At 46.9% G+C, this 144,179-nt stretch overlaps 1 long non-coding RNA gene across 1 annotated transcript; it reads left to right on the forward strand.

The window, feature by feature from the left end:
• Positions 1 to 61,446: 61,446 nt before the first annotated feature.
• LOC147732456 (uncharacterized) lies at positions 61,447 to 119,357 on the forward strand. Its single transcript, XR_015308468.1, has 2 exons — positions 61,447 to 61,575; positions 115,162 to 119,357. It is a non-coding gene; the product is annotated as an uncharacterized LOC147732456 (long non-coding RNA).
• Positions 119,358 to 144,179: the final 24,822 nt, after the last annotated feature.

A 144,179-nucleotide genomic window follows, 5' to 3' on the forward strand; every position in this document is an offset into this window, starting at 1 on the left:
TGACCGAGGTAACCTTCTAGCCACAGTGTATTTCAAAGTGGTGCTGATAGATGTGCAGTGCTCAGTGAAAATATGTGAAATTAAAAATAACTACTAGGACAGAAAATGTGTTTAATAGGCACTGTTCTAGTGTTAAGATTAAAAATGCGCCTAATAGTTTGAAAATATAACTATAGGGTGGCGCAGTGCAGTGTGGTCACACTGCACTGCGCCACCCTATAGTTATATTTTCAAACTATTAGGTCCATTTTGAATACACTGTGGCGAGAAGGTTACCTCCCACGTGATGAAATTCCGCCACAATGGACTGGGTTGTGAGGTTTCATGGTCAATAAACTAACCCACTCAGACCCCCTTACCTTTTTGTGTTTTTGTGAGAGTGAGACTAGCCAGTGAGTCACGTGATGTAAATTAACAGCGGCGATATCGGTGAGTGGGGCATACAGTGCCCGGCAGTGCCATGTTTATGATCTACTGACACAGAGTAATGTTAATGGCATTTTGGCAGCTCGTAAATGAGTATTTTTTATAAATTACTTTGAGCTGAGCATATCCAGCAATGTAACGGGGCGGAGCCCCGACGCCCTCATAGAGAAACCGCCACTGAGTTTCAGTCAGGATAATCTGAGTGTGTTGGCACTGCTCCCATTCTAATACTAATCTAGCGGGCTGGATCTCCTGCTAGGTCCCTCCTATGGGTGGGACCCAGGAAGGGGGTGGTTACACCCCTTTCCCTTTTTCCAGGGTCACGCTGGGACTGGGGCTGGTGTGCCCCAGAACCGGTTTGACCGGATTATGCAAGGGGAAGCCTTGTGCGCCCCAGGCACTGTCTGGTTTCATTCAACCCACCCTGCCCCAATACATTATCTCCTGTCTGGGGAGGTGTAGCACCTCCCTGCGACAGGAAACCGTTTGTCCAGGCCTCCCCTGCCAAGTTTTGGTCAGCAGCAGGAGGTCAGACTCGTGTCGGTGGCAGCAGCATCCATTTTGTGATGCTGAGGCTCTGTCAGAAATCAACCGCGTTTCACTAAAGTAACATGTCTTCTCCCTCTAGAAGGGTGGAATGCTATCCCCGTCAACAGGACTGTCGGGGGGATAGTATTCCAAATCGTATGACACCTTACACAACATGTTTTGATAAAGCCAAACCAAAGTTAGCACATAACCGCAATGGATTATAATGCACTTAAGAGTATATGGTATGGCATTATCCCGGAACAGCTTAGGGAGTTGTTCCCGACAGCTGCAGACAGGCTCAGCTCATGCTCGAGCACCATCTCACATTAAACCACGCACTCTGCCTCCAGGATTGAGATAAGGCCTGCCATAGGAGTGACTCACAGGTTTATATGTGTCCAGATATAGGTTTAGACATAGGTATACTATATCTAAGCAAGAGGTGATTACACCAACTTGCCCCAGCTGAGTGATCAGCCAGTTGTGTCAATTTAAGAACCAGCCAGGGGTGGCAAAAGCTATGCTGCAGCCCCTGGTAGGCCTTGGATGCACCTATGCCCTTGGCACCTATAGTGCACTATATAGGGGCTGACAAGGTGTCCAGTACCAATTGGGTTATGCACCTAAGGTGCATGGAGTCCTTTTTAAGGAGAGAGCAGATAGCCTGGGGCCCTGATTAGCAGGGAGCCAGGCCAACTAAGTCGAAAACCAGCTAAACACAAGGCAAAAAATCCGGGGTAACCATAGTCAGGTGTCCACCTTCCTACACAACCCTCCCCCAAACAAAAGGAGATAAGGCTATCCTTGACCAGGTAAGCCTATAGTGCCTGAGTGGCCATATAAGGAAGTACCTGCACTAGCATGGTTACCCCCTGTCTCATGGTCCACTAAGCAATCCCTCACCCTTGGGGTATTAGAGGGTCTCCACCATAGGGAATCACTACCTTGGGTGTATTTTTGCAAAGTAAAAGGCTGGTGTTGAAATGGAGTATTGAAGTGAGGCTCCACTAGTTTAGGGCTCAGCTTCCTCCAATTATCTTCCACTGTATGTGGCTTTCTTTCTTCAATTGAGTTGCACTGTGCTCTCAGGGTCAACCTCTGGCTACCTAAAGCTGGAGGCTGGGTCCCTTTTGTTTGCTTACTGAAGGGACAGTTCAGGTTTAGGCCCTTTGGGTCCCAGGTTTGGCTGTGCCCAACAGAATCCATCTGTGGGAGGTCCCTAACTACTTTCAAGGGGGATCCCTAAGGAGTTTTTAAAGTTTTCACCTTACTAGGGCTACTAGTTTCGGTGCCCCTAATCTGTTGATGGGGGTGCTTTATTTGACAGGGGGCCCTTTGGGGCTCACTGTCCTTCTTGTCCTCTGCAGCCCTGGGCTGACTAAGGCAAGGCAGAGAGGGGCAGGTTACCTGCTCCAGACTGGGTCCCAACTGAGAAGGGTCCACTGCCATCAGGGGCTCTGTCAGTCCAGGTCTAACAACCTCTGGGACAGTTCCTTCATCAGGGGTAAGATCAGTTCCCTGAGGAGGCTGATCTTTTCCTAATGTCTGGTGAGGGGGAGATTTTTCTTCCTCCTCCATGCTCTCTGTTTGTGTGGAGTGATCCATCATTTCAGGCTTCAAAACACAGGAATCAGTTTGAGTTTGGGCTGTGGCCATCACAGCCCCACCAACCTTTTTTCAGGAGGAGACTCAGTTTGGGTATGGGCTGTTATCAGGACAGCCCTGCTAATCTTTTCAGGAAGGGAGTTAGCTAAAGATGAGGCTGAGAGTTGCTCAGCCCTACCAAACTTTTCAGGAAGGACATCTTGGGTTGGGGCTGTAGCCATCACAGCCCCACTAACCTTTCCAGTGACATTTACCATTTTAGAATGGATTTCCTGTTCAACCTCAGCCCAGGCTGAGATTTCCAAATCATTTCCTAGTAGACAGTCTACAGGCAAGTTTGGTGACATTGCCACTCTCTTTGGGCCAACGACACCTCCCCAGCTGAGACTTACCACTGCCATGGGATGATTTGTTTCTATGCCATCAATGTTTGTCACCTGGTATGTGGCACCAGGTAAAAGTTGCCTTGAGGGGGCTAGACATTCAGCCACCATGGTGATGCTAGCCCCTGTGTCTCTGAAGGCCTCAACTTTCAAACCATTGATGAGGGGCTCCTGTCTGTACTTGCTCAAAGTGTTTGGACAAGCAGTGAAATTGGCAAACCCCATGTCATTCTCATAGACAAGAGTATCTGTGGGAGTGGACCTGGATAGGCCAGAATCCACCTGAGCTCCAAAAGTAAACCCACCCAAATTCTTGGGGGTGCTCCCACCACCTGGGGGACCACTGCTAACAGTGACAGGAGGCGTTGGAGCGGTTGTTGGAGGAACATTTTCTTTATTACCATTCCCTGGACAACAGCTGTCTGATTTCCAATGGCCAGTCTGTTTACAGACATGGCAGTATGGCTTTTTCTGGGTAAATGAAGTGTCTTGGGACCCACCCCCATCCTTGGAGTTTTGGAGTCCTGGGGAAGCCTTCTCTTTGGATTTATCCCCACCCATATCTTGAGGTTTGGTAGACTCCTTCTTCTGGTCATTGCCCTGATTCTTAGGCCTAATCCTGGCCGCTCGAGTGGTGAACTCTGCCCTGCTGTCCTGCTCGCCATTCTACTGGTTGGGAGCCAACGCTACTTGGGGAAACATCGCTTTGAAGTCCGGCCGCAGTGGAGGTGAGAGGCGCAGGCGAGCGGGACTGCGAGGACCAGCATTCCATCGGTCATCGCCAGCTGGTTCCTCTTCCCTCCGCGCCGCGCCCCCTCCCAGTGCCACGCCCCCTTGTCATATTTAGGTAAACCTGCTCACGCGCATCGCGGGACGCGCGCGGGGCGGCCACCGGGGCGAAGACCGGGCAAAGAGCGGGCCGTTCTAGGCGGTTAGAGGCCGGCAGAGACCGGACCGGGCCACCCCTCTGACGCTCCCGGCCCTGTAGCTACCCCTACATACTCCATAATGGCGACCAGAACTTCACGAAGTAAGTCCGCCCAACAAGGTACAAGCACTCTGGAAAACTTTTTCCCAAAGGCGAGTAACTTAGCTAGTAAATGCTCGTCAATCCCAGAGGCGCACCTTGAGATGGGTCCGGAAAGTGTGTTTTTGGACCAGGGGGATACTTTTTCCACAGACGCTAGTACACCGATCCCACTGGATGCCACCCATATGTCACTAATGGACAGTATTGATCAGACGATTGAGTCGGTCCTTCAGCAGTTAAGAACTCCCTTGACGCAGAGGGACAGGAACTCCTCCCGGCTATCTGGGATCTCTGACCATCCTGCCATTCCGGAAACTAGGGGATCAGTCTTGCAAGATGCAGGCCAGGTCGACCTGCTTACAGACTCTGTAGGCAGCAGAGTGGAACAGCCTCCTAAAAGGAAAAGGTCCAGGAAAGCAAAGAAGGCAAAGAGGGCTAAAGTCGATACAATAGAGCCAAACCAGACTGACAGCATAGACATTTCTGCCTCTCCTGATCTCAACTTATCAGGGTCCAGGTCGAATCACATGGGCTCTCCAGCTCCCGCCTCCCTATCCTTGCACCCGGGCCCTTTTGTTTTTGGTGGGGCAACTTCTACTAGTACTGACTCATTAGTTAACTCACTCACAGACATCATGAAGAATTTGCTAATCCCCATCGCAGCTAAATTGGACGCCATAGAGTCCAGACTGAAGGCTTTGGAAAGTAGTCACCTAAGGAAAAGCCCTGGGTCAGCCATAAATGTGACAAATGCCCCTCCAGTCCCCCGGGCTTCTTCGGGGAATAGTCTGCTGTCCGCTGCACCGTCCCAGGGCGCCAATATGGTGCTGCCAGGTACAGACGGTGCGCTTGTTCCCCAGACGCACCCTCTGTTACCTACGGCACCTAGGCCCCCTGTCCCGGCCCCAAGGAGATCAAAGCAAATTCCTGCGCCACAGATAGGGGGAGTAGTGAACCCTACTAATGGCCCCACTGATGGTCCCGCTCCCCATTTTGACAGGCGCAGGGTGGTGAATCTGCCCCCAGAAGCAGTTCCATACACGGTAATCATGGTGGGAGTACCTGAGTTAACTGGTGATATGAGGGAGCCCCAAGACTCGCTACGTAATAAGGTGATAAGCTGGCTTAGTATCAACAGGCCGTTGCCTCCTAACCTGAAAGGCGAGGTCTTGATGGTCAGGAGGATCCCTTGGATTGGTCATACCCCAAAGAATAGGGCAGGGGATTGCATTATCATAAGCTTCAAAAGCCCCCATGTAGGTAACTACATCTCCAACTGGCTTGTAAGGCCTGATAAGTCCAATATTGAACTTGTCCCCCTCTCATACTTCTACCCAAATGTAAGCAGCAGTGAGGTAGGGGGGGTGAAGGGGTGGACTAGAGTAGGCTTTGCTGTGGATGGCTCACGCTATAGACCAAGGCACCACCCACCACATGCCCAGGCAAACTTCATACATCATAATAGATTTTCCTGCCTAGACCAGGTCGACAGACCACAAACCAGGGAGTCCTCTTTCAGCCCTGGGAAGATGGTGGATGACGTTCAAAGTCGGGTGCGAGAGAGTATAGCCCCTGTAACTGAACTTGGCCCGCAGGACAATGCTAAAGTTGAGGTGCAAAATCGGGTGGGAATGGCTGCAGCCCCTGCAACTGAACACGGCCCGCAGGATAACGCCAAAGATCGACCACCTAGCAGTGGTGACAGTCTGGGCTTACAGGGGTCTTATCACAACATCGGGACTGACCATATCCTGCAACCCGGGGGGGCGGAGTTGGCTGGTCCATCCGCCATCACGGAGTGCACTACTGCTCTGCCAGGAATTCATCCACCCACAGTCCCTGGACAATCCCCTACTGTAGGTCAAGGCCCTTCACCAAGAGATCAGGGCTTGAGAATTGTTTCATGGAATGTAGCGGGCATTGCAAATAAGGAAGGCACACCGGAGTGGGACCATTTAGTGGGCAGTAGCGACATCCTCCTTCTCCAGGAAACGTGGGCGAGGGACACCGCAACCAGGAGCGGGTTTGAAGTATTTGAAATCCCTGCCAAATGGGGTGGGAGGGGGAGGCCGTCAGGTGGTCTGGCAATCTGGATCGCGAGCCACGCTGGGTGCCAGGCGGAACAGGTGCACACGTTCTCGCAGGACATCCAGTGTGTTCGGCTCACATGGCCTGGTAAACCATCATGGGCTATTGTGAACGTCTATTCGCGACCGGTTGCCGCGCCAAACGAATCTCCAACCCTAAACGACTTGTCCTCCTTCCTGGGGCAACTCCCGGGAGATCTCCGGGTGGTGCTTGGAGGAGACTTCAACTGCCACTTTGAACCTTTGGAGGGCATGTCGGAGGGTGCCCTCACGGCCGAGGATGACTATTGGGGGGTCCCACCCTCGTCTTCCCCCCATCCCAAAGCCTGGTCCCCCCTTGCAATGCAACTTATGTCCCTTACCCTGAACTACGCACTGAGGGCTTGTAATGGTCGCACCCCTTCCGATACTCCCTCAGTGTGTACTTTCAACAGGAGGGGTCACGAGTCGAGGCTAGATTATATCATGTTAGACATTACACTCTGGCCCAAAGTCCTCGACTTTAGGGTAATAAACAGGTCAGATAGTGACCATAATGCCATTTGTTTAAATATCCAGTGGCCCATCCATTCAGCGGGCAAAGTGGTAGAAAACCCAGGGGGAGACACGGGGGAATTGGTCCTTATAACCAACAGGCGCAGGGTTAAGTGGGGAAAGCTTGTGAGCTCAGAAGAGACCATTAGCAAGCTATACGAGTTGGCACTCCCAAGGTTTATGGAGGTGGACGCACTTCTAAACGCACCAAGAACCCCGGAATACAATGTGAAACTGGGTGATATCCACCAGGATCTTGTAAGAGACTTGGCTGAGGTATTCTACCCGGTGGTGCCCAATAGAAAGAAAAAGACCCATGTTCCCACCTGGTATACCTCCTCTTGTAGGGCAGCAAAGACTGAGCTCATTGCTGCAATAAAAGAGGGGACAAATAAGGCCAAGGTACGTGACCTTAGGAAATACTATAAAGCTGTGATGGCGACTGCCAGGACCGAGTGGGACTGGAATCATTGGCAAGATCTTCATGATGCCCTAAAAGTTAGGGACTCCCGCAAATTCTGGGCCCTTGTTAACAATGGCATAGGGGAACTCAAAAAAGCAGTGGAACCCAATATTGCCCCCGAGGTTTGGGAGGCCCATTTTGGGGAGCTCTATCAAGACACCAACCCCTGCCCTGACACAGCCCTGTTTGCTCCCTGTGGCGCGCAGGACTGTGAAATGGAACTATCCCTGGGGGAAGTGGAGGCAGCCCTGAAGCACTTATCATCGGGGAAGGCGCCAGGTCTGGATAGGCTACCTGGGGATCTGTTTAGGCATCACACGGACATCTGGGGCCCATACCTTCTTATTCTTTTCAATGCCATCCTAGGAGGTATGTCAATCCCTGGGTCGTGGCTGGGGGCAGAGATTGTTCCGATCCACAAGAAGGGATCTACTCTGCTCCCCGCCAACTACAGGCCTATTAGCCTAATAGATGTACCCCAAAAGCTCTTTGCGCGCCTCATCCTTAATCACCTCTTGGACTGGGTGGAGGACAATGACATCATGAGCCCCCTTCAGGCTGGCTTCAGAAAGAACACGTCGACCATGGACCAGATCTTCCGCCTTCTTCTCCTATATTGGAAGACTGTAACTATAGAGGGAGGAAGACTGTACATGGTCTTCGTGGATCTGAGGTCAGCCTTTGACCTAGTTCCCAGAGGGAAACTTTGGGAGGTTCTGCAGAAGCTAGGAGTGCCCCCCCACCTCCTTAGCATTATCATCAGGCTGCACGAAAACAACTATGCACAAGTGAGGTGTGGGAGGGATGGTAAGCTCTCGGGCAAATTTCCGGTCCGCCGAGGAGTCAGACAGGGCTGTGTCTTGGCGCCGACCCTGTTCTGCCTTTTCATCAACAGTGTCATTCAACATCTTGACACTGTTGAGGACAATGATGCCCCGGTTTTGGCAGGCAGGAGGGTTCCGGCAATCATGTTTGCTGACGATACCCTCCTGCTTTCCAAATCCCCCATGGGGATCCAGAGGATTGTGAATGGTTTTGGCCTTTTCTGTCGTCAACATGGGTTGGAGGTCAACACAGATAAAACCAAGTTTATGATCTTCAATCCCCCTGCCAGAACCAGACCCAACCCAAAACTGGGGGAAGTTAGTCTTGAGAGGGTCTCGACCTTTATATATCTGGGGGTAACGCTACAAGAAAACTTAGCTTGGGACTGCCAGATAGCGAGATCAAGGCTGAAACTATCTCAGCTAGCAGGCGCACTGCTGAAGGTGGTAAATAAGTCCACCTTTAAGCCTGTAAGCCCGGCCCTTGAAACATACAGATCCCAAGCGAAGGCAGCAGCCATGTATGGCAGCGAGTTGTGGGGTCATAAAGCAGGGAAGGCACTGGCAGCGGTGGAAAATAGTTTTTTGAGACGCCTACTTGCTCTCCCGCAAGGTACGCCACTCCTCCCCCTAAGATTGGACTTGGGGATACACTCCATTGCTGAAGATCTCCTATCGAAACCCGTGAAGTTTTGGCACCGGATATGGTCTACCGAGGAACTGTACCATTATAGGCAGGACCTTATCCATGTACTGAGGCTGAATGGTAGCAATAATATCCCCTGGCTGGCCTATATTAAATCAGAATTGTTCAGTTTGAACTTGCCAGACCTTTGGGATGACCCAGCACAGGGTTGCCAAAGGATCACGCGTAAAACTCTTGCCCAGCTCTACAAAAACAAAAATCTGTCTGACATGGATAATGCTCATAGCAGCAGCACCTTGACGGGACGGTTTATCGAATCCAAAAATTCTTACCTTTTTGAACCTTTTATGGATTTTATCTTTCCTCTTTTGGCGAGGAAACTGTTTCTGCAATGGAGGTTTGGCACACTCCCTACTAAAGTATTCACCCATAAATGGACCATAGGGGGTGATAAACTCTGTCCTTGCTGTAAAACCAAGGATGAAGATGATTTGCACATAATGTTTGTTTGCCACGCGTACCAGAGTCCCAGGAAGCGCTGGATAGCACCGATGTGCCGAAACCTGGGTTTTCGGGAGTACCTACAAGCTTACAGGGTCATGAAAACCAATACCCTGGGACATATTGTCTTTGCTGTTTCAAAATTCCTAATGGCAGCTTGGATAATAAGGAAGAAAATGTCCCCCTGAACTGGTACAACCGTGCACTCCTTACCCCATGCAGACCCTCCAGACTTTTTATATATAAATACTGTGTATTATTTATACTGCATTTTATTGTGTAATATATGTACTGTATTTTATTGCATCTTTTATGGCCTATGTGGCCGAAATAAAGAATTTTTGGAATTGGAATTGGTTCTGACCCATTTATCTGCCCTCTTTCCCAATTCTTGGGGAGAGGTCAAATCTGAGTCCACCAGGTGCTGGTGTAAAACTGGTTCTGACAATTACTTAGGATCTTCTCCCTCATAATCAAATTAGACAATCCTGTAAAGTCATGTACTTTGCTGCCATGTAGCCAACCTTCCAGAGCCTTAGTAGCACAATCTACAAAATCAGTCCAGTCCTGGGTCTGTGTCTTCTGGGTATCTCTGAACTTTAACCTGTATTGTTCAGTGGTTAGGCCAAACCATCTATCAGAGCACTCTTCAGGACAGTGTAATTTTTAGCATCCTCAGGTCTAACTGTGAAGAGCTTATCTCTCCCTTTCTCAGAAAAGGAGTACCATAAGATAGCTGCCCACTGTTCTTGAGGAATCTGCTGTACCATGCAGGCTCTCCCCAGAGCATTCATCCATTTGTGGATGTCATCCCCTTCCTTGTAGGGGGGCACAATCCTTGTCAGGTTTCTAGTATCATAGGACCTGTCTTTCTCTCTAGGAATATTATTGCTGCCACCAGTGGCATCTAAGCCACTCAATTTTTGTTCCCTTGCCAAAACAAGTTTAGTTTGGGCCTACCTCTTCCCTCTCTATCTTGAGTTGGACAGCCCTCATTCTGGCCTTATGCTCTCTTCTCTGGGGGGAAGTCATTCCCCTCTGAGATTCCCTTGAGGCACTAGAAATGTGAGAGTCCCTGGAGGGAGATCTCAATCTTCTATTGCCTGGAACAATTCTGCTTTGTACTCTGGGGAGGTGCTGGCCCTCTCCATTTCCAAGTAGGTCCAAGTTGGCTTGGCTAAGCCTCCCCACTTGTACCTGGATATCCCCTTGATCATGATCCGACTCATCGCCATCTGACTCTGGGTCCACCACATTCTCTGGGGTGTTCTCATTCTCTGGGGGATTCACTCCATCTCCTGACCCTAAGGGAGCTATTCTAGCTTTCTCAAGGTCATCCTTCTCTAGGATGGCTATCAGGATGGGAATGGTAGGGTTGTGACCCTTTCTCATACCTCTTACAGTGCACAAGGCACTCAAGTCCTTGTGGCTGAAGTTGTCATAGCTGGAAGTTGCCTTGGTAAGGTCAACCCTCACAGGTGAAGAGCCTGTAGCTCCCTCTGTGCCAGCCATGACTGCTAGTGAGGTGTAAGTGGTGCACTTACCTACACTAAGTGTTTTCCTACTGTACCTTGCTAGTGAGTTGTAGGCAGGGTGTGCTAAGCCCTTTGATCTACAACTACTAAGTTCAGTAGAACTTAAATATGCTAAGCTTTGTTTATATGTACCTAAGGTACTTGATGTGATCTTTCAATTTGATAAAAAGATTGCAATGGTAAAACAACAGCAAGCTCAAATCCGCACCGCTGCTCACCAATGTGAGAAGTTGGCCTGATATATGATGTCTCCAATTCTGGGGGCACCTTGTATCAGTCCAAACAATCCCTTATGGTGATGGTTGTAAGTCAACTGTAGTGTAGTTCCCTATATCCCCAATAGGCTCTGCGCATTGGAATAATATATTCAGCAGTGTAGACGTAGGACTGAGGTCGACTAGGTCTCTACTGACTATATTAGACTTAAGGTTTGCCAGCTAGCTCAGAGGTCACTAGAAACGTTCTCGAATAAACGAGGAGGAGTTTAACCTCCCTGGATAGACAAGAAGGAATTAGCTTCTGACAACCATATAAATGACAACTTTGCTCCCTCAGAATAAGAGTGTATCTCTAGAGTTGTGTGGAAACAATAGACAGCTATTTCACTCAGTCAAATGTGCGTACTTAGTTTCACCAGAGTGCAGAGAAAAGAGAGATGGGCGTTTTCAATAAAAGGTGAAATTTATTGAGCAGTCTTCTTTCTCATGCAAGAGAAATGAATTGCCATAATTGCAATACTTAATGTAAAGTAAAGTGTGTGCAGTAAAAAGAGTATTATGAAATAATACTGTAAAAGCATTGATATGGTTTCTTAGCCATAAGATACTTTAAAATGGATAAAATATATACATACATATATACATTGACTAACGAACTCAACTGGTGCTTCTAAATTACGCCTACCCCGGTGTACCTGACCTAAGCCTAATACGTGGGAAGGAGTAAGTAAGTAGCAGTTTAAGTTAAGTTGGTTTTGCCAAGAATCTGACTCAAGAATTCTCTTTAAGGATTTAGTCAGCTCCGTACCTGGGTAATAGAATGCAGGAGGTCTGGTATCTCTCTTTCAGGACTCGATATCCCAGCAGCCCGCGAAGGCGGCTGAGAACACCGGAGCAGGATTTCTCGGCAGGAGAAAAGACAGCGTCTCTCTCAGTGCGTCAAAGAGGAGGGGCAGCGTCCGTGGGTTCTTGCATCAGCTGGGCTCTCGGGCAAGTAGATAGCTGCTCGGCTCCAAAACCACCACCGTGTGTTTGCTTAAGGCAACGTTGGTATATTTATACCTGAAAGGTGCAGAGTTTGACGTAAGGTTTGGACATAAGACGTCAATAAAGATGTCACTAAGAACTGACTGTTCCTTTAGTGTTCGCAGGAGTTTAATGACAAATCAAAACAAAAGCAAATGGGGATTTCCCAGGTTGCTGGAGGTTTGGTGTGTTGAAAGAACTCGTTGTGCTTTCTAGGAATCCAAGGAAGTAGCTTCTGCCGTGCTTTGGACTGCAAGGGCTATATACTTAAATATGGATCTGATTCTTATGCCATTATAGGGATATTATTGATTATAGCCGTACAAAGGCATAAAATAGCAATATTGATTCAGGTTCCTAGATAAAAACAAAATACCCACTCCACGATCTAATGTCCATCATTACTAAAACTAAGCAATAGTAAACATTTAAAGGTGCATGTGTATTCCAACCCACACCAAAATACATTTTATGCATTCGAAATGGTGTATGCGAAATACACAAAAATGATTATTGGTACTGTACGCTTTTCAAGCAGTTTAATCATTCAGTTAAACATGCTTATATATATTAGCTGAACGATTTGCGAAATTTACACATGAAATGGCTCTTAATACAGAAAAGAAGGTCAAGACCATTCCATCTCATATAAATACAGTTGCTGTAAATGTGCTAGAGGCTGAGGTAATATATTGTCTCTAGAGTTTCCTTAAAATAGAAGCTCTGTTCTTTAAGAATAGTTCTACTTTAAGCAGAGTACATGTGCCAGAAAAAGGTAAATATTTTGGAAGTTTGAAAAAATAATTTCGCTTTCAGGGGAAAAAATAGTTCCAAATGTTTTCAGTAGCTTTTGTTTATCAAAGCTGAAGGCCGAATTCAGAGTTCAGGGGAACGCTGTGTGCTCGTTGCTTAAAAGTTATTCTTTCTGTTCAGGGGAGAACATCATTTCAGACAGACTCGCAAAAAATTGGTCTACGACATCAGGTGAAAGTTCGACCAAGTTTGAAAGTGCCGCAACAGTGCATTCGTGAGAATGATTGCTATCATCGATGTCAGGATCAGCAATGCTCACAGAAGGTCGTACCTGGGTGATGCTGCTCTCATCTCGCACTTCACTGCCACCTAATCGTAGTGGTGAAGTATCAACGAATGCCGTCATCAGAATTGGTAGCCGCTGGGGACAACACGATGCATGAGCCATTACAGGACTTAGCAAAGTATCTGTATCCAATGGTACTGCTGATGGTAGTGTAAGACAGACGTCCAACATGCATTCTTCTCCGCATAGCATACATCAAAGCACAGGTAGGATGCAATTTTGCCAGATTGGTCTGAATGAAAGAAACCAGGTCATATTCAGATCTCTTAGCCGGGCTAAACAAAGGACTTTAGTTATGCGGTCCCGATAGCGTGTAGCTAGGATCGTTTATTCCATTGTTGCTTGAGTCTTGTCTGCGACTTGGCTTGCCATATCGGAGCAGAAAGGCCAAAAATAAAATTCCTGCTACGAGTCCCAAAAGTAGTGGTAGGCCGCCAAAGACAGAATGGACAAAATTGGGAAAGATGCCCAGAACTGCTTCGAAGGGTGTTAACAGTCCCGAAAAAATTGTCTTAAATATATGTGGGATACCACTGGCATCAGACATATTTAGGATTTGGCTCAGCATTTCTACGAAATGCACGGGGCAATTTGTTGATAAAAGGGTATGTATCTCTGCCGTTGTCCTTGCAACTAGAAGATCATACGTTTCTTTTGATGACTTTAAAGGCACGGTTGTCTGTAAAAGAACAGACTTCATTCTGCTTAAAGTATTAATTCGTATAGAAGAGATATTCAAAGAAGGCCAAATCGTCGCCTCCGTATCTGGAGAGCTGTTTAGATTAAGTATGGGCGGAAAATCCGTTTCGCTCGCGGATTTTGCGGATTTTCGGTAAATTCGCAATCCGCGAGATTCGCGAATCTCCCGCAAAATCCGCAAATCCGCGAGCAGCGGATTTTATGGCTTGCTCGCACTGTTCGCGTGAGTTCGCGGCTTCCCAGTACAACTTCGCGCCCCGCGAATAAGCGCTAAATTGCAGAAATACGATCTTAGCAAAACTGAAACTACTTACCAGGTTCAAAAGTTCAGGCTCATCATTAGTAGCCATTTCCTGTAGTGCTTCCTGAGGGGCCCCTCCAGAGTTCAGTTGCCTACTTGCAACTATTATGTGACCCTGCTCTGAACCTCAGAATAGTTACACATATGCCACAAAGGTCCTGAATTACAGCTAAGGGAGACAAGCAGGAGCCAGGCTGGAAGTTCAAATGCATTAATCAGCCCCTAATTCATTATTGTCAGTTGGGGCAGGGCAGGTGTTGTAACTAATTTTGCAACAATGAAAGCACTTAGCAAGTGCAAAAGATCACAAATCAGGAAGCACTAAGGAAGCAGGTGCCAGCTAAAAAAATATTCTGTGACACATTAATCAGCCCCAAATTAATTCAGGTCACTTGAGGCAGGGAAGGTGTGCTTTGCTTTGCCACAATAATGTACACTGACTGGACAACCAGAGGGTGCTGTGATGAAACAGAGGGTGGCATGGGTGGGCCAGAGGGTGGCATGAGTAGTCAGAGAGTGGCAGTGGTGACAGAGAGTGGCAGTGATGAAGAAGAGTGTCCCAAACAGGCTGGACACGTAGAAACAACAAGTTCGCAAAACTTGCTACCCGACAGGTAAGTTCGCGTTTGCGAAATTGTACAAAACCCTCGCGAACTGGCAGAAACCCGCGCGAACACACAAAAAAAAATCCGCAAATTCACGAGAATTCGCGGATTTTGCGAATTGCGAGTTCGCAAATCTGCAAAATTCGCGAACGCGAGATTCGCAAAATTCGCCCATGCTTAGTTTAGATACAATACTTGCATACAGCAAGGGACCATGGAACTAACGCTTACGAGATAGGCTTTTCCTGGCACCATGCCACAACAGCTGTTGTCCATTATTAGAATATAGCTCTCGTTAGAAAGCCGTCTAAAGATTGGCTCTATTTGTGTTGCAGGTGTGCCGTGCTGGTGACATGAAAGGTTATTTGAAGTCCCCTCACAGGCCCCATTCAAATTAATACCTTGGCGCAGAAGTATACCGCGTAGTGATTGTTTACAATTGTTACCACTAAGAAATACATTCTGTTTCTTTTCACTATAACATGTGTGTGTGTAAGGCAATTTCCATGATGACTTAATGTACCCTTTACCCAACCTTTCATACTGGCCCGCTGGTATATACTCTTGGCAGTATTTAAATTGGAAAGTTGTTATCGGAATTGTAATTATTCCGTGTATTATCCATTCAATGACAGGTCTTTCTGACATTGTCAATGGTAATCTCTCAAGTTTTTCTATGCTCAGAATCGTATAGTCTGCTCCTTTTTGTGCAAAACTGATTTGTTTATCAGTAAGGTTAAAGATAGAAAATAATGACGTTGTGTTTATCAAACGCCATGGCACGTAACCTGAACGCAGATTTTGCAACGTCCAGCCTAGCTGTACAATAGAACGTAATTGGGACTGACCGAGTTGTAACATTAGTAAGTCCTGATCTATTATATCGATAGCAGATGATACAATACTGTCCAGTGAATATATTCTGGAGGACAGAGTCATTAACCCATTGTCCACAACAGAAAGTGATTTTTCCAAATTAATACAATCAATTTCTCGAATTTGTTCTGCTGTCTCAATTTGAGTTACTTTCCAAGCTTCGTTGTACGCAGCGTATATACCGGCCGCTATGAAACGTTTTTGACGCTGTTTGTGTGGTCCCATTATGAAATCACGCAAGTCAGCACCGTCTTTAAGTAAAGTCAAGTGTTGCTTAATTTCAGCCAGTGTGGATGTCTGTATCCATTCAAGGCACAGTTTCCCTACACTGTATGTTGTTACTATCCCTGAATGTTGTCTCTGGGAGTATCTAGGGTCCGGTCTGGTCATTTTGAACCCCTGTTTTTTGTTCAGGAATCTATTGTGACAGTTATTTGTGTCTGTTGGCCAGATCAACCACTTTTTCCAATCAGGATGTGTTCTGTTTTGGTGTAAAATATTGGATACGTCTATCTCCACATCTGTAGTGCTATTACTATCAGGTATTGGCTTTGGAATAGAAGGTTTTTTTAAGTCTTTATTCTTAGCTAGGCCAAGACAAGTAGTCTGTTGAATGGTGTCATTTAAAAATATTATTTGTTCTGGGATCATGCAGGCTCTAAATAATGCTTTTAAACCTTGGACCTGCCAATTTTTTTTACCCCAGATGGTTTTCGTTTCAATGTTGTCTTTCCAGAAATCAAAACCAAATGTAATCATTTTTTCATAAAATGTTTCAGAATAAATCAATTTAGTATTTGTCAACATTGTTTTTATCCCTGTCTTATTTAACAGTTTAAAATAAAACGTTTCTGCATCACTTGTGTTAAACCCTGAGAAGTATGGGAATTTCTCATAAAATGTTTTCGAACTGCCTTTTGGTGGAGTTGCACAATGTTCCCATTGATTATACTTAAAAACATTTCTAGGTTGAGCAGATTTATGTAAATAGTGATGTGCAAAGTGTTTGTAGCAGTAAATTTGTTCATAATTCGACGAACCCTGTAAGTAATCATGTGCTGTGAATTTTGCATTACTAAATCTGACATCATATTATTTATGCTTTCAAAGTCCCAATCATCAGAGAATGTACTTGGTTTTAAAAAGTCACTTCATGAAACCTTGAAATGATGTGGATATTTCAAGAGTTCAACCGGGCCATAGATTTCGTAATCCGTTTTGTCCTAAGCTACCCCACCGGGTATTGGAATGGCTGTGACATTCACTGATGATAGTTCTCTTTTCTCGATGTGAGATGACTTGTGTGGCTTAAGGACCAAGTTGATGTTCTGACTTGCTGTGTCCATTGTACTGTATTTTCCCTCAATGAATTTTCCCAAACTATGGGGCTCAATATGATGGCGGACGGAAGTGCGACCGCAGCCCTGGAGTATGCGGAAAAAGGCGTTTCTGTGTCCGCCTGCCGCAGTCACTCCGTCTGCCATATCAGGATAGGAAAGAGTGTCAAAATTCCGTCCGCGACGGAAGAGCACGCACCGCCGCCCAACTACACCCAACCACGCGGCGGACGTAACTAATCCAGAGACTCCGCCGTACGGACTGACGTCTACGACCGTCCTCCAAATCAAGATGGCGGAAAATACACATAAAACCGCTGCGGTAAAACAACCTGCCTGAACACGGCGGATTCCCCACAGCGAAGATACCATACATAGCAGAGATACCCACCACAAGCTGCTCGCTGTCATGGACCCAGCACTACACACTTTCCCGATACTCTTCGCGATCCACCACCTGCAAGTCATGGCCCACTATCGACGACGACGCAGGTACACTACAAACCATTCGCTGTCTGAAGGGGAGTACCTGCCAGGGCCGTGACGTTGTGAGGGGGAGTGTCATTTTGAGAAAACACTGATTTGTCGCAAATACAAATCCACAACTGGAGTACACAAGCAGGAATGACTACGACAAACCACGACACATGATTGACTTGCTTTATTACACATAATAGGGGTATAATCACAGAGTATGCTTGAGCATGGGCATTGTGGGCACCAGGACAGGTTTATCAGAGGCAGCACATGAGAGGGGCACAGAGCATCAACAGTCCATGGAATCGAACAGGTAAATCACAGGCAGCACATGAGAGGACAGACTGCAGTATCAGGACACCAACAGGGCATTGTGGGCAACACAGCAGGTACATCAGAGGCAGCACATGAAAGGGGCTAAGTGCATCAACAGTCCATGGCATCCAACAGGTACATCAGAGGCAGCACGTGAGAGGGGCTAAGTGCATCAACAGTCCATGGCATCGAACAGGTGCATCAGAGGCAGCACATGAGAGGGGCACAGAGCATCAACAGTCCATTGCATTGAACAGGTACATCAGAGGCAGCACATGAGAGGGGCTACGTGCATCAACAGTCCATGGCATCGAACAGGTACATCAGAGGCAGCACATGAAGCTTATATATGTATGAAGCTTATATAGCGCATGACTTACCCTGGGGCATCTCCGCGCTTGCTTAGGGAACCCGTCCTGGTATTCCCCTGTGAGATAACCCTGGCAGGGTATCCACAAGGTGAAAGCCAGGCATCCCACCGCGAGGGGCCGATGTGGAGATTAAGCAAGCTATTGCCCAGAGTCGCAGAGTGTGAACCCGTGAGTCGAGAAGGCACCGGAGCGAGAATTATCGAGTCCGTGGAATTATTGAGCCCAAGACCCGCCGAGGCGGGGAATTGAACCCTGGTCCAGGGCCGAACTCAAGCTCCAGGTCTGCCGCCTCTAACCCCTGAGCCAGAAGGCCACAGAGCATCAACAGTCCATGGAATCCAACAGGTACATCACAGGCAGCACATGAGATGGGCTAAGTGCATCAACAGTCCATGGCATCGAACAGGTACATCAGAGGCAACACATGAGAGGGGCTAAGTGCATCAACAGTCCATGGCATCGAACAGGTACATCAGAGGCAGCACATGAGAGGGGCACAGAGCATCAACAGTCCATGGCATCGAACAGGTACATCAGAGGCAGTACAAGAGAGGGCAGACTACAGTATCAGAACAGCAACAGGGCATTGTGGCCAACACAGCAGGTACATTAGAGGTAGCACATGAGAGGGCAGACTGCAGTACAGAACTCCAACCGGGCATTGTGGCCAACACAGCAGGTACATCAGAGGCAGCACATGAGAGGGGCTAAGTGCATCAACAGTTCATGGCATCGAACAGGTACATCAGAGGCAGCACATGAGAGGGCAAACTGCAGTACAGAACTCCAACAGGGCATTGTGGCCAACACAGCAGGTACATCAGAGGCAGCACATGAGAGGGGCTAAGTGCATCAACAGTCCATGGCATCGAACAGGTACATCAGAGGCAGCACATGAGAGGGGCTAAGTGCATCAACAGTCCATGGCATCGAACAGGTACATCAGAGGCAGCACATGAGAGGGGTTAAGTGCATCAACAGTCCATGGCATTGAACATGTACATCAGAGGCAGCACATGAGAGGGGCACAGAGCATCACCAGTCCATGGCATCTAACAGGTACATCATAGGCAGTACAAGAGAGGGCAGACTACAGTATCAGAACAGCAACAGGGCATTGTGGCCAACACAGCAGGTTCATCAGAGGCAGCAAATGAGAGGGCAGACTGCAGTACTGAACTCGAACAGGGCATTGTGGCCAACACAGCAGGTACATCAGAGGCAGCACATGAGAGGGGCTAAGTGCATCAACAGTCCATGGCATCGAACAGGTCCATCAGAGGTAGTACAAGAGAGGGCAGACTGCAGTATCAGAACAGCAACAGGGCATTGTGGCCAACACAGCAGGTACATCAGAGGCAGTACAAGAGAGGGCAGACTGCAGTATCAGAACATCAACAGGGCATTGCGGCCAACACAGCAGGTACATCAGAGGCAGCACATCAGAGGGCAGACTGCAGTATCAGAACAGCAACAGGGCATTGTGGCCAACACAGCAGGTACATTAGAGGCAGCACATGAGAGGGAAGACTGCAGTACAGAACTTCAACAGGGCATTGTGGCCAACACAGCAGGTACATCAGAGGCAGCACATGAGAGGGGCTAAGTGCATCAACAGTCCATGGCATCGAACAGGTCCATCAGAGGTAGTACAAGAGAGGGCAGACTGCAGTATCAGAACAGCAACAGGGCATTGTGGCCAACACAGCAGGTACATCAGAGGCAGTACAAGAGAGGGCAGACTGCAGTATCAGAACATCAACAGGGCATTGCGGCCAACACAGCAGGTACATCAGAGGCAGCACATCAGAGGGCAGACTGCAGTATCAGAACAGCAACAGGGCATTGTGGCCAACACAGCAGGTACATTAGAGGCAGCACATGAGAGGGAAGACTGCAGTACAGAACTTCAACAGGGCATTGTGGCCAACACAGCAGGTTCATCAGAGGCAGCAAATGAGAGGGCAGACTGCAGTACTGAACTCGAACAGGGCATTGTGGCCAACACAGCAGGTACATCAGAGGCAGCACATGAGAGGGGCTAAGTGCATCAACAGTCCATGGCATCGAACAGGTCCATCAGAGGTAGTACAAGAGAGGGCAGACTGCAGTATCAGAACAGCAACAGGGCATTGTGGCCAACACAGCAGGTACATCAGAGGCAGTACAAGAGAGGGCAGACTGCAGTATCAGAACATCAACAGGGCATTGCGGCCAACACAGCAGGTACATCAGAGGCAGCACATCAGAGGGCAGACTGCAGTATCAGAACAGCAACAGGGCATTGTGGCCAACACAGCAGGTACATTAGAGGCAGCACATGAGAGGGAAGACTGCAGTACAGAACTTCAACAGGGCATTGTGGCCAACACAGCAGGTACATCAGAGGCAGCACATGAGAGGGGCTAAGTGCATCAACAGTCCATGGCATCGAACAGGTACATCAGAGGCAGCACATGAGAGAGGCTAAGTGCATCAACAGTCCATGGCATCGAACAGGTACATCAGAGGCAGCACATGAGAGGGGCACAGAGCATCAACAGTCCATGGCATCGAACAGGTACATCAGAGGCAGCACATGAGAGGGGCTACGTGCATCAACAGTCCATGGCATCGAACAGGTACATCAGAGGCAGCACATGAGAAGGGCACAGAGCATCAACAGTCCATGGAATCGAACAGGTACATCACAGGCAGCACATGAGATCGGCTAAGTGCATCAACAGTCCATGGCATCGAACAAGTACATCAGAGGCAGCACATGAGAGGGGCTAAGTGCATCAACAGTCCATGGCATCGAACAGGTACATCAGAGGCAGCACATGAGAGGGGCACAGAGCATCAACAGTCCATGGCATCGAACAGGTACATCAAAGGCAGCACATGAGAGGGCAAACTGCAGTACAGAACTCCAACAGGGCATTGTGGCCAACACAGCAGGTACATCAGAGGCAGCACATGAGAGGGGCTAATTGCATCAACAGTCCATGGCATCGAACAGGTACATCAGAGGTAGTACAAGAGAGGGCAGACTGCAGTATCAGAACAGCAACAGGGCATTGTGGCCAACACAGCAGGTACATCAGAGGCAGCACATGAGAGGGGCTAAGTGCATCAACAGTCCATGGCATCGAACAGGTACATCAGAGGTAGTACAAGAGAGGGCAGACTGCAGTATCAGAACAGCAACAGGGCATTGTGGCCAACACAGCAGGTACATCAGAGGCAGCACATGAGAGGGGCTAAGTGCATCAACAGTTCATGGCATCGAACAGGTCCATCAGAGGCAGCACATGAGAGGGCAGACTACAGTATCAGAACAGCAACAGGGCATTGTAGCCAACACAGCAGGTACATTAGAGGCAGCACATGAGAGGGCAGACTGCGGTACAGAACTCCAACAGGGCATTGTGGCCAACACAGCAGGTACATCAGAGGCAGCACATGGGAGGGGCTAAGTGCATCAATAGTCCATGGCATCGAACAGGTACATCAGAGGCAGCACATGAGAGGGGCCAAGTGCATCATCAGTCCATGGCATCGAACAGGTACATCAGAGGCAGCACATGAGAGGGGCTACGTGCATCAACAGTCCATGGCATCGAACAGGTACATCACAGGCAGCACATGAGATCGGCTAAGTGCATCAACAGTCCATGACATCAAACAGGTACATCAGAGGCAGCACATGAGAGGGGCTAAGTGCATCAACAGTCCATGGCATCGAACAGGTACATCAGAGGCAGCACATGAGAGGGGCACAGAGCATCAACAGTCCATGGCATCGAACAGGTACATCAGAGGCAGTACAAGAGAGGGATGACTGCAGTATCAGACCAGCAACAGGGCATTCTGGCCAACACAGCAGGTACATTAGAGGCAGCACATGAGAGGGCAGACTGCAGTACAGAACTCCAACAGGGCATTGTGGCCAACACAGCAGGTACATCAGAGGCAGCACATGAGAGGGGCTAAGTGCATCAACAGTCCATGGCATCCAACAGGTACATCAGAGGCAGCACATGAGAGGGCAAATTGCAGTACAGAACTCCAACAGGGCATTGTGGCCAACACAGCAGGTACATCAGAGGCAGCACATGAGAGGGGCTAAGTGCATCAACAGTCCATGGCATCGAACAGGTACATCAGAGGCAGCACATGAGAGGGGCTAAGTGCATCAACAGTCCATGGCATCGAACAGGTACATCAGAGGCAGCACATGAGAGGGGCTAAGTGCATCAACAGTCCATGGCATCGAACAGGTACATCAGAGGCAGCACAAGTACGTGGTGCAAGGTACCCCTCACAAGGACAAGAACAATGCTAATGTCTTTTACATCGACAATATACGCACCAACTCCAAATAGATGTGAGTGAAGGGAAACACACCGCACATCACGGAGCACTTGGACTGCCTGAAGTACCTGCCCCTGACACACTGGTAGCACCAGAAACTGGAGTGTGAGACACAGCCACAGCCCTAGTGACTGACACATGAGCCATAGACCCAGACACACTGCCAGCACCAGACATAGGAGTGTGCGACACAGCCACAGCTCTAGTGACTGACACATGAGCCATAGACCCAGACACACTGCCAGCACCAGACATAGGAGTGTGCGAGACAGCCACTGCTCTAGTCAGTGACACATGAGCCATAGACCCAGACACACTGCTAGCACCAGGCATAGGAGTGTGCGACACAGCCACAGCTCTAGCGACTGACACATGAGCCATAGACCCAGATACACTGCCAGCACCAGAACCAGGAGTGTGACACACAGCCACAGCTCTAGTGACCGACACATGTGCCATCGACCCAGACACACTGCCAGCACCAGAAACAGGAGAGGGCACAACTGGGACAGTGCCACAACATGATGCATGACAGCAGACAACAGACACAGTGCCACTATCTGACAACTGAGAGTGAACCTCTGATGCGCCACTGAGAACACCGGATTGATGAGCCACAGGGCTGTATGGGCCAGGTGGCAGGGTGGCTCTGGGAGCTGGGGATAGCTGTACTTGAGCCACATCGGTGTGGTCAGGTGTCAATGGTGTGTGTCTACGTTTCTTTGGGATATGTAAGGGCACCCTGGAAATGACAGGACTGGCGAGTGGTGCGGACTCCAATGAAACATCACCCACCAAAGGTGGAGCATCTGATGCTGGGGCTCTGCTCTCTGGGGACGTGCTGGACCCTGCTTGTCGTTTGCTGTGTGCCTGCCGCCTGGACTCAGCATCAGGTGTAATGGGGGATGTAACAACAGGGTACTCCTTCCTCAGCTTCTGACGGGCCAGGATGGGAGTGGAGGTATGGGGGTATTCTGCCGCAGAGACATCTGTTTTCCGTTCCTTCAACAACATCAGCCTCAGTGCAGCCAGGGGTGATGTATGCCTGTCCTTGATTGAGCCAGTGTCTATGGGAGAAGCCTTGTCCCTTGGATGTGCCTTGTCCATAGGAGGAGTGTTGTCTCTGGACTTTCCCTGTTCCCTGGACGGTGCCCTGTTCCTGGCAGCAGGCTTGTCGTCTGTGGTGTACCTGTCTCCAGAAGACACCTTCTCCCTGTGTGTGTCCCTGCGCTTGGGAGATGGGCCTGCTCTTTTGAGGTGCCTTTGTCTTTGGACTGTCCTTGTCCCTGCCCTTGGGAGTGGCCCCTTCCTTAGTAGTGTCCCTGTCCTTGGGAGTGTCCCTGCTCTTTTGAGGTGCCTTTGTCTTTGGACTGTCCTTGTCCCTGCCCTTGGGAGTTGCCCCTTCCTTAGTAGTGTCCCTGTCCTTGGGAGTGTCCCTGCTCTTTAGAGGTGCCTTTGTCTTTGGACTGTCCTTGTCCCTGCCCTTGGGAGTGGCCCCTTCCTTAGTAATGTCCCTGTCCTTGGGAGTGTCCCTGCTCTTTTGAGGTGCCTTTGTCTTTGGACTGTCCTTGTCCCTGCCCTTGGGAGTGGCCCCTTCCTTAGTAGTGTCCCTGTCCTTGGGAGTGTCCCTGCTCTTTAGAGGTGTCTTTGTCTTTGGACTGTCCTTGTCCAAGGGATTGTCCATGGACTTGGGAGTATCCCTTGGGAGTACCTTTTGTGTGGGATGCCTGTGTAGCATGTGAAGGCATTTCCCCCAACACCACTTATGGATCCTGTGTGTGAACTCCAGTGTATCTGACGTTGTCTTTGTGAACAGATTTTGCTGACCTAGGGGATGGTGTCTGTGCCCTCCGTGCCCTGACGTGCTGTCTGTGGCTGCTTCTAGTGCAATAACCTGTATTAGAGTCCTGGTCAGAATATTCACTCCCCCCTGAGACATCCAGTGGTGTAGATGGGGGAACAGAAGTAGCACCCTGTCCATGCGACTGTACAATGGCAGACGACACACTGCTTGCCAATGATTGAACTGTCCTGTGTAGACCAGCAACATCGCCATGCATCCCTTCCATGAATGCCACCACCTGCCCCAACTTCCTATCGTGGTCTTGGAATGCATTGATCATATTGGTGTGCCCCAAACACAGCTGTCTCAGCAGATCAACAGCCTCAGCACAAAGTGCATTTTGGGTCAGAGGGGCAAGGGCAGCTGTGCCTGCACCGAACGCCACTCTGCTCCCCCTACTCCTGCGTGCACGAACAGTACATGGTGCAGTTGGCGGCAGTGTGGGCCCTGTGTGCTGTGTCCCGACCGAAGGTGTTGATTGCCCACTCCCAGTCTGTGACAACAGTGCTGACTCACCAACACTGTCGGAAGATGAGGACGATGGTGTCTCGACATGCGAGTCCTCAGGGACGGTCCTGTCCCCCTCTCCGGGGCTGCCCTCTTCTGTGTCAGTCTGCGTCTGCGTGAAGTGTGATCCGGATGCATTGCCACCACTCATCCCCGCCGTCTGTGGCTGAGTGCCTTCTGCCAAAGCTGAAATGCACAGAAAAGAGGTGTAAGTCATGGGCACACTCACGTACAGAAGGACAAGAAATCCCTAATTCCATTGCTGACAAAAAACATCTAGCCCCCATCCTGCACACGGCCCACCCCTACCAGTCATTCTCAGATGAAATAACCGGTGGTGGCCGTGAAACATGTACAGCATGCGGACAGGGCAGGAGCATGTAGATCTGCACACATGTCTTGCCATGGGGCCACAGACCTCTACGGCATGTGCTTCAACACTCAACTACTAAGCAAGTGGCGTGTCAACATGCCGGACCTGGATGTCAAATTACACTCTGCCAATGGCACCAACATGGAATTGCTGTGATACATACGCACCACGGAAGTCACTACTGTGTCTGAGCACCAATACATGCATTGCACCCCCAAGTAACATACACAGACAGTCTGCTTACTGCTAGTTTGCTGTTGATCCACACTCAGCCGGTCGGACAGGTCAGGATGCGTCATAGCAATGATACGGTGCATGAGAGGGGTCATGGAGCGTCGGGCCAGAAGTGGCGTTATTGGAATCATCCCCAGTGTCATCTCCGCTACTTTCTTGCTCAGCCTGGAAATGTCGTCCCAGCGTTTGTGGCAGTGTGTGTGTCATCTATTGCACACCCCCACTGCCCGTACATCACGTGCTATGCTCCTCCACACGGCCTTGCGAAGGTGCAGCTTCACCTACCATGATGGGAGACAAGAGGATAACGTTAGTGGACAGTATGACATGCACTTACTACGTAGATAAACGTATCTACATCCAGCCATGCCCTGCACAACACATGTTAAGGTCCCACAGCACACCGGCAGCCCTACAGAAGACAGGAGCCACTGACCACCTCAGGGCCAATAACATGTACACCACTGCACTTACCACCTGTCCGGGTGCACTGTACAGCTGTTCGTAGTGGCTGAGCACACCGCCTACAAGAACATCTAGTTTTGTGGGAGATGAAGGGACGAGACCGGATCTCTCGCACTCTCTGCATGGCAAGGTCCTGGACTGTGGCACTTCAGCAGCAGTCGGTGGTCAGCACAGCAGCAGGAGGTCGAGGTGATGGTCACAGGCAGCAGTCGGTTGTCAGCCCAGCAGCAGGAGGTCGAGGTGATGGACACAGGCAGCAGTCGGTGGTCAGCTCAGCAGCAGGAGGTCGAGGTGATGGTCACAGACAGCAGTCGGTGGTCAGCTCAGCAGCAGGAGGTCGAGGTGATGGTCACAGGCAGCAGTCGGTGGTCAGCTCAGCAGCAAGAGGTCGAGGTGATGGTCACAGGCAGCAGTCGGTGGTCAGCTCAGCAGCAGGAGGTCGAGGTGATGGTCACAGGCAGCAGTCGGTGGTCAGCTCAGCAGCAGGAGGTCGAGGTGATGGTCACAGGCAGCACTGGTTCACAGCGTTGAATGTGTGCTTTTGGAAATCACACATATATAGGGCCCTGAGCCCATGTCAGTGGCATACGTCGGCAGCAATTGGTCACCCCTGGATGCGTGTTTGTAAAAGGGCCAATGACTGGCCCTGGTGTTGCAGTGCACTGCTTCCTCTACTTTCGATTGGGCATACGGGGCCCGCGTTCCCTCTTCCCATTGGCTGCATGTGCACGGACCTTCACGGTCGCACATCGGCAACCGCATGTGCAAGCTTCCGGGACGGATGCTTCTTTTGCAACAATGTTCAATCACTGGCGCCAACATGGCGGTGCACGTATTCCGCGGGGCGGTGCAGGCCAACATATCCTTCTGATGATGTCAATGGACATGGCAGTTCATGACCCCCCTTACAGTCACATTGCATCATCCACCGTACACCGGCCGGCCCAGCCCGGCCCAGGACCGCCGTGCCAGGCCCGGTCCAGGACCGCCGTGCCATTTGGGTCATGACACATGTCTTGTTGGCAGTAATGTTGACATGAGACTAAGTTGCATTGCACATGTTGACACACATCATGTTGCTAGTGGCTGCACATTGTTCATACGGCACTCCGTGTTGTAGTGACATTCAGAGATGTCACACATATGACAATTGTCCACAACATTTTTCTTGTTGCTAGAGTTGGATGACATGTGATTGAGTTGCACAGCCATGCGTTGTTTGTGAATTGACTTCCATTACATCTACTCCCACACAGGAGGGCTCCAAATGTCCATCGCCCATACACTGTGCTGGAGGATATGGTTGACGAGGAGGTGATCAGGAAATTCCGGCTGGATCGACGTAGATTGATGGAGCTTGTAGACCAATTGTCTCCTCACCTGCAGCCACGAAGAACGTATCCAGGTTCCATTACACCCACAGCAAAGGTGATGGCGGCACTACACCTTTCAGTACACAGTTGGACATGCCGGGGGGATGTCACAGTCCATGTTCAGCATGGTACTTCGGGATGTTCTAAATGCCATGATGCTGTATAAGGATGACTACATCCATTTCCCACGGCCGGCAGAGTTGGCAGCAGTCAAAGCAGACTTCTATGCACTGGGCCAGATACCACACGTAGTGGGTTCCATTGATGGCACACATATCGGTCTCATTCCACCATGGGCACGTGAGCAGGTGTATAGGAATCGGAAGAACTTCCATTCCCTCAACGTGCAGGTGGTGTGCCTGGCCGACAACATCATATCCCATGTGTGTGCAAGATTTCCAGGCTCTGCACATGACTCCCACATCATGCGGAGCAGCATTGTCCCCCAACTGATGGCAAATCTGCGTCCAGAACGTGCGTGGCTTGTTGGTGAGTATGCTGTGGGGACAGTTGTGATATCTGTGTGGCATGGGGTACCCACCAATTCTGGTTGTGATACTTCTGTCTCTCATCCCCCTACATAGGCGACTTGGCGTACCCAAACAGGCCTTGGCTGCTGAGTCCCATACGTAATCCAACTACAGCGGGTGAAATGCGATACAATGATGCCCATGGAAGGACAATTAGAGTGGTGGAACGTACTTTTGGACTGCTGAAGTCTAGGTTTCGGTGCCTGGATAAGACAGGAGGGGCCCTGCCTTACTCACCAGGCAAAGTATGCAGGATCGTGATTGCCTGCTGCATGCTCCACAACCTGGCCTTGCGCAATAACATTGAACTGCTCTTGGACCCTGAAGACCAAAAAGTTCCTCGGCCTCCCATCCCACCCATGTCAACTGATGTGGATAGTGGTGAGGAGGAAGGTGTGGACCAGAGGCGGCAGCTCATTGATTGCTACTTCCCTTGAATGTGAGTGACTACCTCTTGTGCCGGTTGACAATGCGTTATGTATGTTTGCTGGTGGTGTGTGGATGTGGTGTGCATCAGCTGGGTGTTCTGCTATGTGATGTTTGCATGTGTGTGTGTTTATTTCTTTGGCATGCAAGTTCCATGATGTGTGTCCTCTCATCCAATGAATTTGTGATGAGTGCGGTTTGTGGAATGTTGTACTGCAGTGTGTTGTGATGGGTGTGATTCAGTTTCCTGAGGTGTCTTTGCTGTCTCTGATTTTCCCTAGGTCACTCCCACAGCGGCATGATTATGTACGACTTGGATCCCTGCACCTGGTAACGTCTGTTTCTGAGACAATCATGTGAATAAACATGGAGGCAACACATCATTGAGTGTGTAAGTGAAATTTATTTACAGATTGTGCATTGGTGCTGGTGGATATTTACAAGTAAGTGTGGGTTGGGGGAGTGTGAGTTGAAGGTCATGGCAGATGAAATGGCCGTGCTGACACCACATTGGGTGATGTCCGGCTAGTCCAGCAGACCTGTGCCAATGCTTGGCTATGTGGGACAGGATAGTTTTCAGGGTGAATGGCAGGCTCAGGCAGTGTCAGAGTCATTGTCGGCCCCTCTTTGAGCATGTGGATGGAGCATCCCCACTGCTCTCACCCACTTCCAGCCTCGGACGGCCCCTCCATCTTGGAGCCGGAACAAAGTCAGCTTGGGGGGCAGGTTGCTCAGGGGCCACATCCATGTCCAGGTGGCGGTGGTGTTGAAAATTAGGAATTTTTCGCAATTTAGTAGTAGTAAAGTTAGGACTCTAGGACTCCTAAATGCCTTCTGTGAATACCGAAGGTCTTAAAGTTAAAATTAGGATTTTTCTCAACTTTACTACTACTAAACTGAGAAAAATCCTAATTTTAAGACTTTCGGTTTTCACAGAAGGCATTTAGGAGTCCTAAAGTTAGGAGTCCTAACTTTACTACTACTAAATGGTGAAAAATCCTAATTTTAAGACTTTCGGTATTCACAGAAGGCATTTAAGAGTCCTAAAGTTAGGACTCCTAACTTCTGTGAATACCGAAATGAGTAAGTGCCTTCTGTGAATACCAAAATGAGTAAGTGCCTTCTGTGAATACCAAAATGGTAGTAAGTTTAGGATTTTGTCTTAAGTTAGTTCTGTGAATCGGGCCCTACATGTTTATTTCAAATACATAACATTTCAGTGTCCTGTCGCACATACCCCACCCACCTCTCGACACACACCACCACCACCACCCTCCCTGTGGACATAGGCGCCTGTTGGGAGTTGTAGTTGTGTGCTCTCACACACCCCACCCACCTCTCGACACACACCACCACCACCCTCCCTGTGGACATGGAGGCCTTTTGGGAGTTGTAGAAGTGACCTCTCACACACACCCCACACACCACCACCACCCTCCCTGTGGACATGGGGGTTTGTTGGGAGTTCTAGTAGTGACCTCTCACACACCCCACACACCACCAGCACCCTCCCTGTGGACATGGGGGCCTGTTGGGAGTTGTAGTAGTGACCTCTCACACACCCCACCCACCACCAGCACCCTCCCTGTGGACATGGGGGCCTGTTGGGAGTTGTAGTAGTGACCTCTCACACACACCCCACCCACCACCAGCACCCTCCCTGTGGACATGGGGGCCTGTTGGGAGTTGTGTGCTCTCACACACCCCACCCACCTCTCGACACACACCACCACCAGCACCCTCCCTGTGGACATGGGGGCCTATTAGGAGTTGTAGTAGTCACCTCTCACACACCCCAGCCACCACCAGCACCCTCCCTGTGGACATAGGGGCCTGTTGGGAGTTGTAGTAGTGACCTCTCACACACACCCTACTCACCACCACCACCCTCCCTGTGGACATGGGGGCCTGTTGGGAGTTGTAGTTGTGTGCTCTCACACACCCCACCCACCACCACCACCCTCCCTGTGGACATGGGGGCCTGTTGGGAGTTGTAGTAGTGACCTCTCACACACCCCACCCACCACCAGCACCCTCCCTGTGGACATGGGGGCCTGTTGGGAGTTGTAGTAGTGACCTCTCACACACCCCACCCACCACCAGCACCCTCCCTGTGGACATGGGGGCCTGTTGGGAGTTGTAGTAGTGACCTCTCACACACACCCCACCCACCACCACCACCCTCGCTGTGGACATGGGGGCCTGTTGTGAGTTGTAGTTGTGTGCTCTCACACACCCCACCCACCACCACCACCCTCCCTGTGGACATGGGGGCCTGTTGGGAGTTGTAGTAGTGACCTCTCACACACCCCACCCACCACCAGCACCCTCCCTGTGGACATGGGGGGCTGTTGGGAGTTGTAGTAGTGACCTCTCACCCACCCCACCCACCACCACCACCCTCCCTGTGGACATGGGGGCCTGTTGGGAGTTGTAGTTGTGTGCTCTCACACACCCCACCCACCACCACCACCCTCCCTGTGGACATGGGGGCCTGTTGGGAGTTGTAGTAGTGACCTCTCACACACCCAGCCCACCACCAGCACCCTCCCTGTGGACATGGGGGCCTGTTGGGAGTTGTAGTAGTGACCTCTCACACACCCCACCCACCACCAGCACCCTCCCTGTGGACATGGGGGCCTGTTGGGAGTTGTAGTAGTGACCTCTCACACACCCCACCCACCACCAGCACCCTCCCTGTGGACATGGGGGCCTGTTGGGAGTTGTAGTAGTGACCTCTCACACACACCCCACCCACCACCAGCACCCTCCCTGTGGACATGGGGGCCTGTTGGGAGTTGTGTGCTCTCACACACCCCACCCACCTCTCGACACACACCACCACCAGCACCCTCCCTGTGGACATGGGGGCCTATTAGGAGTTGTAGTAGTCACCTCTCACACACCCCAGCCACCACCAGCACCCTCCCTGTGGACATAGGGGCCTGTTGGGAGTTGTAGTAGTGACCTCTCACACACACCCTACTCACCACCACCACCCTCCCTGTGGACATGGGGGCCTGTTGGGAGTTGTAGTTGTGTGCTCTCACACACCCCACCCACCACCACCACCCTCCCTGTGGACATGGGGGCCTGTTGGGAGTTGTAGTAGTGACCTCTCACACACCCCACCCACCACCAGCACCCTCCCTGTGGACATGGGGGCCTGTTGGGAGTTGTAGTAGTGACCTCTCACACACCCCACCCACCACCAGCACCCTCCCTGTGGACATGGGGGCCTGTTGGGAGTTGTAGTAGTGACCTCTCACACACACCCCACCCACCACCACCACCCTCGCTGTGGACATGGGGGCCTGTTGTGAGTTGTAGTTGTGTGCTCTCACACACCCCACCCACCACCACCACCCTCCCTGTGGACATGGGGGCCTGTTGGGAGTTGTAGTAGTGACCTCTCACACACCCCACCCACCACCAGCACCCTCCCTGTGGACATGGGGGGCTGTTGGGAGTTGTAGTAGTGACCTCTCACCCACCCCACCCACCACCACCACCCTCCCTGTGGACATGGGGGCCTGTTGGGAGTTGTAGTTGTGTGCTCTCACACACCCCACCCACCACCACCACCCTCCCTGTGGACATGGGGGCCTGTTGGGAGTTGTAGTAGTGACCTCTCACACACCCAGCCCACCACCAGCACCCTCCCTGTGGACATGGGGGCCTGTTGGGAGTTGTAGTAGTGACCTCTCACACACCCCACCCACCACCAGCACCCTCCCTGTGGACATGGGGGCCTGTTGGGAGTATTAGTTGTGTACTCTCACACACCCCACCCACCACCACCACCCTCCCTGTGGACATGGGGGCCTGTTGGGAGTTGTAGTTGTGTGCTCTCACACACCCCACCCACCTCTCGACACACACCACCACCACCCTCCCTGTGGACATGGGGGCCTGTTGGGAGTCGTTTACATTTTGGTGAGTATGTGGCCCACATGCATGGGTTGGGGCCTGGGAGATGTGTCTTCTCAGTTGTGTGAGGCAGACCATGTTGTTGTGCTCGTGGTGCTTGATTTGTACTTACCAGCCTCTTCTCCTTCCTCATTTCCTTCCAGGCTCTCTGGGTGCAGTATGCCCAGCACCTTTTCCTCCCAATCAGTGTAGGGTATGGGCTCCGGGGGTGTGACGCCGCCAGTGTGCTGTGCTCGTAGATGGTTTTTGGCACGGATGCCTTTGACCCTGGTTTTCAGGTCATGCCACCGCCTCTGGATCTCGTGCTTTGTCCTTGGCATGGTCCCTGACGCATTCACCCGACATACGATCCTGTCCCACATGTGATTTTTGTGAGCCACGGTGGTCTGCTGGACTAGTGCCCCGAATATGTGGGGTTCAACACGGATGATTTCATCCACCATAACCTTCAACTCTGTCTCCGTGAATTTTGGGTTTTTCTTGGGTGCCATGGTGTGTGGTGCTCAAGGTGTGGGTTGAGTGAGTTGGGAGGTGCAGGTGTGTGGTGTGTAGGAATGGTGTGGTGGGTGTTTGTGTGGTGGGTGTGTTTGGGTGGTGGTTGTATGTGTTCAATTGGTGTGTGCTGTCGGTCGTCTTGGGCCTCTTGCTAGCAGCTATGCTGTGATGCAAAGGATTGTGGTAGTGGGTGGGAGTCATTTTATAGTCTGTGTCGTGGTTGTGTCCCAATGGTTGTTGGCAGTCAGGTGCTCGGTGGGTGTGTTGACTAGAGTGGATTAGTAGGTACTTGGGGGGGTGTCATTGTGGCTTGTGATTGGTGTAGGTGTTTCAGGTGGGTGGTAGTCCTGTTTCGTGTATTTCCTATTAACTTCCGTCACACTTTTTGTCATTGGTTTGACGGTAGGGATGTTGTTCGTGTTGGCCTTCCGCTGAAATGCACCGTTTCTCGATGCATTGTTTCCGCTGAAGCCGTGGATTGAGGTGCATACCGGGTACAGGCGGCGTTATCCTAATCGCGGACACGGAGCCTCCGCAGGTATTGCGGTGGCTGTGGCTGTTCCTGCGGTCATGTTCGTCCGTGGCGGTCGGTGTTTCTTCGGTTCCGTCCGCTTGCGGCGGCCTCAGGTGTACTCCGTTCGCCGCGGACGGAGTTTGCTGTGGTCCGTCCGCTGCGGTCGAAGTTTCGTCCCATTTTTATCCTAATTGCTACGGAGGTTTATCCGCGGAGCGGTCCGGAGTATCTAGGCCGCTTCTTTGGCGGACGGAACACGTTTCCGTCCGCGATCCTAATCGGCTCCAAAGTACCATGATGAGCCAAAGCAGGAGGAGAAGTACACCTAACACAATCCAAAATTCAATCCATGGAGAAATCAGATAGGTTTCTTTGAGTTGATGAAAGAGTTTCTGTTAATTTGTCTTTGAAAGTTTTTGTTGTTGGCATTTCTTCAGGTTCGCTTGGATATTCAGAAAAGTTATTGAAATTGATGAAGTAGCCAGATGCAGTTCTGTCAATTGTTGGAATTGCTTCTGAATTTTCCTTTGCTTTTTCATTTTTTCTTTCATTAGCATAGTCTGAGGCTACATCATTGTAGACAGGTGTTTCTTGATGAACTGTTTCAATTTGGGTTTCAAGAGGCACAAGTTCCATGGCATTGTTGCATAGTCCTTTTTTATTCACTGCAGGTTTATCAAATGTGATTAGTCTCTTAGTTTGAACCTCTTGGATTGTAGCAAATGTTGGTATTCTGCTATTTCTTGGGAGTCCACTGGGCCTACTACTTATTATTGGCCACATGATTGTGGTTTTACCAGGCCGATGGATACAACTCGGTTCTCCTTTTTACCAGTAAGGGGCGGTAGTACAACTGATCTTGTTCCGCTGACAGCTAAGACAGGTACTGCTTTTCTGTAAGAAGGTCCCACATTTCTTCTTCACCGCGATCTTCTCTCTGACGAGATCCCCAATCTTTGGAATCCAGACAGGCCTTGCTGGGACAGGTGGTTTATCTTCAGTGGCTGTTGGCTGCTGTTTTCACTTTATGTTGCTCAGGGCTTTTCTTGTTTCATTTAAGCCCTGTAAAACAGCCAAACGATCTTTGATATCAAAGCATTTTCTTTCTACCACTGAAGTCTGACTATCTAAGTCCTGAATATGCATTCTAGTTCCGAATAATAGTTTGTACCGAATGAAACCTTTTAGAGAATTTCTTGGCAGATTGTTAAGACTACGTTGGACACTTGTTAAATGTTGGACCCACCCATCACCTGAACCTAATACCCTCGCCGTTATAGATTGCTTTATGTCCCGTTTTTTTCTTTCCACAATCCCATTTCCCTCAGGATGGAAGGGACAAGAGTACCGCAATGCAATGCCCATGCTGGTCATGGCCTCCTTATAAGCTCGAGAGCTAAAAGCAGGACCCTGGTCAGAATGTAGCATGCCAATTGCGTATGTGCAGATAAAGACTCGCAAATCTTTTATAACAGTTCTGGAGTCAGCCGAGCGCTGGTGTCTGTATTTTTTAAGTGAATCTAGTCTTAAAAGGAAATTAATGGGACGCTGGATTTTACGTATAGATAGCCTTATGCTAACTACAAGAATGGCCATGGCAATACTCCGGTCGGTCCACTACTGCGGTCTCTGTTGCAGTTTGGACAGCTCTTTGCAAATTTTTTATGTTGCAGGCTCATCCCTGGCCACCAGTATTCTGATTGTAATTCTTTCAGAGATTCCTTGATCTGTTTGTGCCTCGGACCTTCACCCATGTGTGCGTCTGCTATTAATAAGACTCTCCTGTTCGTGTTTGGAATTACTCTATCCCCCACTCCAGGGATTCGAGTTTGCATCAATTATGTATGTATAATTGAGTGGATAGTTCACGGGTAGTGCTGCACAGTCGCCTTTTGAAGACATTTTTACCGCCAGCATGGTTTCCCCGTCTATGTATTTTTCTGAACGCTTTTTTGTGGCTACGGAAGCCGGTTGAGTTGCTTCCGCTGTGGCTGTATTAGCCAATGAATTCCCTGCAACGTGAACGCCATCACATCGATGGTGTATGTATCACGTGAGTCTTTCGTAGTTCTTTCTGCAAAAGTACTACCTGTTCCCAAAGCTTCTTATGCTTTATTGTGACACCTGTGTCATCTTTGTAATCGTTTTGAACTCAGCTCTGCAAGTCATTATTGTAAGATTTGACGCAGAAATGTGAATCGCCCACTATTAGTGTCGGGAATTCACGATCGGCATTTTCAAGCACCATCTTTAAAGATCTGATTTCAGCTCGCTGAGCCGAACAGTTTCTCAGTGATTCAGTTTTTGTTATTTTTGGTCTGAATTTACCACAGCGCCAGCGACCTTTAACAATCGTGCACGCTGCATTGTAGGATTTATTATCCACATCGTAATGTTGTGCAAATCTGTCCATATAGATTACACAAGAGTACTGTTGGAGAGGCAGAATGTCGATAGGCAGAGGATACTCTTCTTCATATTTTAGGTATTTCAGTTTTTTCATGTTCGGGTCAAAATAGTATTTCACGTCTTCTGCAGCAAGAGAATTTTCCCACTGTATCCATTTTGGATCTAATGCCACCGTTTTTAGATTAACTGGGCTTAATAACGTCTCAAGGGCTGATTCTGCTGTAAAAACAGTTATTCTTTTGCCTTGGGCTTGGGCTCTTTCTTTTGCTACAATAGTTTGAACTGCATTTACAATATTTTCTGTAAGACTGAATGTTTTTTCAGTTTCTGTGTACAAATGTGATTTGTAAGCTATTTGTACCGTTTCTCCCTCATTAGAGGTCAGGTGCGTGAATCCGCATCTTCCTGGGATGACTCGGATTACAAGGCTGCGTGTGTTGTCGCGAATTTGTAATTTTGTTTTAGCTAACATGTCTGTTTGCAATGATCTCAAAATTTCTGTGTGTTTTTGAGTCCAATTGATTGGTTTAAAATCAGGTTTTATTAATTCATAGAGAGGTTTAACCCTCTCTGCATAATTTAGAATGTAAGTTATTCAGAAATTCAGGAAACCTAGTATTGATTGTAAGTTCTTCAGCGTTTTTGGTGCTTGGAGTACAGCGCACTTCTCTAGGAAGTTGTCTGCTATGCTTTTGCCTTCACTTGATATTTCATATTCTAAAAACAGGACAGTTAGGTGGGCAATTCGTGACTTTTTAAAGTTGAATTTGTAACCCTCTGCTGCGAACCCAAGTATTATGGTGTTCACCCTTTTCAAGTGAGTATCCAGGTCATCATCTGTGAGATAGATGTCATCGACATAAGATAATGCCTCATCATCATATATTTGAAGTGACTCTGTTACTCTTGCTGTGAATAATCCTGGGCTATTCTTGAATCCCTGTGGGAGTCGACAGAAATTTTGCTGTGACCCCATTATTGAGAAACCTGTTAAATACCTGCTTTCAGGTGCAATGTTTTGACAAAAGTATCCATTAGAGATGTCTAATGTTGTTTTGTATTTTTTGCGAACAATGTTATTCATTAGTGCTGCACTGTGTGAGTTTTGTACAGCAAATGTCTTGCAACATGAGTTAAGGTGTCTGTAGTCCAAGAATAGACAATATGAATCGTCTGGTTTGGAGACAGGAAACAAAGGATTGTTCATTTGAGAGGTGCATGTTTCGATCACCCCTTGGTATTCAAGTTGATCTAAGATCTCCCTGACTTGTTTTTTAGCTTCTTGCTTAATTGGGTACTGCCTTTGTGCAGTTGGTTGACATTTTAACTGGATTTTGTGAGGAGGAGAGTCCTCATCCCATCCTACATGATTTTTATATAATGCAGGTGCTTGAGCTACTGCCTATTTTCTTGCATATATGTATCTTCTATGAATTGGAATATGATTTGAGAAGGCAGACATAATCATTTCTTCGCCACGAGGGCACTCCCTGACAAACTCTGGTGGCCAGTCCTTCTCAGCTAAAAGGATGTCATAGCCTTTTGAAAGGTTATCCCAAAACAGACCCCTTACTTTCCTAGTCTTATCTCCCTCTACACGCAATGTTATTTCGTATATTTTATGAGGTTCGCTAACTCTGGTATCTGCAGTTTCCACCTGAATGTATTCATTCGTGTCCACTGTCTCCAGATGATTCATCAGGATCTTGTGAGCTATTGTCACTTCTGCTGCGCTGTCTAGCATTGTCTAGGCCCACTCTCCGTTTTTCAGCTGTGTCCTCAGTATCATCGGCATGTTTGATTATTTTAATACTGGCTACCTTCTTTCTTGGAAATTGTAATTTTTTACTTTGAGCAGGTTCTCAGAGGGCTCCCTCTGGGGAGACTTGTGTCCTTGATCCGGAGATCTTTCTCTCCGCCGAGGAGACCTTCCTCTGGACTTGAATCTTTTTTCTATGGGAGTGGATTGTTTATTTCCATCCCAGCTCTTCTTTGGAGTGTTTAGATTATTTTTAACAAATATCTTTTCAGGATTTTCAGTTAATTTGGGTTTTACCGGTTTCCCGGCCAAACTATCTCTACCTAGTTCTTCATAGGATTTTTCTATGATTCTGGCAAGTTCAATTGGTTGGTCTGCTATATCTGTTTCTTTCAATTTCTGGCGGATCGCCACAGATGCTGCTTCTCCTTTTATGTTGGCTAATAATATAGCCGAGACCTGCTTGAAGTCTTTCAGTAATTTCATACCCAGAGTTAAAGCAGGTTCTGGACCGTATTCATTTTGAATCTGTCTTAGTACATCTGGTATTACCGCCATGGACGGAACACCATGTGTTTTTGTGTAAATGGAAGCAAAGACTGTGCCCCAAGTGTCACAATCCTCCACATGTGGTGCGATCCCCACTGGAAGGCAGATAGTCAGAATTCTGTGTTTCTCACTAGGGGTAGTATTCGGAAATACCGCCTCTATTTGAGTTATCTTTTGTGCTAGCCAGAATGGAATTTGTTCCCGTTTTGCGGGTGTTTTACCAAGACATGAGTGTATGTTCTGTGGTGTAATTTTGTTTGTGTTTCCCTGATGAGGGTTCAGCTGTGGAATGTTAATAGCTGTGTGGACTGTTGAAGTCCGCATTACATATTGGACTAATTGTCTATGTATTTTAATTAGTACTTTAAGCTGGGCTAAAAGTTCCCGGTCTGACATTTTTTCAATGTCTGGATGTGGTGTGTAGCTGGCTAGAACCGGCCACATTGCTCCTGGTCTACCTAGTGGACCGAGCCTGGTTATGTGATCATTATGTTTTAGGGCGCCTTTAAACCAGAGCAGGTGCTCTTGGTAATTTAGTGGGATTTCAACATCCTCAAAAGGAGTGTATTCATCCGGAGGTTCCTCTATTTTGTAATAGTGGAATTCGTGTGTTGCAGCGTTTGCTGCTGGAAAGTTTATCCATGAATAGAATACCTCTGTCTGCCGATATTCATGGGCCTCTACCACGAATATGACTGTACCACCTCGTGATGTCACACCGTTTTCTATAAGTTTAATAGTTATAGTTTTTCTTATGTTGACCGGAATGAGAATATCATTCGGGTCATTCTGTAGGAGACTCGTGTCTTCCTCTAGGAGTCGAGCTGCTATTCTAGCTGCCTCCCTCTCGTCTTCACTTTCCCCCATTTTACTGGCAGAAAAGTTTTTGTTGGAGATCAAGTTTCAAGGAAACAAAGATTATTTTATTTATTTATTTATTTATTTATTTCGATTTGTATAGCGCTTTATAACCCAGGGGTCTCTAAGCGCAAAGATTAGGTGCACAATATTTTGGAACACTGTATCCTTCAACGTTGACTAAACCAAAAACTATACATAGGAATCTCTTCCAACTAAGTTCCGGCGGATTTTAACCTTTTACCCACTCCAGACGTCTTTTGGAGTATTTACGGGAAAAAGGGTCTGTGTGAAAAAGCACGACTGAGTTACTCTAACGTCTTGCGTTAGTTTTATCGCCTTACCAAACATTGGGCACCATGTAGTGTAGTTCCTATTTTCCCAATAGGCTCTGCGCATTGGAATAATATATTCAGCAGTGTAGACGTAGGAATGAGGTCGACTAGGTCTCTACTGACTATATTAGACTTAAGGTTTGCCAGCTAGCTCAGAGGTCACTAGAAACTTTCTCGAATAAACGAGGAGGAGTTTAACCTCCCTGGATAGACAAGAAGGGATTAGCTTCCGACAACCATATAACATGACAACTTTGCTCCCTCAGAATAAGAGTGTATCTCTAGAGTCGTGTGAAAACAATAGACAGCTATTTCACTCAGTCAAATGTGCGTACTTAGTTTCACCAGAGTGCAGAGAAAAGAGAGACAGGCGTTTTCAATAAAAGGTGTAATTTATTGAGCAGTCTTTTTTCTCATGCAAGAGAAATGAATTGCCATAATTGCAATACTTAATGTAAAGTAAAGTGCGTACAGTAAAAAGAGTATTATGAAATAATACTGTAAAAGCATTGATATGGTTTCTTAGCCATAGGATACTTTAAAATGGATAAAATATATACATACATATATACATTGACTAACGTACTCAACTGGTGCTTCTAAAATACGCCTACCCCGGTGTACCTGACCTAAGCCTAATACGTGGGAAGGAGTAAGTAAGTAGCAGTTTAAGTTAAGTTGGTTTTGTCAAGAATCTGACTCAAGAATTCTCTTTAAGGATTTAGTCAGCTCCGTACCTGGGTAATAGAATGCAGGAGGTCTGATATCTCTCTTTCAGGACTCGATATCCCAGCAGCCCGCGAAGGCGGCTGAGAACACCGGAGCTGGATTTCTCGGCAGGAGAAAAGACAGCGTCTCTCTCAGTGCGTCAAAGAGGAGGGGCAGCGTCCGTGGGCTCTCGCATCAGCTGGGCTCTCGGGCAAGTAGATAGCTGCTCGGCTCCAAAACCACCACCGTGTGTTTGCTTAAGGCAACGTTGGTATATTTATACCTGAAAGGTGCCAAGTTTGACGTAAGGTTTGGACATAAGACGTCAATAAAGAGGTCACTAAGAACTGACTGTTCCGTTAGTGTTCGCAGGAGTTTAATGACAAATCAAAACAAAAGCAAATAGGGATTTCTCAGGTTGCTGGAGGTTTGGTGTGTCGAAAGAACTCGTTGTGCTTTCTAGGAATCCAAGGAAGTAGCTTCTGCCGTGCTTTGGACTGCAAGGGCTATTTACTTAAATATGGATCTGATTCTTATGCTATTATAGGGATATTATTGATTATAGCCGTACAAGGGCATAAAATAGCAATATTGATTCAGGTTCCTAGATAAAAACACAATACAACCTTATAGACAAGCTATCCTAAGGGTAGCATGGACTAAGCAGCCTTAAAGGCTTAACTCAAGAGGTCGTGTTAAGCAAGCTGTTTTACCAATCACAATCCTGTAATATCGAATGAAAGGACACCACACAAGTTATATATTATAAAAATATATGTATTTATTACTAGAATAATCCTCTGTACTCTTTATGAGTGCAGAGGCACAAGTGTTTAAACAAAAGCACAGTTAAACGTATAAAAGTTGCACAATTATGGATGAGGCCCAGGGGCCACGCAAACCATATGTTAAAAAAGTGGTATAAGAGATACCAATCAAACAGTGGTTAGGCCTAGGGCCTAGGGAATCGCAGGGAGCAGTCGGGACTAGCAATGCTGAAGTCGAGAAAAGCCCGCTGGATTCGGGTGCAGCGCTTAAAGCACACACATATGCACCAATGCAATGTCAATGGTGCGTAAAAGTTATAAAGTTACTGTTAAAGAAGTCTTCCGCTCAACCTAGAAGGACGAAACTTTAGACACATACACTAGAGGTGTGTACCAGTGTAGGAACACCAGCGTTGTTGAGTTACCTCACCCACAGGAAGCGGGTGCACAGGTGCGAAGTAGTGTCGGGTTTTGTCACGCAGGTTGCTGGTGCTTGGAGCTGAAGATGCTGCAGGCGTCGAGACGAGAAGTGTCCGGTGTGATCGAAGATAAAGATGATCTGAAAGCAGAGGGGACAGAGTCTGGGTCACTCAGCAGTGACCAGGGTGGAACCAGGAAGGAACCAGGCATTGTCAGGCGCCATCAGGTCGTTGACGAGTAGCTTCTCTCCGCTGCCACATGGACTCTGGGGCACCGAGGATGTCCAGGAGTAGATCACGAGCTGTCACACACAGGCTCTCGCTGTCGGCGGTGTTGGCTTCCGGATTGGAGCTAACAACTCTTGGCAAGCGCAACCCATGCAGGATTCGAAGATGGCTTAACACTCGGACCAGGAGGGTCAGAGCAAGTGCTCCTTTTCAGGGGAGCGAGTGCAAGTCTGGAGCAACCAGACTCATGAGTCAGTTTTCAAGGTTCGTCTGCACAGGGGCCTCAAGCCAACGGGCAAGTGACCGGGCCAATGCGTTGAGCCAAAAGATGCAGAAGGGCCCCACGCAGCACTCGGTGAGTGTAGAGGGGTGAGCTTCGGTGCAAGAGAGGCTCAGGGCTGGGGCTTCTCAAACCCCAATGCACAACTTCAAGGGTCACTCGTGGGCTGCACGGTCAGCGTCTTGTGGTCTTTTCAAGATGGCGGGCCCCACGCTTCAGGTCACCTCCACGGGTCTCAGCTCTGCAGGGACTGTGGATCGGGCTGTTAGAAGGCAGGCACGCTAGGTCTTGTTGAACTCTGTCGCTCGAGTTTTGGCGGGAACTGCAACAAAGCAAATGCTGAGGTGCTGGATGGTGCCTGTTTGCACAGGGTGGTCACTCCTTGACTACAAGGGAGATTCTTCAGTCTTCTACGTAGAGTAGGATGTCGAAGGATCCAGAGTTTCATTTCATAAATTTCAGTCAGGATAATCTGAGTGCGTTGGCAGTGCTCCCATTCTTATACTAATCTAGTGGGCTGGATCTCCTGCTAGGTCCCTCCTATGGGTGGGACCCAGAAAGGGGGTGGTTACACCCCTTTCCCTTTGTCCAGGGTCACGCTGGGACTGGGGCTGGTGTGCCCCAGAACCGGTTTGACCGGATTATGCAAGGGGAAGCCTTGTGCGCCCCAGGCACTGTCTGGTTTCATTCAACCCACCCTGCCCCAATACACTATCTCCTGTCTGGGGAGGTGTAGCACCTCCCTGCGACAGGAAACCCTTTGTCCAGGCCTCCTCTGCCAAGTTTCGGTCAGCAGCAGGAGGTCAGACTCGTGTCGGTGGCAGCAGCATCCATTTTGTGATGCTGAGGCTCTGTCAGAAATCAACCGCGTTTCAGTAAAGTAACATGTCTTCTCCCTCTAGAAGGGTGGAATGCTATCCCCGTCAACAGGACTGTCGAGGGGATAGTATTCCAAATCGTATGACATCTTACACAACATGTTTTGATAAAGCCAAACCAAAGTTAGCACATAACCGCAATGGATTATATGGTATGGCATTACCCCGGAACAGCTTAGGGAGTTGTCCCCGACAGCTGCAGACAGGCTCAGCTCATGCTCGAGCACCATCTCACATTAAACCACGCACTCTGCCTCCAGGATTGATAAGGCCTGCCATAGGAGTGACTCATAGGTTTATATGTATCTAGATATAGGTTTAGACATAGGTATACTATATCTAAGCAAGAGGTGATTACACCAACTTGCCCCAGCTGAGTGATCAGCCAGTTGTGTCAATTTAAGAACCAGCCAGGGGTGGCAAAAGCTATGCTTCAGCCCCTGGTAGGCCTTGGATGCACCTATGCCCTTGGCACCTATAGTGCACTATATAGGGGCTAACAAGGTGTCCGGTACCAATTGGGTTATGCACCTAAGGTGCATGGAGTCCATTTTAAAGAGAGAGCAGATAGCCTGGAGCCTTGATTAGCAGGAAGCCAGGCCAACTAAGTCGAAAACCAGCTAAACAAAGGCAAAAAATCTGGGGTAACCATAGTCAGGTGTCCACCTTCCTACACATATGCTGGGGCGGCCAACTGAGTCCTTGCGCTGCTGATTGGCTTAAGGATGGGGCACTCTGTCATGGGCAACTGTCTGATTATTGGGAACTTATAGCTGCACAAGTTCGCCCCAGGGACAACTGGTAGCCATTACAGAGATACCTTAACTCTCACCTACAAGTTCAAGAAGAGACTCCCCCTTCAGTCTGGAATGACTGGTAATCTATGGAAACAATCTCCTTGTATACAGGTAGAACGTGTGTGGGCTTGTAAGAACACTTCTTTAGGAGGCCAGCACCCTTCTCATCTCTTCCCCACTTCTATACCCCCTTCTCTCTTATTCCCCCTGTTCCCCCGGACTTTATTGCAGGGATTGTTGATGGGACTTTGGGACTGGGACTCTGGCGCAAAATGCTTGGGCAAGAAGATGAAGATTTGCAATATGGACAGTTGGCTGCCCTAGATCTATCTTGTCTATATCATCCGAGCATCTGTAACTTTGCACACAAATGTGCTGTTATTGAACCTGTGTCCATAATGATAATCAATCCCCCCAAAAAATCTAGTAGTTAGGGGTACCCCAGAACCTTGCCTCTTACAATTCTACGTGACATAAAGAAGAAGGACCGAAGAGCCATGCTGCAGAAGAGGAGGTGGACAACAACTGCTTTGGCCACAGCCCTACTGGCCTGTTTCCTACTCTGAACACCTGCTAGCTGAACCAAGTGTGTCCTGCAGCCAGCAACCTCTAAGAACCCTGGAGACCTGCCCTGCCTTCAAAAAGAACTCCTATCTCCCATGGACACCGGATTTGTCTAATACAAACCCAAGCCAAGGACTCCAGACTGCTGGATCCACAGGCCCTCACCACTCTGCACCCGACACCAAGGCCTGAGTCTGAGTGGCCCAACACACCAGCAAGGTCTCGCCCCCCGGTGATCCTGACCTGAGTGCCAGTGTTGGACGACTTCCACTGACCTTCTCCTCAACACCTGCAGCCTCATCCTGAAGAGATCCCACAATCATGACCGTAACCGGTGAGGGAAATCCGAAACAAAAGGACACCCCTGCATCTGCAGCTCCTGTGACCCAAGGTGCCAGACCAATAGTGTCCTGGCACCAGCAACTCTCCAGTTTTGCCCTCCAGTCATTGGTTCCCTTCATCCAGTCTTCTGGCCCCAGCCTGCAGTCCTTTTCGGTGACCAACGCCCGCCAGTGAATTGCATTGGGCTCACGACTTCTCATAAGCACCCTGCATCCGGCTGCCCCTGTGCCCCTGGTGATGTGGACTTGGTGCTAGCCTGGGACCCCCTTTACCTGAATCTTAACTCTAGGGGCTTGTCTCCTGAGACCGAGTAGCCTTCCCATGAGCAGTCCCCAACCAAGGTGCCCCTTAGCCCCATTGACTAACCGTGGCACCCTGCACTCTACACCCAGCCGCCCTAGTGCCGCTGGTAGTGCCCCTTGAGTGCCAACCTGAACCTTGAGAAACCTTGGTTCTACCCCTAAAGCTCCAATTGCAAAACTGTTCCACTCACCTGCAACTTAACACTTTGTTTTTCCCATAGGACTGAAAGGTGGATTTTCGCCAAAAAATCTTCTGTTTTGTACTGCACCAAAAGTAACCTATTGCTTGCACAAGAGTTGACCTGCTTATAAATGTCCTTCCTGAGTTGTGTAAACTGTGTTAGGAGTGTGTATCATACCAAAGCAGAACTGAAATCCAAAAGTAATCGAAAACTACTCACTAGCATTTTTTAACTGGTTTCTCAACTGCAAAAAGCAATCTGAATGTCCCTGCAAAGCCAGTATTCACTGCTTCGCTGAAAGTCACATTGTAAGAAGAGTTTAACTAACCTGCTACTAGGGGGCGGAGCTAGCCGGCGTCGATGGTGGACGCGTGAGCCTTCGGCTCCTCGCCTAAGCCCCTGTAAAATCCTGCTAACTCATCCTGCATAGTGTCCAGACTTCTGCATTTAGCCCTATTCCTCCACCTGAGACCCCGGTCACTAATGGTAGGGTCGGTGGCCCTGGAAAGCTACGATCTCCGGGCGGAGAGCAGTGATGCCTCGGCGGTCGCGGACTGGGCCTGAAGCAGCGGACTATCCTGGAGAGCGGGCCGAGCAACGTCACCCGACGTGCGGCTGCAGCAAACCCTCGTGACCGGAGTTTCGGTTCTGCGGGGAGAGTCCCGACACTTGAGCGGACCGGCGTTGGTACACCCTCTTCTCCTTGGCTGCTGCCCCCCATCTTGGACCCTCGTCCCTGCAAGAAGCGGCTCCTCGGCAGTGCGGTAGCTGTTTCGGATGTCGCCGAACGGCGGCCTTGCTCCGGTGGAGTGAGAGTGAGTACGCAGCCGGACCAGCGTACTCTGTCGGACCTGCGGGCCTCCCCCCCTTCGTGCTGTGTGTTAAGAGACGGCGCGGACGCAGCGGCGACGGCCAGTGTAAGAAGAGATCCCGCTGGAGCCGTGCGAAAACGGGGTGATTCTCCAGCAGGCGCCATTTTGGGACCCTCGTGACGGTGAACCTGGCCTAGCGGATCTCGCGACTGGCGGTAGCAGTACTCCTCCTCTGAGTTCATCGGCCACTGCCCCTGCCCCCTGGAGAGGGGCGAGGAGCCAACTGCTCCCTTGTCTATCCCCCAATCAGGACTGCCATGGGGAAGAACGACTCTACGCAGGCTAAACTCTCCTTTGATCGGTGGCTGCCTAAGGGGACGGAGACGCCGGCAACTGAGGCATCCCCAAAGGGTGCCACAGTGACTGGCCCAGCGGGCATAGAACTGCGAGACATGCTTATGTCCATGGAGAAAGGGATACAGGACAGTATTGCGTCTGTTGGCACCAAAATTGACGCATTGTCATATCGTATGGACCGCATGGCGGAGCGCGTCGACAAACACGCTGAGCTCCTGGATATGGCGAAAGGCGGCTCACTGAGGCGGAGGAGGCACAAACTGAATGGGACAAAGATAGGAAGCAATTCGGCAGGCTCCTCCAGGTCATACAGGACAAGTCGGAAGACTTAGAGGCGAGGTCGCGCAGGTCTAACATCCGCATCACGGGTGTGGCGGAAACCACTCAAACCGGCAAAATGGAACTCTATGTCGAGAAACTTTTGAAAGTTTTGCTGGGAGAGGAGGCCTTTTCGCCCATGTTCATTGTCGAAAGGGCGCACCGCACTCTGGGTCCTCAGCCGAAGCCAGGCGCGCCCCCTCGCCCTATCATAGCGAAGCTTCTCAACTACCGGGACAGGGACACGGCGCTGCGCCTGGCGAGAGACAAAGGCAAGCTGCAACACGAGGGCATGGACATCTCCCTCTACCCGGATTTCACTGCCAAGGTCCAGGAGGAAAGGAGACAATTCGCACCGTACAAGAAGCTCCGAATTAACAAACAGGGGCATTCTCACTTCTTTACGGACCCCAGAGATCTTCAGAAGTCCCTGAAAGAATGGACTAGAGAACGAAAGGAAGCCCAGAAGCACCACGATGATGATTTCGGCTCCGCTTCTCACATGGATGAGCAGGACTGATTGGGAGACCGTGGGGTACTCTATCTTACCTCCTACGGAGTGGGGTTGCTCCTCACTCGGAGACGCTGAGCCCCCCCAAGGGGGCGGTAAGTGACGGATTGAATGATACTGGCAGTCCCAATGATGTGGTACGATGGACGAGTTCTACGGACACTCGGCTGGGTGCCGCCTGACAGTTTTGCTTCTTGTGGATGGGCGCTGCTGGGGGGAGGGGGGCACAACCTAATGCTGAGCCGGTACTTGCTGGCGGTATGCCTTGAGAGGGTAGGTGGGGTGGAGGGCCATTTTGGGGTGCTTTGCTAACGACACTGAGTTACCCGCTGGGGCAGGCCTGTGGGACGAACTTGATTTGTGTAGCTGAGCAGTAGGAAGTACTGTTCCTGACAGGCGTTCTCTGCCCCGGCGCTTTTGGCTGTTTGGCTTCACTGGGAGCCAGTTTCAAGACTACCTTGATTTTGTTAATTTTGGGTTGATGGGGGGTGGTATTGGGGCCTGTCTGACCTGGTTGGGGCTGGTCGGCTGTGGGTGGGTAGGGAGGTGGGAGACCAAATTGGGGGGGGCAGCTGAGGGATGTTCTTTTTTCCTTGTTTGCGGGGGGTTGCATGTTACATCACATGAGGTGCTGCTTGAGGTTGTGCTTGGATTGAAATGCTCTTTTGTAGACGCGGCGACTGGCTGCCTGTGCATTCTAATGACGTGGAACCGATATTATGTGTTGCCGGTAGTCGTACCCAGCTCTGGAACTCGAGCTGCCGATATTGCTGACTGCTCACTAGATAACCCGTTGCTGATATGTCTAATAATGCTGTGAGTAACACTACACATACCCCTCATACCCTGAAGATGATGTCTTGGAATGTGCGGGCCTGAATGACTACCGTAAACTGCGGAAGGTCCTTAGCTACTTACATAGACATCATGTCGATCTGGCCCTTCTGCAGGAAACGCACTTGCCCATTAACAGCAGGATGTTGCAGGCTCGTGGGCTTGTGGGTAACGCAGTGGCAGCAGGATTTACGACACACTCCCGGGGGGTCCTGACCTAGGTCAGCCCAACCTCACAACTAAAACTGGTCCCTGTGGTTGCCGACGCTGAGGGTCGGTTTGTTCTCGCTAGGTGTGTGGGTAAGGGGATTGACTTGTTGATTGTCAACGTTTATGGCCCTAACTACGATAACCCAGACTTCTATGCCACTCTATCTGCACACTGTAGGTCACATGCCAACACCGGGGTACTGTGGGGAGGTGATTTTAACTTTGTTTTTGACCCTGTCCTGGACCGCTCCACCGGCCCCGCCCGCAGGCCGGTAGCCTCGTCCGCTTATATGAAAGCGGAACTGATTCACCTAGATTTGGTCGATGTGTGGAGAAGTAAGCATCCCACGAAAGGTGGTTTCACACACTATTCCGCATACCACAATATCCATACCAGAATCGACTATTGGCTGGCATCAAAATCTGTAATGAGTAGTATTCGTGTCTGTGAGGTGCTCCCACGCACCCTCTCGGATCACTCTCCCATTCTGCTGCATGTGGCCACCGCTTGGAGGGGTATCCCCCCCTTTACCTGGAGGTCCCTCCCTACTCTCTGCTGGACGACGCATTTCGGGGCGAATTGGCTGAGGACATTGACTCGTTCTTTGCTACTAATTTAGGCACGGTAGACAACTTTTCCACACTGTGGGAGGCGTTCAAGGCCTACATAAGAGGCATGGCCATGTCCAAACACTCTAGTGTACTGCGGACTATCAGACGGGAACTTGCGACGCTGGAGTCCCAACTGGCAGATCTGGAGGACCGGCAGCTGCATGACCCGGGGCCTGACATTCCCTTCCGACTTAATCCCTTGCTGTCTGAGTATCAGAAACTGGCTGACAGGGAGATCCTTCACATGGGGAAATACGCGACGGCTCGAGCCTACGGGGAGGGGGAAAGACCGGGTGCCCTTCTGGCCCGAATGGTACGTGGCTCTAGACGACCACTCGTGGTCGACGAGTTGCACACGCCGGGGGGTGAAGTGGTCACAGAAGAGGAGCAGATCCTCCATACTTTCCGGCGTTACTACGCCGAGCTCTATAAGTCCAGATCGCTAGGCGTTGAAGACGAAATGGATGATTACCTCGACCACATTGCCATGCCCTTTCTGCCGAGCTCGGACAGGGAATTTCTGATGTCCCCCATAAAGGAGGACGAGATTCTGGAAGCCCTCTCCGGCATGCGATCGGGCAGTGCACCGGGCTCCGATGGTCTGACTGTGAGCTTTTACAAAGCCTTTAAGGACAAACTGGTTCCGCATCTGATCTCCCTCTTCGATGTTATATGCGAGGACGGGGTGATGCTCCTCACTATGAGGGAGGCTTTGCTGGTCACCATTTTGAAACCAGGGAAGCCCCCGGAATCCTGCAGCTCATACAGGCCCCTCAGCCTACTGAACGTTGACGCCAAAATCTACGACAAGGTGTTGGCCAATCGGCTGGCCCTCTTGGTCCCCGAACTTGTCGCGCCTGAGCAGTCCGGCTTTGTCCCCAACAGAAACCTAACGTACAATATTCGCACTGTGCTGGGGACACTGCAACATGTCCGCCAAGAAAATACTGCGCTAACGGTTTTCCTCGACATGGAAAAAGCCTTTGACTCGGTGGAGTGGCCTTTTATGATCAGGGTGCTCAGGAAACTCGGTCTGAGTGAACCGTTCCTGCAGATGATTGGTGCCCTGTACCACCAGCCGTCGGCTAGGCTGAAATTGGGGGACAGAGTGTTGGAACCGTTCTACATCAGCAGGGGCACCAGGCAGGGTTGCCCCCTCTCACCCCTACTGTATGCGCTGGTAGCGGAGCCTCTGGCCTGCGCTATAAGGGAGTACCACAGCCTAGAAGGGATCAGCTTTCCCACCTATAAAATAGGCATCTCTACGTATGCTGATGATACCTTGCTGTATATCCGTAATCCGGAGTTGAACTTGTCCGCTGTCCTCCGAGAGGTCGTTCGTTTTGGCTCACTTTCTGGGCTACAAGTGAATTGGGATAAATCCATCGCCTTCCCACTCACGCCAGTGACGCAACCTTTCGACATGGAATATCCCCTGAAGTGGTCCACTGATTCGGTCAGGTATCTAGGTATACAATTACACACAGACCCGGAAATTTTGGTCAGGGACAATTATGGTGTGGCTTTCAATAAGCTTGTTGAAGATGTGGACACTTGGTGTAAACTCCCGCTATCTCTCTTAGGTAGGATAGCCATTATGAAAATGATTGTGCTACCGAGGTTTCTGTTCCTATTTACGAACATTGTGGTGGTTCTGTCGAGGGCCTTCTTTCAACAGCTCACACAAGTGCTAGTCAGATTGGCATGGGGAGGCAGGCAACCCAGGGTACAATGGGCGACGTTGATCCTCCCCTGTGAGATGGGAGGTCTGGGGGCTCCCGATATGGAACGATACTACCGAATAGCACAGGCATCGCACTTACACTCATGGATTCACGGGGACGCACGCACGCCACATGTGATCCTAGAGCGGCTGTTTGCGGGCCCGCTCCCCCTGCCAGCCACGATTTGCCTCCCGGGGAATCGCTCTGTCGGTCGATTGGACTCCCTAAAATCCACTAACCACGCCTGGCATGCGCTGGCTCGCGCACGTGGCTGTACTATTTTGTATTCCCCCTAATGCAAATCGACTGGGCGCTCTGGCTGAACCCCCTTGGGGAGAAGGGTGTCACTGAGGCACTTCGCTCCCTGGGGATTGTGAGGATGGAAGACCTGTTTGCAGAGGGTATCCTGATGACATGGGATCAGCTCCCCCCCACCCCATCGGGTTCCCCGCTTCTACACAGGCTTCAGTTCCATAGACTCCGATCGGCATTTCGGGAGGCATTGGGCCCGGCCATGGAGGAACCAGTGGAGGTCCCCGAATTAACTTATGTCATTAAAAATAAGTCACCTGCCAAATTAATTTTGCACATCAACAAGTTGGGGGCGGCACATCAGCAGCTGCTCCATTCTAAGGCCAGGGAGGCCTGGCAGGGTGATATACAGTCGCCCATTGACGACAGCATGTGGAGATACTGCTGCTCCAGTACGCGTAGAATTTCCCTCAATGGCAGGCACAGGTTAGTGCATTTTAAGTTCCTCCAGCGGGTTTACTATACCCCCGAAAGGCTCCACCGATACGGCCTGCGGCAATCGGCGGAGTGCTAACGCTGCCATACGTCAGTAGCTGACTTTATCCACATGGCATGGCACTGCCCGGGTATACAGGCTTTCTGGGTGGAAGTTTTCTCTGAGCTTGACCAGATCCTAGGTGTGGAACTGCCTCGCAGTCCGGAATTAGCCCTTCTGGGTTACTCTAAGCCGCTCCCTCCCTCTCAGCGTCGTCTAGTTGACATGGCACTGCTGTTAGCCAGAAGGTTGGTGGCGAGATGCTGGATGAGGGGACCTCTCCCCACCAAAAAAAGATGGATGGGGGATTTACTACACTGCAGTACTCAAACTGAACTATATAGTGAGCTGCTGCCTCCCAGGAGTAGACCAAAAAACGTTTGGGGACTTTATCAAGAATACCTACAGAAAGGGGATGACGAGTGTTCGGATACTTCGGAAGTGGTGGACCTCCCAGATCACACGATGGATTAGGTGCTGAGGCAATCACAGAGCTTATCTTGAGGGGGTGGCCGGGTGGGGGTGGAGGGGTTGGACAGGGACAGCACGTAACACCTTGTGCCTCTGGGGTCGGGAATAGACAGTCATCGGGGGCGGGTAGGCTTCCCAGGGTTGGGGCTACGTATGGCAACTCCTAGGCACACTACTGTACTCCAACTGAACTGGCGCACATGGGCATTCTCGTAAGCACACTTGTGGGTGGGTGGGGGGCGTTGGGTTAGTTTTATAGTTCTTGATCTTTCCTTGTTCCCAAAGACCTTAGACACAAGTGCTCTGCAGATGGTTACAAGTTGTCATGGCGCACCTCACACTGCTTTCGGGCTGTTACTACTATCTGTTCCCCAAGGCTGATAATGACCATCTCGCCGCCGGGCCCCCGGGATGCCGGCTGAATGGCTGTGTATTTCATTATGTTGTTCAGTGTTGGCGGTGTGCAGGTACCGCGAATATGTGCATATATGTGAATGTGTGGCAAGCTTGGATTCTTGATAATAAAGGTCTTTTAAATAAAAAATAAAAAAACTAACCTGCTACTAAGTAAACCATGGTTTTAGAAATAAATTATCAAAATAATAACTTTTTATACAATTGGTCTGAATTTAGTCTTTGAGTATGTGAATTAATTTTTTGCCTGCGTATGTAAAAAAATGCTTAACACTACCCTCCTGATAAGCCTGACTGCTAGACCACACTACCACAAACGGGAGTAAGATAATATTTACATTAGCCTCTGCTATACCTCTGCGGATCCACTGGGTTCTGTGCACACTTTCCCTCACTTTGGTATAGTATATACAGAGCCAGCTTCCTACAGCATGGCAGATAATGTTGTAGTCCAGCGAATGGTTTAGGCCTGTCTTGAGACCCCTAACTCCAGGGGAGACTTCATCTCAGAGCTGGTTCCTCTACCCTCTTATCAGAGACTCCATACACTGCAGTAAAAGGGATTGATCACAAACTAACCAGATGATGTGGGTGTTATCATCATTGACGGCTACCTACAGAAGGCATGTCTCAAATGGCACTTTTAAGCAAGTAAAATTGTATTAAATAATTACTTAAAACCATTACAAAATCTTTACAAATCAAGGGGCCATTACACACCCCTTGATATACACTTGTGCTAATAAAATCCATTAGTATATATTACATATTCTGCATGGTAAAAATTTCCAGAGGTCAAAACAATTGCCTAAATCCTTAAAAATGTGATTACTGTACATATAAATCAACTAGTTACTGAGGCTGGTATTACAATCTGATTGTCAAGCCAGACAAATGATCGGTTTCACTGGGTCATTATCTCTATTATTTAGTTCATTCCCTCATTCAGGGTTCTTTCGGTATGCCTCTTCTAGTGAGATCTTGCCCTGGTTCAGGAATTTTGTACCACAGAAAACAAGTGGATTAAAGTTCCAATGGTAAATAACAAACAATTCTACCATTCCAGATGTTGGTCTCATTAATTTGTGATGCTCATTTGGATATCCAAAAAGGGTGCATCTCCAGCTGTGCTGCATGTTTTGTTTCCGTCCTTTATCCAATATGTTCATGGTAGACTGCTGCTGGACTACATGAGGGTTGTCCTGAACATGATGGACGTAATACTTCAATTAACCTCAGCCACTGATATCCTGGAGTACATGAGAGGTTTCAAATAGTCACCACCACCAATTAGACAACTAACGAGGTAGTCAGGGAATATTTGATTCAAGTGCAAGCGTTAATTCTGCATTCACTCACACCTTTGTAAAAGGCTGCCTAAAGGAATATGGCCATGCTGAGAGTATGGTCATAGTTTTGGGACTTGCATCGTTGAAACACTGGTGAGATTGCCAGGGTTCAGCTAGCTTACAAAGAATTCAGCAAGGAGGTACAATGGCATTGTTCATGTACAGTAACTTACACATAAGTTGTGCAGCTGTCTTCAATTCATGGTATCTTGAAAGTTCACTAACTGTGCCCAGTAACTTACTAGCACCTGGTTGTTACGGAAATCTGTACTGATTGGCACTGCCATGCATGTTATGCATAATTCTTCTGGGTGCATTTGTAAGGCCATGGGCAAAGACTGGACACATAAGGAACAGACCTATCTCCTTTTCCACCTCTATGTCATCAACCAAGAACCACGCCTTCTCCCAGCACTGAGTACTTGCTTTACCACCACTTGATGTCCCAAAATATCCAGTTATAATACAGCACAATGGCATTAGGATGTATGATCCATTCTGTACTAAACCTACTTCAGACCATGCAAGCCCTTTGTAGATGTTCAAGAGGTTGGCTGGTTCACTTGTACCACCCAAGCATTTGCGTGTTGACTTCCAGCAGGTTCATCCATGTATTCATTTAGTGTGTGGTGAAGACTGTCTGAGAGCAATCATCGTAGAGGCTAGAAACGTGATTAGAATCACTCCCACGGTTTTAAGGTGTTGTGTAGGGCTACTTCTATAATCATTCACATTTGCTCTTTCATTTTCTCAGTCTCTTCCTAGTTGGTTTGGTTGGCAAGACTTTGTGTCGCCATAAACAATCTATAGGGTTGTTAGTGATGGGATAGTACTCTACTATGATTTAATTTGCCTGTAGTTGGAGGATCCACTTCTTCATCCTTGGAGGTGAGTAAGTAGCAAACACCCTGAGAATGGAGATGCCTTTATCTTTGATTTGCCAATATATGTGCCTCATACTTTTAGAGGCATGCAGGCAGAAGCTACCAGTGGCATCCATTCTGGCTCATGCTCTTGTAGTAGTACTAGCCAGGAATACAAGGACTGGAGGCCATAACTAGTTCTAAATTTATTCTAAGATCAAAATGGGTGATGGCGGTGCCAGTCAATAAAGCATTTCCGTAGCTTAAAACCTTCCTTGATAGAAATATCATAGATCCACTATGTGCTAAGCTTCAGGGAGGCCCACATAGGCACAGAAAGTATTATCAGATTCAAAGAATGACTGCAATACATCACCATGCTGAGAAAGCTGTGTGGTGGTGCTGCCCAGTTGGTGTTTTGCATTTTCCTTGTGCCAGTCAGTGATAGCTAAGTGTACTTTTATTACGTCTTTGTCATGGACCCCAGATGTGAATGATGTTCTCTCCCAAAGATGAGAATCTTATCTACATAGAGGACTCCAACAAAGTTGGGTTTCACCTCCCGGGTGGTGTTCTGGAAAATATTTACTACAGAAAACATGGATGCTCACGCTGCCAAATATCCACCTCTCTGGAAAAGCTTGCTATGCACCTTGACTCGTGGAAGTTGATGATGTCCTACATTTGAGTCCAAGGGACAGAAACACTTGCGCCCATTCAGATGGGCAACATCGTTGTATATTGTGGGATTGTCGTAGAACTTTCTCTTGCTCAGTTTCAAACCAGTTTCACATTTTCCATAATTGTCTGACCGTATTTGTCATCATGATAGTGACAGTCAGAGTGAAAGGCTATGTATGCTTTCACTGATGTAAGCAGTGTCCAATACCAAAAGCTCCTTCTTTTCCAGAATCCAACCATAGAGTGGGATGTGTTAATGGCATAGCACCACAGGTAGAAACGATTTGTCAATGTTCAATTTGACCGGTTTCTCTAACAGGCATTTCAACCAGAGGGTAGTGGCTAAAGTTCATGGAGGATGTCAGGAGAGGAGAGCAAGTGTGTAGTGCATGAGTTGTATTTCTTATAATATTCATTGAGTTTAGTATACTGCGTGTTTCTGAGTCCATCGCTAAAACCTTGGCCCTTCACGTTACCATTGTCATGTTTGATATTTTATGGAAGCATATTCGACGTCACACTAGAGTAGGCAGATATTCTGGTTTTGGTTTCACACGGCTGTGATCTGGGTTGCAGTTTCATATGATGTTTACCAAATCCTCTGTCGAGAGGCCAATGGTTTCTAGATCTCAGGTGGTGACTCAATATTTTTTGACGTGATTGAAACTTTTTAATTTTGTTAGTAATTATAGAAGTGATTCATGCTTTTTCGTTCTTCAATAGTTCCATTTTCAAGCTGTGGGTCTCGCTCAGTCCAATTTGATGTGGCAGTGACCTTCTTCCTTTCCACGTTTTCTCTGATTCCAACAAGGCTTTCTGGGAAGCACACCGAGGCATGGTCGTCCATGTCATCAGGACAGCACACCTAGGCATGGCCGTCCATGTCATCAGGACAGCACACCTAGGCATGGTCGTTCATGTTACAAGGGCCAAGCACCCACTCTCTTTGTCAGGCCATTCACTTCCTGGAGGCAGAATCGAATCCCCAGTGGAAACTTCCTCCTGCCATGTTTATTGTTACATTTTTTCTTTGTCTCTTTGCCTGGCTACTGGTCCTTGTATCCTGGCTATTGGTTCTCGTTTGATTGAGATGTTCACAAACACTGCATCCTTGTGCCTTAAACTTGAGAGCGCTTGTAAATTTCCATGTACTAATACATTCTCAAGGGTACTCCATGTTCTTACAGAAGAGACTTGGCAGTTCTGGTGACTTGTGAATTTGCATTTGGCTCCAAGTATTTCTCTCAACTCTCCTCTCTTTTACCACAGCACTGGTGTTCACAAATTATCTGGCAATGGGAACGCATCTACGTAGAAGGTAGACAAATACAAAAATTACCTTGATGGGTCACAAATTCTTGAAGTCTGAGACTAATCACCACCAAGCAAAAACATTAAAGGTTTCAGGGGATCTTGCTCGCACCAGACTTCTCGGTCATTCTCTGGATGTGCACTCATAGATCTTTTTCTTATTTTTTGTTTTATATATTGCGAACTCAGCCCAAAGGTATCAGAGCGCTTTACATGAGCACCAGTTGGGCTGCAGATGGACACATTCAAGAATTTGTTAGGCACAGGGAGATTAGGTAATCTCTCCAGAATCCCCATGATGCCGAGTGTCACTCCTGAGACTGGAACGTGGTTCTCGAGCTTCGAGGATGACAGTTCTAGCCATTAGGCCGCATCCTATCTTTGAAGTTCAATCTCATTGCCCCATTCTGCCCTTCCCGCCTTCAAAAAATTGATGGCACAGCTTCTATCCTTACTACCTCTGATCCCTTCCTAATTTCATAGTACTTGAGGGATGTCCGGGACTAGTCGGGTGAATACTAAGGTGCTCAGAAAACTCATGTAAAGTTTCTATAGAACAAATGTACATGGAATTAATTTACATAGTAAGGGGGCTTACCTCAAAGTCGGGCAAAGAGACTCAAACGTACCTACACTATGTCCACCCAGTTTTATTCTGCCTTGGACCTCATAGACTGCCTCCTGCTCTTTTAATGACATTTTAAAAAGGCTTCCGATACACTAGTGTATGGTCCCGCACATTGCTTATATTTTCTTCTTTGTACTGGGTCATTTTCTTTATTTGTGATATACTGTATAGATTTATGTTTGCAGCGTATGCCCAGATGTGGGTTCCTTGCTCACTTTGCCACCAGATTCAAGCTAGCCTGGCTGATGAGGGGTATTACCCCGAAACCAGTCCCAGGATGCTTGTTTTTGGTCCAGGGAAGACCTGGCTTGCAAGTTCGGGCTAGGCTGTTCCCATGAGGAAGAGGGTCAATACTGCATATAGCTCGGTCTGAACTGGGGTGGTGTGAAGTGAGCTAAAGAACGATGATGGATTCAACCCAGATCTGTGACTGGGGGTGAGTGTCTGAAAAGTTTCAGCGCTCCTCCATTATCTCCTTGTGTCGGTTTTGTTCGCCCTAAGTTGGCAGGGTATGCCCAGACGTGGGTACCTTGCTCACTTGCGATTGGATTCGGGCTAGCCTAGCTGATGAGGAGTGTTAGCCCGAAACCTGTCCCAGGATGCTTGTTTCTGGTCCTGGGAAGACCTGGCTTGGCAGTTCAGGCTCGAATGTTCTCAGTGGTGTCCAGCATGGATCTGGGGTGGTGGGGCAGGAAGGCGAGGCGATAAGGAGGTATCATTGAAAAAAAAAAGGAAAATTCACTTACCTCCTCACCGCTCTCTCCCACGTCATCTCTCCGATGAACATACGCAGCTATGCTCCCCTGAGCAAATGAAAATGCTGCAATGCAGTATTGCGATTGATCTGAGTGCTGTGGGTAGGCGCTCAGACGTGGACTCAGAACTCGGAATTTCTCTATTAAGGCTGTAATGCAGCCTGCATGGAGGACATGGTAAAATGCTCAGTGCACAAGACTGTTTGGCCACCCCAAGAGGACCGGTCAAACTATAATGCGCACTTTGGAATGCCCACCACTCCTCCGCTATTTTGTCAGCAGAGCAGCCCGGCCCTCATGCTGCCACAGCAGGGAAGAATGAAAGAATAAGAACACTGTGTTATTATCCTTTTATTTTCCCTTTCTTTTACTGCTACACTTCTCTGCTTTAGTGGAGGAGCCTCCACTGACAATTCCCATGAGTAACAGGGTCAAGACTGCTTTGCATATGGCTGGGTCTGAACTGGGGTGGCAAATTGAGCTGAAGAACTATGAGGTATTCAACCCAGATCTGTGACTGGGGGTAAGTGTTTGAATAGTTTCAGCGCTCCATCCATTATTTCCTTGTGTTTGCTTTGTTCGCCCTAAATTGGCAAGGTATGCCCAGCCGTCGGTCCCTTGCTCACTTTGCCACTGGTTTCAAGCTAGCTTGGCTGATGAGGGCTGTTAGCCCGAAACCAGCCCCAGGATGCTTGTTTCGGTCGAGGAAAGACATGGCTTGGCAGTTCGGGCTGCACTGTTCCCATGAGGCACAGGGTCAAGACTGATATGCATATATATGGGTCTGAACTGGGGTGGCGAAGTGAGAGAAAGAACGATGATGGATTCAATGCAGATCTGTGACTGGGGGTGAGTGTCTGAAAAGTTTCAGCTCTCCGTCCATCATCTCCTTGTGTTTGCTCAGATTTATGTTTGTACATACTTACATAACTATACCTTCAAAACTCTGCATTCTATCTTGGATCCATATTGCTCTGCTTTCCATGGTTATGTGCTTGATGCTTATTGCCACTGTCGCTGTTCTCCCCAGACAAAACTGCATCATGAACAAATAAATCTATATGGGCCCGAGGCGTGATCTGACCAGCGAAGCATAAGTCACTCCAGGTTCATGTTCACAAAAGGATTGAAGCAGGTGTTCAGGTCTGCCTTGGTCATCTCAAAGCTTGTGTCATCTCCAGCATTCATGAGAGTGAGAGCCATGTATATGTATGTATGTATAGGCATTTATATAGCGCACTACTTACCCGTAGGGTCCCAAGGCACTTCGACCGCTGCGAAACCCTTCCTGGCTTCCCTGAGAGATGGTCCCTTAATGGGTATCTCCAGGGTGAGACCAGGCATCCCCGGCGGTCTGGTGGGGCCGTTAGTGAAGATGAGGCAAGCTAATGCCCAGAGTTGCCGAGTGTGATCGCTGATCAGAGTGGGCACCGAGGCGAGAGAATTATCGAGTCCGCTGACCCTGGTCCAGAAACCTGCCGCGCCGGGAATCGAACCCTGGTCCCGGGCCGTCCTCTGCTCTCGGGTCTGCCGCCTCTAACCAGTGAGCCACACTACTCCATCTGATGTACCTCGTCTTCCAAGCAGTGCAGGAGCAGCAGCATTCGCCGTTTTAGTGACCACACAATGGTTGCTGAGTCATGCTCTCCTCAGCTGCCTCCTGGGTGCATTGGCTCCCAGGATCAAGTGTGACAGGAGTGGAGAGGGTGCATGAAGGAACTGGTGTGGAAGGGTGAAAGCAGCACACCTTGCGCTTTGTTATCCATCACCATGCATGGTTGCATTCTTTCTGAAGTTACCTTCATCACTGATTGTTGGATGTGCGGGAAGGGCTTGGCCAGAAGTCCCTGACAGGCAGCAGGCCACGCACAGAACCATCCATGAATAACTAACAGAGGGGGAATCTGCTCTAAAACCTGATCTGGATCAGTCCTTACTACAATGAAGCTTATTTAGACATAGGATCTGGCAGGTCAAAGTGATTCATGGCCTTTCAGGGGTTACCAGGAGGATCCGGGGCCCACCAGCTAGAGAGAATAACCCCTAGGGCCTCACCCTTGAAGCTCATCTTTGCTTACGGTGACACTGTGAATGTCTCTTTAGTTTGGTATTGCTGCATACTTCCGAAGTCTTAAAGTGCTCTAAAACAGCCATAAAGCCCCAGGTTCATGCAACCTAAAATATCAAAGCTAACTTCTAGCCCCTGAATGGGTATCACTTGTTACTAGGCCCAAGGTACCAACCATGACTTCTTGTAAGTATAGGGTGACCAAGCATCCCGGTTTCACCTGGAAAGTCCCAGTTTTTTACCAGCTACCCCTGCAGATTTCAGGAACTTTAGCTCATTTCATGGTTTTTAAAACGCGTCGACTGAAAACGGTAGGAGGTGCCTTTTTATGTTTTTCAAATCAGGTATAGTTAGCAGCCGTATTAAGAAAGTAATTTAATTAACAGGCATGCTATTGGCTTTAAAATTTACATTTTATTTATTTATTTTATTTAATGCATTTTTATATAGCGCAGACTTTACCCGAAGGCGTCAGAGCGCTGTACAATAGAACCAGTTACGTTACATGAGAGAAATGTTACAGAATAGAACGTTACAAAAATAAACAGGAGACTAGAAGAGGTAGGGTAAAATCATAGAAGGCAAGAACACAATATCAAACACAGCAAGCAATGGTGAGGAATGTACAGGAAAATATTACAACTTTACAAGGATGAACGAACTTCCTAGAGGGGTCTGAGAATTAAAGTATTAGTTCTGAAAGTGTCTTTTGGAAGAAAAGAGATTTGAGGTCAGCTTCGAAGATCAGGGTTGAGGAGGTGGCACGGAGCAAGGGAGGAAGCGAGTTCCAGATTCCCACCACATTACCTGAGAAGGATTGAGCCATCGATCTTTACCTTTCAAATGAGGGGGGCTCAAGCAGAAACTTTTCCGGATTCCGAGAAGGTCTCGAGCCTCCAGAAATTTTCAGTTTATTCAACAGGTAACGAGGGGAGGAAGTGTGCAAGGCTTTGTGGGTGAGGCAGGCAGTTTTGTAAATAGATCTTGCCTCAATGGGAAGCCATCAAAGAGAAGACAGGATAGGAGGGATGTGGTCACTTAATTTGGACCCTGAAATTAAGCGATGTGCTGAGTGCAGGACAGATTTGAGAGGGGAGAGGTGGGATTTGGGTAGGCCAGTCAGAAGAGAATTGCAATATTTCCAATCTAGAAAGAACCAGCAATTCAACCAAGGTTTTTAAGTCTTTCTTCAGGAAGAACTGACGAATCCCCCACAGAAGGCGCAGCTGGTAACGGGCGTTCTTAGCAATGGTGTTGATGTGGGAGATTAGGTTGAGTCTTTTGTTAAGTATGACACCGAGGGATTTAGCTCTGTCGACAATGATGGGTTTTATTGTTGAGTAAGTTCAGCTGATCCATCCAGGATTGCACAGGAGGAAGGGAGAGGGAGGTAGATAGGAGGAGGAATTCTGTTTTGGGGGGATTGAGAATGAGTTGGTGACCTAACATCCAGTTGTGAATAGAGTTGAGAGTAGAGTTGAGTAGTGAGAGATTGTGTGCGGAAGACACCTTGAGGTGTTATTTATGTTCTTACTGCCTCTTCTGTAATTCTCTGCTGAGGAGCGCTCAGTTAAAGTAACATTTTAGTCCTTCTATCCTTGTGAAAAGTCCCGGGTTTTGCCTTTAAAATTCTGGTCACCCTATGTTAGTGTGTCATTCCCTTTGCACGTGTGGCTACTGCAAAACAAGGGGCTCAAAACCCTCCGTATCACACGCCAAAAATACTGCCCGGTCGTTGGTCTGATCCAGATTCATTATTTTTTAAATAAAACATTGTAAACACCGTACAGGTCTTACTCATTAAAAGGCATTTGTTGAAAAAATGGACAGGACATACAAAAATAAAAGTGGGCAAAAAGAAGGCCTCATCAATAATGTTTGAGTTTTGTGATACATTCTCGTGTGACTATGTTATACTGATGTGATTGCATTTGCTGTATTGTGCAGGCAGATCCTCAAAGGTCCAAGTCATATCAATATTTGCTGGAACGCCTGTTTTCTTCCATAGGCTCAATTTAAGTCACGCAGGCCAGGACATGAGTGTGATTTAAAAGAAATTAATTCTGTTAAACAAAAGTTGTTATTTCAACCTCTGACTTTCATAATACACGCACCCTTCAGAGCATGCAAACCTTGGCGCCCAAGAACATAATGTTCGCAAAGTACACAATTTATCATCACACACCATACATGTGTGTTGGCAATCGATTATACTTTCCGGTGTCGTACACTTTCTCGCTTAAACAAGATATTGTGTTTAATTGTAAGCCTAATATTTTTGCAGCGCCGTATTACCGCCTTGAGTCACTTCGCAGGGCTTGACATTTTTTCGGATTAGCATATCTGTAGAAGTCGTCAGCCGAAAGCACACTTGGCTGGTTGAAAATGGGTGCACCCTCCGAACCCGGATCATTTTTCATGACCACAGAACCAGGAAGAGCCACGCGCCCTGTTCGAGCAGCTGAAAAAGAAGAAATGAAATCGAAACCACCAGCCGGGGCTGTAAAATCACACGACAGCCAGTCATCGGCGAGCAGTCCGGAGCTTCCGTCTTCGCGGTGAGTCTATCAGAATTCGTGTGTGTCTGCCCCGTATACACTGAAGATTTTAAAATCGAATCGACACACACACACACACACACACACCATTAAACATACGAAATACACAAGCGCGCTCACACATACACTAAAAAACCAAGAGTGAACACACTTTTCATGACAGTGCGTCACAATAGATCACAGTGGGTTAACAGGAACACATCACACAGGCCGAGCAATATATTACCCCACTGCATACATTTACCAACTCAAGTGACTCTGTGAAACACGAGCACAATATAGCATACCCACATCTAACCCACAATACAAGCAAGACTGTCAACACAATTTTCATGGCAGGTACCTGCAAACAATAACAGATAGGAACCATGCAACATGCATACCACATTATAGCGTTGCTACGTGTGCGTGCACACACAACCCATACACACAACCACCTGACAGTGCTTAAATAGATTTGTTTGTGCAAGTTGGTATGAAGCGCCGGAATTAAGATTTGTCTGAAGGGGGCACTGTGATGGGACACCTCCAATGTAGAAGGTGGGTATTCGAAAGAATCTTTTCTGAGGGAGAGGGGCATAACATTTGAGTTTATTTTTGGATGTAAGGGCAGTATATTGCCACCGAGTTTATTAGAAAAGTGAGCACGACACTCAGCTGTGTCTGTGTATAAATAAGGACACTACACATTAATTGTATATTTGTCATTGAAGATCCAAAGTTATTTTTTTTTATAATTGGAGGCATCTCTCCTAAAAAAATTCATTAAGGGAGATGTCAAGATTGACTAGATTATTTTTGTAGTGAGGGGTTGAAAATTGAAGAGGATTAAAGTTTAGAGTCAGCACTATGAATTGGATTTTTATTTTTCATTAGTGGGGGCAGGAAGTCACACAATGGAGTAGGGGGTTAAAGCAGAGTTCCGCACAAGCAGCCAGATGTAGTAAACACTTTTACTGTAGCTGATAGTCTGAATAGCTGTTTGCGACCACAAACAACGCTTTTTCTTGCCATGTACTAGCAGTATTTTAAAAATTGGTAAAGTTTTACTGACTCCTCAAGTTTGTTTGCAGCTCCATGCTGAATTGCTATTTGGGAGGGTGGAGGGCGTGTAGTAGGTATCCTCTCCTAAAGGCGAATCTGTAGGTGAAGTATCAAGCTTTGTTGAAATGCAATTGTAAAACATTGGAACATGACTGACTCCCAAGTTGGTGTGGTAAGCCATTTGTAAGGGAGAAGAGGTCCTCTTGGGATTCTTTCTGCTTGTGAATGTAAAAAAACAGTTTGTTGGGATGTCGGCGGTAATGCAGGGTACAGTTGCCAAATCTGACGCAAACTTTTCATAAAACGTATGCTTTTTTTTTTAATGCACCACAATTTTCTTAAAAGGAAAACCAGCTGCATTAAAAAAAGTTAATTTTAATGAAAGGTGATCACAAACATGATGGGCAGATGACTCTAGCCACCATGCCTGTCATGGTCACGAAAGGGAGTGAGTCCCAATTTATGATCTTCCACATTATTATTCATGAGGTAGGTCTGATTACGACCCACGTTGAATCAGAAATTAGGTAACTGACCTATAAGTACTTAGGATGGATGGTAATTTTTTTCACATCGCCAAAATACTTGTCACAAATTGCAACCAGATGTTTGCAACCATTAAAGTCACATAGTTTATAAGAGGGTACATAGTAAAGTGTTTCATATTAGTAGAGTCGCCACAATTGAATGACTTGTATGGATTAGAGGGGGTTATGGAATGTGTACAGCAGTATACACTCAGAGTGTTTTTTGTAAAGGTGGTCCTATATACTTTTGGAATACAGGTAGGTGTCTACACCAATTGGTCACTGAAGTGGGTGGAGGCGGTATCAGGTATAGATGCATTCTGCATGAAGGGCCAATGGGGGCACTCTTCAATTATTTTTTGTAGCAGGCACCATATTTTAGCAATGTTTTTGTAAGTGGAACCCCTGTCTTGAGTAGAGTTATTTAAAAAAATATGTGGGGGTGGGGCAACGCTTAAATCTAAAATGGAAATGTGAAAAACAAATATTTTGGCGGAAAGGCTCGCACTGGAATTTACCACAATGGGCACTAGACCTAAAATGGCTCCTTTTGTAAGGGGAGGGTGGCAGTACCACAATTTATGGGAAGTTTGGAAGTTGGAGCTGTACAATTGAATATTAAAGTAAATGTCAACACAAATGGATTCCTTTTGAAGTTGGGGAGAGGTACCATGTTCAGAGAATTTTGTAAGTAATGGTAACTATAATTGACTGACTCATTTTGTAAGTCGGAGCACTATAGCGGACTGAATCAATTTGCAAGTGGGGCCACTGTACTTGACTGAATCCGTTTGTAGCTTGGAGGCACGATGGTTAGTTTTTTTTAAAGTCAGTGGCATATTATAAATTATATCTGTAAGGGGGTGCAACATAATGAAATCGTTTTTTAGGTGGTCAGCACGGATTAATAGCTTTTTTAGCGGGTACTGAACTTCCCACACTGTCATTTTTACTTTTTTTTAGGAAGGTCCCAACCTTTGATTGTATTATGTTTGTAAGCGGGACTTAACTCCTGAATGTATTTTTTTTTCCTAGTGAGTTTTTTTTAGCTGATGCCACCCGCCCCCAAACCCCCCCCCCCCCCCCCCGCCTCCTGCATCCTATGTTGATAACAAATATATACAAATATCATAATTACGAAAAATAAACTTTAATTGTGCATCCAGTATTATCACTTTTATGAACAAACCATTCTTCAGTGGAAACCTTATGTTCTGTCAGAGGCGCGCATTCTGCCACTGCCCACTGTGATGGCCTTGTTCTGAGAATATCTAGCTACAAGCCGACACATTCGACGATAGGGAGCAGAAGGGTTACACTGATAAGGTCAGCGCATTCCACACATGTTACATTACACATTTTGACACTTTTTTACATTACCACATTACAAAACATTGTTTCCAGGCACAGGGGATGCGATGTTTGTCTCACGATCAAACCATGAGCTTGAGATTCCATTATTTATACATCTGGTGCTACCACCGCCCCCTTCAGTGCACCTTTGATCGCAGACAGTTCGCCGACGGTGCCCCCTACCGGCTCCACTAGAGTGCTGCCTCTGCCAAGCCACACAATTAACTTTGGCAAGCAAAGTAGCGAATCTGCCACCCATTCTAAAATGGCCGGGCACCACGTCAGGTGGTATTAACTCGATAGCCCCTACCCCACTACATGGTTGTGGACTTATTTTGTCAGATACTTACGGGGGCTTCAACTAAGCGAAAATTCCTGTTTTCATTACTTTTCCGACAGAAATGTCCCCTTAAGTATCTTCTGCAATGGCAAATGCATCCACTTAAAAATATGTACCAGAGTATGAAAGGTATACAGCTGTTTATTCCCAATGGATTGCGTTACAATTGGATGGGTGCTTCTTTCCCATGGGCAGTGCTTCCACAGATTAGATGCTTTTGTTTGTTTATGGTCAGTACTGTGGTGAAAGCAGATGCATATTTTGCATGATCAGTCTAGTATCAAACGACTGCTTCTGTCAAACAGACGAGAGTGTCCACCCCAGGGGCCTTATTTATGAAGTTCTTGCGCCACTTTTGCGTCACTTTTAAAATGGGAAAAAGTGACGCACCAGTGGCGCAAGGTCTTCATAAATGAGGCCCCAGGAGTATAAGGGCTGCATGTCAGATTTTCATAAAAACACTGATCATGTACATGAGTTTCATTGAAATTCATGACATGTAATTTATTGTCTATGGATGGTCTTTAAAAATTAGCCAATGAGCCCACCCCTCTAGACTTATTTCTGAATACTTCCTATAACAGACATTTCCAGGAGGCAATATAATTTTGCTTATGTGTACAGTACTGGAAAATGTGCCTGTTTTCCGTGTACAGTGGTATGATGGAATACAGTGGGTGTTTTTTAATCAAAGGACACATTGTGTAGACCCCATGAAGATAGTTGTGTGCTTCACGAACGAAACTCTATTCAATTGAAGTACTGGCCACATACAAAAACAAAGATGCCATCATAGTATGGCACGTATATAACAAACACCTACTCAATGATTTCAGCATGAACAAAATATATATTTCCTGCTAGTACACAGTCAATCATATATGATACAAAAATATTTCATCACAGTATTGACCCTATACAACAAATATTTACTTTAACGTATTACTGGCCATATAAAGCACAAGCAATGGCAAAGTAAAAAAAAATGAACATGCAACGGCAAATCTATATGGTCTGGCTTTTTGTTTGGGGGAAGTTTTGGTAATAGGTTTGAGACTTCCTGTGTGTTGCTCCCCAATGTCATATAAATAAAATACCACAAAGAACAACCCCGTAGATTACTACAGGATGGGACCTGGAAGTGGGGCTTCTTTGCTGAAGGAATTGCACTAGAGAGTTAAGCAATGCCCTCAAAAAGGAGCCAGAAGATGCAGGTTGTAGTGTCAGCGGCGAACCTAAATGTCACAAACAGCAAACCATTGCATAGTAAAGACTGTAGACAATGGGCAAGGATTTGTGTTGCATTTGTAATTAAGCTTATGTGCATGCTCCCCTTTACTTGGAGGACAAAGGATGTAAATCCAACAAAGTGTTATCACACCAGCAAAGTAAACCAAATGAACTTGCAAGGGGGAACAGTGAGTAACCACATCATGCGTAAAAACAAACAGGACAGACTTCTTAAACAAACAAGGAATAATCCTGAATTTCAAATGTCTTTTCTGTCAGTAAAGTTAACGCCACAAACACACAGTGGCTCTAAATTATAAGCTGTGCGCCATGTTGCTTCTTCTGCCAGTCTAACAAAAGAACTTCTTGAGCATCATCGCCTAAGGGAACACAAATTAGTTGGTGAAAAAATCCACAAAGGCTATGAAGGATAGCTCATCCAAGCAATGGTAACCCATGAAAAAAACCTTAATAGTGAATGGCTAAAGAAGGCTGACCCAAAGCTCACTCTCTGTAGTACTTCTTGCGTGCACTTGTTAAAGTATTGGTAAAATGAGGTCTGCCAGACAGCCAAATCTGTCAGCAGTGAGTCCTAAAAATGTATTCTGACAAAGTGCAAGCCCATAAAGAAAACACCTATTCCATCTTAGTGCATGCCACATATGAACAAAGTTAATCTACACTGTCAATGTAAAGCAAACATGTATTCCGCTGTAGCACTAGCCATAGGATAAAAAACATGTATTTCATTGTCTTATGGTCCACATAAAACATAGAAGTGTTCCATCACAGTATGCTCCATAGATAAAAATGAAGAGATAAGGTTGTACATATGTTTGTTTTATTTGGGCCTCACTATGAAATAATTTTTTCTAATATGGAGGGTTTGTATTGTAGAGGAAAGAACTGTACAGTAAAAAATAAACATTCTTGTTCCCAACCCTACTTGTGCGTGCTGTAAACAGTGGCGGCTGCTATTTACCGGAGGTGCCGGGGCAGGGAGGGAGGGAAGGTTGTAAATAGAAAAAAAAACAGTTTCAGGGTGGCTGGCTGCTGCTTCTCGGCCTGCTCCCGCAGACTCTGGAACACCCTTCCCCTCTCCATTAAAAGCAGCCCCACTCTCATAATCTTTAGGAAACATTTAAAGACCTGGCTATTCAATCAGTGAGTCTCACTAGCACTTCTTGCCTGGATTACAGTCCTCATGCGCCGAGACACCCCAGGGTATTTGTGCGCAATACATATTTCCCAAACATAAACAAACATAAACAAACATCCTCTCCCTCCTCCGAAGCAGGATGCACCCAGGTTCCTGACTATTCATAGCCAATCACAACGCTACAGCGCAGCGTTATGATTGGTCTGAGCACCGTGGATTGGTGCTCAGATGGAGAATAGGGGCCTGGGCATGTTCTGCACCCAGGCTGTAATGCAACCTGGGTGCAGGGCATGCAAACCGAGTATGACTGTTATGGTTGGCCCAAGAGGGCCAGCCAAACAGATCTGCACACTTTGAAAAGGGAGCACTACTCCATCTCCTGGCCCCTGCTCTGACAGTCTAGCAATGCCCTGCACCAGGAAACACAAAACGTTCATCATAATAACGCTGTTTTTTATCATTTAATTTTCTTTTAACTACTGCTTCCAGAGCAGTGGGGTGAGGCTCCTCCGCCATAACGGAGGAGCCGCCACTGGTTGTAAACAGACCAGACTGTGCACACACACACACACACATAGCGAGGATTAAGAAATCAAGCCTAATTCAGCAATATCTGAGTATGCCAAATATCGTTTTACATATATTTCATGCCATGCATAATGTTTGGATGCAGTGACCCAAAAACGTATGTAAGCATCATAAATTCATACATAATGGTTATGTATAGGTGTATTCTGCAGGCTGCACCTTAGTCTGTGTCTCTTACATTTGTGAATCCTTACTTTGTTTGTAGGGTGCTTTAAGGGGTAGAGCTTAGTTGAAACAAGTGGGAGTCTCAAAGTTTAATTGATATATTCCTAAGGAAGGAAGGGCCTTATTCAGAGCTGTTTCTGTAAGTGGGGTTTACGACTGATAATTCAACAGTAAACCACACCTTAACCATGCAAATAGATGCTACTTGCCCAATGCAGAATTCTACTGGACATACACTTCTGCATTGAGAGAATACCTTGGTGTATAGCAAGCATTGGTAGTGCCGATCGATCTTTCCTGGAAATAAGGGAATAGAATGAGAGTCACGCTTTAAAGCAATTCTGTATGGTAACATGAAGCATTATGAGTAGATAGTATGGGAATACATATGTATTTGTGTGGTGGCACAGAACTGTAGAATAATATTTGTTTAGATTAAATGGTCTGACAGTTGCATTGTCAAGCCAGACCTAAAAATCCATGTAGATTAATGACTGCTCTACTCTTGTCTATGCTCATACAGAGAAAAACACCATGAATTATCTAGTTATCTAAGATACTTTAATAGCTTTGCCATGCCTTGCATGTGCCGCTGAAAGTTCAAGCTCAGGCAACTGAATAAATAAACAAAATGGTCACAGGTGCTTGGAGGGCAAGCCTGCGTTTGTGGAAGCACACAACTTCTGCCCAATCAAAACATGTACTGCTGGCTCCCAGCATGTGGACAGAGCTGAAGCCCCTTTGTAGTGGTGCACACATAATTGTTTGGTGACAGCTGTGCTGTCAAGCCAGACCATAATCAGATGTTTGTGAGCAGTGAGACAAGGTATGACACAGAGAGCTGGGGCACTAAGGAAGAACCATCAAGCAAATGTAAACTTGGTAAAACAGGTTACGGTTTTCTGATGAAGACAAATTCTAAAAGCCCGCAGATAAAAAATTGTGTTACATGGACTCTTCCTGGTTAACAGAGTAGGCAAGAGTTTTGGTGCAGGGTAACCCCGTGAGAAGTTGTTACTATATGTGGTTTTACTCAATGCACAGCTGGCCTGAGGCCATCAGAGCACTTTACACCAACATCAGTACAAGTTACTCATTGTATTTTTGTTTGTCACTGGGAGATTAAGTGACTCAGTTGCCTACAGTGCTCTATGCCTAGGAATTAATCCCCTTTGCGTCTATGGTGGAAGTAAGAAAATACACTTGAGAAAAGAGGCACGTCATGTGCTACACAGTTAATTACCTCACCGGAGTATGACACAACACTACTCCACCAAAATGACCTGCATTGCAATTAATTCCACCCAGGAGTTCAGGAGGCAGTTCTAGATGATTTCATTTTTCTAGGACTGGCGTTAGAATAGAATTTTTTACCTTACAGTGTTCACCACACCCACTGCTGCCCTGAGGACACAGTTCAGAGGAAGAAACACGATCCAGCTTTCTCCGGTATTCCTAGTTTTTTCCTTGAGCTGCGCCCTCAGGACCGCACTTTCTGCCATTCAAAAGTACTACTTTTCAAGCATTTTTAAAAATACTAGTGGAATATATGACTTACTCAAAAAAATTCCAGGACTGAAGTTGGAATACTAAATAGGCCACCTGGGATATTTGGGGAAAAGTCGCTCTTTCCCCTATATGCTTGGACTGGAGTTAGAGTAGTAATTTTGACCTTTTAGTGTCCTTCACACCAACTGCTACCCTGGGGGTGCAGTTTACTGGAATACTAAATAGTCCACCTGGGATATTTTGGGGTTAGTCGCTCTTTCCCCAAATATGCCAGGACTGGAGTTAGAATAGTAATTTTGACTTGTTAGTGTCCTCCACAGCAACTGCTACCCTGGTGGTGCCGTTCAAGGCAATAAATGATTTCCTGTCAGAAACTTGATCTCTCCCCTTGCACCTCTGCTGTTGTGCCGCTGCTGCTGTTGTGCCGCTGCCCTGTGTAGGCAGACTTTGAGTCCGCTCTCCGCCGGCCTGTTTCTTGGTATCGTGCCTTTTTGTATTGTGCCTTTTTTACTTCTAGTTCAGGAAATTCTTTTGTATTGTGCCTTTTTGTACTGTGCCTTTTACTTCTAGTTCTGTTATTCCCAAGTTGTGCATTGCCATTGCCACCTTTCCTCCGTGCTCACTTTGTCACCCTTTTTTCCGCCGCTGCTGCCCCCACCCCCCCTCCCCCTGCCGTTACCCGCTCCCGCTTCCAGCTGCGCTCCCCTTCCCCCTCCCCTATTTAATGGCAGCCGTTGTGCAGCCGCGCTGCAGGCACGCGTCAAAGGTGTGCCTGTCTGTACCCATCCGCTATCCAACCCCGACCAGCACCAGGGACCCTGGATCTCACTCCTAGCACCGCTACGACCCAGCTACCCTCTTCGCACTCACCCCCGGAAGGAACAACAACTGCCAGCTCTCTACGCAGAACACCACCCACGGCCAGTTCTCCTGCAGACACTGTCAACAATCCTTCACCATCCACAGCACCCCCATGACAACTGCACCCTCGCTGGACGCCCGCACCGCTGAAGCCCTGAAGTGCATCCTCCTCAACGTGGGCTCCCTGCATAGACATGCCGTAGAGATCTGGGACCACCTCAACACCCTCTCGCCAGACGTTGCCTTCCTCACGATAGCATGGACCAACGCCACCCCTGCCCTCAACATCGCCACCGCCATTCCTGACAGATACAAGATCCAGAGGAATGACCGCCCCCACTGCCCAGGAGGAGGACTCGCCATTGCACTCAAGAGCTCCCTCCGAATATCCACTTCCAGCATGAGCGACTCCTCCTCCACCACCGAACACCTTCACTTCCAGATCCATACCAGCCCTAGAACCATTCTTCACAGCACCCTCGCCTACAGACCCGAGGGCCGCGTGCACCCCAAGCCATCGCCTCCATGAACTACATACTCATCGGAGACCTGAACTTCCACCTTGACAACTGCAGTGACCCCGACTCCACGGCCCTCCTGGACAACCTCACCAACCTCAGAAAGAAGCTGCTCATCACCACCCCCACCCTTAAGGCAGGACACACCCTCGACCCCATCTTCACAGGAGGGACCATTATCCGCTTCAGCTACACCTCGCAGCCCCTCTGGACAGACCACCACTGCGTACACTTCTCCTTCAACACCACCACTGCTCACAAGACCACCCGTGCCCGCCATGAAGAAATTGGAGCAAGGTCACAGAGGGGCACCTCAACTCCACCCCCATCCACGATCTCCCCTCCGCCACATCCAACGCCAACTCTGCAGCCAAGTAACTACACCACTGGATCACCAGCTGCGCAGACAAGCTCACACCCCTCCGCAACCCTGACAGACAACGCACCCTGAAGGCCACCTGGTTCACCACCGACCTCCAAGAATCTAGACGCTCCTGTAGTGTAACAAGGTCCTCCACGGGCGGACCAGATGCAGGAAGAGAACGGGCAGCTCTTCTGCATACAGGAAACAGACAGCTGTCTAGTGCTCGGAAAAACCAGGAGGGAGGAGCCGCGGCCGGACCCGGAACTAGCCGGTCAAAAAGGGCAGAGAGAGAAGTGGAAGGTGTGCGGCAGCATCGCAGTGGAGAGCAGGAGTCGAGTGAGAGAGCGAGCAGAGGAGCAGGAGAACGGGAGTCAGAGGCATGTGAGGAGCGGAGGCGACCATCGGAGGAGGAGGTGAGGCGTGTGAGGAGCAGAGCGCTGAGCAGGAGGGATGAGGCGTGGCAGATCCACTGCACTGGGATGACTGGAGGATCCACAGTACACCGTGTACACCTGGCGGGCAAGAGGAGGAGGAAGACGCCCCGGGTCCAGACGCCACGGCCCTGAGGAGGGGTCGTGGCTCAAGGCGAGTACTGCTTGGGGGCTCATTTTGGTGGGGGTGGTGAGGAGGTCTGGGGAGGTAGGGCGGCTGGGTAGACGGGCATAGGGTGTTTATTTGTTTTTTCCAGATCCCAACACGCTCCTTTCCCTAATCACTCCTCACCTTGGTGACGGTTGCACTGCCTTACTGTTTGAGATTCCCGGTATTGACCCCATTCTCGGTCTTTGTTTTCTCCCCTTACCCGTCGGCTGGAAGAACGAGAGACGTCCCCGAAGACCCGGCAGCAGCGACGCAGGACCTAGAGGGAGGAGATCCCTGACTGCTTAGGTGCTTATGGCTGATTGGACTCCACACAGTCTGGAACGGATATAAAGGCTGGTGTTTTGAACTATTGTATCCCCAATAAAGGAGTCACTAGACCTCATCCCCTAGTCCTTGTCTTCCCTCTCACCCTCATAACTGCCTAGGCAGTCACAGAGTGGTGTCAGGAGTGGGATCCAAAGACCGTGTGACGAATCATGTCACAGCCCGTGCCCCTCGAAAGTGTTGTAACCCAGTTGGCCGAAGGACAAAGGCTCCTACAATTGGTATTAGAACAGCAGGTCAAATCTGCGAAACAAGAAAGGGAAGCCCTACAGGATGCTTTACGCGAGCAGGCTACCCTATTGACTACAAACCAGCAGGTTCAAGACACGGCCATCCTACGGCTAACAGATGCGATTGTCAGCACAAGGGTGCACCCCAACGTCCCCGGGTCTGTCCTCCAGAAGTTCCAGGAGGGGGAGGAACCAGACTATTTCTTTACGAACTTTGAAAGGGTAGCCACAACAGATGCTTGGCCACCAGAGAGGTGGAGCCAATATATAGCACCTCTCCTGTTCGGAGAACTCCAAGCAGCCTATCAGGCAGCTAACCTCTCCGGTACGACCACATATGATGAAATAAAATGTACCATACTCGAGAGACTGGGATGTGATCAAGAGAATTATCGCACCAAATTCAGGAAGGAGAAATAGTCAACTAATGACAATCCGCGAGCACTATTTTAAAGGATTAAGGATTTGGGACACCAATGGTTATCCCCTCAGACCTCCACGATGGAGGCGGTGGTGGAAAAGGTGGTTTTGGAACAATACGTGGACGCCTTACCCTCTGCTACGCGTTCATGGGTGAAACAACACCCTAACCTGACTACTTCCTCAGCAGTAGAACCGGATTGCGCCTTCCACAGAGCACCTGAGTTTAGGGCGGGTAAGACACGGGGCCCTTTTATCACCCCTAAAACCACACAGCTGCCGGAACCAAAACCCCAACCAGCCCCCAGCCCTGTTCCCAAACCATTCCAGGCTACCCCTGGCCCCGGTGGCCCCGGACCGTAGTGTTATAACTGTGGGGAATGGGGCCACATTGCCCGACAATGTCCTCATCGAGTCCCAGCAGCTGAACCCATGGAGGTGGGCTATTCAAGAGGACGGATATTGGTAACCAGAGAAGGCCCCAAGCGATATAACAAGGACATCTTATTTAATGGAAAAAAGCAGAAAGCTCTCCTGGATACCGGGTGTCACGTGACTGTAGTAGGCCAAGCACTCATACCCCCTTCTCAGATATTGGACAATGAACAGGTCTATGTCACCTGTGTGCACGGGGTTACCAAAACGTATACCGTGGCGGAAGTCCTCATGGACATATCCGGCGATCCCCAGATAAGACAGGTAGGGGTCATCCCCTCCCTCCCCGAGGCAGTGATCATAGTCACTGACCACCCCAGATTCGAGCAATACCTAGACGAAGTGAACAAAAGAGACACGACATGGTTAAGCGAGGCACCCTTCCACAACAGCAGTCCTGAAGGGACCATAGGAAAAGATAGGAAGAGCAAAAACGAAAGAAGAAAGGAAAAAACCCAATGCACGCAGAGGTCCTCCCATGTTCTACCTCTTTCTCTTACAGGTTCCGTTGAGCCAGCCCCCGTTAGCTTCCGGTCGGCTCAGCGAGATGATAGTACTCTTGTTCACGCATGGGGGCAAGCACAAGAGACAGAGCCAGACCAGGTAGATCCCTATTTTTGTTTAAAAAGGGGCTGTTGTATCGAATAGTAAAAGGGGGGCCTCATCCCAAACACAACTACTAGTGCCCCGTCCCTTCCGCACACATGTACTACACCTAGCCCATAACCAAGTTGGGGGTGGTTCATTTCGGGTAGGCAAACAACGGGTAGTCGATTGCATTGTTAGATAGGGCAGTGGAAAGTGGCGGCCTGTGGGTGGTCTCCTGCGAACCCCCCGTTTAATGCAACCAAAGACAGATTCATCAGCTCGATCAGAAGGTCCCTCGAGACTTTGGATGGCTTGCCCCATCTGCAGTTATCCAGGCTTGGGATTCCCCATGCTGCGTGACGTTCTGCTGCAGGACTATCCAGGTCGAACCCCCCTGTGAGGGACATATTAAAGTCCCCTGAAACAATATAGTTTGAAGATGGTTCATCAGTGATGAGTTTTGTCAATTCGGCTACCAAAATGTTTGCGCCGATTTTTTTATTGAGGGGGTGAATATAGGAGTTGACAATTGTTAAGGGTTCTTTATTTCTGTGGCTTGATATTTCAAACTGTGTTATTTGTATTCCGTTTGTTGCAGTGTTTATGCTTGTTAGCTCCTTCGCCGGTGTTACGGATTTGATTGAAACATAGGTTGTGAGCCCGCCTTTCAGATGGCCAAATTTTGAGTTTCTAGTCCCTGGGAGATGGTATGATTTAAAGCCTTGTAAGTGGAAAGGCTCTTCCAGCCATGTTTCTTGTAGTAGGATTATGTCGAATTGCTGGAGATACATTAATAACCCTTTGTCAGAAGTTTTTGCACCAAAGCTGTTTATGTTCCTAGAGCAGAATTTTAGTTTCAAAGAGCTTGTTGTTTTTTCTGCTCTCTGTCCATGTGCCTCGGGTCTGCAGTTTATTGTTTTTGAGATCCATGACCAGTCGATTGATGGTTCCCTTCCTCTTTTGTCCCGACCCTTCAGGGTGGTGCTTCGCTGTATCGTGTGGCCTCGATGGAGGTGCTTCTTGCTCCTTTGAGCACGGAGTTGCAGGGACCGGGATTGGCATTATTTTTTGTCTTGTCAACGTTCGATTCATGGAACTGTTCGAGAAGGGGTTCCGTATAGCCCACTTCGCGGTGAGCATATAATCTAATCCCCCAGGCTTGCATTTGGGGCTCCTCTTTGAGAATTTTCTCTGTTATTTCCTGGTTGACCCAGGTAGTTTTTGTTGCTTCCTGGTCCGAAAGGTTTTTGAATGTTTCGAATTGAACAGATACTAAGTCTTGTGATCCAATCCATGCCAAAATTACTAATGGCGGTAAGTGTTCGAAGAATATTCCCTCTATTGAGGGTATCTCCCCGACCTTTAGATTTGTAATCGGGGATGAACAGTATTGACTGGGTAGGATCCCGTTGGTGGCTATTTGTTAAGGTGATGAAGTGCGGAACCGTTTCCCTCCCCACTGGGGAACAGGATGACTGTGTTGCTGGGCCCTCTCTATTTCCTGATTCTGAACTTATCCCTTTCTTCCACCACCCTACTTTGCGGGAGATTAAGCCAACTGGGCCTTCCCTTGTTACTATTTCCATTTTTAATTTAGAATTTCCTGGACTTGCTAGCTTGGGGGAGGTCATTGAGGCTCCCTTTATGGAAGGGGTGGTTCCCCTTATGATTGGAAATGCCGAATTGCTTGCTGACTGTTCTGAAATGTTGATGCTCGCAGATTGTTTCAGTTCCTTTGAGTGTGTGATTCCTGTGTTTTCTAGTGCTGTTGAGCCCGGTGCCGAGACAGTGGTGGCATTGGGTTGGGGAGTTGGAGGTTCGCTCCGTGGTCTTTGTTCAGACTTGTGTTCACTCAGAGTTTCATTTGGAGCTTAGAAGAAAGTGTTGATGGCAAGAGTATTGTACCTCCCTTTCCTTCTTTGTTTTCGCCGTTGTTTAGAGGTTTGGATTTTGAGTGGCGAAGCTTCCCCTTCAATTCTTTGGATTGAAAGTTTTTTGAAGATGCTGGATCCTTGCACCGCCAGTGGTTGATCTAAAGGGGCTATGTTGCTGGTGAAGGTGGGGCTTAGGTAGGAGCTCGTGCTGCCCCTGCCTTGGGTTCCTAAGTCATCTTGGGGAGCCAGATTGATGGCCGCTGCATTGCTGGAAGGTAGTTCGATTCTGGCCTCAGCAGAGGTAGAAGCCAGGAAAGTTCTCTTTTTGTCAGTTAGAAGCTGATCGTTGTGGTCCTCGGTAGACGGATCCCTGTTGTTTTTAAGGTTTCCTGTTTGTTTAATGTTGTTAAAATTTTGTTTACCTAAATTGGTTGACTCTGTTGTGTTGATATTTTTTAAATCTGTTAGGAGGTCACCCATCATCGTAGGTAGTGTTGCAAGTTTGTCGATGATTAGGTGACACAAACAGCTTGGTGGAATTATCGTTGTTCGGCTTGAACTTTTGTGATAAAGTTATTCAAATCAGATAGCTTCCTGTCGATGCTGGTAACGTGTAGGGATAGACAGTTAAGTAGGGTTAGCTGTATATCCATCTTGTCAGAGTGGTACTCCATAGCCTTTGTTGTAAGTTGCATTGTGTTGAGCAGAGGTGCCCAGATTGTGTTCTCGGCTGTTGGCGTGTCCTCTTTCATCTTCCTTATTAATTGCCTTGGTTCATGACCCCCTATTTCGCCTTTGGACGCAGAGGAATATGTGGTGACAAGATTTTCCCATTCATCGTTTGAAAGTGCGGGTGCATTGCCGAGGGCGAAAGTTGAGACCACTACATCGTCTCCACAGGCCTCCCCTGGGCTGCTGACGACTGCTGGAGTCACCGGGTCCATACAGATCACTGGAGTTGACAATTCCGGCTTGAGAATAGTATTATTGTCGGTGATGCCGTTACAGCTGGTGAATCCTGAAGCCTTGTCCGGTGCCCCGTTGTACTTGGAAAACCTGATGGAACTTTCGCTTCCGTTTCCTTGAGTGTCTTGGCAGTCTCCCGGACTTGGTTGCAGATGGCTGACTTCAGCTGGGTTGGTTGGGTAAAGGTCTGAGGGGATAGTTCTAGTTGATTTGGGCTCGGGATTGACTTGACCAGCTTGTAATCCAGTGGGTGCTGTGGGAGCTGTGGTTAAGTAAGGTCCTGAGCACGGGTGAGGCCGTATTTTGATATCCGGCTCTAATGGGATTGTTGTGAGTGTTTTGTGAGTGGCCCTAGGGGAGAAGGATGGGGTGATAATTTCTTTGATCCGATTCCCGGAGTTGCTGTTAAAGCTTTTACCATTTTTCCAAGCGTCACATTCTGTCGCTTGATCCCTCTCTTGTTTTCCATTGGCTTTGTCTCCAAAATGAATGTTTGATCCAAGAGTTACAACATCCCTAGTTTCCGAAGAGGTTGTAATTGTTGAAGTTTGGACATTCATTTGTGGGGATATCTCTATATCTATTATTGGATGCAGGGGGGAAGGGAGGCCCGGCCGATCGCTAATGATGAAATTTAACACTGCTCCGGCATCTTTTACAAAGGAGAATTTAGAATAAATTTTAGGTTGGAAGTAATTATTTTCTTGACGATCTCGATTTTGTGAAGATGTGCTTGATACTTCCCTGATGTCGACCAGTATGTCAGAATCCTTGTGGGTTTTAGACATTTCGGTGCCCAGTGTAATTGATGTAGAAGCTTTAGTTTTGGTTGGTTCTTTTAAAATCGCACTTTTCCTTTTCCTGCTGTTAATCACTTTTGTGACAGAACGCCTTTCTTTGCCTGATCTCATACTTGATGTTCGTCTTTTTTTTCCGTTAAAGATGGGTCTGTGCTGTAACCAGGTGACCTGGTTTATTTTTGGTTTATCTTTCGGTCGGTTTGTAGATTTTGTATTTGTCTTGTGGGCTGGCTAATGTTGTCGATTGGTTTGTTTGAACTGTTGTGAACTACTGTAGTTGTTGTTCAATTGTTGTTGTTTTGTTTGATTGATTGGATTTGGATCCACAGGTCTTTTTGCTATTTTGGTCTGCTTTTGTTGTTTGTTGCTAAGATAAACTGTTAAAACTGTTGAAAAAAAAAAGCAAATTTATTGTGCACCGCTGTTTGTGAGGCGATTGTCCGCTGGTTGGTACTGATTGATGTACGGATGGGTGTAGAGCGGGAATATCGACGGGAAAATATCGCCTTACATAAATATCGCCGCAGAAATATCGACATGAAGAAATATCGATGTCAAAATAATAGTTTGACAAGAATATCGACAGACAGGTAAGAAATATCGATAACAATAATATAGTAGTAATAAATATTGTTTACAAAAACATAGTTTACAAAAATATCGTTAATTAAATAATTATAAGTAATTTAGTGTTTTTAATGAGTATTGTTAATTAAAATAGTATATTTTGTAGCATTTTATTAGTGAATAATGTATTTTATGTTGAATTTAGTGTTAAAAGTTCCGTAGCGGGTTGTGGTGAGGTTCCGTGACAATTGTAAGTGGTGTTATCGACTCACACGAACCCAAGAACCCAGTCCTTCAGTTGGCGCCCAACGTGGGGCTGCATCAGTGGTACCGGTCCAAGCCCGACGATCGTGAGGAACTTCGTGTGAAATCTCCGAGGGAAGGTGCACTCCGCTTCATCGATCCTGTTGTCGAAACAAGTGGCCCGAAGACTTTTCCCGCGAAGATTCCCGCCTCCGGACGGCTGCGACGGACTGCTGCCCTGACTGTAGACCTGTTTTGGCGCCTGGCGTAGACCTTGGTATAGCGAGACGATTGACGGGCCTTCCTGGTGACGCCATCGATCTTTGAGTTAAGTATTTGTGGGTCGCTCCCAGAGTTCTTGGTTGTTGACACTTTAACGAGTGTTTTTGTTGTTAACGCTGTGTGAGTGTTTTTGTCGGTGACACTTTGCTAGCGTACTTTGTTGTGTTGTTTGACGACTGCAGCCGCCAAAAACCGAGGGTTTTGTTCTTTGCTGGGACTTGGTAAATCCCGTAACCCTTGAAGTTTGTGAAACTCGGCTAGTGTGCAAGATGCCTGGCCGCAGTACTTTGTTTAGTTGTTTCAGGCCTTGTGGTACGGATTCCCGACTGGAGGACTCGTGTCCGATACCTCCGGTTGGAACTCCCACGTATGAACTGTATAGCAAACATGGGCTAGGCCCGATTACTTTTAATGAATACTGGATCAAATATACGAAGAAAGATGGTGACCTTCGCTGGCCACCACATGGTAGCTTCGAGGCACCGATCTTAGATAATCTAGAGGTTAAATTGTTCGCGAAAAAGTCAAGGCCGGCCATGTTTGATGCCTTTCGGTTGTGGCGTAAAGAAGCCCGACAGAAAGAAATCAGACAGACTAAACGAAATCAGCGAGATAGTGCTGGTACCATTGTAAAGAAAGCAGAGCAGTTTCAGCATGATAAGGAGGTTAGGGAAAAGGAAGTGTTTGACAGATTACAGCGTATGACTATAGATAAATGCTATCCTGCTTTGCCTACGGAGCCGGAAAAGAAGGATGAGTCAGTTGAGGATCCTTTAATGTCCTATCTTATGAAATCGCCACCTCCGTACGTGCAGGGTACCACAGCCCCTGTGATCCCCCCTGTACCTGTTCCTGCACCTATTCTTCCTTTGCCTGTTCCTCAACCTGCACCCGTTCTTCCGACTGTTCCTGCTCCTTCATCTGTTTCTATTCCTACTGCTCCTCCGCTTCCACACACTCCTGCTCACGCTACTGCTCCTGTTTTGTTAACCCCTGCTGTTGTTTCTGCCTCTACCCCTTCACTTGTTAGTCCTGTGTCCTATGCTTCTCCCTCTACTCGTAGTCGCAATTCTCCTCTTGCGGCTAGCTTCTTTCATTCACTCGGACCTGTTCTTGGGTCCGCTGGTTCAGATGGTCCTCAGAGACGTAGTCAGCTTCCTGGTAATAGGGAACGTGCTTCGCTATATAATATGGCGATGGGTTGGATGACGCACCCCCTTAGAAATCCACCACGTGTTGTACTCGACACGTTTTGTCAGTTCAACATACCAACCCAAAGATTTGTGTTTGAGGAAATGTGTAAGGTTCTTCGTGATCAGATATCGGCCGACGCGCCTGACGAGGTGCTGACCGCTTTGTCTGATCTACAGCTTCAGTTCTCGACTGGACTGATAGTGGATACCAATGTTCGACGTGCTGTTGAACGGTTGCTATCTTTTCGTCCCACTCCTATACCTCAAGCCTTGTTTGTCGAGGATGTCGAAGGACAGACAGATGAGTCTGGTCAATTCCCTATGCGTGAAGTTCCACCGGTTTGGATACCAGCTAATCCTAATGCTGCTCCTCCGGTATTGGCGCACTTCCAGAGAGTATGGATACATCTCCCATGGAAACGCTCGGAAGTGTTACAGGTGAAGCAATCTTTGCCTGATCCACGCAAAAATCCTACAGGGTATTATAAGGAATTATCGCAGCTCGTGGATGCTACGGTAATGAATCTTGCCGATATCGATATGTTGTTCGGCAATGTCGTACCGCAACCGGTATGGGCTAAGATTCGACATGAAAACCATCCGAATGAATTAGGTGGTGCTTGGGCTGCCATTGTAGCGGCAGACGCCGGACAAGCGGCTGCTACTAAACCCGACCAGTTGATTATTGACCTTCCTCAAAGAATAATAACGCTAATGAAAACTCTTATGCCAGCTATGAGGGTAAATTGGGACAAATTGTCAGCTTGTAAGCAAAAGAAGGACGAGAGTGTTTCCGACTTCTTTACGAGGTTCGAGGAGGCATTCATCGACCATAGTGGTCAGGATATGAGCACTGAAGGTGGTCAGAGATTGTTTGTGGATAAATTTGTTTCAAACTTGCTGCCCGATTTGAGCAATAAATTAAAGAATTCGGAAAGTGCATGGGCCGTTTCTACTTCAGCTCAGATATTGGCTACGGCACAATATTATGAGAACAGAGAGAAAGAAGAGAGCGACCGTGCTGATAAAAAGACCAAAGAGCTAAAAACTAAAGTGCTGCTTCAGCAAGCATATCCCCCACGCTCAAATCAGAATAATTCACAACAGAATAGATCACAGCCGCAATCGAACAGATCCCAAACTCGTAATGACTCCTCTTCCCAAAGATCTTCGTTAGGGTACAATCAATGTGCTTATTGTAGACAAGAGGGTCACATTAAATTCAATTGTCCTGTTTTGAATGAACGTAATAGTGGTAACTCATCGAGAGGAGGTCGTGGTGGTTCGCAGCAGGCATCACGTGGTAGAGGTCGTGGAGCTCAGAACGATCGCTCAGATAACTCATCAAATTCCGATAATTGTTTTGATCAACGTGGATCGTCGCAAGGACGATCTGCGCAGTACAATGTAGACGATTATTACGTCGATCAGGGAACTGACGGCAGTAATTACTAGGACAGCCAAAGACAAGGAGAGGGAGTGGTATCAGTTCCGGTTGATCAGAGAGGGCCTTACGTCGCAGTTGCTACATCGGGCGTCGTTGAGCCTTTTCTGTTGGACACTGGTGCAGCGAAAAGTTCCATTAAGCATTCGAAACTCCCTGGCGCACCTTTGTCTGGCTTAACAAATGTTTCCGTTGGATTCTCTGGCGCCCCCGTTAGCAATCCAGTTTCGTGCCCTTTGCCCCTTAAAATTGGGCCACGTGAGCTAGAAGCCCCATTGATTCTAACCACGGGTTGTGGTGAAAATCTTTTGGGCCTGGATTTGCTTAAACGTTTGTATGCGACTTTGTATTGTTCTCCTGCGGGTGTAAAGCTTACGTTAGGAGAGAGGGTTGTCTCTCCCATATACTTGTCCCTCGATAAGCTCCCACCGGAATTGAGTTCTCTTCCTGCGTCTTTGTGGGCGACGGGTCCAAATGATGTGGGCCTACTTGATATCTCACCATATGTTGTTCAGTTGAAATCTAATGTGCGATTGCCACGTATTCCCCAATATCGTATCTCCCTTGATGGTGAACGAGCACTGTTAGCGATCATCTATGATTTGATCGAGAAAGATGTTATTGAGGAGACTCGGGGAAACGTGTGCAACAGTCCTGTACTGCCCATTCTTAAACGTACTGATCCTTCGAAACCGCCTGTTTATCGCTTTGTTATCGATTTACGGGAGGTAAATAAAATAGTGGTTCCTCAATTTCGCGTTGTGCCTGACATCACGGCGCTACTGACTCTGATTCCAGCTTCTGCATCGTGGTTTTCGGTGATTGACTTGAAAAATGCGTTTTTCAGCATCCCGATTGCCGAGGAAAGCAGAGACCTTTTCGGTTTCTCTCTTGGTGGACGCAGCTTCCGGTTCAAACGCGCTCCTCAGGGCTACTGTGAAAGTCCATCTATTTACAGCCAAGCCTTGAAGGGTCAACTGGATGCGTTTAGGTTGCCGGCTGGTGCGGCCTTAATCCAATACGTCGACGACTTATTGGTGGCTGCTGATACTCAGGACATTTGCAAAATTGCTACGGTGTCGTTGCTGCAACATCTCTGTGAGTTGAATCATAAGGTGTCCCCTTCTAAACTCCAATATTGTTGTCAAGAAGTAACCTATCTAGGTCACTTATTGTCAAAGGAGGGAAGGAGGTTGACCCCAGAGAGAATTGCAGCAATTGCGCGCATGGCTGTGCCAAAAACCCAAAGAGATGTGCGTGCCTTTCTAGGTATCACGTCGTACTGCAGGCAATGGATTCCTAATTTTTCATTGCTAGCGAAACCATTGGTGGCTCTTACGTGCAAGGATGTTTCAACTCCTTTACCATGGACGGAAGAATGTCAGAAAAGTTTTTCTGAACTACGTGATTCATTGTGTTCGGCTCCTGTGTTAGGTACTCCTGACTATAGCAAGCCGTTTACGTTATATGTTCACGAGAGAGAAGGTTGTGCTTTGAGTGTCTTAACGCAACCTTTTGGTGGTAAGCAACGTCCATGTGCATATTTTTCCTCGACTTTGGACCCGGTAGCTAGAGCATTGCCGAGTTGTTTACGAGCAACAGCGGCAGCCGCGGTCTCCATCCGACAATCAGCAGGATTGGTCATGGATAATATGCTTACGGTGATGGTTCCGCATGCAGTCGATACTCTTTTGAATCGGACGAAAACTCAGCACTTGACAAGTGCGAGGTTGTCTGGGTACGAGTTGACGCTGCTGGCAAGCCACATTCAAATAAAACGTTGTAATGTTCTGAACCCGGCAACTTTGTTACCAATTAGCACAGAGTCAGATGAAGTAGCAGAACATGATTGCTACTTGAGGACCGAAGAAGAAACAAAAGGTCGAGTGGACCTTAAAAACACCCCATTGGAAGATCCGGACGGTACATTGTATGTGGATGGGTCATGCTTTAAGTTGCCGAATGGCGATGTGACTACCGCTTATGCTGTTGTAACGTTGAATACTGTTGTTGAGACGGCAAGATTAAATCAGAATTCTGCCCAAGCTGCAGAGCTGATTGCTCTTACTAGAGCGTGTGTGTTAGCGAAAGGGAAACGTGTGAATGTGTTTACCGACAGCCAATACGCATTTGGCGTCGCACATAGTTTTGGACGATTGTGGAGAGAGAGAGGTTTCTTGACGTCGCATGGTACGAAGATTCAGCATGGCCAGCTTGTGAATGATCTTTTGGATGCACTGACGGTGCCTAAGCAAGTTGCAATTGTTAAATGTAGTGCGCATCGTAAGGTGACGGATGATGTTGGTCGTGGTAATGCGTTTGCGGATGAGACTGCTAAGGAGACTGCCCGGAACCTTAGCACTCGAATGTATGTGACGAGTTCGGTTAGGTGGCCTACAGAATCGAGCATGTGTGAAGACACTATCGAAAGTGTGAAAGCAATTCAGAATGAAGCCACCGACACTGAAAAGACGAAGTGGAAAGAAAGTACGGGAAAGTTGGATGCGAATGGTTGTTGGATTGATTTGTCTGATCAGAAAAGATGGATGTTACCGGATGCGTATGTGCTGGCCGTTGTGACTATGGCGCATGGGTTAGCACATATTAGCGCGAAAGGTATTTGCAAATTATTGTCTCCTGTGTGGAAGAATGATGGTATCACGAAATGTGCTGAACGTCTGGTGAAGAATTGTATGGTGTGCATGATGTACAATCCTGGCAAAGGAACCCCAACTCCTCCTGGCAGTTTTGCTCCCCCTTCATGCCCCTTTGAGGTGATTCAATTGGACTTCATCCATATGGAGCGATGCAATAACCTGAAATACGTTCTAGTTGTGGTTTGCGCATTCTCCCGATGGATCGAGGCTTATCCTCTCAAAGACAATACTGCTTTGTCTACTGCGAAAATCCTACTGAAGGAATATTTTCCTCGGTATGGAATGCCTAGAGTCGTGTGGTCAGATAACGGAAGTGAGTTTGTGGGTAGTGTGATGAAGAGTGTGTGTAAGGGCCTTGGAATTAATCAGAAATTCCACAGTGCCAATCATCCCCAGTCAGCTGGTTTGGTTGAAGGGTATAACGGCACCCTCAAACTAAAGCTAGCGAAGATTCAGGCTACGACTGGTCTTTCGTGGCCTGACGCTTTACCTTTAGCATTACTGTCAACTAGGGCGACTGTACACTCCGAGTAGGGCTTAGCCCCTACGAAATAGTGTTCGGTCGTCCTGCGAATGTGTGGGGGGTTCCTAGGCCAGGCATTTTTCGTGATCTTGAGTACCCAATGTTGATCGATTATCTTCATGACTTGACTGCTAAACTGAGGTTAATTCACCAACAGGTTCACGAAGCATTGCCGACGCAGACGGAGGGTCCAGGCCACCAGCTCCAGCCCGGAGATTGGGTGGTGACGAGAAATTTTTCACGCAAGAATAACCTGGACCCGAGGTTTACTGGACCCTATCAGGTCCTCCTTGCCACGAGAACTGCAGTTCGTCTTGAGGGGCGGAAGAATTGGGTGCACGCCACCCACACCAAAAAAGTCCCCATTCCGTTGCCAGCAGACTCGTGGGTGAGGAAAGGCATTGCATCAACTGAAACCGAAGGATTGCCGGCGTTTGTACCTTTTAGCGACGCACAGCCTGTCGGAGAATCCTCAGTGCAGCAGAGAGACACTGTCGAACAATTGTCATCAAAAGACTCAAGACCAGAACACTCAACTGATCAGCGGGACGCTGTTTCTTCTACGAATCCTTTGTTTGACGATCAGACACGTCCTGGGAAAACTCGATACTTTTTGCGATCTAGCACTAAAGACTAATAAAAGATCCTGCTTTGCTGTATTGACAACTGCATTATCCCGTTTTCCGTGATCAGTTTGAACATTCGTACTACTGTAATTATTTTGTACATATATATTGAGCTTTGTTCCTTACACTTTTTGCTTTCACAGCTGAGAGACATTGTTTTTGCATATATACATATTGTGCATTAAAGGCCGTAGGGCCGCGCGCGTACTTCCTTCTGGATAGTAGGTCTTGACGCTAGGTTAAAGGCCGTCGGTTCCTGGGAACTCCTAGGGATTGACTATTGCTACACAGAACGAAGTGCGTCAAGAAACGTTGCGGACGGTCGTAGGGAATGGCATTCTCGAAGCTGAATGATTTGGAAGGAGCTCAGGCTCATAGATTCAAGTTGCAGCAACTCAGTCGTACCAAATGTTTCATATTCCAACTGTTTGTATTGTTTTTGACTGCTTCTGCATTATTGGCGGGTGGGATGTATTACACGATGTCTTACTTCTTACCTTCTGCTACACCTACTCCTACTCCTGACCCTAAACTTACCTCCACTGTTTCTCCTCATTCTTTTCATATGTTACCGGAACACGAACAGGCTAGACGTGTAGAATTCCGCAACAATTCCTTTATTCAGCTCCTTCATCAGCATCAGTTAGTGGTTAACACTACTAATTGTTGGGTGTGTGGGTTGATGCCACATACTACGGATAAGGGAATTCCATATCTGGTGTTACCGTATAGTTCCCAAGGGTCTGCTCGAGCATTCCAAACAATGTTTCGAAGCGCACTGGGTTTCCACCCCATTCGAGAACCACGTTCTCCCTACTCTGGTCCTACCTCGTATCAAAAACCTTTGTCGATAGCAATAGAGGATTTAGATAGCGATATCTATGATCCCTCGCTTATTCCCGAAGAAGAGGTACAGGCCTATAGGGTCCTAAGTAGAGGTGAATATAGTGCGTTCACTAGCGAAAAGCAGCTTAAAAGCTCGCCTCCGATATGGGTCGTACCCCACACTGGTAATTTTTGTCTTATGGGTCGTGGCCGAAGATCGCAAGCCCGACTTGGAGCAAGTGCTTGCACTGAAAATTACATACTGCCGATGGTCTCGTCCCCTGTGTTTCTGGCTGCCAAGGGTACATACTTTATCTGTTATGATCGTGCATATGCATGGTTGCCCGCTGACTTCATGGGCTCATGCTTCATTGCAAATTTGTTGCCTCCGACGTTCACTGTAGATGCCGATTATCATAAGACTAGAGTTGTGCGAGGCGTAATTAGCGAAGAGGATACTGCCGGTCAAGAGGCAGGAGACTTTTTCAAGGGTTTCCTCCCGTTTTGGGGACCTATGGTTAATAGTAGGAACCTGAGACAGTTGACTCGAGTGGTAGAATCGACAGCTAATATTACTGCCAGTGCCCTTGGTAATATCACCACTGAACTTCAGGCGGATAGACTTATGACGTTACAAAACCGTATGGTTTTAGATGTCATCTTAGCAGATCGAGGTGGGGTATGTAAGGTGATCCATTCGAGCTGCTGCATTTTCATTCCAGATAACGCTCCTACTGTCTATCAAGCCATCTCGAGGTTGCATAAGATCTCCGAATCCATACACGTGGATGTAGGGGATTGGACGCTACTTGGATGGTTTTGGGGCCTGATGTCGACTTGGGGTTGGAAGATTCTGATGATCATCGGAGTCGTTGTAGTGTTCCTGTTCACGTGTTGCCTTTGTGTGCAGTGTGGTCCTGCCTTATGTGGCCTCTGTGCTACAACGTGTATGAGACAACCACCTGTTACCAAGGGGACTCGGTTGGACAGAGCTATGCTACAGCAACATCTCGATGGTCTGATGAATATCGAATATGATTCCGACTAGTGCTTGCCTACATGAGGGCAAAAGGAGCGTCTGAGGTTCCGTGACAATTGTAAGTGGTGTTATCGACTCACACGAATATGGCCGAGTCTGGTATCTATGAACCGCAAATGACGAGTATAGTAAGTGTGCGCAGTTTCGCTGTGCTAACTTAAACCGTTTGTTTGTTATGTGGGTTTTTCATCTGTACCCACGGGTTTCATCTTAGATACGGCATCCATTTTGTCTCTTGCCCTCAAGTAGCCAGCGAACGGACGCTGTCCGCTTCGCGACCCTGGGACTCCCAAGATATTTGCGGAAGACACATGTCCTTTGAAAGTGTCTTTATGACGAGGGGGATGCTACTGTAAAGCAGATGGCGCCGCTCGAGGCTCATCTTGCCGCACGGACTTATTGTCTCAGCCGTGCATCTCATTAGGCACGTCCCTTTGATGCCTGTATCTCGTGTTTCCCGATACCTCCCCTTTTACACCCTTTCCGATCTCCCCACTGTCTCCGTCTTCCTCTGCACCTGTCCTTGTTCCTATTTCGATCTGTTTTACTGCTGATTGGAATTCGCTAATGGTGGGAAGATGGGTTTTTACAGTTGGGAATCACCAAATGTTTCCGCACTTATGTTCCGGACCTCATGTGTATCAAAGTGACCAAAGCGACCCCTCTGGGGGATAATGGTGGGAACCGGGTTGTAAACTTTTGTGTGCCATGTTGTCTTATGGGTAAAAACTGTATAAAAGGAGCGATCCACAGAACCAATTTGAAGCAGTCTCCCCGAACTACACTCGATGTACTTCCTGTGATTTCTGTGTTCCCTGCAGCAAATAAACCTTGAATCTTTGACGCCGAAGGAAGTGTCCCGTGTCTCTGTCATTCGTACGCCGGAGCAGGTTACCCACGAAGGTTTCAGGTGTTGTGCCCTGGCACCGCTGGGTCTTAAAGAACCCAGTCCTTCAGTGGGTTTATAGGGGAATAGGGTGGGAAGTAATTTAAATATAATTAAATAATTGGTGTGTGTACTTCAATATTAAATAGAAAATGTAGTGAAGTAATTACATTTTAATTGAATAATTAATTAATTAATGATTATTTAATTATAATTAAATACATTTTTATTTTTAAACCAATAAATAATTTGTAGTTTGTGTAGTGGTGTTTATAAGTGTATATGGTGTGAAAGCTGAAAAATAATTGTTTATGTAAATAATTTGAAAATACAATACTAATCAATAATTAGTTAGAAAATATTTAATGTAAATGATTACTTATTTTTAGGTGTGTAGGTGTTTGTTAATAATAATATATTTTAATGTATATATTAAATACGTTTATAAACTAAATTAAATGTAAAACTAAATTTGACAGATGGTGTATTTTTTTTTTTTTAGTTCTTGCGTTTTCCCTACTGTTGCACCCTCTGGAGTGGGAATAGTAATTGTTACCCCAACGCTATCCAGCGCTTTCCCTACTGTTGCACCCTCTGGAGTGGGAATAGTAATATTTACCCCTACGCTATCCAACGCTTTCCCTACTGTTGCACCCTCTGGAGTGGGAATAGTCATTTTTACCCCTACGCTATCCAGCGCTTTCCATACTGTTGCACCCTTTGGAGTGGGAATAGTAATTGTTACCCCTACGCTATCCAACGCTTTCCCTACTGTTGCACCCTCTGGATTTGGAATAGTAATTTTTACCACTACGCTATCACGTGCTTTCCCTACTGTTGCATCCTTTGGAGTGGGAATAGTATTTTTTACCCCTTCGCTATGAAATGTTTTAACTAATAATATTTATATTATTTTAAATAAATGTATGTATTATTGTTGTTATATAATTTTATGTGTTAAATATATGTATATGTACACAATTATTAAGTTTTAATGAAAAAGTGTAGTTAATTAGTTAAAAATAGTTAAAATATTAAAGTAATGTAAAGTATTTTGTTAATAGTGCTTATATTTAATAATTATTTAATGTAATTATAATTAATTTACAAAGTCGATATTTTTAACATCTATATTTATTACATCGATATTTTTGAGTCGATATTTATGTACTTACCTGTTTAGGTATAGGGTGTCGATATTTCTGTAAACGATATTTATACAACTATATTTTTTACATCGATATTAGTGTAATCGATATTTAAACACCCTACCGTACGGATGGCGGGCGAGTGGCGGGCTTCTTTAGCTTCTGTTAACTGTTAGCTTATTTTTGCCTTTTTTCCTTATTGCCTCTGTCTAGGCAGTTGGAGATTTGAATAGGGGGATTGAACTGTGCACTTTTCCTAGTTGGTTTTAGCTTTGGACACTGTTGTCCTGATTGGTTTTAGTTTTTTTTTTCTTGTTCTCTCGGATGGTGTAGCCTGTAAGGTCTGAGAGGCCCGTTGTCAGAATCCAGCTCTAAGGGCTTGTGAGAGGATGGAGAAAGGGGATAAGAGATAGAGCTGGTCCCAGTGCTCTTCGCCACTTCCTCCTCCCATTCCCCTCCCCCTCGACCCTGAAAATCACTGCCCTACCCTGCGGGACCCAAAGTCAGGATACTGGGCTGGGGGTGCTGGGCAGCGTTATTAGTGCGGAGTGGGGAAGATGGGGGGAGGGAGAGTCTCTCTGCCTCCAATACTCTCCTCCCTTCACTGACAGCTCTGTCGACTATTCTTCTTGGGCGGGTGGCAGGAGGCGCAGGGCAGAGCACGGTGCTTGGCCCCCCCCTGAGCGCTCTGACATGCACTCTCACCTGCGGGAGGGTGGGCTCTTGCAGCCGGTCTACTGCAGAGTAGCTGGGCCCGAACCTCCCGGCGAGCCCACCGAGTCCTGCCGTGCCGTACCTGCTGCAGCTTTGCAGACGACAGGCTCCTCAGCAGGAGCTCCGGGCACCGAGCAAGGACGGGGGGAGATCTCCCAGCTATTGGCTGTTAGGTAGGAGCTCAGGACACCAAACGCCAGACGCCGTACGCCTAACCCGCTACGGTCGGTCCAATCACTCCACTACGCTCCGCTCGGCTCAACCCTGTAGCTGCTTAGCTCAGCTCCTCCTCTTCCATCAAAGAGGCTGTGGCGCAATTCAAAGACCCTATAGGATTCCGGCAGCACGTAGAGAGGCCGTGGAGAAGGAGGTAACTCCAATGTTACACTCACAGATTATAGAGCCATCTACGAGTAATTGGTGCTCCTCTATTGTAATAGTACCAAAACCGGACGGGAGTCTGCGCTTTTGTATAGACTTCGGCCAAGTCAACAGTATCACCAAGTTTGACTCCTATCGAATGCCAAGAGTTGACGAATGAATCGAGCGACTGGGCTAAGCCAGATACCTGTCCACCCTGGATCTCACCAAGGGCTACTGGCAAATACCCCTGACCATACAAGCCAGGGAAAAGACCACTTTCTCCACCCCCTCCGGTCTCTACCAATTTAAAGTTCTCCCTTTTGACCTGCACGGGGCGCCTGGAACGTTCCAACGGTTGATGGACAACCTATTGAAACCACACTCGAAGTACGCTGCGGCCTATTTGGACGACATAGTCGTATTTAGGCCGAGTTGGGCAGAACACCTCGACCAACTGGCTGTGGTGTTTTCAGCCATTTAGGCTGCAGGGCTTAAGATAAACCCAAAGAAATCCTTACTGGTCACAGACTCCATACAGTACCTTGGGTATATGATACAGAACGGCCTCATCAACCCCCAAATGAATAAGATCGAAGCTATCAAATCAATCCCCAACCCCAAAACCAAACAAGACATCCGCTCCTTCTTGGGATTTATCGGTTACTATAAACACTTTATTCCAAACTTTTCATCCTTGGCCATTCCCTTAACCAACCTCCTAACAAAATCCTTCTCTTCCCGAATATCCACCTGGACTAGCACCCATGAAAAAAGTTTCAAAGACCTAAAAAACGCCATCTGTACAGCACCAGTATTACACTGTCCTGACTTCGACAAACCTTTCATACTACAAACCGATGCTTCAGGGCTATGTCAGGGTGCCGTGTTATGCCAGCCCGACTCACAAGGGGATCTCAAACTCCTCCTGTACATCAGCAGGAAACTGTTTCCACGTGCGATAGTGTACTCTACAATCGAGAAAGAGTGCCTGGCCATTAAATGGGCAATCGAGGCTCTTCAATACTATCTATTGGGACGTCCCTTTTCTGTGCTCACTGATCACGCCCCCTTACATGGCTTATGAGAAACAGAGACACCAATCCACGTGTACTGAGATGGTTTTTGGCATTGCAACCCTTTCCTTCCAGACGCTGCATGTTCCGGGCTCCTAGCAAATCAGAGCGGACTACTTGTCCAGGAATCCACACACCGAATGGCCCCAACGTCCATTCCTGAGGAGGGAGATGTGTAACAAGGTCCTCCACGGGGCGGACCGGAAGCGGGAAGAGAACGGGCCGCTCTTCTGTATACAGGAAACGGACAGCGGTCCAGTGCACGGAAAAACCAGGAGGGAGGAGTTGTGGCCGGACCCGGAACTAGCGGGTCAAAAAGGGCAGAGAGAGAAGTGGAAGGTGTGTGGCAGCACCAGCGGTGGAGAGCAGGAGTTGAGTGAGAGAGCGAGCAGAGGAGCATGAGAACGGGAGTCGGAGGCGTGTGAGAAGCAGAGCAGGAGAGAGGAGGTGACCATCGGAGGAGGAGGCGACGCGTGTAAGGAGCGGAGCAGGAGAGAGTAGGAGACCATCGGAGGAGGAGGCGAGGCGTGTGAGGGGCGGAGCAGGAGGGAGGAGGCGTGGCAGATCCACTGCACCGGGATGGCTGGAGGATCCGCAGTACACCGTGTATACCCGATGGGCAAGAGGAGGAGGAAGACGCCCCGGGTCTAGACGCCACAGCCCTGAGGAGGGGTCATGGCTCAAGGCGAGTACCGTTTGGGGGCTCATTTTGGTGGGGGTGGTGGGGAGGTCTGGGGAGGTAGGACGTCTGGGTACACGGGCATAGGGTGTTTATTTGGTTTTTCCAGATCCCAACACGCTCCTTTCCCTAACCACTCCTCACCTTGGTGACGGTTACACTGCCTTACTGTTTGAGATTCCCGGTATTGACCCCATCCTCGTTCTTTGTTTTCTCCCCTTACCCATCGGCTGGAAGAACGAGAGACGTCCCCAAAGACCCTGGCAGCAGCGACGCAGGACCTAGAGGGAGGATATCCCTGACTGCTTAGGTGCTTAGGGCTGATTGGACTCCACACAGTCTGGAACGGACATAGAGACTGGTGTTTTGAACTATTGTATCCCCAATAAAGGAGTCACTAGACCTCACCCCCATGTCCTTATCTTCACTCTCACCCTCATGACTGCCTAGGCGGTCACATGTAGACAGCTCGAAAAATGATGGAGAAGCAGCAAAACAACCGAGCACCAGACCACTTACAAGAGCGCCGTGACATAATATCACCAACTCATAAGACTCACCAAGAGGACCTTCATCCGGAACAGAATCCTCACCAACTCCAGCAACTCAAAGGGACTCTTCAACATCATCCTGCAATTCACCAAACCCCCCAGCGAAGCCCTCCCAGGTCCTCTGCAACAAGCTCGGCTCCTACTTCCACCTGAAAATCAAGGCCCTCTACGACAATTTCAGCTAATAGACTCCAGAAACCCCCCTTCCCTCCAGCGATGACAGCAAGAACACCATCACCACCGAGCACACCACTATGACCATGAAGAGCACCCACTTAGGATCCCTCACAGACCCCTGCCCACCACACATATTCCACAGAGCCTTTGCCGCCATAGCACCTGAGATACGCTGCATCATCAATGCTAGCTTCGAATTCGGCTTCTTCCCCGATGACTGGAAGCAAGCAGAGGTCAAGCCCCTCCTCAAGAAACCCTCGGCTGACCCACGAGACCTGAAAAACTACCGTCCCATCTCTCTCCTTCCCATCGCATCCAAGATAACAGAGAAAATCGTCAACGACCTTCATCAAAGAGAACGCCATCCTCGACTCTTCCCAGTCCAGCTTCCGCAGTAACCACAGCACCAAGACCACCCTCCACGCCGCCACCGACGACATCCGCATGCTACTCGACCAGGGCCACCCGCGGCCCTCATCCAGCTAGACCTCTCCGCAGCCTTCGACACAGTCTTCCACTGCACTCTTGCAGCCAGACTCCATGACACCGGCATACGGGGAACCGCCCTCGACTGGATCCGCTCCTTTGTCACCAGCAGAACCTAAAGGATCCGACTTCCACCCTTCCTCTCCAAACCCACAGAGATCACCTGCGGCGTACCCCAAGGATCATCCATCAGCCCCCCCTTTTCAACATCTACATGGTCCCCCTCGGTGACATCTTCACACATCATGAACTCAGCATAGTATCCTATGCCGATGACACCCAGCTCATCCTCCCCCTCTCTAAGAACCCCGGAGACACCAGACTCAGCTTCCAGGAAAGAATGAAAAACATCACAGCCTGAATGTGCAGCAGCTGCCTAAAGCTCACCTCGGAGAATACAGAGGTCCTCGTCCTTGGACCTTCCCTCATTGCCTGGGACAACACCTGGTGGCCCTCTGCCCTCAGAAACCCACCTACCTCCACCGACCATACCCAAAACCTCGACATCATTCTCGACTCCTCCCTCACAATGACTCACCAGATCAGCGCCGTCACCCCTACCTGCTTCAACTCTCTCCGCATCCTCTGCAAGACTGTCAAATGGATTCCTGTGAAGCCTGGAAGACCGTCACCCATGCACTCATAACTAGCAGACCGGACTGCGGAAACGCCCTTCATGCTGGAATCAACAAATCCCTGCTGAACAAACTGCAGACCATCCAGAACATCGCTGCCAGATTCGTCCTCGGCAAACCCACGACGCAAGCAAATGACCCAACAAATGGGAGACCTCCTCTGGCTCCCTGTCAAGAATAGAGTAACCTTCAAGCTCCTCACCAATGCCTACAAATCCCTCCACAACATCTTACTCACATACTTCAACGAAAGAGTATCTTTCCCAAAAGAAACCTCCGCTCCGCGGACCTCTCCCTAGCACAAACCCCATGCATCCTTAGAACCAAATTAGGTGGACAAGCCCTCTCTGACGTTGCAGCTAAGGCCTGGAATAAGCTCACAGATTCTCAGGGAAAATAAGATGTCTCTTTCTAATTTTTTTATGGCCCAATATCTTAATAGGTCCAAGCTCCTGACTCACTGTAAGCTTCTTAAAAGAGCATACATAGCACTTTCTAGCCAGCCAAACAAGAAGGCTGTTCTGCCGTTCATCACGTGAGCTAAACATTTCTAAAAATTTCCAGTTTATATTCAGCAAGGGGGTACCATTTCTTGGGCTAGGCCTGCCAGTTAGACACCTAGAACCGAAAATAACAACGCGGTTTCATTACGAGTTTATATTTCGAGAAACACTTTTGACAGATTTTAACCCAACTTAAAAACAGCTGAGGTTGAGTGGGGAAGGGAAGAACGGGGCTAGGGGAAGCGTTCAACAAATTTCTCTAACCAGTATTCTTTAAACCATCATCGTCATACAATCAGTCGCAGGGGAGAAAATCAGGAGCCCCTGTGGATCAGAAAAGGGGCAACCTTTCAGAGGGCCCACATTCAGCCCAGCACCAACTGATTATCTGTGAGATATTGGGACTCAGGGGCACCTCATCATATTTTGAAGTGGGGTATCGTTTTGCATTAGGGCACTGGTTTACTAAAGGTTATATTTTACCAGGAAAAAGGTGTAGGAAGGTGGATATCTGACTATGGTTACCCCCAAACTTTTTGCCTGGTGTTTAGCTGGTTTTTGACATAGTTGGCCTGGGATCCTGCTATTCAGGGCCCCAGGCTAATTGCTCTATCCTTAAAATGGACTCCATGTACCCTAGGTGCATACACAATTGGAACTGGTTCACCTTATAGGCCCCTGTAACAGTGTACCATAGGTACCCAGGGCATAGGTGTAGCCAAGGCCTACCAGGGGCTGCAGCATGTATTGTGCCACCCCTGGCCTGGCCTCCATATTTGACACAACTGACTGATCACTCAGCTGGGGTAAGTTGGTGTAATCACCTCTTACTTCGATATAGCATCCCTATATCTAACCTTAACTGGACACATGTTAACCTATAAGTCATGCCTATGGCAGGCCTTAACAATCCTGGAGGCAGAGTGCGTGGTTTCATGTGAGATGGTGCTCTAGCATGAGCTGAGCCTGTCTGCAGCTGTCGGGAACAACTCCCTTTGCTTTTCCGGGATATTGCCATACCATATACTCTTAAGTGCATTATAATCCTCGCGGTTATATGCTAACTTTGGTTTGGCTTTATCAAAACATGTCGAGTAAGGTGTCATACGATTTGGAATACTATCCCCTTGACAGTTCTGTCGACGGAGATAGCATTCCACCCTTCTAGAGGGACACAACATGTACCTAGCCTTAACCCCGGTTAAAGTTAACCAGAGCCTCAGCATCACAAAATGGATGCTGCCACCACAGACACAAGTCTGACCTCCTGCTGCTGGGAGTCCTTCCAGCGAGGGAGGCTTGGACAAAGGGTTGCCTGCCTTGGGAGGTGCGAGCACCACCCCAGACAGGATTTTGTGTATTGGGTAGGACAGGGCTGAATAGAATCAGACATGCCCGGGGCACACAAGGTGTCCTCGTGCATAAGCCAGTCCAAACCAGTCCTGGGACTTTCCAGGCCCAGGCCTGGCGAGGAGCTGGACAAAGGAAAGGGGGTGCAACCGCCCCCCTTCCTGGTCCCACCCAGAGGAGGGACCTAGCAGGTGATCCACCCCTCAGATTGGGAATAAGAGTGGGAGCAGTGCCATAGCACCTCAGATCATCCTGAATCAACTTGAAACTAAGAAGACGACTGGACGTTGACATTCTGCTGCACAGAAGACTGAAGAGCATCTCCCTTGTGGCCTAGGAGTGGCCACCCTGTGAACACAGGCACCATCCAGCAACTCGATGTCTGATTTGCTGCCGCCTCCTGCCGGAGCCCGAGCCCAGAGCCTGACGAGACCCAGACTCCCAGACTTCTCACCGCCCAATCCACAGACCCTGCAAAGAAGGGATCCGTGGAGGCACCGAGAGACGTGGGACCGGACATCTCTAAAGACCCCCAAGAAGCTGACTGAGCAGCACCCGAGGCACCCTCGATGCTGTGCTTTGGGGTTTGAGAATCCCCACAACCGAGCAGTCCATGCACTGAAGATCAGCCCCCCCGCTTCTCCATGATCCGCATTGGGGCCCTTTTGCATCGTGCCACTCGACGCGCCATCCCGGCCACTTGCCACGTGGTCAGCGGCCATCTTGGCGACGAAACCTACAATTTACACTGCGGGTCTGGTTGCTCCAGAATTGCCCTCACTCCTGTAAAAAGGAGCACCCGCTCTGACCTTGCTGGTCTGAGTGATAAGCTTTTTCCACTTCCTGCGTGGCTTGCATTAGCCAAGGCCTGTTTGCTCCAATCAAGTTGCCGACACCGCCATCAGCTAGAGTCTTCGTGGGACAGATTGTGTTCGACTCCTGGACGTCCTCGACCTCTTCGTGTCCACGTGGCTGCAGAGAGAAGCTACACCTCATTGCCTGTTTGCGCCCGACATTGCCTGGTTCCATCCTGGTTCCACGGTAGTCACTGGCTAGTGACTTTGAACATTGTCCCCTCTGCTTTCAGGTCTTCACCACTTCAGATCCACCCTTGAGTCCACCGGAACTCTTCACATCGAGCCGCCTGCAGCATCTTCAGCTCCAAGCACCATCGACCTGCGTGACGAAACCCGACACTACTTCGCACCTGTGCACCCGCTTCCTGTGGGTGAGGTAACTCAGCAACGCCAGTGTTCCTACACTGGTACACACCTCTAGTGGCTGTGTCTAAAGTTTCATTCTTCTAGGTTACTCGGAAGGTACCTTAATAACGAACTTTGTAACTTTTACGCACCATTGACTTACATTGGTATATGTGTGCACTTTCCGCACTGCACCTGAGTCCCGCGGGCCTTTCCAGACTTCTTCACTGTTAGTCCCGAACAGCTCCAGCGATTCCCCAGGCCCTAGGCCTACTTCCTTTCAGCTAGGTGGTTCTTATACCACTATTTTAGTATATGGTTTAGGTGGCCCCTAGGGCTCATCCATATTGTGCAACTTTTGTATATTTAAACTGTGTTTTGTTTTAACGCATTTGCTTCTGTGCTCATAAAGAGTATAGGGGATTTTGTAGTAAATAAATATATATATATATATTTTCAATATATATCTGTGTGGTGTCCTTTCATTTGGTATTCAAGGGGATTGTGTATGGTAAAACACCTTGCTTCACATGCCTTTACAGAGTTTATCCTAAGACTGCTTTGTCCACGCTACTAGGATAGCTGGTCTATAAGGTTGACTTACAACCAATCATCATAAGGGTTGCTTGGCATGGTACAAGGTGATCACTAGAATTAGTGAGCATCACATACCAGGCCAACTTCTCACATTGGTAAGCAGCGGTTGGGATTTGAGCTTACTGTTGTTTTACCATTACAATCTTTGAGAGTATCATTTGAAAGATCATACAGGTACCTGCTAGGTACATATAAAACAAGACTAGTATACTTAAGTTCTACTGAACTTAGTTATTGTAGAGGATAGGGAGTAGCACACCCTGACTACAACTACTAGATAGGTTTAGTAGGTAAACACCAGTGTAGGTAGATTGCAACATATCCACCCACACTAGAGCAATGTCTGGAGCAGAGGGTTCCACTGGGAATGTCTCTGTTGAGAGTGACCCTCCAAGGGCACCATCCAAATTTGCTATGTTAAATTTTAAGGAATTGAGGCAGCTTTGTGCCTCAAGAGGTCTCAAGACAGGGCCAACCCCTACTACAGACCACCTTAGAGAGCTTTTAGACCAGTCGGAAGCTCTAAAGACCTCTAAAGCAGACCCCACAGGGAATGGTGAAGGAGGCTCTCCCACTGAAGATGACAATACTGATACCCCTGTCCCCATAGTCCAGGTAGATGAGGATGACCAAGTCACTGGAGATATTCAGCCTGATGAGGAGGAAGAAGAAGAGGAGACAGAAGGGGGGAGCAGTGACTCTGATGATGGTAGAAATAGTCAGGCGCCAGCCAGCCGGCTTACCCAGGCTAACTTAAGTGTATTTGGGACTGAAGTAAGGATGACCTTACCCAGACACCCAAGTGGACTTAACCAGGAGCATAGGAGGAGGAGGAATCACTCAGGTGAATCCAATGCCTCCCAGGCTTCTAGGGGTTCTCATGGTCACTCCAGAAGGGGGATGACTAGCCCTCAGAGAAGGAAACATGAGGCCAAAATGAGAGAGGCAGAGCTTAGGATCCAGAAGCAAGAATTAGAGGTTGCCCTGGCCCAAGAGAAACTGCTAGAGCAAGACAGCCTAGAGAGAGTGGATTAGGATCCACTGGTGGCAGCATTATCCCTAAGGATAAAGACAGGTCCTATGATAGTAGAAACCTGAGTAAGAATGTGCCCCCCTACAAAGCTGGGGATGATATCCACAAATGGATGACTGCACTTGAGAGAGCCTGCAGAGTACAGCAGATCCCTCAGGAGCAGTGGGCAGCAATCTTGTGGCTCTCCTTTGAAGGTAGAGGCCGAGACAGACTCCTCACAGTTAGTGTTGGGGATTCTAGAAACTACCTGGTCCTGAAGAGTGCTCTGATTGATGAGTTAGGCTTAACCACTGAACAGTGCAGGTTAATGTTCAGAGAGACCCATAAGACACAGACTCAGGACTGGTCTGAATTTGTTGAATGTGCCACTAAGGCTCTGGAGGGCTGGTTGATGGGAAGTAAGGTTACAGACTATACAGGATTGTATAATTTAATTATGAGAGAGCAAATCTTAAGTAATTGTCAAAATCAGTTTCTACATCAGCACCTGGTTGACTCTGATCTGACCTCTCCACAAGAATTGGGTAAGAGAGCAGACAAATGGGTCAGAACCAGGATCAGGCCTAAGAACCAGGGTGGTGACCAAAAGAAAGAGACTACCAAGCCTCAAGAGAAAGGTGGGGATAAATCCAAAGAGAAGACTTCCCCAGGGCCCCAAAACTCCAATGGGAAGGGTGGGCCCCAGAACACTTCCTCTACAGAGAAAAAGCCTTACTGCCATGCCTGTAAACAGGTTGGACATTGGAAATCAGACAGCTGTTGTCCAAAGAATGGTAATAAGAAAAATATACCTCCAGGTAAAGCTCCAACACCTCCTGTCACTGTTAGCAGTGGTCCCCCAGGTGGTAGGAGCACCCCCAAGAATTTAGGTGGGTTTACTTTTGGAGCTCAGGTGGATTCTGGCCTAACCAGGTCCCCTACCTCAGATACTCTTGTCTATGAAACTGGCATGGGGTTTGCCAATTTCACTGCTTGCCCAAACACTTTGAGCAAGTATAGACAGGAGCCCCTCATCAATGGCTTGCAAGTTGAGGCCTTCAGAGACACAGGGGCATCACCATGGTGGCTGAATGTCTAGTCCCCTCAAGGCAACTTTTACCTGATGCCACAAATCAGGTGACAAACATTGATGGAATAGAAACCAAACATCCCAAGGCAGTAGTCAATCTTAGCTGGGGAGGTGTCACTGGCCCAAGGAGAGTGTCAGTGTCAGCAAACTTGCCTGTAGATTGCCTACTTGGTAATGATTTGGAAATCTCAGCCTGGGCTGAGGTTGAACGGCAAACCCATTCTAGAATGGTAAATCGCCATGGAAAGGTTAGTGGGGCTGTGATGGCCACAGCCCCAATCCAAGATGTCCTTCCTGAAAAGGTTGGTAGGGCTGAGCAAACCTCAGCCCCATCTTTAGCTAACTCCCTCCTGAAAAGATTAGCAGGGCTGTGATGGTAACAGCCCATACCCAAACTGAGTCTCCTCCTGAAAAGGTTGGTGGGGCTGTGATGGCCACAGCCCAACTCAAACTGATTCATGTGTTGTGAAGCCTGAAATGATGGATCACTCCACACAAACAGAGAGCACTGAGGAGGAAGAGAAATCTCCCTCCCACCAGACTTTAGGAAAGGATCAGCCTCCTCAGGGAACTGATCTTACCCCTGATGAAGGAACTGTCCCAGAGGTTGTTAGGCCTAGCCTGACAGAGCCCCTGATGGCAGTGGCCCCTTCTCAGGTGGGACCCAGTCTGGAGCAGGTAACCTGCCCCTCTCTACCTTGCCTTAGTCAGCCCAGGGCTGCAGAGGACAAGAAGGACAGTGAGCCCCAAAGGGCCCCCTGTCAAATAAAGCACCCCCATCAACAGATTAGGGGCACCGAAACTAGTAGCCCTAGTGAGGTAAAAACTTTAAAAACTCCTGCGGGATCCCCCTTAAAAGTAGTTAGGGACTTCCCCCAGATGGATATTGTTGGCACAGTCAAATCTGGGACCCAAAGGGCCCAAACCTGAACTGTCCCTCCAGTAAACCAACCAAAGGTACCCAGCCTCCAGCTTTAGGTAGCCAGAGGTTGACCCTGAGAGCACAGTGCAACTCAGTCAAAGAAAGAAAGGCACACATGGTGGAGAGTGATTGGAGGAAGCTGAGTCCTACAGAGGCATCTCACTTCAGTACTCCATCTCAACATCAGCCTTTAACTTTGCCAAGACACACCACAGGTAGAGATTCCCTATGGTGGAGACCCTCAGATACCCTTAGGGTGAGGGATTGCTTAGTGGACCATGAGACAGGGGGTAACCAAGCCAGAGCTGGTACTTCCTTATATGGCCACTTAGGCAATATAGGCTTACCTGGACAAGGATAGCCTTATCTCCTTTCGTTTGGGGGGGGGGGGGGTTGTGTAGGAAGGTGGATATCTGACTATGGTTACCCCCAAACTTTTTGCCTGGTGTTTAGCTGGTTTTTGTCATAGTTGGCCTGGGATCCTGCTATTCAGGGCCCCAGGCTAATTGCTCTCTCCTTAAAATGGACTCCATGTACCCTAGGTGCATACACAATTGGAACTGGCTCACCTTATAGGCCCCTGTAACAGTGTACCATAGGTACCCAGGGCATAGGTGTAGCCAAGGCCTACCAGGGGCTGCAGCATGTATTGTGCCACCCCTGGCCTGGCCTCCATATTTGACACAACTGGCTGATCACTCAGCTGGGGTAAGTTGGTGTAATCACCTCTTACTTCGATATAGTATCCCTATATCTAACCTTAACTGGACACATGTTAACCTATAAGTCACTCCTATGGCAGGCCTTAACAATCCTGGAGGCAGAGTGCGTGGTTTCATGTGAGATGGTGCTCTAGCATGAGCTGAGCCTGTCTGCACCTGTCGGGAACAACTCCCTTCGCTGTTCCGGGATATTGCCATACCATATACTCTTAAGTGCATTATAATCCTCCCGGTTATATGCTAACTTTGGTTTGGCTTTATCAAAACATGTCGAGTAAGGTGTCATACGATTTGGAATACTATCCCCTCGACAGTTCTGTCGACGGGGATAGCATTCCACCCTTCTAGAGGGACACGACATGTAACTAGCCTTAACCCCGGTTGAAGTTAACCAGAGCCTCAGCATCACAAAATGGATGCTGCCACCACAGACACAAGTCTGACCTACTGCTGCTGGGAGTCCTTCCAGCGAGGGAGGATTGGACAAAGGGTTTCCTGCCTTGGGAGGTGCGAGCACCACCCCAGACAGGATTTTGTGTATTGGGTAAGACAGAGCTGAATAGAATCAGACATGCCCGGGGCACACAAGGTGTCCTCGTGCATAAGCCAGTCCAAACCGGTCCTGGGACTTTCCAGACCCAGGCCTGGCGAGGAGCTGGACAAAGGAAAGGAGGTGTAACCACCCCCCTTCCTGGTCCCACCCAGAGGAGGGACCTAGCAGGTGATCCACCCCTCAGATTGGGAATAAGAGTGGGAGCAGTGCCATAGCACCTCAGATCATCCTGAATCAACTTGAAACTAAGAAGACGACTGGACTTCGACATTCTGCTGCACAGAAGACTGAAGAGCATCTCCCTTGTGGCCTAGGAGTGGCCACCCTGTGAACACAGGCACCATCCAGCAACTCAACGTCTGCTTTGCCGCCGCCTCCTGCCGGAGCCTGAGCCCAGAGCCTGACGAGACCCAGACTTCCAGACTTCTCACCGCCCGATCCACAGTCCCTGCAAAGAAGGGACCCGTGGAGGCACAGAGAGACGTGGGACCGGACATCTTGAAATACCCCCGAGAAGCTGACTGCGCAGCACCCAAGGCACCCTCGGCTCTGTGCTTTGGGGTTTAAGAAGCCCCACAACCGAGCTGCCCTTGCACCGAAGATCAGCCCTCCAGCATCTCCACGATCTGTGTGGGGCCCTTTTGCATCGTGCCACTCGACGCGCCATCCCGGCCACTTGCCATGTGGTCAGCGGCCATCTTGGTGACGAAACCTACAATTTACACTGCGGGTCTGGTTGCTCCAGACTTGCCCTTGCTCCTGTAAAAAGGAGCACCCGCTCTGACCTTGCTGGTCCGAGTGATAAGCTTTTTCCACTTCCTGCGTGGCTTGCATTAGCCAAGGCCTGTTTGCTCCAATCAAATTGCCGACACTGCCATCAGCTAGAGCCTTTGTGGGTCAGCTCGTGATCGACTCCTGGGCGTCCATGACCTCTTCGTGTCCACGTGGCTACTGAGAGAAGGTACCCCTCATCGCCTGTTTGCGCCCGACATCGCCTGGTTCCATCCTGGTTCCACGGTAGTCACTGGCTAGTGACTTTGAACATTGTCCCCTCTGCTTTCAGGTCTTCACCACTTCAGATCCACCCTTGGGTCCACCGGAACTCTTCACATCGAGCCGCCTGCAGCATCTTAAGCTCCAAGCACCATCGACCTGCGTGACGAAAACCGACACTACTTCGCACCTGTGCACCCGCTTCCTGTGGGTGAGGTAACTCAGTAACGCCGGTGTTCCTACACTGGTACACACCTCTAGTGTCTGTGCCTAAAGTTTCATTCTTCTAGGTCACTCGGAAGGTTCCTTAATAACTAACTTTGTAACTTTTACGCACCGTTGACTTACATTGGTATATGCGTGCACTTTCCGCACTGCACCCGAGTCCCGCGGGCCTTTCCCGACTTCTTCACTGTTAGTCCCGAACAGCTCCAGCAATTCCCCAGGCCCTAGGCCTACTTCCTTTCAGCTAGGTGGTCCTTATACCACTATTTTAGTATATGGTTTAGGTGGCCCCTATGGCTCATCCATATTGTGCAACTTTTGTATATTTAAACTTTGTTTTGTTTTAACGCATTCGCTTCTGTGCTCATAAAGAGTATAGGGGATTTTGTAGTAAATAAATATATATATATTTTCAATATATATCTGTGTGGTGTCCTTTCATTTGGTATTCAAGGGGATTGTGTATGGTAAAACAGCTTGCTTCACATGCCTTTACAGAGTTTAGCCTAATACTGCTTTGTCCACGCTACTGGGATAGCTGGTCTATAAGGTTGACTTACAACCAATCATCATAAGGGTTGCTTGGCATGGTACAAGGTGATCACTAGAATTAGTGAGAATCATATACCAGGCCAACTTCTCACAAAAGGCATTTTACTTCCATTGGAACAAGCACTGCTATCTTTTAGGGCTGTACACAGAGGCACATATACAGACAGATACACTCAGAGAAAGGCACAGAATCTCTCACACTTCCTATGAGGCACATTCAGAGGATATCCCTCCCCACCTTTTCCTTATTGTCCTGCAATCTAAACATTAAAGCCCTCCCTTGCCCCTACCAAGCTCCACACTCTCAACACCAATATTTGCTGTCATTATTCTAGTTCTTTGGGTGGAAAATACTGCCTGGAAATTTTAAGGTATACGCTGTTATTTCAAGAAAAATATCTGGGGGAGGGGCAAGTAGAGGGGGTTGGATATTTATGTACATGTCATTTAAAAAGCAACTCTACCTCTTCCCCAACTTCAGTAAACTGGCCTCAGACTTTAACTGGGTGGGGTCCATCAGTGTCTCAGATCTGGTAGCAGTTAAAACAGACATTGAAAAGGGTCTCAGGCCATGCACTCCTCTATTTTCTTTTGCCATTTTATATGGAGCAAACTCGACCTGTATGTATTGGAGTGCTTTACACGAGCACTAGTTACGTTAAAGACTTTTTATTTAATTTTTTGGGTGGTATGCAAGGGGGCATTAAGTGATTAGCCCAGAATCACAGGATGTTGAGCCAACGTCGAGAAACAAACCCAGTTCCCTTGTTCCAAAGTCGGCAGCTATGGCTGTTACACCCCATCCTCTCCTGCCCTGCTCTTTACATCCAAAAACACATAGGCCCTCATTTTGATGTCGGGCGGAAAGCCTCCGACCTGTGGTCCGGGGATTTCCGACCGACTTCGTTGGTTTCACTTTCGACTGCTGTATTACAATGACAGTGGTCAGAAGTGAAATCGGAAGGTCATTCCCACTGGCTTCCGACGGGTTTCTTGAGCCATCGGCCATTTGGAACTGGTACTTAATCCCTTAAGGATGGCATTTTTTATGTCAGGCTTAAGATGTCAGGCTTTCCAACATAAAAAGCCTGCTGGAAAGCGACTTTGGGGGCTCCTTGCAGGGCCCTCTTGCAACAGTGGCCTCTGGTTGGGGACCTGAGAGGCCCATGTGGTGCCCCCTGTCAATCCCTCTACTAAGTTAAGTGGCAGGCACCGTATGGTGCCTGCCTTTCTGTACAGGGATTTACAACAGCTCTCATTTCTCTATGTGAGCTTGTGCTGCGGATGGTTTCTGACTGCAGCACAAGCTCCCATAGAAAAATGGAAGTGCGGTCGCCTCCTAATACTGCGTTGGGGGCCACCGGTCCCGATTCAGCAACGCCGCCCGACATTGTAATGAGGCCCATAGTGATTTGTAACTAATGAAAGTGAAGAATGATAAAGTAATCTTTGTCAGCTATTTAATGCCCTCTTGTTTCGTGTTTCACTTAATCTTAAATTCCCTAAGAATTTGCTTTTTCCAGTTATGATGTCTTTCTGTATTTTTTTTGTGTATAGTGCAGCCTTTGAACTAGGTTACCTCCATGTGTTTAAATTGGGCCACAATTGAGAGGTGTGGCGTTAAGACTGAAGGCAGTGCAAGTTTCTCACAGTAACTGCCACTAGGTCAGAAAGGTGGTCAGAACAGATGCCCATCCAATCCTTGGCCTTTTTGCAGAGCGCCCAGCGCCATGATCACGTATTCGAGTTGCACTTTTGATTCTGTATGAATATTGACAAGGCAAAAATAAAAGGAAATGCAGTGCTCGCAGGTGTGTGTGCTGTGTTTTTGGAGGTGGTGAAGTGAAGGATATGCGAGCACAGAGACAAAGTATAACTCGTGAATAGAGGAGATGTGGAGAGAAAAAGGGCTTACATGTCTACCAGCAGGGTCAGCTCTAGGACAGTGCGACCACACCGGGCACTTACTTCGGATGGGGTGCCCTGTTTGCAAGATCATGGCTTTAAAAGCACCTTCTGCCCAGCTCATTGCCTCTAGTGATTTCCAGGCAACAATAAAAATGTCAAGATAACTCCGGTGATTAATGTTCTTCCTGGAGAGAGATTGGAGTTTTGTCTATTGGAAGTTTTAACTCATCGTAAGGTAGAGGAGAGGGCTAATATGCCTGCTGCAAAGCACCTGTACCATGCACACCACAAAGTTCATACAGTGTAAATCGGTAAGTGGGTTACTGCTTGTGTTCGAGAGATCCTTTTGTTACTTGCAGTTTAGACGTTAAAATCCTAATATAGGACAGTGAGCTATTAACTGTCATCAAACAACTGCAAGGAGAAGATTAGAGCATTATGATTTGCTAAAAGGGTTAATTTGGGTAGAAATCAGTTCTGATTATTAAAGAGAACCCTCAACCATGGTGGTACGTTTTAAATTCTGATTTTGTACTTCTCCAGACTCAGCACTCTTACTGCCTACCAGTATGGATGACATGTGACTCTTACACCTTGTAGTCCTCTGTCTTATGTAAGTCTTATGATGTAAAGGGCTCTGGCACCCTACACTGGTATGAGTAGTGCTATAAAACTAATTAAATGAATCTGAGAGAGGGAGTGGTTATAAAGAATTGAGGGGCACTGTTAAAGGGTGGTAGTGAGAGAATTTGTTGTGGAAATGATCATTGGGGGGCGCCAGCAAACGTTGTCGTACTGGGCCCAACCAGTGCTAAAGCCGGCCCTGTCTACCAGTGAGTCAACCTATCTGGCATGATTGAGACACTGCGAAGACCACTGCCCCTTCCTTACACAGCCATCAGTAATGTTCAATTCACAGTCTTATAATTAACACATTTTCAATATTAATTATTTACAACAAAATCATTGACAAAGCAAATAGTCCTTGCTGGTTTTACGTGAACATCAGTTGTTGTGTTATATTTATTTATTTATTTAATTTATTTATTTATGCAATTTTATAAAGCGCGGACTTTACCCGAAGGTGTCAGAGCGCTTCACAGAAGGACCAATAATGATATACAGGAACAAAATACAAAAGCAAACAATAAGTTACATGGATCAAAAGTGACACTAGTGAGCAACCAAAATACATGAGGTAGCAATCGGTGCATTATAGGAGAAAAAAGTGATAAGGGTGCAGGTTACAAAAACGTACAAAATACAAGTAGAGGTATAATACTGCAATAGAAGGCAGACACTCCAGCACAATAACAAACGTTACGTAGGCAATGGTGGCACTTGTGCAAGTATCTAAAAAAAACAAAATGTGCGAGGTAGCAAACAGTGTGTTACAAAACAAAAGTGACGTGTGCAAGTTCCAAAAGGGTACCATACACAGGTATTGGGATATTACTAAACATTTAAACTACCAGAACACCCTGGGGTGGAAGTATCAAAACCCTGGCCAATAGACTTTCCCGTAATGGGAGGTCTTCCTTCAGACGAAGGCAAGGGTGTGAGTTAGACTTGGAGGAGGAGAACTTTAAGGTCCCGTTTGAAGGCCTGAGAGGAGGAGGTAGTCCGGAGCTGAGGCGGGAGTGAGTTCCAGATTCTCACTGCGTTGCCTGAAAAGGATTGGGCCATCGATCTTTCCTTCTTGAAAGTGGGGGGTTCAAGCAGAAGATTTTCCGCATTCCGAGATGGTCTAGAGCTTCCAGAGAGTTTCAGTTTATTCGACAGGTAGCGAGGAGAGGAGGAGTGCAAGGCTTTGTGGGTGATACAGGCAGTCTTGTAGATAGCTCTAGCCTCGATGGGAAGCCAACGAAGGGAGGATAGCAGCGGTGTGATGTGGTCGCTTCTTTTAGCCCCATAGATGAAACGGGCTGCTGAGTGTAAGACCGATTTCAGGGGGGACAGGTGGGATTTGGGGAGGCCAGTAAGAAGAGAATTGCAGTAGTCCAGTCTGGAGAGGACCAGCGATTGCACCAGTGTTTTAAGGTCATGCTCTGGGAAAAAGCGACGGATTCCCCAAAGAAGTCGCAATTGGTATCGTGCAGACTTTGCCATGGAATTGATGTGAGCGATTAGATTGAGATTGTTGTCGAGTAAGACACCAAGGGATTTTGCGCTTTCAACAATGATATGCTTATTGTTTAGTAGATTCGTCTGATCCATCCAAGATTGAACCGGGGGAGGAGAAAGTGAGGAGGAGAGGAGGAGGAATTCAGTTTTGGAGGGATTCAGAATCAGTTGATGAGTTGACATCCAGTTTTGAATGGAGTCGAGAGTTGAGCTAAGGATAGCGAGGTCGTGGGTGGAAGCAACCTTGAGGTAGATTTGAGTGTCATCTGCGTAGAGATGATAGTGGATCCCAGATTTACTTAGGAGATTTCCCAGGGGTTCTAGGTAGAGGTTGAACAAACTAGGTGCAAGTATAGAGCCTTGAGGAACACCTTGACCTACCGCCAGAGGAGATGAAAGGCTGTTTGCTATTTTGATCATTTGGGATCTATCTGAAAGGAAGGAAGCAAACCATTTAAGCACATTACCCTCCATGCCCATTCTCTGTTGCAGAGTATTGAGGAGAGTGTTGTGGTTGACAGTGTCAAAGGCTGCAGAGAGGTCAAGGAGAATAAAGAGACAGGACCCCCCCGAGTCGAGTATCCTCAGCGCGTCATCAATCACTTGCAATAGGGCTGTTTCAGTGCTGCAGTTTTGGATGAAGCCGGACTGACATTTGTCAAGAAGATCATTGTCCTTGATATAACGAGAGAGTTGTTTCGCTACACATCTTTCTGTGATCTTCGCAAGAAAGGGATGGTTAGTGATGGGGCGGTAGTTGTTGAGGTCATTCGCATCAGCAGAGGGTTTTTTAAGCAGAAGTGTGACCTGCCCTGTTTTGAAGGAGACAGGAAGGGAGCCTTGGCAGAGGGAGAGGTTGACCAGAGTGGTCCAATAGGACAGTGAATGGGAATAGAAGTCAATAGCAATGGCACTCGGGATGGGGTCAAGAGAATGGTTGGAGGGCTTTGTTTTGAGGATGCATTTGAGGAGGGCATCTTCAGAGATGAGGTCAAAGTTCTGCCAAATGGCTACGGATTTGCGCTCCTCAGGAGGGGTAGGGTGAGCGACCTGAGCCACAAGGGATTTCACTTTTTTGTCAAAGAATTGAGCAAAGTCTGTTGCTTTCTTTGTAGAGTCCTCCAGCTTGGAGGTTGGGGGAGAGTGGTTAGGAATCTTGATGAGATCGAATAGTTTTTTGGGTCTATTTTTGGCAGAGTCAACGAGGGTTCTGAAGTGCGACGCTTTCCCAAGGAAGATGTTCTTATGGTATTTGGATCTTGCAGAACGAAGCGTGGCTAAGTTATCGGTGGAGGGCGCTTGCCTCCATTGTTTCTCCAGGTATCTTAGCTGCTTCCTTTCTTCATAGAGGGATTTGTTGTACCAAGGCGCTGAAGGAGTGGGCCTAACCTTTTTGCTTTGGAGAGGAGCGACTTATTGATTTCGACTGCAAGGACTGTGAGGCATTGGGAGGTGAGTTCGTCAACATCTATGTTCGGGTCTAGCTTTGGAGGTGATAACAAGGATGATTCACAGAAGGAACCAATGTCAATATTTTTAACATCACGGAACCAGGAGGTAGCTCTCTTAGGTTGGCCAAGAGTTTTAGAGTGTGAAAGGTGAAGAGAGAATGGGATGAGGAGGTGGTCAGACCAGTCTACATGAATAGGGGTAGTGATAGAAAGCCTGTCTGCTTTGGAAATAACAAGGTCCAGGATTGAGCCCTTAGAGTGTGTTGACTGTGTGCAGTGTTGTATAAGATCGTTTGCAGAGAGGAAGGTGGCAAACGAGTTCGCAGAGGAGTCTTGCGGTGAGCCCCAATGGAGATTGAAGTCCCCCACAAAGGTCTGATTGTCACTTTCCGAGTGTTGGTCACTGATGAAGTCAGTGAGTTCTTCCAAAAACGAAGGGTCGCTCCCCGGTGGACGGTAAATAACATGGAATCTGAGGGGTGAGCGATGGTGCAATTAGAGCTCAAGAGAAAGGCCTTCAAAAGTGCGGAAAGAGCTGAAAGGAAGAGCCTTCAGTTGAAGGGAGTTTCTAAAGATGACTGCAACACCTCCCCCAACGCTGTCGGTTCTGTCTTTCCTGAGTATAGAATAGCCTGTGGGTAGTAGGAGATCAAAGATAAAGTGTGAGGTATTGTTGAACCAGGTCTCTGTGAGGAAGAGCATGTCAACCTTGTGTAGGGTGATGGCATCGGAGATTTGAAGTTTATGTTTTACTGCTGATCTGCAATTGTGGAGCAGACAGCGCAACTCTGTCAAGACTGTTTTGGTGATGGGGGTACTCGGGCTCTGCAGGGTGATTGGGATGTTGTACTTATACAGGGGTGCTCGGGAGGGTTTAGGTGGATGCTTGGTTCTGACAGAGGAGATGATCGGAATAGAGTAGACAATAGGGTAATCGGGAGGTGCAGGTTGAAGAAGGGTGGCATTCGAAGGCTTGTGTGAGATAACCACGTTTGCCAATGAGGGGTTGGGCTTAGTTATAGTGGGGTGAGGGGGCGAGGTGCATCTCGTGGGGTGGTGAGGGTTATCCACAGGAATGGGGGTGTATGGAAAGGAGGGAAACTTGGAGCTTAAAAGTGAGATGGCACTTACAAGCTGGGAAATCAAGGTGATCAGGGAGTCTAGATTATTTTCCAGGGAGAGTAGGGTTAAGCACGGGTTGTTGGGTGGTTGAAGGGAGACAGGAGGGGGTGGAGTTGGAGGGGGAAGGCAGGGAGAGGTTGCGGTGGAGGAGGGGAGTTGGGGTGTTGGGTTCAAAAGTGGGGAAAGGTGGAGGTTGAGAGTAGGAGTAGGTGCGTCAGAGGCAGAGGGGGAGTTGTGTTTGTTGGAGTTGCAGGAAGGAAAGGAATTAAGGACAAATTTAGGAGAAGATCGGTACGGATCCGGGCGGTATGGTAGAAGGAGAGGGGAGGATTGAGTGGAGTCATGGGAATGTGGGAGGTTAGGGAGGAAAAGAGGGGAGGTGGTCAAAGGGGTCCTGTTATCGATAGGGCGTTGCTGTAGGGAAACGGGCATCTGGCCGAGAGAGGAGGGTTGGGAGAAAGGGAAATTGAGGAAGGGGAGTGGTTCTGCTGTGCCCGAGGGAGGGAAGAGGAGAGGGAGACCAAAGGGGGAAAGGGGGTAGTACAGCATAGCTGGAGGTGAGGGTGGGAGGAGAGAGATGCAGTGAGTATGAGGGGAAATCGGGGCAAAAACCGGGGGGAGGAGGGGGAAGAGGAGAGGGGGGGATGGAGGAATAAGCTGAGCGTAGGGAGGGTTAGCCTGGGTAGAGGGTTGGAGAAGAGGTGGACTCAAAAGGGGGGTGACGGGTAGGAATATGGGTGAGGTGAGGAGATTGGGGAATCGTGAAGGTGTAGCTTGGGCGAGAAGCGTATCAGTTAAAGGTAAGGCTGAAGTGAAAAATGAGGGGGCAACCTGTGAAGGGGGAGGAATAGGAAGGGTGGAGGGAAGAGGGCCTGCCTGTGATTCTCGAGGGTGCACCCTAATGGTGTGGAGGGGGGTCAGGGGAGGAGAGAGTGAGTAGTGGGTGTAGCTAGGTGAGGAGTTGGGGGAAAACCCAGTCACAGAGGAGGGAAGAAGGGAGGGGAAGAGGTGGTCAAAGAGCGAGAGACAGGAGTCTTTGCCTTGTATCATGACAGTACCGTTGTTATAGAGTGAGATAGTGAGGTGGCCATCGAAACGCGCAGAGGGGGACATTTTTAGTTGTTTGCCATGCGGGATAGAGGAGGAGGAGGTGACGTTAAGGGAATGATAAAAGCTTGTGGACCAAGAGGGGGTGTCGCGAGTGAAGAAGATGAAGTCGATATTGAGCCTCCCAAGATGACCATTGTAAAATTGATCAACAAAAAGGGAATCAGGGAAACGTTCAATAGTGTTATGTTTCAATCGTTTTGCTGAGGCTTTAGTCTGGCCGGGAGGATAAATGATTTTATAGCAGTTAATTCCAGTCTTAACTCGAGTAGTGGCCATGTTGGGAAAATGGGCTGGATGGGCTGAATATACATCTGGATGCAATCACAGAAAGCTCAGAGAGGAACCACAATACCGGCCAGGTGGCACACTCACTACGGAATCACGGAAATGTAGTTTAGTATTTCAGTCATGCCCTTAATTACACAGGCCACGCCCTTTCACAGACGTTTGCCCTCCCCCACCCACTGTTCACATCCCACTTCAAGCCCGACAAGCCTGAACAATTTTCGGAGTCCTGGAGCAAAGCATTTCTTTTATTGAATAAATGGTCTGTCCAGCTGGGCACCCTCTCCGAGACTTCAGAGCCAGCAAATCCCCTCTGAACTTAAATTGAACCGGGGTGGTAATCGTAAATCATCTCTGGCAGTAAAAAAGCCTGCTGGTTGCATCTTGTGCCGGTCCCCTTGCCATTAACCCTTTCTCAGGCGAGTGAGGGAGGATAACATATTCTGCTGCTCATGCAAAGCCTCCTGCCAGGTTAATAACAACCACTAAAGCACTGTAAAAAATCTGAGGAACACATCGACAGGGATGTGGAAAGAAGGGGATATACCCATGGATTTGTGAATAGAACCCATCAGTAAACATGAGACAAATAAGTAAAAGGAGTTGACAACATTGACTCGAGATGGATGATGCAAATTCCATTAATCTTCAAATACTGGCATATTGGTAAGAGGTTTTCCCTTGCAGACGTACACTTTAAAATCAGTTAAAGTTTGCTGCTTACTGGGTTTTGGAATCGACTTGAATATGTAAAATAATAAAGCAAACTTACATATCACCACTAAATACCCTTTTACCCAAGTCATCAGATAAGTCTTTAGCGTAATCTAGCATGCTGCTAAAATCTATGTGTTATATGTATTCCTAAAGTCCAAATCCAGGCAGGGCACATTCATGCCTTCATTCTTCTCATGTTGATAAAATGGGGAGGCTTGTGTTGAGTGAAAGGAGTAGAGGTTACGGTGACGTGAGTTAGCAACTTTTTTAGTAGCTAGCACTTTAGAACAAAGTACGAGTACGTTGTATAATTGTCGGCCTGGGTACAAGTGGGATGGCCATCCCAAAGCAGTGGGTCACTTGCTGCATCAGGATTTCAAGAATCACAGGAATACCACAGTTTATGTTTTTTGATCAGTGTATTTCGCCTGCTTTAAGCAGCTGCACTGTCTTGGCGTAAAAATGCCGAACGGGGGGGCATATTATCAAGGGGGTTTATCTCCGCTTTTTTGGCTTTAAAAGCCAAGAAAGCGGAGATAACTTTATCTCCCTATTACCTAGCTGTCGCTAACACCAGTTAGCGACAGCTAGTAGGAGATAGCGACCATCTTGGGCCCCGCATTGCATGTCAGTGATATTTATCACTAATGACATGCAAAGTGGGCGTGCCAAGATGTTAGCGACTGAAAACAGTCGCTAACATCGCTATCTCCTATTACCAACTTTTGGAGATATTCGCGCTAAGCGCGAATATCTCCAAAAGCTAACACCTGCCCCTGAGCAGTTCTTAGCCATGTTATCCAATGGTAGGTGGATAACATGGCTAAGAGCATTAGCTCTGTAATGCATGAATATCGCTGACTTTTCAGCGATATTCATGCATTTCGGCCGATTTTTATCGCTTAGGAGATAAACCTTGATAATAGCAAGGTTCCTAAGCGATAAAAATCGCCGCAGCTCGGCGATAAAAATATCGCCGCTAAACCAACATAGCGATCATTATCGCTAGTTGTTGGTAATATGCCCCAAGATTTGGGCACTGGTGCGCAAATACTGATTCCTACCAGTAATTTCCCATCTCCGAGACACTACCTTGAAATAGCTAGGGGGCATATTATCAAGGGGGTTTATCTCCGCTTTTTTGGCTTTAAAAGCCAAGAAAGCGGAGATAAAATTATCTCCCTATTACCTAGCTGCCGCTAACACCGGTTAGCGACAGCTAGTAGGAGATAGCGACCATCTTGGGCCTCACTTTGCATGTCAGTGCTATTTATCACTAATGAGATGCAAAGTGGGCGTGCCAAGATGTTAGCGACTGAAAACAGTCGCTAACATCGCTCTCTCCTATTACCAACTTTTGGAGATATTCGCACTAAGCACGAATATCTCCAAAAGCTAACACCTGCCCTGAGCAGTTCTTAGGCATGTTATCCAATGGGAGGTGGATAACATGGCTAAGAGCATTAGCTCGCTAATGCTTGAATATCGCTGACTTTTAAGCGATATTCATGCTTTGCGGCGATTATTACCGCATCTGCGTTAAACCTTGGTAATACCAAGGTTTATTTGCGGTAAAAATCGCCGCAGCGCTGCGGTAAATTTTTGTCTCTAACCAAGCAATAGCAATAATTATCGCTATTGCTTGCTAATATGCCCCTGGGTTTTTCCCTAATCCAGATTTACTGAGACTGGGGTATTGTTACTTCCAGGGGTGGGAATACGCATGCAATATTCCCGCAAAACTTGTACTGGGCCCAGTGTGGGTGAGATTTTAACACAATTGTAGAAATGAAACATTTTGTTCTGCTGCCACCTCTAACTGCAACAATGTGGTCTGTATTCATGAAATTAAATGCGAAACTATGTGTGGCAATTTCCCTTCCCACAAGGATGTAGTTGTACCTTTTTAGGTATCATGAAACCATCCCAGGAGTACCCTGGAAAGCTGCACGAAATTCACATTTTCAGGCACACTCCTGGGAAAGTTGTTGACTCTCATAAGCATTGGTATATGACCAATATGGACTTGTATGATTAGTAGAATAGCTCATTTTGCGAAGCCAGGGCCTCTTTTTAATTAAATACTTTTCTTTTTTTATCCAAGACAAATGTATATTTTTCCTGTGGAATAACTCTACACCCATAATCTACAATGCTGTGGATGTTCTGGTCCACTTCTCAACCTGGAAAGGGATTTTCTCGCACCATTGGCAGGAGCTAATCTCCAACCAATGAAGGGTGAATAGGATTAGATATCAGATTTTGAATGCTCATAAACTATGCTTTTGTGGGTGCTCACAGTCTTTTGGGCTATAAAATGGCTTCTCCACACCTCTTCTGTGAGATTTACCCTTGGCTAGCATTACACTTTCAAGGGGTTGTATTACAGGGGAGTAAAAGACTCGGAGTGCAAAGTTACGCCTACGTGAATGCCTTGCTCTCATAAATCTAGCCAGTTGGGCTTGTAAAAGATTTAAACGCACAAATGAATTTGTTAATCTGGTCCTGCCTGTGAAACATGACATTTGGAATTGTGGAGGCCATTAAAGTTTGCACTTCTATGTCGGTCTAGGGCTCTTGAGAGACAATGAGAAAGGTAGACCACAGTTTAGGCTTCTCCGACAAGTAGCTCGTGAGCTACTGGTAGCTTTCCAGCTGCATTTGAGTAGCTCTCCTGTGTATGGCCCAGTCTACTAAATTAGAAGATTTAGCTTGACAGAATTAATATATTTATGCCAAACTTGAAAAGTATGTATTTGCGATGAAAATGAGTTTACATATAGGACTCATTTGATGATGTCTGAAGAAAAATGATTGAATTTTCAAAATCATTTTAAATCTGATATTTGATAAATCATATGGTGTTGGGGAGATTTATTACTAATATTACCTTGGTCCACGAGCATTACAACTATGGCCATCAAGTATTACCTATGTAAAGGCATTCCATATTAACAGCATCGTTTTTTCCATTTCTGCTGGTAACATTTCCTTTAGCACTAAATATTCATACCTACTCCCTACCATTGTTTATGTGCATTGTCCTAAGTTAGGGGTGTGCCTAAAAAGTGTCAATGAAAATCTAAAAACAATGCATCTTTTCAGGTACTATAAAAAAAATGTTTGTACTAATTTCCAGGCCAAAGACACAACAATGAAGTTTTTCTGCACAGATAAACCTGAGGAGCCGAATATATGGGCAGAGGAAGATTTACCTTTCTTTCAAGAAGCTGGAATAGAGCGGGATAAAGAACCCATCAATTGCAAGATCTACGTGATGTACTTTGGGACCACGCTCGATGCTGCAGAATCCATCCTTCAGAATGGATTCAGGCAATCAGAAGATGGTACCCTAGGAAGAGGTGTGTATGTCAGCAGAGACATTGAGAAAGCTAGAAGGGCTGCCTTTGGCAACGAGCATTTACATGTGGTGTTGAAGCTGCGAATCAACGTTGGCAAAGCAAAGAAGATCGACCAATGCGAACACCCACTTCAGAAGACCTGGCACGACCATGGCTATGACTCAGCCTGGATACTTCCTGGCAGAGGGATCATTAGAAAGGGGTCAGAAAAAGATTGTGTATGGGACCCTAGCAGGATTAAAGTCGTTGAAGTGGTTTCTGCACCTTGGGGCCACAAAGGAAAACTGCAAAATTTACTGAAGGCAAATAGAAGATAATGAAATTATAACAAATTTGATTAGCTCAAACAGAAAACATAGGGGCATATCTACAAGGGCATTGCGCCACTGGAGCGTCACTTTTTATGAATGCAGCAATGTAAATATCATAGCAGTTTTCTGTGTCAGAGGGGCCTGCAAGGGATGTTGCTGTGGGCGTACCCATGCGACAGCCATTGCTTTTTGACACTGCCCCAGGTTTACAAGGATGTGTAACTCTGAGGCAGTGCCAAAATCTAACACCATTGAAAAGGAGGTGTTAAGAGTGGGGCAACAAGGAGAAATACTTGTATTTCTCCTCGTTTTTTGCTCCTTCGATGTGTGCTGCATTGTGAGCACACATAGAAGGAGCAAATTTCCATTAATGACTATTTATGTGCAGGAAGGTGTCCCTTCCGGCACAAACACAATCATCCCTGCTGGGCAGACAACTGCGCTGGTGCTAGTCAGCTTTTCTTCTAGCGCGGGCGCAGTGGGTGAGCAAAGAGATGTGTATTCTTGTTAATACAGCGCATTCCTGCGTTTTTGAAAAGAAGATTTGCTTACGTAGCTGCGTCATTTCATTATAAATATACCCCATAGTGCCATTTTATTATGATGAGGTTTCATCATTTTAATACAGTTACAATCTGTTTAAAAGAACAAAATATGCAGTGCAACCACAGAGATAATATAATAATTGATTAATATCTACTGAATAGCAAAAAAGAAACAATGATTATAGAACAGTGAACAATATACTCAAGACACTTTCTAACTGGTAAGTTCTAGAAAAACCTGATTTTCTAACAGTGGCGGCTCGTACGGGTAATGCTGTGGGGTGGTGAGGCGAGGGATGGGCTGGGTAGAGTGTTAGTGGAGTGTGACTTACGACGGGAAAGTGTAGAGTAAGGAAATAAATAAATAAAAACACTTACATTGTACTCTCGGCATCGCCGAGTCTGCGATGCTGCAAGCACAAAGTAAGTGCTTTTATTGAATTATTTCCTTACTCTACACTTTCCCATCGTATGTCGCACTCTACTACCACCCCACCCAGCCACTCCCCCGCCCCACTCCACTACCCCACAGCGTTAACTGTATGAGCAGCTACTGTTTTCTAATCCATAACCTAACTAAATCTGCAGTGGGCCCTTTGCACTTGGGATAACATGACTTCTTCTGCTTAACTTTAATTACCATCCAATTTCACTGTACCCTTATTAATTCTCTTTGATGTTTAACACACTTTTTTCTTACCAGTATTTCTTCTCTGACATTTATTTTCAACCTCCTATTGGTCTGATCTTTGAGTCTCAGCCCTGTTAGAATGCCAGTATGGCATGTGACACTACTGTAACTTCAAAAACCAAATTACAAAAAAATGTGTTTACAATTCCCCATTTTTCTAGCAGGATTTCGGCAATTGTTTACTTCGTGCTTGTGGGCCGTCGACACCTCCTCTTTACCTCAATTCCAAACTGTAGGTAAACAGATCTCTAATGCTAGTGGTTATGCAGTGGATCTTGGTGGGCAAAAAACGCTGCAGATCACTTGATAAATCTTTTTCTGCTAGTATCACATTGAGAAATACTAGTCAAAGTTTTCCATGAGGAAACTTTAGCAACTTTTCCATAGGCCTCTGTAAAGAAGCCCAAAAGTTACTTTTTTGTCACAGCCTATATTAGCTCTTCCATTCTGGCCTGAATGTCTCGTCCATTAACTTAGTTCTGAACCTTCCTATACATTATGATGCTCCAAATGTTTACAAGGATTATGAGTGCTCAGAAATGCATGGAATGTGGATATGAGAGGCAAAATTAATAACTGGGCATAGGCTGGGGCCTGACGAGTTGTGGAGTTATCAATAATCTTTTTTATAAATGTGTTTTTGTACAACTGTGAAACAGTTTTTTAAGTTTCAGGAATGTTTCACTCTTTTATGGCAGTTGCTAAACATTTCTTCTAACCCTGGCCGTTGTGTTAGCTCTCCTTCTTCTACCCCGATTGCGGTTTGATAGCTATTCCCTGTAAACTTCTGCCTTAGCTAGATTTTTTTCCTCCAACTCAGGTACTTTTATTTACAATAAACCTAAATGGAATCAATGCGCTATCCATTGTGATCCTCAACAGTGAGCATGAATTTGGAAATCGTGAACAAGTGTTAGGCACAGTCTATTGTCTACTTTTCAAGGTGTTTTTTTGGGGGGAGATTTAGTTTAATCTGTCTCGCTGCTTGAGAGTTTTTCTCCACTCCATACTAGTGTTTGTACAACTTTTATACACGCTACCAAGTCAGTTTCATAGCACACCATCGCTACCATAGCCCTGATGTGGTATGTCACCAGCAACAGTTTAGTAGTCATTTTCCAATTCAATTTTTGTAGGTCCCTTAACTTGATTGTGATTCTTACTCTATGAGTTAACATGTTGGAATTATTACACCATGCCTACTCTATGCTAGACGATCTTTCTCGTGGGTGAAGTTTAAGATATTTTGAATTGAAAATTGAATAAGACATTCTGTGCCTTATACTTAGATATTTTATGCTCCTCTGCATCAGTGTTTAGTGGTCTACATGGTTCCAGCAGCTCAGGTGAATTAGTATTTTTTCTGAACTTTCGCTTGTTTTTCTTTTTTTTCCATTTCTTTCTTGGTGGTTTTAAAGAAATTCATGTTATCAACCAAGATACAAGTTCGCCCAAAATCTGAATGATAAACTGATCTCTACCAGGGAATAATATAAAAGGTTCTTAATTTTTCTTGCCCCTTTTTCTCATTTTCATTGTTTCATTTTGTAATGTATGTTGTTGAAATTGTCTCTTGCACACACTGAGCATCTTGGTTTTTAGCTCCGGATCATGATTTTTGTGAGCCACAGTTTGCTTTCAAGATCCAATGTTGTGATCTAGAGTGAAAATATTCTAACAACCCTAGAAAAAACTAAAAATCATTATGGTAACTAATAGAACAATGGACAATGTTATTAGTAACTGACATATGTAATACACCTGTTGAAAATGTGTAATTGTTTTCATGGATTACTGATTATCTCAGATGTGTTGAACTGTGTCAAAGAAGTGCTGGATCCAGGACAGATTTCGTGAATATTCACATGAGATACATTTACACAAAATAATCTATGTGGCAGTCATTTACAGATATCCCGAAAATCTGGCATTGGTCTGACACATGTGGGCCACTATTGATGCCTCTTATCTAATAATGACAATAGTGCCTTTTAGGGGTTTAATCACAGAATTGCTGTCTTGCTCAGACACTTGTCACTTTGAGTGAGCTAGCATCACTGACTGGGCTCTGCTTTGTTTTATGTAGTAATTTGTGAAATGTTAGTTGTAATATTTTTGCTAAACTTTGCACTTTTTATTGACCTGATAATAATGTATTGTAGATTTGTATCGTAATGTATTGTAGATTAGCATATACATATATTATCCAAGAGCCAAATATTAAAACCAAATGATGCTAAGGATATTGATAGAAAGAGTAAGCTTGCGCCACAAACATTATGGTCACCAGCTTACCTTTCACCTATCTTAGTATTTAGATTTGCTGTCTGTTTGCTACATCTCCATTGTTATGGTATATATGTGGGCTTATATATTTTTCTATTTTTAACCATTCGAAGAAATTACAATAAATATTTCTTAAACAAGGGCCTCTTCACGTTTGTCTCCTTACATTACTCTGTAAACTGATAGTTGTTATATTTCTGTTAATAGTCACAACAAAGGATCCATAGACGACACCAAGACGTCCCCCGGTAAGCCGTGGAGGAGAAGTCTCTTTTCAAATTTGCAGAGACATTATCCATCCGGTTTTAAGAGTAGCCTTGCAGGACCAGTTAATATTTACTTTTAGATGATTTACTATTAAGGAGAAATATCACTTCTGTTGGTGTGCCAGATCATGATGTATTGGAACATTTCTTAGCTTCTCTTCTGAACCATCTGTAAACATTATTGGTTTTAACCTTTTTATTTAGAATAGTGTGCTGTAATATAATCTGAGTTACCCTATTTAGAAATGGTATGAGAACCCTTGCTATTGCTTGCTTGCCAAGACCACTATGGCCCACCATTAAAATATTTTCCATGGCTACATCTGGCTCTTGGTATAGTCCTGACATCCCTGCATCATAAAATACCATACAGCATTAGATGGTAGCATTGCACACCTGAAAACTGATCCTACCTAGCCGAAATCATTCCAGGAAGACTGCTAGTAATCCCCTCCAGGACGGCAGAGGGGCAGATGAATGTTTAGCCTCTCCTCCCACTGCCACTGGAAGCCAAAACCCGGTACTTCTGATGAACCACCTAAGTTCTGAACCTTCAAACATAGGTAATGACCCTACAGCGAAACCTTGGTCTACAGAGAACTCAAACTTCTTTCAGATACACTAAGGGGCTTATTTACAAGCCCATTCTGCCGCAGATGCATCACTTTTATTGACGCACCGGCAGCTCAATGGGCTTTCCCATATTTTCAAGGCCATGTAAAGTTACCCTGTGTGATTTATCATGGCCTTGTAAATATGCTGACTTTTCATTCATAACTCTGTGTGAAAGGGGCATCCATGAGTGTTGCTGTGGATATTACCACGTAACATCCATGGAAGGTGACGCATTCCCAGATTTACAATATTTTGTAAACCTGGGAATGCAACAAAATCTAACCCCCCCCCCCCCGCCCCCCCCCCCCAGGGGAGGCGTGAGGAGGTGCAATGAGGAGAAATACTTATATTTCTCCCAATTGTTTCCTCTTTCTATGAGTGCTGCATTCTGCAGCATGCACAGAAAGAGGAAAATGTCTTTAATGATTGTTTTTGTGCAGGAAGGTCTCCCTTCCTGCACAAAAACAATCATCACCTCAGCGCAGGTACCCTTGCAAAATGGCACAAGGTTGTCTGCTTTGGCACACGGCTGCTGTTAGTGCGCCGGCGCAGGGGAGAAGGACAAGAATGTGCCATATCTTGTAGATATGGCGCATTCCTGCCCTTTTATTTTGACGTTCGGCAGTGCAACAGGAAGGCTCGTTGCGCTCCTGTGTGTCAAAATCTTGTAAATGAGGCCCTAAGTCCATAAAGAGAATTACCACAGGCCCACTTCTCCAGCCCTAACCCCAGAACAATCATCCTAAAATGTGCAATGCCCTTAGTTGTCAAAGGACTAGGAAGTAGCTAGACTATGTACCCTCTGGGTTTGTTTTTAAAAAACAGCCCTGTTTCCATTGTACCTCTTGCCTGGCAGTGCAGGACCAGGCTCCAGAATCAGCCTGTAAAGAAAGCTCAGCCTATCCCCACATTGAATCAGAAAGTATATTCTCAACTATGGGCCTCATTAGGATGGCGGACGGATCTGCGTCCGTCCGCCACCCCCGAAGTGGAGGGACCGTCCGCAAGGGCAGCGGCGGTCCCTCCATGCCAATTAGGATGTGACCGCCACCCTGGCGGTCACATCCTGTATCCTTAACATTGCGGCGGGTGCTGCTAGCACCCGCCGCAATGTTAAAAATGCATGCATTACATTTGCATGCACAAAGCGGCAGGCACCGCGCGGTGCCTGCCGCTTTGTGCATGCAAATGCAAGGGGGTACCATAGGTACCCCCCATGTGCACCCCCACGCCCCCTTCACCCTGGGGGCCCTCAAGGGCACCCTAGAAGCAAAAGTCCACATGCTTTTCCACAGCGGAAAAACCGCCGCGGAAAAGCATGTTAACACATGCTTCCTAATTTGGCTGACGGTGTCTTGCAGACACTGCCACCAAATAGCCCTCCAAAACCTGCGGATCAGCGGCGGACGGACCTGCTGTCCGCCGCTGGTCCCATCGCAATCCCACCGCCACCCTAATCTGGCGTTGGGTGTTTTCTGTGGCCGCGGCGGTGAATCCGCATCCTCCGGGCCGGCGGTGGCTTCCGCCGGCCCGGAGGATGCGGATTCACCGCCATCCTAATGAGGCCCTATATTGGGGCGGTGAGACTTTCTTGGTTGGCTCATGCGGTCTACCTATCTCTAAAAGCAGCCTACTAGCCTTGCAGTCCATCAGGAAAAGGCCGGAGTGCTGTAATGGCCTATATGTCCTGATGCCTCATACTATGAACTTTCCTCAACAGAAATTTCATATTGAAGAATTAGGTGACACCAGCCTAACAAGATATACTGTTACGTAAATGCAGATAAAAAAATACCTCGTTCTCAATTCTCACCCCCAAATTGCTAGTGATAACGCAAGTCAACCAGGATAAAAACAAAAGAGAATTATCTGTGCAGTATACTCTAAAATGTAGGGTTTTTAAAACAAGCTTGCCAATAAAATTTTTACTTTTGACGCAACAAAAAGCATAAAATATTGTACCTTTGAAAGGTAGTATGATAGTGAATACATAATAAAAACATATGTATGTTCTAAATATTTAAAGTTAGCGATAGTAGTTTGAAAAATGCAAAGTGCTGGTTGTACATGACAATACCATCTTCCTGTGTGTGGAAAGGATTATGCACTTGTAGTAGTTATTACAGGGAAAATCATGCCAACACAACACAGTCGACGTTACACGCACACACACGCAGTCACACACGTATATAGAGCCCGATTCACAAGGTGTTTGCTGCGATGTTCTCATGTATTACTACTAAATTCCACTAGTAGGCTAAGAGCACTCGTAGTTTGCTTATAATATCCATAAGTAAGCTAGGAGTTCTATAAGAGTAGGTCACACTTATTCATACACCAATTTTTGTGAATTGGGCAAGCCCATACTGGGAACCCAAGCAGTCCTGGCAGTTTTGCCAGACCAGCCCTCCCTCCTCCCCTCCCTCCCTCAACCCTCCCCACCCCCCCCCTCCCCGGCACCGGTAGCAATATCGTCCCCCACAACTGCAAACTGGCCACTACCCATCCAGCCTCCCGGGGAAATGCCTGACGCCAGCTACAGCCAGTCAGCTCTGAATGGGGCCCACAGTGTTTTTCAAGTATGAAGGTGGGACAGTAAGGGCTCTCGAAATCGATGTGCCGGACACAAGAGGCAATTTGTTTTGGGCACCAATGCATGGGCATGCACTACACATGCTCACAGCTCAAACACATGTGCCTTTTGGCAACAACGGAAGTGACACAACCAAACACAATGTACGAGCAAATGTGCGAAAACTGGAGCGTCAAACCCTAATGTTGAGTCTGAACAGATTTTTAAGAAAAAGTTGAAAACATGGCTATTTGCTCAGACCTAACTTCTTGCCCTTGAGTACTAGCATCAGGACACTCCTCGGAGCATCTGTTGCGCTTTATAAAGCTAAACTCATCAATATCATCAGCCGTAGCTTATGTTTCTGAAGCCTAGACACCACAATGCCAACATTTTAACAATCTGGGCATCTCTGTAAAAGCCACTGCATGCTTACTCTAGTATACAAAATTTGACAGTTCTGACTGCCGCCTAACTTTTGGAGATGGAATTGGATGCTGGGGGAATTCTCCAATCATTTATGTCGATATTATGGTAAGTAGCTAGTATATACATATCGTGAATCTTACTGTAAGTTTTGTTGCTGCAAGAGCAGCAGAAACATTTCTATGTGTGCTCCACCAGCTCCATGGTCCCTTCCCTTGTCGAGAGGTGGACAAACAGTAGACCATTTGATAGTTATGCCACATTTGGCTTTACAAGTGTAAACTCCTCAACAGTGGCCCAGCCACTGCAGGGCTGCCAGTGTTTTAACACCGGGAAGGGAAGCCTTCAGACAATGATGTCCCTGTTCTTGCCTGGAAACAGATACAAACAGAAATGACTTGCTGTGAAGTAGGATAGATCATTGAGTCTCAGGGACATTATTAGTAGGACTGGCGGAGGCGAGACCTTAACTGTCCGAAACATACAGGTACTTAAATAACCCCCTTATGTGCTGAAAGTATTTGTCATCATGACACTCGATAATCAATGTACATTCTAACTTCGGATCTGATGTACGAAACCATTTTGCAGTTGCAAACCTTGTTATTTGCTAATTTGAAGTGTTTTCAACTGCAAAAGTGTCTATTTTTATGTTCCAACTCCCTTTAAAGCAGAGGTCTTCAAACCTTTTTACTTTGATTCCCCCTGCATAAAATGTTTTGAATTCAAACCCCCTCCAAAACTTTATTGAAAGACTTGGGGGTGGAATGGGAGGACTGAGCACAGGGGGTGGGCCGCATGAGATCATTTAAGGGGTACTTTTTAGGTATCTCATTGACGTAAATAATTAATTTACTCTCTTAATTTCTATGCAGGTAAGTACTTAATCAATAATAACTCAAATCGGATGAAAAAAGACAGAGTCCGTGGTGTTAGAGTTTCTAAGGGTTTTATTCCTCATAAAGGAATGGTCATGACCAGGATATCGGATTCTGACCACCACAGGGGTGTCAGAAGGGATAGAGAGCGCGCTCCAGTTTATTGACAATACATAGCTTATATACTTAATTCACATCATAAGCAACAGTGCAAGAGGCGTAACAGCTGAGAGAAGACAAGATAACAGTATACACGTGGTATTAGTACGTAATCAAGAGGCGTGAACTAGGCGTGAACTGGAGGTGTTTGCTAGAAACGTCACTGATAGGTGACGCAAGTGGGTGGCACCAGGGGGTGGTGCTAACAGAAAAGTTGCAATATCAGCAGAAATCGGAAGCTTGGATGCGCGCGCAGCTGCATGACGTATGATTGGAGGGGTGCAGGGGACTTGACATTTACACTGACGGAAAGAGACAGAAGTCTGACATGTCAGATCAACTTGTACTTCTATCATATCTGATATCTGATGTTTAGGAACCATATTATCTGGACGGAAAGGTCTCTAGGGCAGAAGCTATTCTATGCTAACTGTGGATGCGTGTATAAGCGCCTAAGTGTCTGCATGAGAAGCGTGGGGGCACGGGGCCTTCCATGGAAGCATGGTAACAGAGGCTATGAATTACTTGCATTGGGACGGGTCGGCCCTTTGGCTCTGCAGCTGGGGAGGATGTTTACTGAAGCTAGTAGGCAGGAATGCATTTTCGAGGAGCGGAACAGATAACTCGAAGGTTATAGTCAGTCTTGGCAGAAAGCAGGCTGAGCTGAGCGCGAGGGGCCGCGCTGGAAGTAAGTCAGATTTCACGGGTACGGAGGTAGCCTGGGCAGAGGCTGTCAGAGTCAGAAGCCAGGAAAAAGGCTCGATGGCAGAAATTCAGGGCCTACTTTGCCAGAGCAGGAAAACATGTAAAGTACACTACAAAAAGACGGTGGCATAACATACTTAGGAACGGACTATATAATCCATTCAGGGTGGATCTGAAAGAGGACAAGTTAACGTTGGACGCAAATGTATTTGCGTCTTCATAGCTGGCACAGGAGGGAAGTTACATGCACTTTAAGCTGGTACATGGAGTCGGTGGGGTACGCGCTAGGGAACATAACATGACCAAAAATTTATATTTCCTCATTCCCTCCTTGTTCCCTACGGACCCTTCATGATATATCGATCCTCATGAATCGATCAGTTTGTTCTTGCAACATCATTTGTTCTTCTTTCTTTCGTTTACGTTTTGAGAGAAAACTGGAATGTTCAATACAAGAGGTGGCACACAGTCCACAAATCGCTGGCCCACACTGCAGGCACAGGCAGCAACTGAATACTAGGACTAGGCCAATGCCTAGGAAGGATAGGATCTTCCATCCCCAAGCTGTTAACGTTGTCCAGAACCAACCGGACCAAGTCCAGGTGCCTGGATTCTGATGTATCTGATTTGCAATTTTATGGAGACGTGTAATAGCTTGATATACAGATGGTGCGTTTTGTGGTATGAAAACACAGCAACTTGACCCGATGACCTTACAAGCTCCACCTCTATCTGCCAAGATGACGTCAATAACAAGACGGTTCTGAAGGACAACAACCCGCATGGCGGACTGTTCTTCTGTTAAGTTACCTAAGGCGGAGGCAGTTTCATTTACTACTGCTTCAAGTGTTCTAGTTAATCTGCGTATTAATTTACTATTCTGAACAGGTCCTAAAAAGAAAAAGAATCCTTTATTAAAATCGGTGTACTGTTCCCATGCCGTTTCTGTGTAGTCGACAAGTGGGATATCTCTTCTGGGTCTATTCTTTACTAGATTGGTATTTCTATGGTAGTCAGGGGGAGCTAGGAAAACAGGTGGCAGAAGGAATGCAATGTAACAGGTACCATCCCAATCTGGAGGTAGACGTATGTATGCGGTATGGCCGCAAACAAAGTAAGAATGACGGACAGCTTTGAAGGACGATTTTCCATGATCACTGAATTCGACCACAGTAGTGCATTTACTATGACCTAAGTGTACTGAACCTTTCTTCTTGATACATAATTCACCAGTGACTGGCAATACTGACATAATGGGTAGGACTGGTGCGTCTTCGGATTCAACAGTAAGAATCATGAGGCTAATTGTATAATTACCTAATCCATATACTTCATTTTCTAGATCAGTTCCTATTCTAGTGGGGAGTCCCTCCTTATCAGGGTAACAGACGTCGAGCAGGACCAAGTTCAGGTTTCCCCAAACCCAGCCCCCATCGAAAACAGCAATATCAGGATCTAAGGAATTAATTATTTTAAACCATGCTCCGCAAGAGCCATTGTGAGTGAATGGGTACGGAAAGAGGGGCAGAGCTCCCTTGTAATTCTGGTAGGGAGGGAGTCGGCCACATATCCAGCAATCTGTAGCATTGTTAGTTTGATGAGAATGGTGTAGCATACTAATAAAAGTGTTGTTGCGCAGCGCAAGTCTGTAGGAAAGTTCATGTGGAGGTAACTCACTAAAAGTGTGTTCAGCAGATATATTGTAAACAGATTGTTCACGCTTGAAAATAGGGTAGTAGATAGGTAAAATGATGCTAGAGACAATAATTAAAATACTCAGAATAAACATGATTAATAGTGTCACTATACAGTGACTACGAAGTGATTTACAGTATGTACGTTTCTTGGCTTCTCTCTCTCTCTCTCTATCTCGATCTAGGGGATACATGTCAGAAACTATTTAACCGATTCACCTAGGGGAGGACTTAAACAATTAAACTGTCTGACTTGCTAGATCGGAGTTTCATGCGATACTCTTCTTGAGGGGTTTTTTCTCGTTCAGATTCTGTAAAGTCTTTTGGCTCGACACAGTCTTTAGTGGGGGTGGACGAGTCTCGATCTTCACGGCCGTCCTCGTGGTGAGAAGGACGGTCTTCGGCGATTTCCAGCGGGGCTCCAACGGACTCTTTCTATCAAAATTTCGCACTAGTACGATGTCCCCAGGACGGACGTCGTGTGGCTTTACATCAGTGTTGTCAGGGAAGGCTGCGGCAACCTGTGAACGACATGATTGGAGTGCAGACATCAAGGAGGCAAGGTAATCTGTCAACATGTTACAATCAACATCAGTGATCTTTTTCGGAATGGGCGTCCCCCACATATTCGGTGGTCTGCCAAAGACCACCTCGTACGGGGATAGCCCTGATCTCGAATGGGCAACCATTCTCATGTAGAATAGTGCCACTGGCAGGGCGACTATCCAGTCGACCCCTTTCTACTGACATATTTTGGCAAGGCGGATCTTTAGTGTCTGGTTATGTCTTTCTACAAGGCCTGCGGCTTCGGGATGTCGGACACAATGGAACTTCCACTGGTATCCCAGTAATAAAGAAACTTCTTTCATTAATGCAGATGAGAATGGCTGACCGTTATCTGAGTACACGACACGAGGCAAGCCGTATCGTGGGAAGAATTCACGAACCAGCTGCTTGGCAGTGGTTGGAGCCGTGTAATCTGGGACTGGGTATGCTTCGGTCCAGCGGGACAGAGCACAGACAACTACGAGAACATATTTAAATCCTCGACAACGGTCCATCTGGATATAATCCATCTGGAGGACTTCAAAAGGGTGATCGGGAGGATGAAATCCACCTTGCTCTACAGGGACGCTTTTACCTGGATTGAACTGACAACAGATCATGCAAGTACGCACTTTCTGTTTTGCTGCTGCTCGTAAGTGTTTATTGTTCCAAAGATTTTGTAAACTGTCTAACATCGCTTTCTCTCCTAGGTGTGCTGGGCTATGTGCTGTATTTATCATGACTTGAACCATAGAGTCAGGGAGAAACCATGTAGATTTTCCCTTCGTCACCCAACCTTGGTCTGTTTGGATCCCTCCTTGTTCAATCCATTTCTTTATTTCTTCTGGAGTAGCATGTGTCTGAATGTCGATAACATCTAGTGTGGGATCCCTGACTGTCATACAGTTTGTCGGATCTGTTGTCTTTGTCGTATCAGTTGTCTGAGTGTGAGTCAATGCTGTATGTTTTGCTGTCTGGTCTGCCAGGTCGTTACCCTGGGAAACAGAATCTGTGACTTTAGTATGTGCTTTACACTTCATGACGGATATGCCTGAAGGCAGATGTATTGCTTCTAACAGTGCTTGAATGAGGGGACCATGTTGGATCTTGGCACCATGAGAGGTCAGGAAACCTCGTTCTTGCCATAACATGCCGAAGTCGTGTACAACTCCGAACGCATAACGGGAATCAGTGTATATGTTGACATTTCTGTTCTTAGCTAGAATACAGGCTCGGGTCAGAGCGATGAGCTCTGCCGCTTGAGCAGACAGTGTATCAATACGATGTGTTTCTTTAACTTCAGTTTCAGTGGTCACGGCATATGCGGCCACTAACTCTCCTGTACTTGTTCTCATACATGAACCATCCACATAAAGTGTCAGGTCTGGATTTGTCAATGGAACATCTGTTAAATCTCGTCGGGGCTTTGTTACTGCATTAATGATCTCTATGCAATCATGCGGAGCTGGATCTGTCATAATGGTAGGTAACAGTGTTGCTGGGTTCAAGATACTGCAGCGTCTGATTTCTATGTGTGGCTGGAATAGTGTCAATTCGTAACCTGTCAGTCGTGCTATAGTCAAGTGTTGAGTCTGGGTTCTGTTTAAAAGAACCTCTACAGAATGTGGAACTTGTACTGTTAACTGATGGCCTAAAACAATTGAATCGCTCTGTCTTATTGCTAACGCTGTTGCTGCTACTGACTTTAAGCATGCAGGGAGTGCCTGGGCTACTGAATCCAATGTACTTGAAAAATAAGCGCAAGGCTTATGTGAACCTGCTTGATCTTGAGTGAGGACAGACAATGCTGTACCATCACGTTCTGTAACAAAAAGTGTAAACGGTTTGCTGTAACATGGTGTCGCTAAAACTGGTGCTTGGCATAATGCTTTCTTTAATTCCTCAAAGGCTTGTGTGTGTTCCTGAGTCCAAGGGAGGGCAATCGAAGTTGCTGCCTCCTGCGTCGTTAACTGGATGAGTGGTTTAGCTAGAAATGCATATTGAGGAATCCATTGTCTGCAGTACGAGGTGAGGCCTATAAAGGCCCGCACTTCCTTTTGTGTCTGGGGTCGTGGCATGTTTACAATTAACTGAATGCGATCGGGAGTGAGCTGTCTCCCCACTTTGGACAGCAAGTGACCCAAGTATACAACTTGCTGAACACAGAATTGTAGTTTCGAAGGAGACACCTTGTGTCCCTTGTCTGCCAAAAAATGTAAAACTGTCAATGATGCTTGTTCACATTCGGGCTCACTTCGTGCGGTGATCAGTAGATCATCGACGTATTGCAGTAAAGCGGTGTTAACTGGCATTTGAATACAATCTAGTTGTCTTTTCAGTGCTTGACTATAGATGCTGGGGCTTTCTGTGAATCCTTGAGGTGCGCGGGAAAATTTGAAACTTCGTCCATTTAAACTGAATCCGAAGAGATATTGGCTCTCCGGATCAATAGGTACACTGAAGAAAGCGTTCTTGAGATCAATTACTGTAAAGAACGTTGCTTCTGAATCAATAGCAGTCAATAGGGAAGAGATATCGGGGACCACAGGGTACTGTGGTACAATACATTTATTCAGTTCTCGAAGATCAATCACCAGCCGATATACTGGCGGTGCATTGGGGTCTGTACGTTTAAGAATTGGAATGATGGGTGAATTACAGATATTGGAGTCGGTCTCTACGACCACTCCCTGGGCAATGAGCTCTTCAATGATTTTCAGTAAAGCCACTACAGCATCGGGTGGTAACTTGTATTGTCTGATTCTGGGTAGAACAACTCCTGTCTTGAGTGTAACACGGTATGGAGTGATATGCATACAACCTACGTCAGCTGGGCCTTTTGCCCATAGGTGATCTGGTACATTTTTCAATCTGACATCAAATTCTCGTAAAACATAATGACCCTTGAAATCCCACAGAAAGAGTCTAACTCCCTCCGGGGAACAGCATATTATAGCTCCTAGAGCCTTCAGTGTTTTAATTCCTAACAGATTTTCTGGGCATGAGTTCGTAAGTAGCAAATCTGTAACTCGTGATAATGGACCCACAGCCAAGGGTACTGGTTCTGATACTTCATTTACAATAGGCTGTCCTGAAAAACCAAGGGAAACATTCTGTGAGCCTGAGAGGGGTGCCCCTGGGACTTCATTATGACTGATTGTAGTGCGACTTGCCCCTGTGTCAATTAAAAACTTTCTGTCTTTTCCCAATACGTGACTGTGTACATAAGGACCTTCTTGATCTACAGGAATTTCAATAAGAGGCAAACCACCTTCCCTCTCTAGGCTGTTTCATGTATATCGGGGGTAATCTGGATACGCAGATTGGGCATACTGGTACATCTGTTGTGAAACTTGCTGAGTCGCGGCAATGGGCTGTGGTCCTGCTGCTGTCTGTGCTGTATGAGATGGAGCATGCATAGGCTGTGTATTCTGCATCGGCTGTACATTTTGTGAGGTCTGTTGCTGGACCTGGTCTTGTCTAGGCGGATGCGGTCTTTCTTTAGTTTTACCTGTTGAAATGTTATGTTTCAGGACTGGCCATTCATGTACCTAATGACCTGGCTGTTTACAGTAATTACATGTCCCCTTAACGGGAGCTGTAGTGTGATTTGTCTGGGTCCCACCTTTTCTCTGACCGTCAGCTGGGACCGTCTGAGCTACTAACATTTTCATCTTTGTGTCTTTCATACGTTTCTGTTCCTGATCTTGTTCTTCTCTAATTCTGTTCTGATGATATTGTAACATTTGTAACATCTGGGATGGCGTATTTGCCTGCCAAGTACTTTCAACTTTGTACACTCTGTTTTTGACTAATGGTAGGGAATTCTCGACTAATTTTGATACAAAAAGGTGTGGATATGATTCGCTGCTCGGTTGTAGGCCACTATTTATAATGAAACATTTCTCAAATCTGGAATAGAAGTCACTAGTATCTTCATCATGTTTCTGTTTACAGGACGAGATGGCGTCCCAATCTTCCTTTCTAGTTGTCAATAATCTTGGCAGAACCTGTACTATTAATCCGGGTAATGCTTTAGTCTTGTCCCCAAGACCTACTCCGGGGATCCGTTTGCTTTCTTCGTCTTCTATTTCTGCCCATGCTATCTTTGTGTCCCCCACCTCCCATTCTTTTTCCTTTAATTTCTCGTAAATGCCCGTGGGCAACAGTACTTTTAACATTTTCATGATATCATCGTACGTGTAATGCCCCATTAGTAACATGTCCTTAAGCTCTCTGTGAAAACCTGCAGGGTCTTTATCATGACACGGAACTAGTTTCTTCATTTCTAACAGTTCTAACTTAGTCAGTGGCGTGTGCACATATACACGTTTTAAGGCATGATCCACACCCATAACTGGGTGTACTTCTCGTAAGGGGTTCTGACTTTCAATGCCACTACCGCATTGCATGTGGTACATTTTCCTTTCTGGAGGTGGGGCGGGAGCATATTCAGAGCTTATGAAGGTGTTATATTTATGTCGTTGTTCTAGAATTATTTGTATTAACTTGGTACTGAAACCTCTCCATCTATCCATGAGTAGTGCTTCTAATGTTTCGTGTAAGGGACCTGGATCGGAATGATGGTTTCTGTACTTGATGAGGAGGTGCTGAATCATGTATACACCTGCTAATTTCTGTTCGTCTGGGGAAAGGTTTAGAAACGTCTGTGCTAAGGTATCATCATTATATATGTCCGGATTTTCGGCCCATAATACGGCTGACCGGGCTAGTTCTTGTTCATCCATCGAATTGAGTACATGGTACCCCATTCGGTCTCGAAGCCTTTTATCAGTTTCCTGGAACTGATGTTCAGAAGAATTCGGGTTTGTTAAAGCAGAGAGAAAAACTCTCTTGCTTTCTGGACGGATGCCTTTCCTAAGGTAAGTTCCCTTACCTACATACGCTATAGTATCTGTAGTCCTTCCTGGTTCTTCAAGTTCTTCTTCCTCCTCGGAGGAAGCTTTGTCATTCCCTTTCTGGTGTGCCGCTATCACTGCCTTTCTAATTTTCTTGTACATACTGGCTATGCAAGCCCCCCTGTCATGTTTTCCATCGGCTATATTTTGACCCCACTTGTTTAGTGCATCTAATTCACTCTGACCTGTCTCAGGCCTGTCTCGTTCTCTTATTAGACAATTTATGAAAAATCGTAGTATTTGTGCTTGAATGTCAACTTTCTGTTTCTCCATGGCATCCTTGATACTGTCGGGGTCTTTCCCTGTCTGAACAAACTCATATATCCTATCTAGACGGTCCTTCATTCCTACATAGCATAACAAGATATCAGTAGCAGATCTTAACCGTAGTGATGCCAATATCATTAGATCGTTTTTTCCGGGTACTGGATCATATCTGCAAACTGACATGTTTTCCTTTAATGCGTCAAGGCGGGGTGACTGGAACGTGAGAGGACTCTGCGTGTCCCTGAAATTGAATCTGCGTGTTAATGGCGGGGTCCGAAGACCCGCAGTCGCACCTCCTGAAGCGGATGCTTGGGCATTATCTCCCTGCGGAGTCTGGATCTGAACTTGAATTTGTCGTTTAGTAGGATCAGGTAGGATTTGCTTTGGTAGGTCAATCTTGGGTGCGGGAAGTGGCGGAGCTGGCGGAACGGGGGAGGTCTGTCGCGGTACCGGCGGAACATGATCTGGGGCCGGAGTGCCACCCCCTTCCCTGTCAGGAGGCAGGGTACGAACAGGCAGATTGGTGTAAGCTGGTGCTACATCCTCTAGATAAGAATTTAAGAATATGTCTTTAGTAGTCTTATGCATTACTTTAGTTGGAACTAATGGTGGCGGTAAGTTTTTCGGTATTTCTGATAGGGCTTCAGATGTGCCCTCGGCCGCGAGATACATACCGTTTACGAGATTGTTTCGGGCAGGGTCTATTTGTTCTGTTTTTACTCTGATCCCTTCAATAACTAATTCGTTTTCTTGGGCTTTCTCTGATTCTTTAAGTCTGTCTTCTCTACGGAGTGCTTTCTCAGCACGCTTATGTGATTCCTTACGCCAGAATTCTATGGCGTCTTTCTGAGATTGTCTAGCTTTCTTTTTCCATAATGCTTCTTCTACCTTCATGATGCACTCGGCATCCCATGTTCCGGTAACAGGCCATCTGTGTCTTTCGTCTAGGTGCTTGGTGTAATCGGCCCATAAGTCTAGATACAATATGGCGTCTATGCCATGTTTATGATACATAAAGTTACCTGGAGTATCCCTAGGGGGAATAGGAATTTCTTCCTCCAGTATCCCTTTCCTAGTTCCTATCTGCTTTAACTTGTTGAAAAACGGCATTTTGCTTACTTATTACTGAATACTCAATCCTTACTACTTAATACTGGTTACAGCTACTTTATACAAGAAACACAAAAAATGCACATTAAACGGTCACATTCATACCACGACATTAATCACATAAGAAGACATTTGAGACATAGATGACTACCCCCTATACTGGATGTACTGCTCAACAGTACAGATACACTGGTGTAACAGTGCAGAAATTCGGAATACTAGATATACTGCTAAACAGTACAGATACACTGCCTAAAAACAGTGCAGACCGGACTTGTGTACCCAAACCCGTCTAGATACGTCCCAGCAATGGTACTCACCGGGAAGCACGGAAACAGAAGGCCTCGGAAAACTTGACTGGACTGGACTCGGTACTTCGGAAAACTTCGGAGAACTTCGGAAAACCTGGTGGGCCTCTTGACACCTCGGACCTTGCTTCTTTCGGCTAGGCTCTGGTCGGGATCCTCCGCACTCCTCACCGCCTCGTCTGGGCACTGATCGCAGTCTTCGTCACCTCCGTGGGCCAGAGGGAGATGCAGGAAATCCTGCCAGTACGTGTAGGTTCCGTCTAACTGATGGCAGGGGACAGAGCTTGCAATGCGCCAACCGGCGCGTGAGGTGGGGGAGGGGTCCCTATTCGGGCGCCAAATGACGTAAATAATTAATTTACTCTCTTAATTTCTATGCAGGTAAGTACTTAATCAATAATAACTCAAATCGGATGAAAAAAGACAGAGTCCGTGGTGTTAGAGTTTCTAAGGGTTTTATTCCTCATAAAGGAATGGTCATGACCAGGATATCGGATTCTGACCACCACAGGGGTGTCAGAAGGGATAGAGAGCGCGCTCCAGTTTATTGACAATACATAGCTTATATACTTAATTCACATCATAAGCAACAGTGCAAGAGGCGTAACAGCTGAGAGAAGACAAGATAACAGTATACACGTGGTATTAGTACGTAATCAAGAGGCGTGAACTAGGCGTGAACTGGAGGTGTTTGCTAGAAACGTCACTGATAGGTGACGCAAGTGGGTGGCACCAGGGGGTGGTGCTAACAGAAAAGTTGCAATATCAGCAGAAATCGGAAGCTTGGATGCGCGCGCAGCTGCATGACGTATGATTGGAGGGGTGCAGGGGACTTGACATTTACACTGACGGAAAGAGACAGAAGTCTGACATGTCAGATCAACTTGTACTTCTATCATATCTGATATCTGATGTTTAGGAACCATATTATCTGGACGGAAAGGTCTCTAGGGCAGAAGCTATTCTATGCTAACTGTGGATGCGTGTATAAGCGCCTAAGTGTCTGCATGAGAAGCGTGGGGGCACGGGGCCTTCCATGGAAGCATGGTAACAGAGGCTATGAATTACTTGCATTGGGACGGGTCGGCCCTTTGGCTCTGCAGCTGGGGAGGATGTTTACTGAAGCTAGTAGGCAGGAATTCATTTTCGAGGAGCGGAACAGATAACTCGAAGGTTATAGTCAGTCTTGGCAGAAAGCAGGCTGAGCTGAGCGCGAGGGGCCGCGCTGGAAGTAAGTCAGAGTTCACGGGTACGGAGGTAGCCTGGGCAGAGGCTGTCACAGTCAGAAGCCAGGAAAAAGGCTCGATGGCAGAAATTCAGGGCCTACTTTGCCAGAGCAGGAAAACATGTAAAGTACACTACAAAAAGACGGTGGCATAACATACTTAGGAACGGACTATATAATCCATTCAGGGTGGATCTGAAAGAGGACAAGTTAACGTTGGACGCAAATGTATTTGCGTCTTCATAGCTGGCACAGGAGGGAAGTTACATGCACTTTAAGCTGGTACATGGAGTCGGTGGGGTACGCGCTAGGGAACATAACATGACCAAAAATTTATATTTCCTCATAGTAAATGTGAGACTTATGAATGAGAAAGTACATAAAAAATCTGAAGTAGACAAAAAACACTACTCCTCTTTTTTGGGGTATTGATAACTCTTCACACTCCTTAGCCCCAATGCTGCTTCACATTCTGGACTAATGATAGCTACAACCCTGAGCAGCAGGCTCAAGGTCGTCTTAAGAATTTGTGGGGTGCTGGGCCAAGCATATTCTGGAGCCCCCATTCAGAACAACCTTGAATAGTAATGCTTATTATCTGCTAATTCAAACCTGCATGAAGGAAGCAATATAGATAAAGCGAGTAAGGTGAAATTGAGTGATAGAGCGATCACATTGCCAGGGGCCCCTTGGAAAGTGGGGTCCCTGGGCAATAGCCCACTTTGCCCATGCCTTAAAACGTGTCTGAGCAGGCTATCTATCTCCTTTGCCTCTTACACTACTTCTCAACCAATCCTGGCCCTCACTTTGATCTTGAAGCAGACTCTGCCCTCTTCAGAAAAAAGTATCTCTCATGTGTTGCCCCCCTCTTTGCTGCAAGCATGCTCTAAGTCATAATGCTATCCCCCATGCCTTGATCGTAAAGTAACACCGGCTTAATTGTAAAGCAGGGGGCCCTTCCTGCTCCTGGGCCCCAGTGCCAATGCACCTGCCTTACTACTGAAAGATAATGCATTGTGAAGCAGTCAGTGTCCTCTGCTGCTTGTTAAACTGCCCCATCCTACTTACTGGTATCTCTCTGAGCCCCAAGCCTAAGATGTCTCCTCTGCTTCAACGCTCTCTTCTCGTGGACCATTGGTTCGATGCCCAAAGCAACACTGAAAGCAAGGTTGCACTGAGCCCTAATACGAGCAATGAATGATGGTAAAATAGCCACATAGAGGTTTAGGTGGGCCCTCAGACCTCTGGGCCCCTGTGCCACTGCACCTTCAACATCAATAATTCCGTCTCTGCCTACACTGCTGGACCATAACCACTAGGCTTGAAGCCCAAAGAAGACTGTCTGTCGTTTTGTGTCAAAAAACAGGAAAAAAACAAATTTCACTCACCCTGTTACTTGGGACCTGCCCCCTGTGCAGCAAGGAGGACATGGGCCCCAAGGCTAACAAGGGAAATGGCTCCCTATCTCCCTTTTTGTTAGTAACATTTCCTTAATTAGGGTGCAGTGGTCCCTCACACCATTGCCCCGGTGCCAATGCACTCTGCACAAATGGCAGTGAAGGTTCTTTAAAAAAAAAGTGAATCCACATTTCTTGACGGCTTCTTCAGGATATCTCTGAGGAAGTGGGGGCGCTGTCTTGGTCCATTTGTAAATGAAAACATTTGACCCCAATAGCGACCCTTCTCTAGACCATCTCTGTGACGTTATCCATGGATTTTGCTCCAGAGGTCAGTGCGATCAGGGCTCCTAACATGGCCCTTTTGGCCTCCTCCCTGTCACCCGCTAGACTCCTGAGAGGACAACTGCATGTACATATAAGTCAAAGTTGGCCAGGTGTATAGTAACCAAGGTGTTTTTAATTTTACAAAAATAGTTCGCAAAAAATTTGTTAAAAATAAACATGCCTGAATTGTTAATGGTGACCTGAAGTACTTGGAGGGTGCTGACAAGTGGGTTGGGAAGGTCTCTAAAAAGCTTTAATTTAGGAAGTCTCTTGAAGTAACATGATGGCAAACATTTATTATATTTAAGAGCTAATGTAAGGACGCTGAGTTTTGCAAAGTATCTTTTTAATGGACTTAAAAAATGTCTGCAGTAGGTACAGTCTAGTATTCCTAATACATATTTTTGGAAAGCACTTGCTTTATCATAAACACTAAATCACTGTGTGACAGCCTAACTTATACTGTGTGTAATACAATTTTAAAATAATGACAAAAATTCACAGAGTTTTCTGTTACTTGCTAGGTCCTCATAGCACTATAAACACGCATGTCACTATTCTGCATTGCACCAGGCAGGATTCAATTATGAGACTCCGTGGTCTGACAAAAAGACATCTGCAATGATGCATTAACTAATTGACGTTTCATAATGTAAAAAACTTTAATTTCCCTACAAATAGTTTCATTTTTATTGATTTTCAATGGTGTGTGGATTATTGCATACGCAGTTGCCGTGAGGGTCAAAAAAATAAAAAATGTCAAGAATATTTTGTTGTTTGTAGTTGTATCCTTGATTCCGCCACCACATCGCTTAGTTTCAGGCTTGCCGGTGCTTTAATGTCCGATACAAAAATTTTAAAAACATCTAAAGTCAGTATTTTTTCCTGGTATTATTACATACTTTAAACAGAAAGTGTTAGAAGAAAACACTTTAAAATGTGTTCAACGGCTATCCTGATGACCCCTGACTGGTAAAGTAAACAAAAACAGAAAAGCCATGTTAAAATGAATACAGATGAGTTGATATAAAGGTCTACTTAGCCATGTCTGGGTCTTTGCAGAATCATAAAAGGTGAAAAGATGGGCAGCATTTTTCTCTGTGAAAAGTGTCGAGCCTAACTTCAGTTGCTTCATCTAAATGAAGACAGCCTGGAAACGCGAAAAAATAAACTAGGTCGCACTTCCAGGCCATCTTCATTTGCAGGTGCTTACTGAGACATTTGCACCCCCTGGAAATGCAGCCACGGATCCAAAGGGGCACACCCCACAGTTTGAAGACGTCTTCTTTAAGAAATCAGAAAAGTCTTTCTGACTTGTAAAAGGGCCTTTGCAACCCTTTCTGAATTGCAAATAGGAGGACACATCAAATGGGCACCCCCTTTATATTTTCTCTTTGGAAAATTGTGATTGCATATTATTGTTCAGTTACTAACCTCGAGTTGGGTTGGTAATCATTTACAAAAAAGAAGCTGTCCCATTGGGGACAGCTTCCCCTTTGAGAATTGTGTTGGTGCCTTTAGGGTTTAGATGGGTGCGGACGAACAAGCAGGGCTCCAGAGGCTCACTGCAGGGCAGCAGCCAGGAGAATTTGTTTGGAGGGACATGGTTCCTGTAACTTCAATATCAAGAGAATGTTCTGGCCATGTTATATTCCCTTCAAGTTTTGGGTAAAAAATCTGCTAAATCAATGTGATTTCAAAGCTGATGACATTCTCATTTGCAATTTTTTGATTATAGTATACACTTCCCTGAGGATTTTTGGTGACTATGTGCAACAAATTATGTATTTTAAAGCATGGTAAGTAAAATATGAAGATAATTTTGAATTACAATATTACAGGGTGAGGCAGGATGGTCAGGTTTTCCACAAGAGTTTTTGGGCACATGAATGTGCAGTGGTGTGCATATGGCATTTAAGGTTAGGTGCCCTGGTCAAAATGTTTTAAGGAATAATTGATGGACGGAATGCTAAAAAATGCAAACATTTACCCCCCCCCCCCCCATAAGGATCTGGGTTTAATCCATCATTCTTTTGCTCACCACACCACCCCAGTTTGGACCCAGCCATATGCAAAATGTTTTGGGGATGCCACCCTTGGAGTTTTGTCTAACTTTGTGACAGATGAAACATCACCCAGCTTATTGGAATATTTCCCATAGCTAACAATGGATATAATTAAAATGCAACTGTACAGGAACAAAAATAAAAACGAATAGCATATTGTCAGTAACATTATTGAGAATTGACTGAATAAAGACATGTTATATGTGTTTTTTATCTCCACGGAGTGTCATAAACACCTCTAAATACCAAATAGTGCCTTCAAGAAAATATGTCAAAATATAGGTCAAATAATACATTTTAGAGATTCTGTGTTAATATTATAGGGAGTGAGCTTGCACAAACTTTCTAAAAATGTTTGTAACTGCTTCACATCAGTGCCTGATTTCTACTGTACCAAAACATATGTGAGAGCTCTATACTAACCATATATTGTCAGTTTTCTGTTAGTTCTGCTCGTTCTTCTGTGAAACTGTATTCAAATTTCAAAAACATCTCCTGTTGCACTTCCTGACCGGAGTGCACTTCCACTTTCAATTCCATCGCCATATTTTACCTTGGTAATAACATGCTACATATGTCTGTGATACGACAACCAGTAATGTGTATAAAAAAAATGAAATTAATAGCACACTAGATCTGAAAATTAGACAAATGAAGTTGTACAAAACCTATCAATTACATGAATATATTTTGAATTTTTTTTATTTTATTTGAAACTGAATAATTCCTTAAGGAAATGTTTGTCATTCAAATAAGAAAAGTCCACAAAGGTAGGTTTTCAACACATAGATAAAAATTTGAAAATCACACCATCATATCTTCAAATTATGTGAAGTCTTGTACTCTTCTACATGAACAACAAGGCATCATCGACATCTTTTTGAAAAATAAATTCAAAACTAGTTCACTATAAACTAAATGCTAAGTCACACACACTAGAAATACATTATTTTGTTCAACATTTCTGTATTGAATAATATGTGTTCACTTTCAAAAAGTGGATATGGAGATTTACTTATGAAGACACAAGGGTAGATCCCAATGCATATATCGAACAGTTTTCAGATAGTGGCTTTAAATCTGAAACAGGAACTAAAAATGTCATCTGCACTAGTAATAACAGAAACTCAGGTTCAGCCCTATTTACACCATGATATAAATCATGGTTTCAGCTGCTGCCAACTCTTAATTGTGTTTCATGTTAGTTCTTAGCAATTAAATGTAGCCCCTAAGAAAGATAGACAATAACTTGGAATGGTGTACAAATGTCTATATTAACACAGTATGTAAGATAATTCTTGAAAAGCATTAACAATCAATATGTGAAACAGCTAGTCTTCTTGATGATGTCTTAAAGTCAGCTAGGAATTGTTTGAAATCCGGCTCTTAAGTTATTTCTTTCTCTACAGCTAAAAGTACTAATTTGCTTTTTCTCCCATGATTCATAGTCCGTCTAAATGGAGTGAATACCTGAGTAAGACAAGAAAATTAACTTTCACATGATGCTGTTGAAGAAGCAATTATACAGCTATTTCATGGAGCCTATATAAGTGTGAAAATGCATCTCAGTAGTCAACCAGAAAGAGAAGCGTGTCTGAAGCATCAACACTTTGCTGTACATTTTTCAAATTAAAGGCTTTACCACAGCAATTTTACTTTTAATATTACCGAAGTATGCGAAAATTCAATAATTGCAGAGAGTACTTATTTCGCCAAGAAGTTCTCACACGCAGGTGTCAAAGCAACTAACGATTTATATAGTTTCACATTTCTTTCACTGAAACACACGTCCAGTTCTCCAATTGTGTTGTCAACTGTACAGTAATATACTCTGATCAAATTAACATCTGAGTTATCACTATCAAATGCAGGATCTTTTTTCCCAGTTGTTTCCATAACTACAGAGTCCCTTAACTGTGAGCTGCGCATTATACGGCGTTTTGATGCAGAACGAATTATTACATCAGATGCAATGTCCCAGTGGGTGTTGCAGAAACTTCCCAAGTGGGAAAGCACTTGAATTATCATTACAGAGTACTTGGAGATTTTACAACGCTCCTTGAAGAAGATTAGCTGGTTGTGGAAGAGGGCAGGGGCGGCTCTAGGCTCATGGTGGCCCTGGGCAGGGAGCGTAGGTAGGGGGCCCCGGAAGAACAGCTTGCACATGCCTAAGGCCGGCCCTGAAGAGGGAGTACCTTTTGTACAACCAAACTGACAAAACGTACATCTTTCCTTCTACATTGGGCTAGCAGACCTCCTGCCTCAGTTGTAACATCTGACTGAAAACCAGCAGATTTACTGACAGACTCCAACAGCGAAGTGAGTTCATCTGTGCTGCTAAGAACAGCATTCCGAATGGCCTGTCCACCAATGCTCCAGCAGATGATGAAGTTTGGACCCTTCATATATTGCTGCCCTGTGCCCATACGAATACAATTATAAAGGGCACCACACAAGTCAAAAGACTGACGAACAACAGACTTGCTTTCAATCACATGTACCACTACTAAATGTAACTGATGGTTGAAACTGTGAACATAAGGAATTGGTTTACGCAGCTTTTGTTGTAAAAGTGTCTGTACACCACCTCTATTATCAGACATGACGGATGCCCCATCATAACACTGACTAATAATATTTTATGGATCCATACCAAATGGCAGTGAGTTCTAAAATAGTGTCTGTAATGGATAAAGCATCACACTTTTTCAGTGCAGTTAAAACCAATACATCTTTCTCTATCTTTGCTTTTATGAAATGTACATTATGGCAATGGAAAGAAAACCCACTTATTCACGAGTTTCATAACATTTTAAAGCAAATCCAGAAGAGGCATTTACCTCTGTAACAATTTTGCGATTACTAAATGTGCCATAATGGTTATTATTTAATTTTGCATATCGGGGGAAGCATATTTCACATTGGCAGGGATACTTTAAGTTATTGAATTCAACTGTGGGTGTTTTAGAAGGGTGTACTGAAATATTTTCAGGAACAAACCTGTATTCTCCTTGCCCAACTATTACAGCCTTGGCTTTTTCTTGGCATTCTGGTACTTGTAGTGCTGCTCATCTCATTACAAACAAGGCCCACAAATTGCCAGAATGAAAAGTACAAAAAACTGGTGTGGAGAACTTAGTCACGCATGGACCCGGTGTAGCTGGAAGTTATGCTACAACTGCTGCTTTTTGTTACCATTTCTGCAAAAGAAGAGGCCAAAGCTGAACTTGTCAAGCATTTGGGCCTTTACCTTATTAGGTAATCCCATTGCAGCAGTGTTTTTGTTTAATGCCATGCTTACACTTAGTGTCAGATCGCTGGTGAAAATGGCTAAATGTAAGCATCCAACAAGCTAGAGCAGATAATATACTATCACAGCTAAACTCAGCATATTCCCATGGCCTAGTGTAATGATCAGAAATAAGTCCATTCTTTGTGATTTAAATGATGTATTTATTTTAGTTATATTCAAGATGAAGGAGAGCCTGTCACCATTGTTGCGCAAATCTCATCTTTCTTCTTGCTTTTCTTTATTTCACTCTTTCATTCACCATGCAACACTTGCATCTTATTCACATCTGTTTTCTCTCTTTAAGGGGGAAGAAGGGTTGGTTTATTTCTTAATTCATGCTCATTCATTCATTTACATGTTTTGAAACTCTTCACCTTAAAAAGGTAATCATCATTCCATCCCTTCAAGATGTTTAAATTTAAAATTTTGCTTGTAACTTATTGTACCAAGTTCTGTAGAGTTGGTTCTTCTCCCCCAATAATACTCAGGAGCCAGGTTTCTGTTCGCTATATTTATTCAACCATTATCGTTACAAGGAGCGCCGAGCACGTCTTTCATTCAGCCGGCCCTCGCGCTTCTGCCCTTGCTGCGCGCGCATCCTAACATGGCCGCTGCACGTCACATAATTACGTGACTTGCGAGGCTAGAACGCTCACTACATATCTCCCTTTTTTCCCAACATAACTATATGTACAAGTCCTCGCTCATGTCATAGTCTCTGAATCTCGCCGGCTGGACCACCGCCCTTCCCCTCCTGGTCAGTCTTACCGGGGTCATGGCGGTTGCTGCTTCGCTTCTGCTATCACTCCCTAGCGCAGCCGCGCTAGTCTCACCACTACTCCGATCCACCTCCTTCTGCTGCTCCAGGCTGGTCCCTTCAGTCTCTGTCTCTTGTTGTGCCTCACCAATGTCCAAGTCCTCTCCCCCATATTCTTGGGGGGTCTCACTTCCATCCTCATTTCCTCCGTCATTCCTGTTATCATTCCAGCATAATATTTTGTTGCATCTGGCCATGCGGTCTTGCGACCAGACGTTACCATCATTCAGTAGGGCCGCCCTGCCCCTTACTTCCTTCACCTGCATGGGCTTGCTGTACTTGCTTTCACCCTTCCTTTGTAGTGTGGCCAGTTTAACTCTCACCCACTCTCCTTTTTCCAATGCTGTGCTCTTCACATTCCTTCGCGTGTCATAGTGCTTGGTGTATACTGCTTGGGCTCTTTCCAAGTTGGCTTGTACCACAGCCGGTGACCACTCACTCTTTATTATCTTTTCTTTCCATACCCTGTTGTCTTGGGTGAACGGCTCGCGGCCTCTGAGTATCTGGAATGGACTGTAGCCAGTGCTTGTGGGGGTTATTCTGTAACCCCACACCATGTGCCATATCTCTGTTTCCCAGTCCTTGTTGTCTGAGATGGCAGCTTGTATCGAACCCATCACCACTCTATTGAACCGTTCCACCAACCCGTTCCCAGCAGGGTGGTATACGGAAGTGTGTTTCGCTGTGATGCCGTTCCTCTGCATAAATTGGGACCATTTTTCAGATCGAAATTGGGGGCCGTTGTCGCTGAGGACACTTTTAGGAATGCCTTCCCTCACAAACGTTTCAGCCATGAAACTTACAATAGTCTCTGTGTCCATTGCTTCCTCAATTCTCAGCTCCGGCCACTTGGAATATCGGTCTACCATGACGCAGATGTATTTCTGTATCCCTTGGGCGTTCAAGACAGGGCCTAAGATGTCTATGGACAGCTCCTCCCATGGATTCTTCGGAGTTTCAAATTTACCCATGGCTGGGCGCAATGGTTTGAGTGTTTTGTCTGCACCTTGGCACCTCGGGCATTCCCTGACATGCCTCTCAGCTCTTATGTCCATTCCCGGCCACCAATAGTTCTGCTTGGCCCTCAGTTTCAACTTGCCAATGCCTAGGTGTCCATCATGTAACGTGTCCAGCAGCTTGGGGATGATGTTGGCGGGTGGTATGACTTTCTCACCCCTGAACATGAATATGCCCTGGTCATCCATCGATAGTTCTTCTCTAACTTCAAAATACGGGTTGAGTTCTCGCCGGGTCTTGTTCTTGTCAGGCCATCCCCTTGTCACGTGTGATTTTACTTCTTCAAGCACCAGGTCCTCTTCGTATGCCTGTTTCCACTCTTGTCGGCTGATGGTCATTTCTTGGTCTTCTGTGAG

Source organism: Lissotriton vulgaris, chromosome 2_1, assembly GCF_964263255.1.
Source record: "Lissotriton vulgaris chromosome 2_1, aLisVul1.2, whole genome shotgun sequence".
Taxonomy (NCBI): Eukaryota; Metazoa; Chordata; class Amphibia; order Caudata; family Salamandridae; genus Lissotriton; species Lissotriton vulgaris.